The sequence below is a fragment of the Marmota flaviventris genome, chromosome 7 (genome assembly GCF_047511675.1).
Source record: "Marmota flaviventris isolate mMarFla1 chromosome 7, mMarFla1.hap1, whole genome shotgun sequence".
Classification (NCBI taxonomy): domain Eukaryota; kingdom Metazoa; phylum Chordata; class Mammalia; order Rodentia; family Sciuridae; genus Marmota; species Marmota flaviventris.
The window spans coordinates 72,628,453-72,772,631 of record NC_092504.1 but is presented as its reverse complement, the minus strand read 5'-3'; the positions used below and the strand labels follow the sequence as shown (position 1 = coordinate 72,772,631).

The 144,179-nt window shown below is 37.3% G+C and overlaps 1 protein-coding gene, 1 long non-coding RNA gene and 1 other non-coding gene across 3 annotated transcripts; 1 reads left to right on the top strand and 2 right to left on the bottom strand.

Annotated features, from left to right (window-relative positions):
- Positions 1 to 32,436: 32,436 nt before the first annotated feature.
- LOC114079142 (broad substrate specificity ATP-binding cassette transporter ABCG2-like) lies at positions 32,437 to 86,830 on the bottom strand. Its single transcript, XM_071614833.1, has 16 exons — positions 86,729 to 86,830; positions 83,792 to 84,000; positions 77,509 to 77,568; positions 76,556 to 76,670; positions 75,709 to 75,861; positions 67,310 to 67,446; positions 63,189 to 63,340; positions 59,017 to 59,106; positions 58,444 to 58,691; positions 42,993 to 43,075; positions 39,565 to 39,654; positions 38,244 to 38,368; positions 36,982 to 37,136; positions 34,638 to 34,727; positions 33,382 to 33,467; positions 32,437 to 33,025 (listed from the first exon to the last, which is right to left on the bottom strand). The coding sequence occupies exons 1-16, from the start codon at positions 86,801 to 86,803 to the stop codon at positions 32,878 to 32,880; spliced, it is 2,016 nt and encodes a 671-aa protein (XP_071470934.1). The 5' UTR covers positions 86,804 to 86,830; the 3' UTR covers positions 32,437 to 32,877.
- Positions 86,831 to 91,336: 4,506 nt separating this feature from the next.
- Positions 91,337 to 91,443, top strand: LOC114083808 (U6 spliceosomal RNA). The gene has a single exon (XR_003581213.1). It is a non-coding gene; the product is annotated as a U6 spliceosomal RNA (small nuclear RNA).
- Positions 91,444 to 116,565: 25,122 nt separating this feature from the next.
- LOC139706516 (uncharacterized) lies at positions 116,566 to 138,632 on the bottom strand. Its single transcript, XR_011708139.1, has 3 exons — positions 138,586 to 138,632; positions 124,090 to 124,172; positions 116,566 to 116,619 (listed from the first exon to the last, which is right to left on the bottom strand). It is a non-coding gene; the product is annotated as an uncharacterized lncRNA (long non-coding RNA).
- Between the last annotated feature and the right edge of the window lie 5,547 nt (positions 138,633 to 144,179).

Below are 144,179 nucleotides of genomic sequence, written 5' to 3'. Positions count from 1 at the left end.
CTGAAAATCCACTCCGCAGGAGCCGCCATTTGCTTTCTACTGGCGGTCTTGATGGCTCTGTCTACATTGTCTGGCAGCCGTATGTAGAGGTTGGAGCTGGGCTGCATGCCGAGCCCTGTCCTCCGAAGGCTGGAATGCAGCCTCGAGTGCCTTGGTGGCCTGTTCGCCGCTGCACCTTCGGTCAGAGCCTGCTCTGGGGTCGTTCTGCATCCCCCTGTGAAGGGACCCGTGCTCTGGAGGAGGGGGCTGGAGAGCCGTGGCGGCAGCCGCTTGGACTGGAAACAGAAGCAGCAGTTTGTATAATCCCAAGAACTTGCTTATTCCAGGAAGCTGTAAGGGTAACATGAATATCATTGAGGAGATATAACATGGTGGCAGGCGCAGAGAGATCAAGTCTCTGACATCTTCAACTGTGCGGGCATAGGGAGCCGTAAACTGTCTAAATGCTGTTTGCTCAGGATCACTAGGCAATGCTGAGCTGACGTGGATCTGGGGCATACAGTCTGGGCCCCTTAGAACACACACACCAAGCCTGGATCGGCTGCATTCAAGCTCCGGTTTGCCTGCTTCTCGTGACTCAGCACTAATGATCCCGCTGAAATAACTGGTCGGCCCGTCTGAACATACAGAGGTAAAAGCCAACCGAGCCTTCATAGGCAGTGGCCACAGGACTGAAACGGGGCTTGGGAAAGTCAGTCAGGACTCACCCGTTGCATTGGTCACCCGGCAAAGGGAACAAATGGTCACCATTTGCACGGGATACCACCATGGCAGAGAACTGATGTCACGGGCGAAGGAGATAACTTCATTGAAACCAGCGCGACAGGTGTGTAATCCCCTAGCCATCTCTCTCCACACAGCGGGGAAACCTTAAGAGCCCCTCCCAGCTCTCCCGTAAGGGCCCCTCCTAGCTCTCCTGTGAGCTCCATAGCCAGACCGAGGGAATCAGGAGTGGCGCGGGACTCACGGCACAGAACTCCCGGCTACCGCTCCCACCAGTGCTGACAACTGAGGACTCTTGCACCAGCTACCGGGGGCGTGGCTACTGGAGGGCAAGCAAATTCGCTGGGGGTTCTCAGCCCCAGGCTCTACAAACTTAGGGTCTGAGGGAGTCAAACAGGGAGAGTGTGCACAGGTGTTCATGAAAACAGGGCTCCCAGGAGCAGCAGACCTGGCATGTAACCAGTATTGTGGTGAGCATCACAGGTGAGTGGGGCCTGGCTTGAAGAAACACAAGAGAAGGCCCTAGGCACTCAGGACCCACCCAGTCTGGGACAAAGAGCTGCTGCACAGTGAATGGTTCCCACCTATTGAGAGGAGAAGCTTGGCCCAGTGGGCACAGCTCCACCTACTGGAAGAGAAGTTAATCGAACTCTATGACTGCATTTATTATTATTTTTTTTTTCTTTTTCTTTCATTTTCATTTTTTTGTTGGTCATGTTGTTCTTTAACTTTTTTAATGTTTTTAATTTTTTTTTAATTTTTTAATTTTATTATTTTTAGTATTATTTCTTTAAATTTAAATTTTCATTTTTTTATTATCATTATTATTTTTATTTTTTTTTCTTTCTTTATTTTCTATATTTTTTCACTTTTTCTTTTGTCTTTTCATTTCTATTCAATGTTCTTATTCCCCCTTCCTTGAATCCTACCTGCCTACTCTCATTCTCTTTAGTGACTTCTTCCCTTCCCTTCTAATATCTTTCCTCCCAAGCATCAAATAAATTTGTAAGAGTAAACAGTAACTCAGCAGTCAAACAGAACAAGAAGTAACATGAGCAGCATAAAAAAGCAAGGAAGAAAAGGAGTACAAACAATGAAGGACAGCCTAAATATTCAGGAGGATCTAGAGTCATTAGAAAAATGGTCATATAAAGAACTCAAGGAATACCTTAGACAGATGGAATGGAACCTTAAAGAGGATGCGAGACAGCAAATTCAAACAGTGAAAGAACACATTGAAAGTTAATTACATAAACAGATAAAAGAAGAAGTTAAGCATCTTTATCAGGAGATACAGATTATAGAAAAAAAATCAAACAATAATTCTAGAAATGAAGGAAACGATAAACCAAATTAAAAACTCAGTTGAGAGTATCACTAACAGAATGGAGCAAGTAGAAGCCAGAACATCAGATAATGAAGACAAAATATATCATCTTGAAAAGAGCCTAGTCAACTCAGAAAGGCTGGTAAAAAATCACGAGAAAAACATCCAAGAGATATGGGATAATATAAAAAACCCAAACTTACGAGTCATCGGGATAGAGGAAGGTACAGAGATTCAAACCAAGGGAATGAGTAACCTGCTGAATGAAATAATTACAGAAAACTTTCCAGAAATAAAAAAGGAAACGGATATACAAATTGTAGATGCATACAGGACACTGAGCACACAAAATCACAGTAGACCAACGCCAAGACACATTGTTATGAAGATATTCAATATACAGAACAAAGAGAAAATATTAAAAGCTACAAGAGAAAGGAGGCAGATTACATTCAGGGGTAAACCAATAAGGTTAACAAAGGATTTTTCATCACAGACACTGAAAGTGAGAAGATCCTGGAACAACGTATTTCAAACACTGAAAGACAATGGATGCCAACCAAGAATTCTGTATCCAGCAAAATTAAGCTTTAGGTATGACAACGAAATAAAAATCTTTCATGATAAACAAAAGCTAAAAGAATTTGCAGCCAGAAAACCAGCATTGCAAAGCATCTTGAGCAAAACACTACACGAGGAAGAAATGAAAAACAATAACCAAAACCATCAGTGGGAAGTGCCTCTGTAAAGACAGAGGGTGGGGGGAAAGCTAATCATGGAGAAACAAACTAATTAAAAAAAAAAGAAGATAAATAATCACACATGGCTGGAAGTACAAACCATATATCAATAGTAACTCTAAACGTTAATGGCTTAAACTCTCCAATAAAGCGACATAGGCTGGTAACATGGGTTAAAAAAACAAATCCAACAATATGCTGGCTCCCGGAGACACATCTGATTGGAAAAGACATACACAGGCTGAAGGTGAAAGGTTGGGAAAACATATACCACGCACACGGTCCTCGTAAGCAATCAGGGTGGCCATCCTCATATCGAATAAAATTGACTTCAAGACTAAGTTAATCAAAAGGGATAAGGAAGGACATTATATACTGTTAAAAGGAACCATTCACCAACAAGACATAACAATTATCAATATTTATGCACCAAATAATGGTGCTGCGACGTTCATAAAACAAATTCTCCTCAAGTTCAAGAATCAAATAGACCACAACACAATAATTATGGGTGACTTCAACACACCTCCTCACCATTGGACAGATCCTCCAAACAAAAGTTGAATAAAGAAACTATAGAACACAATATCACAATCAACAACCTAGACTTAACTGATATATATAGAATATATCAACCATCATCAAGTGGATATACTTTTTTCTCAGCAGCACATGGATACTTCTCAAAAATAAACCATATATTATGCCATAGGGCAACCCTCAGTAAATATACAGGGGTGGAGATAATACCATGCATTTTATCTGATCATAATGGAATGAAACTGGAAATCAATGATAAAAGAAGGAAGGAAAAATCCTACATCACATGGAAAATGAACAATATGTTACTGAATGATCAATGGGTTACAGAAGACATAAAGGAGGAAATCAAAAAATTCTTAGAGATAAATGAAAATACAGACACAACATATCAGAATCTATGGGACACAATGAAAGCAGTTTTAAGAGGGAAATTCATTGCCTGGAGGTCATTCCTCAAAAAAAGGAAAATCCAACAAATAAATGAGCTCACACTTCATCTCAAAGCCCTAGAAAAGGAAGAGCAAAAGAACAGCAAATGTAGCAGAAGGCAAGAAATAATTAAAATCAGAGCGGAAATCAACGAAATTGAAACAAAAGAAACTATTGAAAAAAATAACAAAACAAAAAGTTAGTTCCTCGAAAAAATAAATAAGATCAACAGACCCTTAGCCATGCTAATGAAGAGAAGAAGAGAGAGAACTCAAATTACTAACATACGGGATGAAAAAGGCAATATGACAACAGACGCTACAGAAATACAGAAGACAATTAGAAATTATTTTGAAAACCTATATTCTAATAAAATAGAAGATAGTGAAGACATCGATAAATTCCTTAAGTCATATGATTTGCCCAGACTGAGTCAGGAGGATACTCACAACTTAAACAGACCAATATCAATAGATGAAATAGAAAAAGCAATCAAAAGACTTCCAACCAAGAAAAGCCCAGGACCGATGGGTATACAGCGGAGTTTTACAAAACCTTTAAGGAAGAATTAATACCAATACTTTTCAAGTTAATTCAGGAAATAGAAAAAGAGGGAGCTCTGCCAAATTCATTCTATGAGGCCAACATCACGCTGATTCTGAAACCAGACAAAGACACCTCAAAGAAAGAAAACTACAGACCAATATCTCTGATGAACCTAGATGCAAAAATCCTCAATAATATTCTGGCGAATCGGATACAAAGGCACATCAAAAAAATTGTGAACCATGATCAAGTAGGATTCATCCCTGGGATGCAAGGATAGTTCAATATACGGAAATCAAAAAATGTTATTCACCACATCAATAGACTTAAAGATAAGAACCTATGATCATCACAATAGATGCAGAAAAAGCATTCGACAAAGTACAGCATCCCTTTATGTTCAAAACATTAAAAACTAGGGATAACAGGAACTTACCTCGACATTGTAAAAGCTATCTATGCTAAGCCTCAGGCTAGCATCATTCTCAATGGAGAAAAATTGAAGGCATTCCCCCTAAAATCTGGAACAAGACAGGGATGCCCTCTATCACCACTTCTATTCAATATAGTTCTCGAAACACTGGCCAGAGCAATTAGACAGACGGAAGAAATTAAAGGCATAAAAATAGGAAAGGAAGAACTTAAATTATCACTATTTGCGGAGGACATGATTCTATACCTAGAAGACCCAAAAGGGTCTACAAAAAAACTACTAGAACTAATAAATGAATTCAGCAAAGTGGCAGGATATAAAATCAACACGCATAAATCAAAGGCATTTCTGTATATCAGCGACAAAACTTCTGAAACGGAAATGAGGAAAAACACTCCATTCACAATATCCTCAAAAAAAAATAAAATACTTGGGAATCAACCTAACAAAAGAGGTGAAAGATTTATACAATGAAAACTACAAAACCCTAAAAAGAGAAGTAGAAGAAGATCTTAGAAGATGGAAAAATATACCCTGTTCATGGATAGGCAGAACTAACATCCTCAAAATGGCGATATTACCAAAAGTTCTCTATAGTTTTAATGCAATGCCAATCAAAATACCAACAGCATTTCTTATAGAAATAGATAAAGCAATCATGAAATTCATATGGAAAAATAAAAGACCCAGAATAGCAAAAGCAATTCTAAGCAGGAAGTCTGAATCAGGCGGTATAGCGATACTTGATTTAAAACTATATTACAGAGCAATAGTAACAAAAACAGCATGGTACTGGTACCAAAACAGGTGGGTGGACCAATGGTACAGAATAGAGGACACAGAGACTAATCCACAAAGTTACAACTATCTTATATTTGATAAAGGGGCTAAAAGCATGCAATGGAGGAAGGATAGCATCTTCAACAAATGGTGTTGGGAAAACTGGAAATCCATATGCAACAAAATGAAACTGAATCCCCTCCTTTCTCCATGCACAAAAGTTAACTCAAAGTGGATCAAGGAGCTAGATATCAAATCAGAGACTCCGTGTCTGATAGAAGAAAAAGTTGGCTCCTGTCTACATATTGTGGGGTCGGGCTTCAAATTCCTTAATAGGACACCCATAGCACAAAAGTTAGTAACAAGAATCAACAAATGGGACTTACTTAAACTGAAAAGTTTTCTCTCAGCAAGAGAAACAATAAAAGAGGTACATAGGGAGCCTACATCCTGGGAACAAATTTTTACTCCTCACACTTCAGATAGAGCCCTAATATCCAGAGTATACAAAGAACTCAAAAAATTAAACAATAAGAAAACAAATAACCCAATCAACAAATGGGCCAAAGACCTGAACAGACACTTCTCAGAGGAGGACATACAATCAATCAACAAATACATGAAAAAATGCTCACCATCTCTAGCAGTCAGAGAAATGCAAATCAAAACCACCCTAAGATACCATCTCACTCCAGTAAGATTGGCAGCCATTATGAAGTCAAACAACAAGTGCTGGAGAGGATGTGGGGAAAAGGGTACTCTTGTACATTGCTGGTGGGACTGCAAACTGGTGCGGCCAATTTGGAAAGCAGTATGGAGATTCCTGGGAAATCTGGGAATGGAACCACCATTTGACCCAGCTATTGCCCTTCTCAGACTATTCCCTGAAGACCTTAAAAGAGCATACTACAGGGATACTGCTACATCGATGTTCATAGCAGCACAATTCACAATTGCTAGACTGTGGAACCAACCCAGATGCCCTTCAATAGATTAATAGATAAAAAAAAATGTGGCATTTATACACAATGGAGTATTACGCAGCACTAAAAAATGACAAAATCATAGAATTTGCAGGGAAATGGATGGCACTAGAGCAGATTATGCTTAGTGAAGCTAGCCAATCCCTAAAAAACAAATACCAAATGTCTTCTTTGATATAATGAGAGCAACTAAGAACAGAGCAGGGAGGAAGAGCAGGAAGAAAAGATTAACATTAAACAGATACATGAGGTGGGAGGGAAAGGGAGAGAAAAGGGAAATTGCATGGTAATGGAGGGAGACCCTCATTGTTATACAAAATTACATATAAGAGGTTGTGAGGGGAATGGGAAAATAAACAATGAGAGAAATGAATTACAGTAGATGGGGTAGAGAGATGAGATGGGAGGGGAGGGGAGGGGGGATAGTAGAGGATAGGAAAGGTAGCAGAATACAACAGTTACTAATAGGGCATTATGTAAAAATGTGGATGTGTAACCAATGTGATTCTGCAATCTGTATTTGGGGTAAAATTGGGAGTTCATAACCAACTTGAATCTAATGTATGAAATATGATATGTCAAGAGCTTTGTAATGTTTTGAACAACCAATAAAAATTAAAGGCAAAAAAAAACATTAAAAAAATATTTTATATGGTTCATATAAAACAAGGTACAGTGATGAGGCTAAGAATTAATGTCAAAACATTGCTGTTAATTCAACTGCACACTCTGTCCATTTCACCACTTTGCTACCATCATTGTTTCACTGTTATAGGCTGCAATTCAGGAGGTCACAGTCCATCCAGCTACCCTTCCTAAAAGCAAAATTCTTACAGGAATCAAGCAATTTGGGGGCTAGTGAACAGAGATCCCCAGTTACTGGTGATCTTGGTATATCATTTTAGCCCTTCAGTGCTGCCGCCATGTTATTACAACATGTGTCTGAGGACAAACGTTTTGTATTTTTATCTTTGAACTTTAAGGAATTTTTTTCCTTCTTATGAATTGACTAAGGCACCATCTCAAAACTTATACAATTTTCCTGGCTATTATGTGAATATCAAGGTGAATAAATTTTTCCTGTGTTTTGTAGAGTTCTGGCCATTCCTACCTCACTATGTATGTGCTTCCATGTTACATACATCTATAACATAAACTAGACCAACCATAACAAGACAAGTGATCAAAATTTAATACCAACTTTTATAAATATGAATTTAATAAGAATATGTTAGAGTCTGTAAACAAGTCAAAAATAACACCTGGCATTTTGCCAGGGGAATGTTAAAGTTCATAAACAAGTCTAGATGGTGCCTGGCAAAATGCCTGAGGGTGTGGTTTGAGAAGTAACAAAAGCTAGCCATTAAGTGTGGAGATTCCTTATTGGTTGACTGATGTATCTAGTTTATGTTAATTAGATAAGCTGTGTGAAATGTATAAATACTGCTCCTGTCCTGCAATAAACGGCTTCCACTCCTGCTGTATCAACGTACACAAGTTATTCGTCACCCCCTGGTTATTTTGCTGCAGCCGGACTGCGGCAGATGGTGGCCCGTACCGGGAGCCCCGGGACACTCGGGGGTAAGTGACGAAAAAAAATGCTGCCCGTCCATAGATAGGACGGGAGCAATCTGCTCGTCCCTAGGCAGATAGGGTGAGAGGAAAAATGACCATTTCGAGAAAATGGAGAAGATTGATACAGTATGTTTGTGTCTTGTTTTGTCTCAGTGTATTGTATTGTCTTTATGATGAAAATATGGAAGGGGTGAGAAGTAAATTACTAAGGGAAGAAGGCACCCCAGTGGAACCAAGAATAGTTAGGGCGTGTGTTGATAGAAGCCCAGGAACTCTAGTCAGAAAGAAAAAGAAAGTTCAGAAGAAGAAGGATTATCAGGAAAAAAGTTGCAGCAAAAGGCTATTACTAAATACTTTTCGTTACCGGAGGGTGCGTGAAGCGGAGAGGCGGCTGCCGAGTGTGCAAGCCGGTCACAGCGCAGCAAGGATTTTCCAAGAGGCGGCGGCGACTGGCCCTTCCCTGCCTCCTGGCCAGGGAGCTGGCTCTTCCACTGCCGTGAGCCCAAATCTAGACCTGACCTGGAGGCACAGTCTCGCAGGCTCTTGCTCCCTGTGCCCAGTAGCAGTTTGAGTCCCGGACACTCCCCAGGGCCATCTGGGGCTGCCCAGGACGCTACAGCCGACAAAAGACGCTACTGGCGTCCCTGATGTTTGGTCATTTTCAATGCCAATAACTAAGCTACAATGGTTCTCCCACACCTGGAAGCTGATGAGTAATGAACACTATTAATGCTTATTTCAAATGCAAAAAAACCCTTGAGATAATGTACTAAATTGTTCAGAAGGTTGTTTTCTTAGTAGAATACTACAGGATTTTCTTTAGCCATCCAGAGTTCATGCCTTCGTCCCAGTGCCAGTGAAGACGAAGGTGGAAGAATTTCCAGTGTTGCTGAGAAACGGAAGAGACTTCGGATCAAGCTACCTGCCTGCAGAACTTACCTGGACTATGATTTAAGCTAGCTGCCTGCAGAACTTACCTGGACTGTGATTTACCTGGACTGTGAGTTAATCTATTGAGACACTGCTTTATCTGAACTGAGATCTATTGAGACACTGCTTTACCTGGACTGAGACAACAAACTGTAATCTACAACAAATTGTAACTCGGTATCTTTGCTAACAGTGTCATTGCTGGTATAATTTTTCCAAGGGCTTCTTGCATGGAGCCATCAATTGGCTTGGTATTATGGCATTTTGTATCCTCCCTTTCTGTTTGTAGCAGGTTATTTATGGTGTTTCTGTAAAAACCACTATGGTCCTTATTTAAATTAAACAAAAGGGGGAAATGTTAGAGTCTGTAAACAAGTCAAAAATAACACCTGGCATTTTGCCAGGGGAATGTTAAAGTTCATAAACAAGTCTAGATGGTGCCTGGCAAAATGCCAGAGGGTGTGGTTTGAGAAGTAACAAAAGCTAGCCATTAAGTGTGGAGATTCCTTATTGGTTGACTGATGTATCTAGTTTATGTTAATTAGATAAGCTGTGTGGAATGTATAAATACTGCTCCTGTCCTGCAATAAACGGCTTCCACTCCTGCTGTATCAACGTACACAAGTTATTCGTCACCCCCTGGTTATTTTGCTGCAGCCGGACTGCGGCAAGAATATATACTAGTATGTTTATCCCACTTTTGTTGGGTTGATTTTGAAATGATCCATGTCTAATCCTCTTTGTTGCTGTTATCAGAAAATCACTGCAGCTCATGTTTGTGATTTTTTGTGAACATATGCATACTTAATTCCCTCTTCCACTATTAAAAAGCTTTTTAATATTTAAATAAGTTTATATTTACAGAAAAGCTGCAGAGTGAGTGTGGAAAACTCCCATGTGTCCTTTTCCAGATTACCTTATGTAAAAATTTTATATTCCAAGCTCTACTAAAGTTCAGAAATTAACATTGGGACATCTCTGTTAATTATACAGCACAATTATTTCAGATTCCACCATTTTTTTGACTAATAATCTTTTATTGTTCTGGGATACAATTTCATGCTATGTCTAGCTCCTCTTTGTAGAAGGAAATGAAGGAATGAAAAGATCCAGGGAATCACCAGATATAGACCCCTGGGACTGTAATTCTCTTGGAACATCATTTAGCTGCCACTGGGTGCTTTTCCAAGTTATTGCAATGTCAGTCTAGGGACATGGCCTTATATGTTATCTTTAAACTTTAAATAATATTATTTGTTTTATGACAATTGATTAATGCATCCTATAATATCAGTTTTACCATATTATCATGTCAACATCAAGATCAATTCATTTTTCCTGTTTTTGTAAAATTTTTTTCTATATAGTGCATTACAGTTCCCTGCATGTATATTTCATTACACAGGGAGAAATATATATCCATATACATATACAACATATACATGCCAGGTTAAAAAGCAGCCTAAATTATGAATACATTCTTTTAAATGTATTAAACACATAATTGTACCATATTTTATTTATTCTTTGCATTATAATTGCCTTTTTATATATTTGTTATTGCAGCAACAAACAATAAAATGACCATCTTATTGACTTCTAAATTAAGGAAAAATTTTAAAAGCATATTATTTTCCATAAGTTAAAAAAGAAAATGTTTCTTTATGGAAATTTCCTTAATAATGTGGATGCATATTATATAATTTTTTTTTATTTCTTTGGATGTCAGAATTGTTGTGTAATAGAGGGGAACTAATCTATTATGCATTAACAAATCAAATGTCAGTTGATATTTAGTCTCCAGTTACTCTTCTTGGGATGTGAATAGAGACTGCAAGAAGATTGCTGCTATGGAAGTTTCCTCAATATTTTGGGGAGGGAGGGAGAAATAGGAAAAATGTATCTATTGTGGGAAGGTGTTAAAGAGGAAATGCATATATCACTTCCTCTGTTTTTGAAGTAATCTTCATGAATCTATGATTTGAAATTTATTAAAAGCTGTTGCATTTAAGTAGATTTGAAAAGTAGTAATGCTGATTTTTGAGATGTCTTTTGCTAATTCCAGTGGGCTTTAGAAGAGAACTTTCAATGGGGCAGGGATGGAGGCTGTCAATAGATCCTACAAGAGCCTGGGCTGACACCAAGTTTGATCGGCTGAGGGCCACCTTTGTTGCTGATGTTAATGTTTCAGTATGGTACTGCCCTTCTACCAGCCAGGAGCTCAGTGGCAAAATGATGACATGCAGTAACTGAATGGTTATCCCTGATGTCTTTGGGGACAACTGCACTGGGATATAGGTCCTCATGGAACTATGTTTTTGTGATGGCTATGGATGTTTTTGTTCTTCGAGAGCAAAGTCATTGAAACAAAGACAATGATCACCTGTGAAACCTGAAGTATTTACTCCCTCACCCTTTATGTAAGTGTACAGAATCCTACATTAAATCTATATGCTCTGTTTCAAAAAGTGGGAATACTCAGGTCCATGAACCAAGCAGTACCAGCCTCTTTCAACATCATTTCCATGAACTCATTTGCAGAATCTATTCTTTAGATCTCTGCACTTTTTGAGCCAGATGTAATAGAAGTCCTGAAAACTGAAGAATAGGTGGACAGTGGCACATGGAAATACGGGAAATGTTCCACAAAATCTGACAGTGTTTAACACTTAATCACTTTGGGATTTTCACAGTGGTGTAACAGCAGCAAGAAAGGATTTATAATATCGGTTATCCCTGTAACCCTGAAGACTAGGGTTACTGCCACATAATGGGCAGAGAATTCACAGAAGTAGCTCAGTGTTTCTCTACAGTAAGGTCTCAGAAGCCTCAGTAGTGAAGGTCAATACCAGGCAAGTAGCTTAGAGTACAGCTGAAGTTTTGGCTAAGAATGAAGAACTTCTAGAAAGGAAAGTGGAAGAGGGAAGCAAAAACTTGTGATCATGAGCAATAGCAGCAATGGGGTCCAGCAAGTTCCACTGAAACTTTGAACCTCCTTTATTGTGTTTTCTAGAAATTACAATAGGCCTCTCCCTCAATCTGTCTGGAGTGGACTTAAAGTACCATAACTGGATCTGTGTACTGTGAAGAGTGGGCTGAATTGGGTGGTTTTGGTTACAGCCATTGTGTGCAGTTCCATGTTGGTTAACCCAACCAGTGAATTAATCTCCCATTAGGGATTAACTGAGTAACTGAAGGGAGGAAGGGAGTAGCTGGAGGAGATGGATCATTGGGGGCTTGTCTTTGGAGTCTATATTTTTTATCTGGAAAGTGGAGTTTCTCTGCTTTCTGATCATCTTGTGAGCCATCTCTCTCTGCCACATTCTTCCACCATGCTCTTCTGCCTCACCTGGACCCCTCAGGAATGGAGACAGCTGCCTATGAACTAAAGGCCCTAAACCATAAGCCCCCAAATAAACTTCTAGTTGCAGCAGCAGAAAAACTGACTAAAACAGATATAATTTAGTTATTTTTTTAAGATGACTCTTAAGGAAAGCATAAAACGTTAGTATTAGATGAAAAACACCTGGTACCTAAATTAAGGTAACATAATTTAATATTTTTCAGTGGACTAAGAGAATGCACAGATGTTAAGACAGAGTGCAGAGAAAAAAACCTTTAAAACTATATTAATTAACTTATATAAAAGTGTTAAAAGTGTCCATTTGTACCAAATCAAAAGACTTAAAATTTTTTATAAATAATTGTTAAAACAGTTTACATTCATTATTGGATAGAGTATCACAGGTAATATATGCATATTCTTTGTAGGTAGGCTTTAGATATTTACGAAGTGTAAAATATGAATGAGTGAAAAGAGAATGTCTTTATCTTGGCATGCAATAATTCACTCAAACACTTCCTGTGACATCCTGGATCTAGCTTGCTTTTCAGTTTCTATTTTTTTTCAAGAAAGAGTGAAATGAAAAGTCATGCTACCAAGTAACTATGAAGTGTTAACATTTGTGTTAAAAATCATGTGAGTGAGCATGCTCTTCTTTTGAGGCAAAGCACTGTCTTAGATAACTTTATTAATCTGCACTTGTTCTTATTTTTTTCATTGAGTAGAAACATGCATATGGATAAATGTAAGGCAATGAATATAAATATTTTTTAATGCTTAAAACTCTAAATGAAAGAAAAGTAAAATAAATTTTCCAAACTCAACATTTTTTCTACTTCTTAATTTATTTGAAACAAACAGGAATAAAGTATGAATAAAGGAGGAAGATTTATGAAAATAAAATTTAAATTGTTTCATTATAAACAAAACTGTACATACCAAAAGATGAAGAACAAAAAGAGCACAAAGTAGTATAATACAGGGATCCCAAAACTTGATTAGCTTCTTTGCAAAGTTGATATCATTCAAAGTGATACAGAATTAGGTGATGGTATAAAAACAAAACACAACATAATACCATAATACAGAAACAAAGAATGCCCAGCAACTGATGCAACATTTCTTAAGGATGATTTCACATCTTGGGATCATTACAGCAAAATGGATGGCTGCCAAATAATAGAAAATCATCAATTCCTTTGGAGAAGTCTTCTCCTTAGATCAGCAATGGAAATGTTCTGTAATAAGAATATGTTTTCATACTATATGTTATTTCCATCTGTTTAATATTAAATATAATTACTATTAAATAACTTACATAGGATTTGGGTCTAACAATCCAAAACATAATCTGGGTGAAGTCTAGAAGATCTATATCTCTACCATGGTCACTCTGGGCCTGAAGATAATATCTTTTAAAAGAAAAGATTTCTTAAAGGATAGCCAGAATTGTATGTGTTCAACAATCCTATATTCTCACATTCATTCAAAGTGAAAGAAAAGTGGCTGGATGTTGTGAGTGCTGGGTCTTAATAAAATCATTTCCATTATTGACTTTTATCAACACCAAAGTAAATTAGGGATCCCTATGCACAAAACCCTGTCAACTTCATCATCATGTTATTCCTCTCCTTTCCTAACTACTAATTCCTTTGTAGATGGCACAGAGATCTGATACTGGCTCTTTTTTTTTTTTTTTTTGGTTTTGCTTTGTCATATTTTAAAAATTTGGGGAAGAAGAGTGAAAATTTCTATGCACTGCTACATTTCTTCTAGAATGTCTGAAATACTTATTTCCTATAACTCAAAGTTCAAAATGTAGTGCAACATATTAAACCAGAATAAAAATATACACAAATGGCCTTTTAGAGCCTCTCATGTGCAAGGAGCACTAAGAGGACCTTGGCCTTGGAATAGTGTTGGTTTTCTGTGGCTGTTCCACTGTATCTCTTTACTTAATGGCTACAATCTTTAGCATCAACATTTCAGAATGGATTAACAACTTTACATTGTTGATAGATGTTTTTGGAAAGGTGACTATTATCTTGAATATTTTTAACACTGTCATAGTGATCAAATAGCAAATGTGAATATTTCTTTATCCTTGAGATGACAGTTGTTATATTTACTGATTATATTTTTCTTCTTAATTTTATTTGTGCTTTCACAAATTCTTGGAACGTACTGATATCATCAACCAGATCACCAAAGACAAGGTGCACTAACTGAGCCTAAGCTAAGTAAATAATGAAGTACATAATGAAAAACCCCAAAGAGGCCTTTGACACACTGACATATATGGTGTGGACTTTTGGCTTATAGTCCTGTTAAAATTCTTGATCTTGAATAGCTGTAAAAGAGGGAAGACATCAACTGATAAATGGATAAACACAATGTGGCACATGCAAACAATGGAATACATGTTCTGCCACAAAAAGGAATGGATTTTTGGTATACAGTACAGCACAGACCTTGAAAACATATTCCAAGGGTAATTGTGTGTCATAAAAGATCAAAACTGTACCCCTGCACTTACATGAAACACTCAGAGTGATCAAATTCATAAATAAAGCAGAAAGTACATTACCAGGGGCTGAGGTGAAGGGGAGATGGGAAGTCAGTGCTGATGGGCAGAGTTCCACTGTAGGAGGATGATAAAGCTCTGGTAGTGCACAGTGGTGATGGTGGCCCCACACTGTGCATGCACTCCATGCCACTGCACTCCACACGTTCAGATGTGAGAATGGCGAGTTTTCAGTTACGTATGTTAACCACAATAAGATTAAAAGAGAGAAGAGAGAAATAGACTTGGTTTTGTTTCTGTTTGTACTTCTATTCTCTTTTTCCTAAAGGGTTTGTTGAATCCCTACTCATGACAGGCACTGTTCTTATTGCTTGGACGAAGCAGGCTACAGAACGCAGCTGCAGCCCCACATGGTAACAATTTTCCAGGATGATTAGAATACCTTGAAAATGGGCTTGCTTACTGTTACAAGGATTCATGATAGTTTTTCTCAAAAGACAAAAGAGAAAAAAACTAACAAATAAACACCACAAAATTGTTTTCAGGAAATTCTATTTGTGTATTAGTATCTGTCGTATATTTGTTTATTAATTATGTGGATGAAACAATGGTTTAGGTCACTGCTTTGAATCTGCACCATGACTGAAATTCTGGCCTTCTCTACCCATATTTAGGTGGGACTAGGAGCCAGGAGGGACTTGCTGTGTCTGAAAATGGCAAAGCCACCTGGAGCACTGCTCTAGCCAAGGCCCAAGAATGTCTGCCCAGGTTGTGCAGTTCACAGCCCTGGATATAGGACACCTGCACAGCTCTGGGGGATGTCAGAAGTGCAGTCAGGATGCCTGCATCAAAGATCTTAATGGTCAAGTTTTGGGAATTGAAACACAGCAACCCAAACTAAGCACAACCACCTAAGGCCTATGATGGGAAAAAAATTATTTTTCTTACTGGTCTCTTATAAAAGGTATTTGTTCACAGTAAAAGAAAAATGTAAGTGTGATGAGAAAAATATCATTAGCAAAACCCCCAAATAAATAATTTTCCCCAAATCTCATGTATCACGCCAAAGACAAATATGAAGCAGCAATTTTTTCTGTGTGATGATTGTGCTTGAGAGCTCACTGTGAATGCCTATTGAGCTTCAGAAAGGTTTCACCTCACAAATTGGAAAATAAGTGGTACTCCACAAGTGTATACAATCAAATAAAATTTCAGTTTGGGAATATTGAGATACAAAATGCTGAGGAAATCAAGGATAATATTTTAGAATAGGTTAGAAAATTTGATGTTCTCCAAACTACCACAATGATCACTTGTGTCCAGACAATTCCAGAAACCCTGAAAAATTATACTTTCTGATTGTAGATATTCACCGTCTCTTCCACCATGTAGTAAATGATAAAGAGGCAAAAAAAAAAAATACCCTCACTTTTTTCCAGGAAGGAACCAAAATTGGTGATGTATCAGTGAACTTTATCAATATAATTGCTAAGAGTGAACCACACCAAATGTTGCTGGTAATTCAATCAATAACCTGCACTGCAATAAGAGAAACTAAAGCAACAACAATACATAGATCTGTCCAAAAAGAGTATCTATCTCTTCTTTCCCTGCCTTTATAAGGCAAAAACTACATCCAAAACTACATCCACTTATTCCAAGTTAGCAGCAAGTCATTTTATGAGCTAATACCTTCATACTTGTAGAGTCTTGCACTAAAAGAAGAACCAGACTTCTTAAGGCCTCTTCCCCAAAGGAGTCCTTCCTTTTCAGGTCCCCATTAAGTCTTCTGGTACATATACTGCTCAAAATATTGTACATTTTTTAAATGAAAACTTCCCAAAATACTCTAAGGTTTCTTTTGGATATAAAGATATTTTACAAAGTAGAAAGAAGAAAAAGGAGACATAAACCATGCACTGCAAACAAATGTCATCTACTGGAGAAGACAGACATATATTTTGCAATATATAAAAATAGGAACCAAGTGTCTCATTCATTCAATCAGTAGACAACTCATGATCAGCACTGAAGTTTGCCTCTAGGGTGCTTTTCCTCTCCTGGGCAGAGCCTGATGGTTCATAAGTTCTCAATGAATGCATCTTGGCTGAAATAATAGCATGCATATTTTACATTCACAGGGATGCCACTGATCTTTAGTGCTTTCCTGAAACTGAGGTGAGGATTTTTCTTGCCAAATTCTCATTTCATAGGTGTCATGCTGAGAAAGTTAGGTGATTCACTTAATGGTAGCACCTTCCTGTCAATCTAGAAATATAATGTCTAACTCCATAATTTCAGACATTTAAAATCCCTGGTCAGCTATTAGGCATCACTATCTCCTCTGGTACTGGAGGGGAGGCCACACCTGAAACCTGAGCTTTCAGCACCCACACAAGCTCCAGCGGTGATCAGGGAAGGAGGAACTGTGGCAAGTGAGGATTCCTATTCTTGTCAAATTTCCTGTTTTTTTCTATCATACTTGACATGATGGGAGTAGCAATAGGGAGCATGCTGCCTGCCCAGCTCTGACAAAGGCATTGACAGTATGAAACACTCTGTAGAGACTTTTCATGGATCCAGAGGGGAAAAATCTGACATGAAAGAATAATAAGTGAAGGCTCAAAATACCAACTAAGTGATTAAGTTGATTACCTTCAATTAACATAAGATGAGAAAGTAATTTGAATGGATAAATACAGAGCTCTCAAAGTATTTTGCCATTGACTTTTTTATTTGTAAAAAGATGTGTTGAAAATTTATTCTAATATTTTCATTACTGAATATGGTGTAGTTAAAATAATAATTAAATATAAACATTCCAGCCATTAATTAAAGATATATCTCCTTTCTTTTGCCTATTGTGCTTAATATCCAGTATGGAATTTTGATACTGAAGGTTTCAGAATCTGTTTAGCTTTCATTGCTTCAGTAAAGGAGATGAAATGAATGGCCTTGGTTGTGCACTGCCACCTTCTGGACATTCAGGGAAACAATGCCTTGTAGCTTTGAAGAATCAATTTTTTTTTTTTTTTTTTTTTAAGGATGATCATTTTAACAGACTTCATTAAACATGAACCCAGTCTTTTTTCTGCGGAAGGTGCTGGGATGTCCCACATCCCACATGTCATTGAGTGACAGTTCTTCACTTGGCCATGAGTCAGCAACACAATGAATTAGCAAAACAATGAGTATATGTAAGGGGCAGTTAAATGACCCCTGGGTTTGGGGTCAGATGATGGAAACCAGATTTCAAACTTTGCTCCATCCTGAATATATACCACTGAGATTCACGATTGTGGATGTTGGTTATTGGCTAGCTAGTAACTAGCTAAATGGTACCATACTCAATAATTTAACCATCATTAATCATATGGATTCAATAGTAGAGTTTCAGCACAGAAAATAACACCTACTAGTAGTATGAGAAGAATTAGCAAAATCACATTGCTACTGGGAAGTTCACCCTACATCTCTCAATCTTTGATGAAGAAATTAGAGAAAAATTACCTAGGCATAAGAGTTTGAATTGAATATGGTACTTACTATATGCACATAAAACTGCATGCTTGTTGAATATTCCTAACAACAATTCTGAAATCTGAAACTGAAAATGTTTGTTTGGTCAATATGATACCACAACTGGAAAATGAAAAAAAGTAAAATTAAAATTACATTCAGGTTATGTGTACAATGCGCAAATATCTTAGGTCCAGCCCAAAGAAATTTCACCATACCCCAAATCCAAACACTCCTAGTTCCAAATATTTTGAGTAATTTGCATAAAGGATGTTCAATCTTCACTACCAAATTATTACCCACCAGAAGTATTGCCCTACATGAGTCAGAATCTAGAATCTGATCATAATACTCTACAATTATTCAGAGTCAAATGGGCAGGAAAATAGATTTACTCAAAGCCAGCTTTGAAGAAAGATAAAAGAAAACTTTTGTTTTGAATTTACATCTTCAGAAAATTCAAGGGCCAAGAAAGCTTTCATAAGAGGAGAAGGTGTTAAAGTGGGACAAGAGGGAGGAAAATACATATATGAAGGTTTAGCTAGTCTATGTTAGTGAACATGTCAGTGGGGCCTGGCCAGGGCAGGGGTAATTTCTGTTCTCAACATGAGGAAGTTCAGAAGGTGTGACGGTTTGGAGCTTTAATTCCTCTTAATTTTAGATGCATTCCCGTAATTTTGGAGGGAGTCAGTTTCAGATTCTTCTGTTTAGTACAGCCTTTAGTGTTGAGAGAATTGGGGCTCCATCTTATCTGGCTGGCTGTCCATCATTGGATCAGTGTGCAGAACCTGAACATAAGGAGTTAGATTCTTTTTCCTAAAGGAGGCAAGTTCTGAATTATTTAATAGCTCCAGCTAGGGGAAGGGCCTTACTGTTAGTTTGTGTAATTGCTCCTTCCATGCCTTCACAGATGTTTATTTTCTTGGGGTTGGACAGGTTGCTTCACGTCTCTGTAGTAACTCATTCATATCAGTGAAGAACAAATCATGTTTATCAATGTAGGAGGTTAGGAAGATTTTCAGGTCTATGAGATCAATATTAGATTAACTCAGGATAAACTCAAAACTCTAGTGTTTTGTGATCATTATTATTAGGCACCCCCACACTACAACCCTTCCTTTATAACCTTCATCTTTACTTAATTTTGGTGGGGCTGACATGAGTGTACCTCTTAAGTTACATTTGAAAAAACAACAACATTGCTTTCCTTTTAAATGTCCGTGTAAAACTGTGCTTGGACTGTACTCTCCTGCCAGGTGTTTAAAACCAAGTTGATCCAAACTGACCTGTTCCTATGTACCATTAAGAGTCAGCTGAGATTCTGCAGAGATCACTTTTGGGAATGCATGTGAAGCCTCTTGGCCCCTTTGGTTTTCCTCTAACAGTGGTGCCATCTGCCAGGATTGGTCAAAATCTTGCTGACCATACGTGGCTTCTGTTGGAAGCATCAGTGACATTTTCCTCTCAAATGATCCTTTCCTTTGCAGAATGTACAATGGTTGGCTTTCTATTCTCTAGGGTCCTTTTGAACTCCTTGACCAGCAAATCAGGTGAGTCATCAGTGTTACAGAGCCCAGAGAGGGGGTCCTATCATTCTCTTATTTTTCCAGATGAATTTCATGACTGCATTTTCTATTTCTTTGAGGAATGTCATTGGAATTTTGGTCAGAATTACATTAAATCTGTATAGTGCTTTTGGAAATATGGTCATTCTAATAATATTAATTCTGCCAATCCAAGAGCAAGGTAGGTCCTTCCATCTTCTAAGGTCTTCTTTGACTTATTTCTTTAGGGCTCTGTAATTTTCATTATATTGATTCCCAAGTATTTTATTTTTTTAGGCTATTGTAAATGGGGTAGTTTTCCTCATTTCCCTTTCAGAGGATTTGTCACCGATATACAGAAATGCCTTTGATTTATAGGTGTTGATTTTATATCCTGCTACTTTGCTGAATTCATTTACTAGTTCTAGAAGTTTTCTGGTGGAACTTTTAGGGTCTTCTAGGTATAGAATAATATCATCAGCAAATAGTACCAATTTGAGTTCTTCTTTTCGTATGTGTATCCCTTTAATTTCTTTAGTCTGTCTAATTTCTCCCGCCAGTGTTTCAAGAACTATGTTAAATAGAAGTTGTGAAAGAGGGCATCCTGTCTTGTTCCAGTTTTTTAGAGGGAATGCCTTCATTTTTTTTCCATTTAGAATGATGCTGGCCTGGGCTTAGCATAAATAGCCTTTATGTTGTTGAGATATGTTCCTGTTATCCCTAATTTATATAGTGTTTTGAACATGAAGGGGAGCTTTGTTTTGCCAAATGCTTTTTCTGTGTCTATTGAGATGATTATATGATTCTTATCTTTAAGTCTATTTATGTGAAGAATTACATTTATTGATTTCCATACATTGAACCAATCTTGCATCCCTGGGACGAATCCCACTTGATGTGGTGCACAATCTTTTGATATGTTTTGTATTCAATTTGCCAGAATTTTATTGACAATTTTTGCATCTAAGTTCATTAGAGATATTGATCTGAAGTTTTCTTTTTTTGATGTGTCTTTGCCTGGTTTGGGAATCAGAGTGATATTGGCCTCATAGAGTGAATTTGGAAGTGCTCCCTCTCTCTCTCTCTCTTTTTTTTTTTTTGTATTCTGAAATAAGTTGAAGAGTATTGGAATTTGTTCTTCTTTAAAGGTTTTGCAGAACTTGGCTGTTTATCCATCCAGTCCTGGACTTTCCTTGGTTAGTAGACTTCTGATGGCATTCTCTTTTCATCACTTGAAATTTATCTGTTTAAATTGTGTATATCATCCTGGTTCAATTTGGGCAAATTATATGACTCTAGAAATTTGTCGATGCCTTCTATATTTTCTATTTTATTGGAGTACAAGTTTTCAAAATAATTTCTAATTATCTTCTGTATTTTTGTAGTGTCTGTTGTGATATTTTCTTTTTCATCACTTATGTTAGTAGTTTGAGTTTTCTCTCTCCTTCTCTTTATTAGCATGGCTAAAGGTTTGTCAATTTTATTTATTTATTCAAAGAACCAACTTTTTTCTATCAATTTCTTTTAATTGTTTCAATTTCTTTTATTTTAGCTCTGATTTAAATTATTTCCTATCTTCTAACACTTTTGGTATTGATTTGTTCTTCCTTTTCTAGGACTTTGAGATGTAGTGTTAAGTCACTTATTTGTTGACTTTTTCTTCTTTTAAGGAATGAACTCCATGCATTCAACTTTCCTCTTAAAACTGTTTTCATAGTGTCTGAGAGATTCCAATATGTTGTATCTGTGTTCTCATTCACCTATAAAACTTTTTAATCTCCTCCTTGATGTCTTCTGCAACCCTTTGTTCATTTAGTAGCATATTATTTAGCCCCCAGGTGTTGGAGTGCATTTTATTACTTATTTTATTATTAATATTTAATTTCATTCCATTATGATATGAAAGAATGCAGGGTAGTTTCTCTACATTTTTATATTTGCTAAGAGTTGCTTTGTGGTATAGTGTACAGTTTATTTTAGAGAAGGATCCATGTGCTGCTGAGAAGAAAGTGTATTCTCTCAGTGAAGGATGAAATATTCTATATATGTCAGTTGAGTCTATGTTATTGATTGTAATATTGAGTTCTATAGTTTCTTTGTTAAACTTTTGTTTGGAAGATCTACTTAGTGATGAAATAGGTGTGTTAAAGTCTCTCCAAATTATTGTATTGTGGTTTATTTGACTCTTGAACTTGAGAAGTGTTTGTTTGATGAACAGTCACTCCATTGTTTTGGGCATATATATTTATATTTTTAAGTCTTGTAGGTGTATGATTCCCTTGAGTAGTATGTAGTGTCCTTCTTTATTCTTTTTGATTGACTTTAGCTTGATATCTACTTTATTTGATATGAGGATGGAAACCCTTGCTTGATTCCACAGTCCATGTGAGTGGTATGATTTTTCCCAACCCTTCACCTTCAGTCTGTGAATGTCTTTTTCTGTGAGATGAGTCTCTTGAAGGCAGAATATTGTTGGGTATTTTTTTGATCCAATCTATTATTCTATGTATTTTGAATGGTGAGTTTATTCCATTAGCATTTAGGATTATTATTGAGACATGGTTTGTATTCCCAGCCATTTTTGTTTATTTTTGGTATTTAATGTGACTTGGTTTCTCCTCTGATTAGATTTTCCTTTAGTGTAATCCCTCCCTCTGCTGATTTTCATCATTGTTTTCATTTCCTCATCTTGGAACATTTTGCTGAGGATGTTATGTAGTGCAGGCTTTCTACTTGTAAATTTGTTTACCTTTTGTTTATCATGGAAGGTTTTTATTTCATCATCAAATCTAAAGCTTAGTTTTGCTGGATATAAGGTTCTTGGTTGGCTTCCATTTTCTTTCAGAGATTGGTATACGTTGTTCCATGATCTCCTGGCTTTGAGGGTCTGGGATGAAAAATCTGCTGAGATACAAATTGGTCTTCCCTGATATGTGATCTGATTTCTCTCTCTTGTGACTTTTAAGATTCTATCCCTATTCTGTATGCTCGGCATTTGCATTTTAATGTGGCTTGGTGTAGATCTGTTGTAATTTTTTACATTTGGTGTCCTGTAAGTCTCTTGTATTTGGTTTTCCAATTTGTTCTTCATGCTTGGGAAATTTTCTGATATTATCTCATTGAAGAGATTGTGCATTTCTTTGGTTTGAAACTCTGTGCCTTCTTCTATCCTAATAACTCTTAGATTTGGTCTTTTGATGTTGTCTCATTATTCTTGGATGTTCTGTTCATGGTTTCTTACTATCTTCACCATGTGATAAACTTTGTTTTCCAAATTGTATACTTTGTCTTCATTATCTGACATTCTTTCTTCCAAGTGATCTAGTCTGTTGATTATGCTTTCCATTGAGTTTTTTATTTGATTTTTTGTATCCTTTATTCCAAGGATTTCTAACTGGTTTGTTTTTCAGAGTCTCTCTCTCTTGAAGTAATCTTGAAGTAATCTACTTGTATTTGCTCTCTTACCTCTTGTTGCAGTGATAATTTTTTTTGTCTATAATTGCTCATTTAGTTCGTTCTTTAATTCACAGATCATTTTAATTTTAAACTTTCTGAACTCCTTCTCTGACATTTAAGCACCTTTGCTGTCCATGGATTCTGTTATTATAGTATTCTGATTTGTTTGGGGCACGTTCCTCTCTTGTTTTTTCATGTTGTCTATGTGTCTTCCTTTCTTGCAGTGTTGATCTGAGATATTACAGTTTCTTCCCTATATTCTTGTAGTACCCATGCAGATTGCCTGTACCTAACCTTGATTTTGGGCTTCCATAACCTGCTGGTGTCCCTCAATGTATGCTACTGCAGCTAAAGGTGGTGGTGGCAATAGCTGAGGTAAGTTGAGATAATAGTTAAGGTGCCCCAAGATGGAAGGAATGTCTTACACAGATGGGGCTGAAGGTGAGAACCCCACACTCCCTTTGAGATGCCTGCTCGGAGATGCAGCTGCTTCTAGGCCCTGTCCATTGTCAAAAAGGTAGGGGCTACTATGTGGGGAAGGCTATTTTCCAGTTGTGGTGTCATAGTTACCAAACAAACATTCTCAGATTTTTAAGCATTTTCAGATTTCAGATTTGGGGGCTAAATATGCTCAAACTGCATAAAGTTTGATGTACGTATAGTAAGTCACATATTCAATTAAATCCCCTTTTGTCTACTTTCTCCATCAAAGTTTGAGAGAGGTAGGGTTAACTTTCCAGTTGCAATGTAATTTTGCTAATTCTTCTCATAACTAGTAGGTATTATTTTATATGTTGGGGCTCTATTATTCAATCCATGTGATTCATGGTAGACAAATTATTAAGTATGATATCATTTATCAATATCAAATAATCTTTCAACAGGCCCCAGGTTCATCTTATACTCTCATTTAGCAGATGGGTATAATATCAAATAATGACTTTTTAAAGCATTTTGTCCCTCCTACAACTTGCAAAGATTTATTTTAAACATTATTTTGAGCATGTTTTCAAATTTGTGCAGATTTCTTTTTCATTTTGTAGCATTAATTGGAACTTGTCATTAACAAGAGCTTAATCCTTTTACATTTCTTGCATTTGTCAGAAGTCAACCATCTTATCTTTTCCTTTTCCAGCACTCTCCTATTATTTTCTTTAATTTTCTCTTCTTAAATATTCTTTATTTGCTCTTATTCTAATGATTATAATTTATACAATAGATAGGATTCTAAATATCTTGTATTTGTATTTAATATTTGTATGTATAACTTCTCAAGAATATTAAGACTAAAAGTACACCATTATGTTGGAATAACTTTCAGTTTACAGCTAGCAGCTAGCAGCTATGAGCAGCTCAGAGTGCTTAAAGAATCTAAACTCATTCAGGCCTGATAGGAATGCCTGCAGGATGGGATGCTCTGCTCTAGCAAGACGTTAGTGAAACCACATCCTTAGCACTTGTGGTTAGCTTTGCCAAGCTGCCAGACCAGGAAACCAATAGCTGGGAGCTTCAGGCATGAAACTCTTAACTTAGAAACCCACTCCCATAGGGACAAAGATCCTTCCTGATGATAGCAATATTTAGAGCATCCTTATAGTGTGGTTACATTAGGCATAAGATGATTGGCTTATGGATAATATCTTGCTTATGTATGATTGATAGGCACACCCCACTCAAACCCTATAACAATTGCATGCATTCTAAAAATAAACTGAGCTACTGGACAATGACTTGAGGTGGGTATCCAGTCAGTTCTCTCACCAGTTCCTGGAGACTGTGTGTTGATTCCATGTCTCTACCCCCCATGACTGAGGTAGCCTAGCAACTAATTGACCACATCAGTGACAAGAACCACAGCACCATTAACTATTTTAAATTGATAAACCATGTCTTACAGGCAGCTTTTGATAGTTTACATACTGTTTGTTTTAGTGTAGTTCATGGAAAATTGGAAATTTATCATTAGGACATTAGCCAAACGTCAGAATGATTACGTGCTCATAGATATATACATGTTCTTGACCAAATGTATGTTAATTTTCTCTTCTTTCCAGCACTCATTACAGGTTGTCTGTTATTTATTTATTTATTTATTTATTTATTTATTTATTTATTTATTTATTTTTGGATAGCCGTGTTGTTCACAATTCCTTTCATTTAGGGAGGGTAGGTGCCACATTCGAAGTGGCACCTTCTTTTTTTTATTATTATTATTTTTTATTGGTTGTTCAAAACATTACAAAGATTTTGACATATCATATTTCATACATTAGATTCAAGTGGGTTATGAACTCCCATTTTTACGCCAAATACAGATTGCAGAATCACATCAGTTACACATCCACATTTTTACATAATGCCATATTAGTGACTGTTGTATTCTGCTACCTTTCCTATCCTCTAATATCCCCCTCCCCTCCCCTCCCATCTTCTCTCTCTACCCCATCTACTGTAATTCATTTCTCTCCTTGTTTTTTTTTCCCCATTCCCCTCACAACCTCTTATATGTAATTTTGTATGACAATGAGGGTCTCCTTCCATTTCCATGCAATATCCCTTTTCTCTCCCTTTCCCTCCCACCTCATGTCTCTGTTTAATGTTAATCTTTTCCTCCTGCTCTTCCTCCCTGTTCTGTTCTTAGTTGCTCTCATTATATCAAAGAAGACATTTGGCATTTGTTTTTTAGGGATTGGCTAGCTTCACTTAGCATAATGTGCTCTAGTGCCATCCATTTCCCTGCAAATTCCATGATTTTGTCATTTTTCAGTGCTGCGTAATACTCCATGGTGTATAAATGCCACATTTTTTTAATCCATTCATCTATTGAAGGGCATCTGGGTTGGTAGCACAGTCTAGCTATTGTGAATTGTGCTGCTATGAACATCGATGTGGCAGTATCCCTGTAGTACGCCCTTTTAAGGTCTTCAGGAAATAGTCCGAGAAGGGCAATAGCTGGGTCAAATGGTGGTTCCATTCCCAGCTTTCACAGGAATCTCCATACTGCTTTCCAAATTGGCTGCACCAATTTGCAGTCCCACCAGCAATGTACAAGAGTACCCTTTTCCCCACATCCTCGCAAGCACTTGTTGTTGTTTGACTTCATAATGGCTGCCAATCTTACTAGAGTGAGATGGTATCTTAGGGTGGTTTTGATTTGCATTTCTATGACCGCTAGAGATGGTGAGCATTTTTTCATGTACTTGTTGATTGACTGAATGTTCTCCTCTGACAAGTGTCTGTTCAGGTCCTTGGCCCATTTGTTGATTTGGTTATTTGTTATCTTATTGTTTAATTTTTTTTTTAGTTCTTTGTATACTCTGGATATTAGGGCTCTATCTGAAGTGTGAGGGGTAAAAATTTGTTCCCAGGATGTAGGCTCCCTATTTACCTCTCTTATTGTTTGTCTTGCAGAGAAAAACCTTTTTAGTTTAAGTAAGTCCCATTTGTTGATTCTTGTTATTAATTCTTGTGCTATGGGTGTCCTATTAAGGAATTTGGAGCCCGACCCCACAATATGTAGATCGGAGCCAACTTTTTCTTCTATCAGACGCCATGTCTCTGATTTGATATCTAGCTCCTTGATCCATTTTGAGTTAACTTTTGTGCATGGCAAGAGAAAGGGATTCAGTTTCATTTTGTTGCATATGGATTTCCAGTTTTCCCAGCACCATTTGTTGAAGATGCTATCCTTCCTCCATTGCATGCTTTTAGCCCCTTTATCAAATATAAGATAGTTGTAACTTTGTGGATTAGTCTCTGTGTCCTCTATTCTGTACCATTGGTCCACCCGCCTGTTTTGGTACCAGTACCATGGTGTTTTTGTTACTATTGCTCTGTAGTATAGTTTGAAATCTGGTATCGCTATACCACCTGATTCACACTTCCTGCTTAGAATTGCTTTTGCTATTCTGGGTCTTTTATTTTTCCAAATGAATTTCATGATTGCTTTCTCTATTTCTACAAGAAATGCCATTGGGATTTTGATTGGCATTGCATTAAACCTATAGAGAACTTTTGGTAATATCGCCATTTTGATGATGTTAGTTCTGCCTATCCATGAACAGGGTATATTTTTCCATTTTCTAAGATCTTCTTCTACTTCTCTCTTTAGGGTTCTCTAGTTTTCAATGTATAAATCTTTCACCTCTTTTGTTAGGTTGATTCCCAAGTATTTTATTTTTTTTTTGAGGATATTATGAACAGGGTGTTTTTCTTCATTTCCATTTCAGAAGTTTTGTTGCTGATATACAGAAATGCCTTTGATTTATGCGTGTTGATTTTATATCCTTCCACTTTGCTGAATTCATTTATTAGTTCTAGCAGTTTTTTTGTAGACCCTTTTGGGTCTTCTAGGTATAGAATCATGTCTTCCGCAAATAGTGATAATTTAAGTTCTTCTTTTCATATTTTTATGCCTTTAATTTCTTTCGTCTGTCTAATTGCTCTGGCCAGTGTTTCGAGAACTATGTTGAATCCAAGTGGCACCTTCTATTGAAGAGTGAAAGCAGAAGTGATGGAACTTTCACATTTTCATCACATTTTACAGTGTGCAAATGTTTTCACATTTCTTTAGCCAGGCTTCACAAAAGTTGTAGATATTATCGGAGGCCACCCTGAACAGGAGCTATGCACACACATTTTGAGTCTTGAGTAAAGAGGTACTAAACTGGCATTGCACCCACTGTGATGCATGGGGACTTACCTCAGTGGGCCAGGTAAGGTGAAGCTCTGAGATTGGGTGTCACCCTATGTGGCTGAGTTACACCCACCTGTTTTTGTAATATTACCCTTTCCTTTTTTGGATGGAACATTCCATAAAATATATCAGCCCCCCCCCCCCATGGATAAATTGGGCTTCAAAAAGTGCTCTCACCCTCTATACCACCTCCCTCCCCTGATTTTGTCTTGCCTGCCTTGTGGGAGCTTACATCTGAGGTGGAAAAGCCTTTTTGTACCGCCCATGAAAAAGGTACTTTTTGTGTTTGTCTGCATGATTATTTCATGCTAACCCAAATTCACCTGAGTGACCCTGGTTTAGTAGCCCATGCTGGATGAGGGCTACACAGTTGGCTCCTGGACAGGGACACCTTGGCGTGAATTTGGAGGGTTTGGCTTTGTTTAAGTGCACTTAAAATTTCAGAGTTGTGGGTTGGTTTGTATAAGAAAAGAGACTGCAGCTAGAAAGTAAGGGGATGGTAATCAGTAACATGGGGAATCCTTCCTGTTTGGAAGAGGCACTCTATTTCACAATCCTATAAACTGTAATGAGAGGTAGAGGGAAAGAAATTAGAAGAGCCCAGCTCACAACATGTTTGGGTTTGCATTTATGTGAAGAAAAAAAAAAAGAGGCCAAGACAAGGACTTGTTCCAGGTAATTTACTTGGCAGTTGATGTTAGAAACCTGTATTAGAAAATGAGATAGAAAAGGAGAAAAGGCCAATACCCAGGGGCTGCAGAAGTTGCCTCTGCAGCCAACCATCTAGATTCCTACTCTGACCACATGAAGGAAAGAATTCCATAATTTCCTGTCTGAAAAACATTGTGCTGGGACATTTCTGCTTGGCCCTATTTCTGCTGGTTACGAGTTCTCAAGGGGTGTTACCCTTGAAATTCCTCAACACCTTTGCCTGCAAACTGGGTCCTTACCACATAGAAACAGGACTAAGAGCAGAAACATGGAGAGGGGTGTGGTGCAGCTTGGAAAAGGGATGCTGTTGGAATGAGCTCAGCTCACATGGAACTGCCCACCACAGCTTTAACCAAAAGTGGATGTGCACAGAGATGTGACAGCACAACAGCACCTACTTCAGCCCACCCCTCATACGATGCAGATCCACTTATGCTCACTTTAAGTCCACACTGGACAGCTTGAGGGAGAGGCCACTTGTGGTTTCTAGAAAACACAACATGGAGAAGTGTAGAGGTTCAGTGGAACTAGCTGTTTCCCATTGTTGATCATGATCACATTTTTCTACATGTGTCTTCTGCCATCCTTTTTAGAACTCCCTCATTCTTGGCCATTGCTTCAGCTGTACTCTAAGCTGCTTTCTGGTATACTTATCCACACCTTTACTCTGTAGGCCTCAGAGACTTTACTGCAGAGAGACACTGAGTTACTTCTGTGAATTCTCTGCCTATTATATGGCAGTAACCCCAGCCTTCAGGATTACAGGGATGACCAATATTATAACTCCTTTCTCTGCTGCTGTGACACCACTGTGGAAATCCCAAAGTGACTAAGTGGCAGACACTGTTAAATTTCATGGAAAATTTCCTGTATGCCCCTGACTACCTACTCTTCAGGATTCAGGACCTCTAATACATCAGGTCCTAAAGGTGCAGAGACCTAAAGCATAAAGTTTGCAAATGAGTTTATGGAAATGATGCTGAGAGAGGCTGGTATTGCTTGGTTCATGGACCTGAGTATTCCAACTTTGGGGAACTCTTCCTGTAGGTTTAATGGAGGTTTCTGCAAACTTATATAAAGTGTCAGTAAATACTTTGTGTTTTGTAGGTGACAATGGTCTTTGTTTCAATGACTTTGCTCTCAAAGGGCAAAAACAGTCACAGCCAATATAAAAGCATCACTCCATGAGGACCTATATCCCAGTGCAGTGGTCCTCAAAGACATCAGGGATAATCATTCAGTTTTTGCATGTCATCATTTTACCACCAAGTTTCTAGCAGACCCAGTCTCCTGGAAGGGTATTACCATACTGAAAGATCAATATTAGCACCTGCTGCTGCCAGCTCAAGCAACAGAAGTGGCCCTCAGTAGATCTACCTTGGCACCAGTCCCAGGCATTGTAGTTGAAGCTGTGGTGGGCAGATCCATTGACAACCTCCAGCCTCCATTCCTGTCCCCTTGAAAATTCTCTTCTAAAGCCCACTGAACATACACTGGATTCAGCAAAAGACATTTCAAAAATCAGTATTATACTTTTCAAATGTATGTAAATGCAATAGATTCTAATAATTTTGAGATCTAAGGTGCATGAACATGACTTCAAAAACAGAGAATTAGTACATGTACTTCCTCTTTTACATCTCTCCAAATTACCCACTTTTTCCCTTTTCTCCCTCCCTCCCCAACATATTGAGGAACCTTCCATAGCAGCAGTCTTCTTGAATTATTAAATGGTATCCCAAGGGGAATAACTGGAAAATAAATATCAACTGACACTTCATTTATTTCTGCATAATAGATTGGTTCCCTTCCTTTATACATTAGTTCTGACATCCAAGGAAATAAAAGTAAATTACATATGTATACATACGTGTTCTTAAGTAAATTTCTATAAAATAATATTTTGTTTTTCAGCTTATGAAAAATTAACTCACATTTTGTTAACATTCCTTCAATTAAAAGGTAACAAGATGATAATTCTATTGTGTGTTTGTTGCCACAATAAAAAGTACATTAAAAGGCAATTATAGTGCAAAGAATGAATAAGATATGGTCCACTTTAATGATTAATAACTTTCAAAGAAGATATTGATAATTTTGGGCTGTTTTTTAAAATGGCAGGTGTACGTTGTATATAAATATGGATATGTATTCCTTTCTGTGTAATAAAATGTGTATATAGAGAACTGTATCATACAGATAGAGGAAAAATTCTACCAAAAATAGAAAAAAAATAATTAACCTTGATATCTACATAATAACTTGGTAAAACAATGTATAAGATGCATTAGTCAAATGTTATAAAAAGAAATAATATTATTTAAAGAAAAGTTAAACATCAACAGCCATGTCCCTATATTGACATTGCAGCACTATGGCAAGGTATTCAGTGGTGACTAAATGATGTTCCAAAACACCACAGTAGCAGGGGTCTACATCTGGCAATTTCTTAGGTACCATCATTCCTATATTTCCTTCTGAAAAGGAGAGCCAGACACATTGTGATGTCCTGGATTGGATCCCAGAACAATAAAGGAATATTTGTAAAAAAAATGTGGTGGAATCTGAAACAACTCTGCAGTTTGATCAACAAGGATGTTTCAAGGTTCATTTCTGATCTTTGACTGGTGAAGCCTGGAATATAAAAAGTTACCATTAGGGGAATCTGGGCAAAGGTCACATGTGAATATTTTCACACTATTTTTGCACCTTTTCTGTAAATATAAAATTATTTAAATATTAAAAGCTTATTAAAAATGTAAGAGAGACCTAAGAGACTTTTGTGCCTGTGCACAAAAAACAATCAAACAAACTGATAACCCACAAACCTGAGCAGCAGTGATGTTCTGATAACAAGAGAGGGGAACATACATGGATCATTTCAAAAGCCTCCCATGAAAGAAGAGGATGCAGTGACTGGGAACGTGCATGAAAGGTCTTCTCTGCTGGTCACATTCTAATTCTTGACCTGGACTGGCACATGGCTACACATGTGCTTTATTTTGATACTAACTCAATGAACTGTAATTTTTGTTACATTTTCCTTCAATAAAAGAGAAGTTTTAAATACACATTCATAGTACTGGTAAATAGTTCTCTACTACAAGTAAAGAATTAAGGGAGAATACAGAAATTAATTCAGTGTACAAATGTTGGGGAGATCTTGTGTAGATATCCAAGTTATTAAACCATAAGCATAACATTTTCAGAGCTGAAGGAACATTGGAAAAGGTCACAATCGGCCCTGACAAGTTCTTCATGGAGGCACCTCTGCAGGTGCTCCTGTAGTGGGAGGGGCAGGACCTGACATCTGTGTCTTAGCAAAGCTCTCAGGAGATTCTGATGCAGCCAGATTATATACCACTGAGACATGCAAGGTGGTAAAGTGAATGTTCAGAGTCAGAATGTTCCAGAAATGGCACAAGAGCCTCATCCCCAGACCCTGGCCCTCAATTCCACCTGGAGCCCAAGGGTTCCAGTTAAGATCCCTAAGCCTTTACAATTCCACTATAGAATATCTGTAAGTTCCATCACCCTCAGTTACCTTATCCAAGACATGACTTTTATCATCATGGATTTTTTTTTTTTACTCCAGAAGAAGCACTGATTTTCCAGAATAATTCAAGTTTCACACTTCTAATACAACATTTACACATTTTATTTATTTAATGGCAGATCATATTTAATGGTAGATTCATAGACTATTAAAACTGTAGGGCTACTAACCTGCCTACTCATTTTGTGCATGGGGAACCTGATGCCAGAGATAATGGAAAGTTGTTATGAGTTTCTAGAGACAAGTTCTCCTTTTTCAGGTCAATAAATTAGCCTGAATTCTTCCTAATACTTACATTCTGGAGAGATAAATTAATACAATATGAAATAGCATTAGATTTTGGTTTTTGTTCTTTGATGCATAATTCATTTTGTTGTTTTTTGATTTTCTGTTGAAAATAATTGTTCCTGATCAACAGTGCGATGGAACTGAACAAAAGACAAAAAATTATTAGATACTTAAAGTAAATTAGGGTGCTTTTTAAATGTGAAAATAATTTGCAGTAAATGAAAGTGAAATTTAAGAAATTCTTTTAAGGTATAACATTCTTAGGTAGGCAATTATGAGAAAGATAAATATCAGAATATTCAAAGCCACATGATTCCTCCATAAGCCCCAAGGTGAGAGATCCATATCCTGCATTAACAAGAATTCTTCACCAGAACATCTGAAATTAAGCAGAAAATATAACTTTACTCCTGGCATCTGTGAAATTTTGGTCAGTTTATTTGCTTTTCCTTAAGGAACCTATGGACTAACAATATCTTCAAAATTATTCCTTCACGTACAATAGCTATCAGTCATTGAATGCAGACATGTTACTTGATACTATGCTAAGCAACTTGCATATAATATCTTACTTAATCCATAAAATGATCCAAAGAGGTATAGATATCATATTCATTTAAGAGGAGGGGAAGTAGGCTTAATGAGCTCAGCCAAGTTTACAGTCACAGCCCAAGGGACTTGCTGTATCTCATTGCAGAAAAAGGAAAATCCTTATGACACTGGACACAAACTTACATTACATAGCCAGGACAGTGATTGCCGTTTGTTATATTGAGTGTTGGACAGAAGTTTCTTCCCAAAAACTCATTATGCTGCAAAGCCTATATAACACAAAAAGCAAGGCATGATGGTTTTAAATTTCAAAAACTTTTCGAAAAATTGTCACAATTGAATCCTCAAGTTTAGTCTTTATAGTAACTTTTGATTTGTTCTTTTTAGATATACATGAGACTAGAGTGCATTTTGGCATATTATACATACACAGAGTACAGCATATTCTAATTAGGAGCCTATTCTTATGGTTGTACATGTTCAGAGTTACCCTGGTCATATATTCAAATACAAAGCTAGGAAAGTTATGTCCAATTAATTCTACTGTCCTTTCTATTACCATCTTCTGTCTCTTCTCTTCATTTCCATTTGTCTATTCCAATAGACTTCTATTCTTCACCCCTATTGTCCCTAATAGTGGCTTAGTATCTGCATATTGAACAGAACGTTTGGCCTTTGCTTTTCTGGGGTTAGTTTATTAAACTTACTATGATATTTAAAGACAAACCGAGTTTCATATTTGCAGTCTGTCACAACAAAGTGACTGAAGTTGTTAATCAAGAGGTCCAGAGTTGGGATGTTGTTTCCAATTAGCCAAGAAGGAAGAACTCTTGCTAGATAACCTCATAGCCCCTCCCTCCTGCTCTCTCGGTGTCATCCTACAACCTTATAATTCTAATGATACATTGTTGTTCATTAAATACTGAAGACTTATTGTAATGACATTTCCTGTTTTTTTTTTTTTTTTTCATTAAAACCACTTATAATGATAGGTAATAAAACTTTTCTTACACTGTATTAAGGCACCATTTTTTTTAGTTGAGTAGCTTGCTAAACAGGGTTGAGTGTTAGATAGGCTTTGTTTCTCTTATAATTTCCCTTTCAACATGATCTATGTATTCTTGTCTCCCATCTTCTCATTTCCTTATTGAATAGAAACAATGTTTTGCATCAGTCAATCTTTCTGCTTTACTATGAGATTTATTCTCCCCACCCTTTATCACCCTCAAACAACAGGATGACAGAAGGAAAACCCCAGATGACTTCCTGACCTTGTGATAATGAAGGCTATTAGAGATTCCTCATCCATTTATCCTGAAAGGAAATACTTGGGTGGGAGATGGTCCTAAGTCATACCAGGGAAAGTAAAATGTGTAGGTTTTATTTTCTCTCTTCCCATCTTGGAGACACACTCACAAGGACAGAAAAGGACAGCTTACCATAAAGCCATAATAAGGAATGCTGAAGAAGTGAACCCATGAGAATTGAGTTGTCCTGGTTCCAAAATACAATGACAGACCCAAAAGAATCTACACAGAGAAAAAGTATGAATTAGAACAGTCCAAGGATTTCAAGAACAATTGTAAGAAGATGCTTTCCAAGAACTCTACAATCTTCTAAACATTTCTGCTAGGAACAACGCTTGAATTTTTTGCACTTATTCTACACATTAACCTTCCTTTGCATGTTCAAACCTCTGCATGGCTAAGGCTGTTTACTATTTTAAGTTAAGGAAAATATACTATAAACTATGTTGTATATTTCACTTATTTGGAAGACCCTTAATGGTCAATTCATTGTCCTCAACGTTCTCTGCAACTGTATATAATGGAAGATTAAGAAGTATATTTGTCTCTTGGTATCTAGAGAGCCCAGGTTCAGAATCCATGCATACAGATACCCAAACATATAGATGCTGAAGTCCCTTTATTTTTAAATAGCATAATGCTTGCATGTAATCCCAAGTAAATTGTTTATACTTAAAATATATGTATCCTTTATATTTTAAATCACCTCCACATTTATCATATTGTGTAATAGCACAGAAATGCTACGTGTAGTTTTTACCATGTATGTATAACCATATATACTAAGTAGTTTAGGGAATAATGAAGAAAAATAGAAAAATTGTACATATTTAGTACTCACACAATTCTTGTTTTGTGAGTTTTCTGTTTGTGATTGATTGCATCTTAGAATGCAGAATGCAAGTATTTATGGGCCTTACTGTGCTCACTATTCTAATTATATCCCTACCATGTGTTGCCCCTAATAATCCTGAAAATCTAGGAACATATGCAAGAATATTCCTGAGCATTACATACCCCTCTCTACTCCCATACATTAATAAGTATTGTTATTTACAGTTTTTGCATTTTATATTCATGATGTTAATATTAAATTGGGCTTCAGAATTGCAGGCTTCAGGTTTTTCAAAGGCTAGAATTGATAAACTAAATAATGCAGTTTAGTGCACCAGAAAATATGGTAAAGCCCTCTATTTAATGCTAGAAAAAGCAGTATAACAATGCTGACTCAGGAAGGAATGTTGGAGATGAATGAGAGGAAAGGCTGAGTTCCACCTCACTCTTGTCCTAACTGGGTCATGTGTGCGGGGATATGCACACCAATGAGAGTGCTGGTGTGCCTGCAAACATCAGACTTAACCTAACAAGTGCCTGATGGATAATATGGCCTCTCTGAATAAAATGTGATTTTATGACTGGCTTTTAAAATTCTACATGGAGACTTTTAAATAAAAAATCAAAGTATCAATAAATCAAACAAAATATCTGTTTTAATTGAAGTACATTTCATTTACAGTAAATAAAATATAAATAAGTCTTATCACTTCTCAATGATATTCATTGGTAGTTGCCAAATTCAGAAACAAAGAATGAAACTTTGGCAAGAATATGTGCTAAGCCATGCTCGAATGGTTATGCCAAAATGAACCCTAATATTATGAATAATTATAACTTAATAATAAGCAGTTTTTAATAGAGAGTATGTGCTTCATAAGTGTCATTGGAAGACATCTCCTCCTACTGTAGTTTGAGCATGTTTCTATAGCTGATGTTGTAATAGATGGAATGTGGACATTTAATCTGTTTATCTGCTGATTCATTTATGTTTGTGCTAATTTTGAGAGCATAAATGATTAAGACTTAGTAATCTATATTTTTTTTAAAAAGATGAAAGAAAAATATATTGATATAAGAGATTCTCAGGAACCAGAACAATGGATCCTGAGAATCTCTTACATGGACTTTAGAATTTCCAATAATTTTAAAACATTTTTAACACGCAAGAGCATGGGAACTAGACCATTGTTACACTTCTCATGGAGCTTCACTTTCACCTTGGGGAGTAGTGAATCCAACCAAACCACCTTTGGTGCTTACACAGCCGGCAGTTCTCTAACACCAGGCTGAAAGGCAGGCAGAGAGCTATGTGTTTGTGAGGGAATCAGCTAATTTTTCTGTTTTTTGAAGTTATAATTTATCAAGGTTTCATAATATGTCACCAAAAAGTCTCTATTAAAAGATAATTAGTAAGAACATGGTGCCTGAGTTAAGTAAGTACATTAGAAACAAGCAAAATAGACTAGATAAGAGTAAGGAGGAAAGTGTTTTCTTCTCTAATGTAAAGGATATTTCAGTCTGTGGCCTCCTGAAAGTATGATTCCTACCCACCAAATCCTCAAATCTGGGTTTCCTTGGCAGGAAGTGCAGAAGAAACAAGGGCAAAAATACATCCCAGAGAAGCACAGTATACACTCACCATCATAAATGTAAAATAGAAGTCCATGATACGGATTACTGTACTTCCGTCAGTGTGTCCTGCTACTATGGTCAGGGTCATGGAAATCGATGAAAAAGCCACTGCCAGGAGGGTTAAGAACATGATGAAGAAAGTCTCTATTCCTGGCTTGGATCCTTAAAAAAAGAAGGGATTAGTCCAGTGTAGCTCCCTGTGTATTAGGGAATATTTATTGTGCCAATATCAGTATAACATTGAGAAAACAGTACTAGCAGGACAAAAAAGTCACCCACTATTCCAACACCATAGGTCATCAATTTCATTACTTCCATCACATAATTGAGAGGGTGTATTTTCAGATTTATGTCCTTATAGACAAATTGCTGTAGGGTTCTATGGTTCAGAATAGGGCTGTTAAGTTTCTTAAACTACTTTATAATTATCATGAGTTAATATTCTGTGTTACATGATCTGAGGATTTGGGAACAGCTACAAGAACACTGATGAGGAATCTAGGGCTCTAGATCCCGTGCCTAATTCTTATGCCATACATATTATTTGTAAAACAGAAGGTTGTAAATGCTATCATTTGCTCAAATTCTACACTTTGTTGTCAAATAAATTTCTGGTGTGTGTGAATGTGTGTGTGTGTGGAGGGGGTGGGTATTTATCTGTAAAACATATATAAATGATAATTCAATAAGTCTGGGGTGAAGCCAGAGCATAATGCACAAATGATATTGTCTACTTCATCAAACAAGTAATTTCATTAGATCCATAAACCCCCAAGTTACCATCTTCCTCTCATTTGAAAAGTGAACAGGGAGAGAATATATGTGTATGAAGGCTTTTTTCCCTCTCTATGTGTATCTACACATACTATAGATGTTACTGCATATCTATATTTCATATCGATATTGAGATACATGTAGAGAGAGAAAAACAGTAGAAAAAGACAATAAATATTCCAGCTCCTCTAACACAGTTTCAAATACTTTAAAAAAGTCAGTCTATGTTTGTGTAAGACACACAGCATCTGTATTATTTCAATAGTGGCAACAGGTAAATTATAGTTTTATAAGTAGTTTTTAAAGTTCATTTAGAACAAGTCTAGAAAAGCATGTGAATATAACTAGCTGTTTTAGAGAATATACAGTAGAGATGTGCTTTCTCCCTTATAGCTTGTTTTACAGTTTGGGGAACCCAAAACATGTTTGCAGAGCAAAGTTAACTTCTCCACATATCCAAGAGTAAAGACACACCCTCTTTGTCTTGTTACTTACCGACCATGAAGTATAGTATACAAATAAATACAAAACTTGTCAAGAACATCGCGAGTAGTAAATCAGGCAAAAGACTTCCAAAGAAATAAGATGACACTCTGTAATACCCACTGATGGACTCATGTCTATAGAATATAAATATATACCAACACACCAGGTTAGTTTACAAAGGCAGAGCCCAGAGGAGAGGCTGCTGAGCAGACTCCTGGTACTACCAGGTCTAAACCTGCAGCTGCCCACAAGCCCTGGGCTGATTTCCCAGTCCCTTCCCCCATCAGGTGCAGCCCCCCTGGGGCATCAGAACCTCTCCTGCTGCTGCCCACTCTGGCCCCATATAACCCTTCCAGCAATGCAGAGTCTGCATCTCCTCACTCTCCTCAGAGACTCTGTTTTCCCTCTGAGGCTGGCTCTGCTGGAAGAAAGGATTAATCTCGGTGGTACAAGGGACTATCTTCTCCTCACTTCAGAATGTGAAGGTAATATTGTTACCCTCCAAGCCTCCAATGTAGCTGAAAATCCCCCAAACTCTTTTCAATTCCATTCTCATGTTAAAACATGAAAATTATTTCCTTCTTTAGTGATCATGCTTTCCAACAATACATCCTTATTAAATACCAAATCTTAATCTTTGCTATTCCAAACACCTCTCTTTCCAAATTCCAAACGGTTTCATCCATGTCTTCATTCCTTTCCTTTCTGGTGATTCCTGTCCTGGGAATGTGGGCATGGGCAAGTCTTTAAACAGTACAAGGAATAAAACCATCCTGCTCTTTCCTGTAAGGCTGCCCTCTGGCTCTCTCCACTCTGTGAACCACTCAGGGCTGCACTTGGCAACATACTTTGTTAACTTTATATCTCATCTCCAATTTGCTGCTTAATGCAACACTTAAATGTCTACCAAATCTCCTGAATTTTTCTTGAGAGGGTCCTTATGACATATTACTTTCTAAAAACAAAAGACACGTCTTACTCTCTTTACTCCTCACTTTCTCTGTAGAATTGGGATTTGTCGACCACACCTCAACCTTGACATTTCTTTTTCATGGATAGCAGCCCTCACATGTTCTTGATTTTCCACTCCATTTAAGACTGCTTTTCTCAGTTAATATTGGTAATCCTTGTATATACTTCAAAAGCTTGTGTTGTTCATGATAAGTAAATACAATTTAAATTTCAATTTTAATAATAAGGAATGGAATAGTAATGAAAAGGAAAAAAAATTTCCAGTAATCCCCATTTTCAAATCCCTGGCCCAGTACAGGATGGAAACAGTTTGCCTACCAGCCAGCAGTGCCCTTTCTCTGAATAGAGGCCAACTCACACAAAACGCTTCTTCTGGAGCACAAAGTGCTGCACCGTCCATTTGCTGAAGCCACACTGGCAGGCTATTTGGTAGAAGAGCATCAGTGCTCTGTCAGGACAGAATGGGAATAAAAGCAGCTCAGTCAAGTCACACTGTTAGGTTGGTTTCTTCCCACAGAAATCCTTCCAGAATAGAACTCTTCTGGTTTAAACAGACAGGAAAGCATCACCTCATCAGGTCTCTCCCTGTGTGTCCTCAGTGGTGCCCTAGTTACTCCACACGATAGCAAATATTGAAATTTCTGTGTGGATTGCTGTGCACTGACTTGTATTCACTAATTTTTGTTTTTATTTATGTTAAAGAAATAACCCCCAGTACCATAGTACTGAGAAATATGTCCTGATGGGAGTATAAGGTTTAGATGAGGTCATGAGATTGGAGTACCTGTGGTGTGATTGGTGCCCTTGTAAGAGGAAGGAGCCCCAGACACTCTGTACTATGAGAGATATGGAGGGAAGCAGCCCTCTACAGGCAGGGAGGGACCCTCATAGCAGTCTGACCTGCTGGAAGGGGGCTCTGACCCCAGACTTCCAGACTGTACAATTGAAACAAAATGAAGGTTTCTCATGTAAGTCACTGAGACATCATTTTCTAGTCAAAACAATCAATCACTAATCTTCTAATCATTAAAGGAGAGGTAGATGAAGCACACATAAAGGCCATTTTCACACAGTCCAAAATAGAAGAGAATAAAATCATGGCATTTGCAGGTAAAGACATGGAGTTGGAGAATGTAATGCTAAGTGAAGTTACCAATACCCCAAAATAAAATGCTCAATGTTTTTTGTTTTTTTTTTTTCCTGATATAAGGAGGCTGATTCATAGTGGCGTAAGGAGGGGGAGAAAGGGAGAAATAGATGAAGACTAGATAGGCAAAGGGTTAGAAGGGTAAAAGAGGGGGCATGAGGTTAGAAATGATGGTAGAATGAGATGCATATAATTATTCAAAGTACATGTATGAACACACCAATGGAGTGAGTATACTTTTTATACAAGAAGAAATATGAATAATTGTGCCCTATATATGTAATATGAATTGTAATGCATTCTGCTGTCATATAACAAATTAGAATAAAAATTAAAAAAAAAAAAAAAAAAAAAAAAAAAACAATGGGCCTATATCTGGGCTTCACTTTAGGCATTCAGTAAGGATCTGGCTATTCAAAACCAGGGGGCTTATTTAAAAATTATTATTTTTTTCTTTTCCTTACTCTTTTCCTTCTTGCCTTCCCTATCTATCTGAAATCAAGAATAACATTCTTCTTGTCTCAGACATGGTTATCATGCTCTTCAGCTTATTGATAATAAGAAAATCTGTGTCATTAAGATGTTCAGTCCTGGGAACTGGTACTAACAGTTCTGACCAAAAGCTACCTCAAACACCATATGTACATTATGCATACTTTTTAAGGGGCACATAATGAGTCTGACCCAGAACTTTTCTTTAAAAGCCCTTTGATTGACCTGTACAGAAGACAATAGCTCTGGAAATATTAGTCTAGTATTTTTCCCAGATGATAGCAAAACAGTAAATTAATATCTTTCTTTTTCTCAAATTCTTCTCACCAGGTGAAATGGCCCATGCCAAAATCCCAGTGACTCTAGAGACTGAGGAAGGAGGATCACAAGTTTGAAACCAGACTCAGCAATTTAATGAGGCCCTAAGCAACTGAGACTCTGTTTCATAATAAAAATAATAATAATTATTAAAACATGGGCAGGGGCTAGGAATGTGACTCAGGGGTTAGGAGTCCCTGGGTTATGTCCCCAGTATAAAAACAAACAACCAAACAAAAACCAACAACAAAACACCATCTCCTCATTATTTGAATTAGCTCCTCAGATAAAGACCAAGCTCACCTGTTCTCAACAGTAAAATGGAGATGAGACCATCCACTCCTCTGGTCCTTGGACCTTAGGAGGTAATATAGCCATAATTTTGAAGCAGGGAGCCCAGTGTCTAGTGAGGGATGGTTCTCCATACATGAATTATGAGAATCCTGATGTCTGGATATTGAGAATCTATTTAGAAATTGAGGCAGCTGTTGAAAATGTCTTCATGGGATAAGTTAAGGGCACAATATGACTGAAACTAGAAAGGATCATAACACTGACTAGAGTGCTTTGCATAGGAGAATCAGGAACAACTCATTCCCATCCACACATCCTACACTCGCAAGTCACACAAAAAATACCAAAATTAAGGAAACTGCCTCATTACCACCAAAGAAAATGTATCAACTGGACTATTTTAAAATTAAAAACATCCTTGCACAAAGGCCTTATAAATTGAGTGAAAAGAAACCCACAGAATGGGATAAAATATATCTAAACAATATATCTGAAAGGGATGAATAACCCCTAAATATATATATATATATATATATATATATATATATATATATATATATATATATATATATATATATATAAAACTTCAATCATTATCAACAACAAAACACCCAAAACCAAACAAAACAATTTTAAATTTAGCAAAGGACTTAAACAAAACATTTCTCCAAAAACTCTGTGAATCTCTGTCTTTTAAAAAGGAAAAAAATAGTAATGTTTTGGTGAGAATGTGAAAAAATTGGAACTCTGTGTGCTGTTAGTAAGAATGAAAAATGCAGTAGAAAAGATTTTGGCAGGTCTTCAAAAAATTTTTAAAAGTACCAAATGATCCAACAATTCTACTGCTGGGTATCTGCCCCAAGACACTGTTGAAAGAAGGATTCACTCAGGTGTGTGTATACCTATAGCAACATCATTCCAATAGCCAAAAGGTGTAAGCAAGCCAGATTTTCAGCAATGGATGAATGGATAAATAAAATGTAGTTTATACATATATACAATTTTGCCTTAAAAGGGAATGAAATTAGAACATGTGCAACAATTTAGAAGAAACTTGAGGACTTTATGCTCAGGAAAATAAGGCAGTAATGAAAAGACAAGTATTGCATGACTTCACATTGGTGAGAATTCTAGAATGGGCACATTCAGAACAAGAAAGTTGCAGATGTGGCAATGATGGGTGTGGGTAGTTACTCTAAGGTGGGTTGAAGATTCCACCTGAGAAGATTAAGAAATGGTTGGGAGTTGGATGGTGTTGACCAGTGACAACATGTATGTATTTGATGCCACTAACTGTGCACTCTAAAGTGGTTAGAATGTGCATGTAATGTGTGTAATTTACCACCACACACATATATAAATTTTGAAACTGAAAATTAACTCTTCCATTCAGTTTCAATGCACTAACTAATCTTACTCCATAATAAAACAGCAATGTTTACCCTGTATTGTCATAAATTTGAAATCTTAATGGATGTTAATGGGCTTAAACAAAGTGATGGAATTTTCACAAAATGAGATCCAAATTTACTTACCTATTTTGGATTTCAGAACAAGCATCCCTCAGCAAAATGAACATGACACCTATAACCAGTCCCTCAACAAATGAGGAAAATATCTATTCAAAAAGAAAAGTGAAAAATGAGAGGAAAGAGTTTCAATTACAAGTAAGGATTTATTACCTAATCAAATCTCTCCACTGAAATATACATGTTAAAGAGATAGACCATAGTCACTGAGGAATTATCAAACAGTGATTGTTATTAGACACTTTCTAAGTTAAATTGAAAATGCAAGGATTCTGTTTTTTGAGTACTGACAGGACAAGGGAGCAGATGACCAGACAAGCTAAGATTCTTCCCAGTGTCCACCAGGCACTGTCCTCACATGTCACATAGGTTAACAGCATGAGAAAGTCATTTGAGGAAGATGTTTTGGGAACAATATAAGAATTTTGACTTGAATTGAATTCTCATCTTTCATGCCAGTGAATGTGAACAGTTTACTATTTCAAGGAGCCCAAATTAAAACTGGATGACTTCACCATAATTGTTAGAAATAAATGAAATTAACAACAGCAAATGTAGCAGAAGGCAAGAAATAATTAAAATCAGAGCGGAAATCAATGAAATTGAAACAAAAGAAACTATTGAAAAAATTAACAAAACTAAAAGTTGGTTCCTCAAAAAAATAAATAAGATCAACAGACCCTTAGCCATGCTAATGAAGAGAAGAAGAGAGAGAACTCAAATTACTAACATACGGGATGAAAAAGGCAATATCACAACAGATACTACAGAAATACAGAAGACAATTAGAAATTATTTTGAAAACCTATATTCTAATAAAATAGAAGATAGTGAAGACATCGATAAATTTCTTAAGTCATATGATTTGCCCAGACTGAGTCAGGAGGATACTCACAACTTAAACAGACCAATATCAATAGATGAAATAGAAGAAGCAATCAAAAGACTACCAACCAAGAAAAGCCCAGGACCGGATGAGTATACAGCGGAGTTTTACAAAACCTTTAAAGAAGAATTAATACCAATACTTTTCAAGTTATTTCAGGAAATGGAAAAAGAGGGAGCTCTTCCAAATTCATTCTATGAGGCCAACATCACCCTGATTCCAAAACCAGACAAAGACACCTCAAAGAAAGAAAACTATAGACCAATATCTCTAATGAACCTAGATGCAAAAATCCTCAATAAAATTCTGGTGAATCGGATACAAAAACACACCAAAAAAATTGTGCACCATGATCAAGTAGGATTCATCCCTGGGGTACAAGGATGGTTCAATATAAGGAAATCAATAAATGTTATTCACCACACCAATAGACTTAAAGATAAGAACCATATGTTCATCTCGATAGACACAGGAAAATCATTCAACAAAGTACAGCATCCCTTTATGTTCACAACATTAGAAAAACTAGGGATAACAGGAACTTACCTCTACATTGTAAAAGATATCAATGCTAAGCCTCAGGCTAGCATCATTCTGGATGGAGAAAAATTGAAGGCATTCCCTCTAAAATATGGAACAAGACAGGGATGCCCTCTATCACCACTTCTATTCAATATAGTTCTCGAAACACTGGCCAGAGCAATTAGACAGACAAAAGAAATTAAAGGAATAAAAATAGGAAAAGAAGAACTTAAATTATCACTATTTGTGGACAACATGATTCTATACCTAGAAGACCCAAAAGGGTCTACAAAAAAACTGCTAGAACTAATAAATGAATTCAGCAAAGTGGCAGGATATAAAATCAACACGAATAAATCAAAGGCATTTCTGTATATCAGCGACAAAACTTCTGAAATGGAAATGAGGAAAAACACTCCATTCACAATATTCTCAAAAAAAAAAAAAAAGAAATACTTGGGAATCAACCTAACAAAAGAGGTGAAAGATTTATACAATGAAAACTAGAGAACCCTAAAGAGAGAAGTAGAAGAAGATCAGATCTTACAAGATGGAAAAATATACCCTGTTCATGGATAGGCAGAACTAACATCATCAAAATGGCGATATTACCAAAAGTTCTCTATAGGTTTAATGCAATGCCAATCAAAATCCCAATGGCATTTCTTGTAGAAATAGAGAAAGCAATCATGAAATTCATTTGGAAAAATAAAAGACCCAGAATAGCAAAAGCAATTCTAAGCAGGAAGTGTGAATCAGGTGGTATAGCGATACCAGATTTCAAACTATACTACAGAGCAATAGTAACAAAAACACCATGGTACTGGTACCAAAACAGGCGGGTGGACCAATGGTACAGAATAGAGGACACAGAGACTAATCCACAAAGTTACAACTATCTTATATTTGATAAAGGGGCTAAAAGCATGCAATGGAGGAATGATAGCATCTTCAACAAATGGTGCTGGGAAAACTGGAAATCCATATGCAACAAAATGAAACTGAATCCCTTTCTCTTGCCATGCACAAAAGTTAACTCAAAATGGATCAAGGAGCTAGATATCAAATCAGAGACATGGCGTCTGATAGAAGAAAAAGTTGGCTCCGATCTACATATTGTGGGGTCGGGCTCCAAATTCCTTAATAGGACACCCATAGCACAAGAATTAATAACAAGAATCAACAAATGGGACTTACTTAAACTAAAAAGGTTTTTCTCTGCAAGACAAACAATAAGAGAGGTAAATAGGGAGCCTACATCCTGGGAACAAATTTTTACCCCTCACACTTCAGATAGAGCCCTAATATCCAGAGTATACAAAGAACTAAAAAAAAAATTAAACAATAAGATAACAAATAACCAAATCAACAAATGGGCCAAGGACCTGAACAGACACTTGTCAGAGGAGAACATTCAGTCAATCAACAAGTACATGAAAAAATGCTCACCATCTCTAGCGGTCATAGAAATGCAAATCAAAACCACCCTAAGATACCATCTCACTCTAGTAAGATTGGCAGCCATTATGAAGTCAAACAACAACAAGTGCTTGCGAGGATGTGGGGAAAAGGGTACTCTTGTACATTGCTGGTGGGACTGCAAATTGGTGCAGCCAATTTGGAAAGCAGTATGGAGATTCCTGTGAAAGCTGGGAATGGAACCACCATTTGACCCAGCTATTGCCCTTCTCGGACTATTTCCTGAAGACCTTAAAAGGGCGTACTACAGGGATACTGCCACATCGATGTTCATAGCAGCACAATTCACAATAGCTAGACTGTGCTACCAACCCAGATGCCCTTCAATAGATGAATGGATTAAAAAAATGTGGCATTTATACACCATGGAGTATTATGCAGCACTAAAAAATGACAAAATCATGGAATTTGCAGGGAAATGGATGGCACTAGAGCACATTATGCTAAGTGAAGCTAGCCAATCCCTAAAAAACAAATGCCAAATGTCTTCTTTGATATAATGAGAGCAACTAAGAACAGAACAGGGAGGAAGAGCAGGAGGAAAAGATTAACATTAAACAGAGACATGAGGTGGGAGGGAAAGGGAGAGAAAAGGGATATTGCATGGAAATGGAAGGAGACCCTCATTGTCATACAAAATTACATATAAGAGGTTGTGAGGGGAATGGGAAAAAAAAAAAAAAAAACCAAGGAGAGAAATGAATTACAGTAGATGGGGTAGAGAGAGAAGATGGGAGGGGAGGGGAGGGGGGATAGTTGAGGATAGGAAAGGTAGCAGAATACAACAGTCACTAATATGGCATTATGTAAAAATGTGGATGTGTAACCCATGTGATTCTGCAATCTGTATTTGGGGTAAAATGGGAGTTCATAACCCACTTGAATCTAATGTATGAAATATGATATGTCAAGAACTTTGCAATGTTTTGAACAACCAATAAAAACAAAAAATGAAAAAAAATGAAATTTCAGGGATGGGTATGTAGCTAAGCTACAGAATGTTTGCCTAGCATTTGCCAGACTCAAGATTTGATCCCAATCACTGCAAAATGAAGAGATAAGTAAAATTTTAATGCCACTCAAAAATTTCATCAATGAAATTTTGAATGATAAGTAAGTAGTGATATGCACCTATTCAAACTGTTCTGAATTCCCACCTGAACAGGAAAAGTACATTGTCACAGTCACCAAAGCACATTGCCACCAGGGGGCGTCCAAGTGCTTCAGTGATGATTTCCTCTGGCATGGCTCATTTTTCAATACCAACCATTGAGACCTACAGTTAACATGGCACACCTGACCTGCCAATTCTTTGCCTTTATTTCCCATCTTCATCTATTCAGTCTGTGTGAATGTCTCCCAGAGAAAATGGACCAATATTACATTTGCTCTCAGAATAAAAATATCTTAAGAATGCTTCAGTGGGCATAAGGCCAAGGGCTATATTAGAATATATGTGAGGAATTATTCTTATACATGGGTTAACTATAATAGTACAGAAGATGGGAAAGTAAAGAAAACAAAACACCCTTCCAGTTATCTTGGAAATGTTAAATTTTAAAAAAAAATCTCAATATTACAACACTGTCAAGCCATGAACTAATTTGTAATGGACAGTTGGCAAAATGGCAGCCAAGGTGCAAAGAAAAGAACCATGATCTGTAAAGAATAATTTGTAAGAATGAGATTCTGGAGAGAAGATCATTGAAATGTTTCATATATGATATATCCCTAAAATTCTTTGCTAATAAGACAAATATTGGGGGTAGGTTCGGGAATCCATTCCACTGTCATATTTCCAAAACCCTCAGAATCTGCTCTTTCTTTAAACTAATCAAGATTCTAAAATCAATGCTGATGGCTCTACAAGGTTCACATGTGTTTATTCTTGCATGAAGTAAAAGAAAGCCAGCCATTGAGCAAACTGAACATTTCAAAACAGAGTAAATGACACTATCTATGAGATTTGTGCATCTGTCTTCTGGTCTCTGTTCAAAACAGGTAAAAGAAAGAAATTATCCAACTACATTATTCTTCTCTTGTTCAGATGTATTCAAATAACATTTCTCATGGTGTGTTCTAAGGGATGTTTGTAGCTTGTACTCTAACAAATTAATAATTAAATGCATAGTCAAATATTTAATATGCAAGTAGAAACAATGAAGCTTAGAGAGATTAGTGATAATGTTGTCCAAGTAGATACGAATGAACAAAACTCCTCACTTTTCAAGTAATCCATTCATTGCTATATCTTCCAACATATCATCTGGTTGAATGTCAAGTCGAAATCATGGCAATAAATAAATAAATAAAATGAAATAAGGCAATAATTAAAGGATTATCAGCAGGAAGTCATTAAAACTTTTAATAACTCCATTTACAAAAACTTAGAAAAATAAAAAATTATACAAGATTAGAACCCTATGTCAGAGCCAGACACAGTGGCACATGCCTGTAATCCCAGCAACTTGGAAGGCTAAGGCAGGAGGATTGCAAGTTCAAAGCCAGCCTCAGCAATTTAGCAAGGCCCTTCCAACTTAGCAAGACCCGGGCTCAAAATAAAATATAAAATGTCTAGGGATGTGTCTCAGTGGTAAACCTCCTGGGTTAAATTCACAGTACCTTAAAAAAAAAAAAAAAAAACAATTTACACCAAGATCAGAAAACTATGGCTCACAGACCAAAACCAGCCACTAATTTGTTTAAGCCCACAAGCTTAGAATGCTTTACCAATTTTTTCAATACCTGGAGGGTAAAAGGTCAAGAATAATATTTCTTCCAATATGAAATTCAAAACTCAGTGTCCGTGAATAAAGTTTTAGTGGAATGCTGACATGTTCATTTGCTCACATATTAGCTGTGGCTGCTTTTATAATGAAGTGCAGAGTTGACCTTGTGAGAAAAACACCATGTGTGGCTCTGAAAGCCTAAAATATTTATCATCTGAGCCTTTACCTAAAAGGGGTTGCCTGCTCCTGAGCTAACATTTCAACATTTAAAATCCTGAACAAGAGTTGTCCCACTGAGCTCAGGGATCTACAAGGTTCTTCTCTTACTGTAGAGACTACTGCTTCCCTGAACATTGTTAGAATTGCTTTTGGAGGACCGAGTTGAATGATGAGACAAGTAGGCTGAATGTGCTACTTGGAGGCTCTGGGCCTGCTGTTTGACTCTTAAGGAAGCCTAGGGCCCACACATGCACACCTGGTGTAAAAATACCCGTGTTCTAATAACATCTTGCCCAGAACTACCATATGTTTCTTGGATAAGACACTTAAAAATCAATTTTAGAGACAAGAAAAGCCTAATGAACAAATCACTCAGAAGAATCAAATTATTACAGTGTCTTCCTGTTGAACAGTGGGCTACCAAAGTTAATGCATATAATTGACCTGACATAGTTCCAAATTACCTCCAGTCTATTATCTAAGAATAAAATATTGCTCTTGAACAACAGGAAACAAAAGTGTTTGAAAGAAATGCCAAAACACGAGAACTAAAGAAGTTCTAAGCAATGAACATCATCCCTGAAATGGGGATGCAGACTCTCATGTACATGTGGAGAGCAACATTTAAATACGAAAACTGGGGGGGATCCAACATGGCGGCCGGCAAGGAAGCAGCACTTTCAGTATCTCCACATTAACCGGATCAGAAACACCCATTAAAACAGCTACATTCTACCTACTGAGGAACTTCTAGCAAAATTCCGCTGAAAGGAGACCTGCCAGGAAGTAGTAAGTTATATTAGAGGTGACAGTTGGCCCCAGACAAGTGAATCTTGGCCGGCCGCGGGCGCAGAGGTCCAATTCTGCAGCCACCGCCCAACCGGCTCTGCAAGCGGCCACCGGCGGACCGGGGCAGTGAGAAGGGTCCACGCCTGGCCCAGGAGACGGCTCCCGCCATCCTGGCTCTCCTGGCGGCCCCGCTCGCTCGGTGATCGGCCACCCCGCCCGCCCGGCTCTTAGCCACGAGGCCACTGCCTACCGGGTTCTACAAGCGGCCCCCGTCGGCCGGCGCGCCGAGAAGGGTCCCCGCCTGGCCGGGCAAACGGCCCCGCCCACCCGGCAAACGCCCCCCCCCCACCCGCCCTCCCGGCTCCGTTGGCGGCCCCGCCCCCGGCCAGCGCAGGCTCGGCTCTGCAGGCGGCCCCGGCGGCCCGCGCAGCGAGAAGGATCCCTGCTTGGCCTGGCAAACGGCCTGTGCCCTCCCGGCGCTGCTAACGCCCCGCCCACCCGGCAAACGGGGCCCCCGCCCTCCGGGCTCTGCTGGCACCCCGCCCGCGGCCACCACCCCAGGCTCTGCAGTCGGCCCCCAGCGGCCCTGCGCTTCGAGAAGGGTCCCTGCCCGGCAGACGGCCTGTGCCCTCCAAGCTCTGCTAACGGCCCCGCCCCCACTGCGAACGGCCCCACCCACCCGGCAAACGGCTCCCCCCCTGAGACAGCGTGAAGGAAATCTAACCAAGCCTTTATGAAATAGCGAACTGGGAACTAAAACCAGAGATTGGGTCAGACCAGAGACAAGCCAGTTCCACCCCTCCCTTCGGACACTCCAGCAAGGAGGCAGGGGCCCGCCATTGCAGAGAGGGGAAGTCACCAAAGTTCGGCCAAAGAGATTCCTTCCCAGCGGAATCTACTTTGGCAGGTGTGTGACTCCCACCCGCATCAGATACAAACAACCGGGAAACTTCAAAATCTCTCCGTGGGCGTGACTGTAAGGGCCAAGGGACTCCCGACCCCCAACTCCCAATACTGCCAGTGACGTGGGCGTGACTGTAGGGGCGGAGGGAAGCAGAGAAGACTCCCCACCCCCAACTCCCCCAACCGCCAACTGAGAGGGCGTGACAGTAGGGGCGGAGGGAAACAGAGGACACTCCAGACCCCCAACTCCTCCTACTGCTAGCGGAGTGGTCGTGATTGTAGGGGCTGAGGGAAGCAGATGGGATCCTCGACCCCCAACTCCCATTACCACCAGTGGCGACACCAATGGTCTTAGCCGCCAGACTCCGAAGGTGTGCCCACCAAAGGGGTCAGGAAAAATTAAACTATTGACTCCCAGAACACAGCTCCACAGCACTGGGGCTTAGATGAATGACAGAGAGAGTGCTCAGTCATTAGGGAAATAGAGCACCCAGAGGTGCTGAAAGTGTAACCAAATCCTTGGAGAACCTCCTCCGGTGCACAGGACCTGGCTGGCTGGCAGGAGGAAGGGGAGGAGGGGCCGTAGAAGTGAAACGGCTCTGGACCAACAGGATTGAGAGACTCCCAGGAGCCGCCTTACAGGGATTGCTGTTGACACATTGAGGGCAAATCTCAGCCTGGAGGGCACAGCTTTGCCTACGGGAAGAGAAGAAAATGGATCTCTAAGACCTAATTTTATTTCTTATTTTATTTTATCTTTTCTCTCCCTTTTTCCCTCTTTCTCTCCCCTTCCAAGTTTTATTGTTCTTTCCATTCTCCTCTATGCTATCTAACTCCCCCTCCTTCTTACTTTTCAAGAGCACCTTCCTTTCCCTTCCCCCCAACTTTCATCCCAAGCATTACGTCCTCCATTTCGTGTAACTGTCTAAATGCAAACAGGTGAATGTTTCGAGGCCGTCTATAGTGCTCCTAAATACCTAGCTACTACCAACACCCTGATCCAATTGACGGTTAGCATCCCCCTTCAGTAGAGCAATCTTCTAAAGTAGCCAAGACATACTAACCCGTATACCTTCATAGCACCCAACATAAAGTCCTAAGAACAAAAAACAAATCACTATATGCATACAAAATCCGGAAGCCCTTTATAAATTGAATGAATCAGCTCTAAAGTACAATAAAGCCCAACATCTATAGGCATAATCTCCCACCACAAAGGAGAAACAACAGATATAAACAAAGCCAAAAAAAATGTATAGGAGAAGGCAGTTACAAAGCAGTCAAATAGAGCTGGAAAGTAACGTGAACAACATGAAAAAAACAGGGAAAAAAGGAGTACAGATAATGCAGGACAACTTAAATCTACAGGAGGACCTAGAAGCATCAGAAACATGGACAGGGAAAGAAATCAAGGCATACCTAACTCAGATGGAACGGAATTTTAGAGAAGACATGAGACAGCAAATCCAAGAATTGAAAGTATATTTTGAAAACCAACTAAACAAACAAATACAAACTGCAAAGAACGAGCTTTACCAGGAGATAGAGATCTTAAAAAAAAAACCAAACAGTGATTTTAGAAATGCAAGAAACCATAAACCAGATTAAAAATGCTAACGAGAATATTACAAATAGACTAGATCAAGTAGAAGTCAGAACATCAGATAATGAAGACAAAGTTTATCAACTTGAAAAGAATATAGTCAATACTGAAAAGATGCTTAAATCTCACGAGCAATCTATCCAAGAGATATGGGATTTCATCAAAAAACCAAATTTGAGAGTCATTGGGATAGAAGAAGGCACAGAGATTCAAGCCAAAGGAATGGACAACCTATTGAATGAAATAATCCTAGAAAACTTCCCAGAGATGAAAGATGGAATGGATTGCCAAATCCTGGAAGCCTACAGGACCCCAAACATCCAAAACTGTAATAGGCCAACTCCAAGACATATAATTATGAAGATAGCCAACATACAGAACAAGGAGAGAATATTAAAAGCTACGAGGGAAAGGAGGCAGATTACATTCAGGGGTAAACCAATTAGGTTAACGGCTGATTTTTCATCACAGACTTTGAAAGCGAGAAGATCCTGGAACAATGTATTTCAAACGCTGAAAAATAATGGATTCCAACCAAGAATACTGTATCCAGCAAAATTAAGCTTCAGATTTGACAATGAAATTAAAATCTTTCACGATAAACAAAAGCTAAAAGATTTCGCAGCCAGAAAACCAGCACTGCAAAGCATTTTGGGCAAAATTCTACAAGAAGAGGAATGGAAAAACAGTGCCCAAAACCAACAGCGGGAGGTATCTCAGTAAAGGCGGAGGAAAACAACCAAAAAGTAAAAACTAGCCAAACTAAAATAAATAAATAAATAAACATGACTGGAAGTACAAATCATATTTCAATTGTAACCTTAAATGTTAATGGACTAAACTCACCAATCAAGAGACACAGGCTGGTAACCTGGATCAAAAAAACAAATCCAACAATATGCTGCCTTCAGGAGACTCATATGATAGGAAAAGACATACACAGGCTGAAGGTGAAAGGTTGGGAAAAATCATACCACTCACATGGCCCTCGGAAGCAAGCAGGAGTGGCCATACTCATATCGAATAAACTCAACTTCAAACCTAAGTTAATCAAAAGGGATAAAGAAGGACACTATATCCTGTTAAAAGGAACTATTCACCAACAAGACATAATAATTATCAATTTATATGCACCAAATAATGGTGCAGCAACATTCATAAAACAAACTCTCCTCAAGTTCAAGAGTCAAATTGACCACAACACAATAATTATGGGTGACTTCAACACACCGCTCTCGCCATTAGACAGATCCTCCAGACAAAAGCTGAATAAAGAAACTATAGAACTCAATGACACAATCAATAACCTAGACTTAACCGACATATATAGAATATATCAACCATCATCAAGTGGATACACGTTCTTCTCAGCAGCACATGGATCGTACTCAAAGATAGATCATATATTATGCCATAGGGCAACTCTTAGTAAATATAAAGGAGTGGAGATAATACCATGCACCATATCTGATCATAATGGAATGAAACTGGAAATCAATGAAAAAAGAAGGAAGGAAAAATCCTGCATCACATGGAAAATAAACAATATGTTACTGAATGATCAATGGGTTACAGAAGACATAAAGGAGGAAATCAAAAAATTCTTAGAGATAAACGACAATTCAGACACAACATACCGGAATCTATGGGACACAATGAAAGCAGTTTTAAGAGGGAAATTCATTTCCTGGAGTTCATTCCTCAAAAAAAGAAAAAACCAACAAATAAACGAACTCACACTACATCTCAAAACCCTAGAAAAGGAAGAGCAAAACAACAGCAAATATAGCAGAAGACAAGAAATAATTAAAATCAGAGCGGAAATCAACGAAATTGAAACAAAAAAAACCATTGAAAAAATTGATAAAACTAAAAGTTGGTTCTTTGAAAAAATAAATAAGATCGACAGACCCTTAGCCATGCTAACGAAGAGAAGAAGAGAGAAAACTCAAATCACTAACATACGGGATGAAAAAGGCAATATCACAACAGACACTACAGAAATACAGAAGATAATTAGAAAGTATTTTGAAACCCTATATTCTAATAAAATAGAAGACAGTGAAGACATCGATAAATTTCTTAAGTCATATGAGCTGCCCAGATTGAGTCAGGAAGACACACACAATTTAAACAGACCAATAACAAAGGAAGAAATAGAAGAAGCCATCAAAAGACTACCAACCAAAAAAAGCCCTGGACCAGATGGGTATACAGCGGAGTTTTACAAAACCTTCAAAGAAGAATTAATACCAATACTTTTCAAGCTATTTCAAGAAATAGAAAAAGAAGGAGCTCTTCCAAATTCATTCTATGAGGCCAACATCACCCTGATCCCGAAACCAGACAAAGACACTTCAAAGAAAGAAAACTATAGACCAATATCTCTAATGAACATAGATGCAAAAATTCTCAATAAAATCCTGGCGAATCGAATACAAAAGCATATCAAAAAAATTGTGCACCATGATCAAGTAGGATTCATCCCTGGGATGCAAGGTTGGTTCAATATACGGAAATCAATAAATATTATTCACCACATCAATAGACTTAAAGATAAGAACCATATGATTGTCTCGATAGATGCAGAAAAAGCATTCGACAAAGTACAGCATCCTTTTATGTTCAAAACACTAGAAAAACTGGGGATAACAGGAACTTACCTCAACATTGTAAAAGCTATATATGCTAAGCCTCAGGCTAGCATCATTCTAAATGGAGAAAAACTGAAGGCATTCCCGCTAAAATCTGGAACAAGACAGGGATGCCCTCTCTCACCTCTTCTATTTAATTTAGTCCTTGAAATACTAGCCAGAGCAATTAGACAGACAAGAGAAATTAAAGGCATAAAAATAGGAAAAGAAGAACTTAAAATATCACTATTTGCGGACGCTATGATCCTATACTTACAAGACCCAAAAGGGTCTACAAAGAAACTACTAGAACTGATAAATGAATTCAGCAAAGTGGCAGGATATAAAATCAACACGCATAAATCAAAGGCATTCCTGTATATCAGTAACAAAACTTCTGAAATGGAAATGAGGAAAACCACCCCATTCACAATATCCTCAAAAAAAATAAAATACTTGGGAATCAACCTAACAAAAGAGGTGAAAGATTTATACAATGAAAACTACAGAACCCTAAAGAGAGAGATAGAAGAAGATCTTAGAAGATGGAAAAATGTACCCTGTTCATGGATAGGCAGAACCAACATCATCAAAATGGCGATATTACCCAAAGTTCTCTACAGGTTCAATGCAATGCCAATCAAAATCCCAACGGCATTTCTGGTAGAAATAGATAAAGCTATCATGAAATTCATATGGAAAAACAAAAGACCCAGAATAGCAAAAGCAATTCTAAGCAGGAAGTGTGAATTGGGAGGTATAGCGATACCAGATTTCAAACTGTACTACAGAGCAATAGTAACAAAAACAGCATGGTACTGGTACCAAAACAGGAAGGTGGATCAATGGTACAGAATAGAGGACACAGAGACCAATCCACAAAATTACAACTTTCTTATATTTGATAAAGGCGCTAAAAGCATGCAATGGAGAAAGGATAGCATCTTCAACAAATGGTGCTGGGAAAACTGGAAATCCATATGCAACAAAATGAAGCTGAACCCCTTTCTCTCGCCATGCACAAAAGTAAATTCAAAATGGATCAAGGACCTAGATATCAAATCAGAGACTCTGCACCCGATAGAAGAAAAAGTTGGCTTCAATCTACACATTGTGGGGTCGGGCTCCAAATTCCTTAATAGGACGCCCATAGCACAAAAGTTAATAACTAGAATCAACAAATGGGACTTACTCAAACTAAAAAGTTTTCTCTCAGCAAGAGAAACAATAAGAGAGGTAAATAGGGAACCTACATCCTGGGAACAAATCTTTACTCCTCACACTTCAGATAGAGCCCTAATATCCAGAATATACAAAGAACTCAAAAAATTAAACAATAAGATAACAAACAACCCTATCAACAAATGGGCGAAGGACCTGAACAGACACTTCTCAGAGGAGGACATACAATCTATCAATAAGTACATGAAAAAATGCTCACCATCTCTAGCAGTCAGAGAAATGCAAATCAAAACCACCCTAAGATACCATCTCACTCCAGTAAGATTGGCAGCCATTATGAAGTCAAGCAACAATAAGTGCTGGCGAGGATGTGGGGAAAAGGGTACGCTTGTACATTGCTGGTGGAACTGCAAACTGGTGCGGCCAATATGGAAAGCAGTATGGAGATTCCTAGGAAAGCTGGGAATGGAACCACCATTTGACCCAGCTATCGCCCTCCTCGGTCTATTCCCTGAGGACCTTAAAAGAGCATACTATAGGGATACTGCCACATCAATGATCATGGCAGCACAATTCACAATAACTAGACTTTGGAATCAACCCAGATGCCCTTCAATAGATGAATGGATTAAAAAACTGTGGCATTTATACACAATGGAGTATTACGCAGCACTAAAAAATGACAAAATCATGGATTTTGCAGGGAAATGGATGGCATTAGAGCAGATTATGCTAAGTGAAGCTAGCCAATCCTTAAAAAACAAATGCCAAATGTCTTCCTTGATATAAAGAGAGCAACTAAGATCAGAACAGGGAAGAAGAGCATGAGGAAAAGATTAACATTAAACAGAGACGAGTGGGGGGAGAGAAAGGGAGAGAGAAGGGAAACTATGGAAATGGAAGGAGACCCTCATTGTTACACAAAATTACATATAAGAGTTTGTGAGGGGAAAGGGGAAAAAAAAACAAGGGAGAGAATTAAACAACAGCAGATGGGGTAGAGAGGGAAGATGAGAGGGAAGGGGAGGGGGGATAGTAGGGGATAGGAAAGGTAGCAGAATACAACAGTCACTAATATGGTATTATGTAAAAATGTGGATGTGTAACCGATGTGATTCTGCAACTTGTATTTGGGGTAAAAAATGGGAGTTCATAACCCACTTGAATCAAATGTATGGAAGATGATATGTCATGAGCTGTGTAATGTTTTGAACAACCAATAAAAAAAAAAAAAAATACGAAAACTGTGCTAGTCATGCTGAGAAGTCAGTTAACTAAAGCCTGCAATATGTCATATCTTAGTTGGTTGAAAAATGTTTGTCAGAACATATTTTTAGAAATAAAATTTTGACTAACATTATCCATTAGAGTTTGTATATATCACCCACATTTTTTAGTTATGCAGTCTAGGAAGCCACTTAAAAGCTTTATATGAGTAGGAACTTCATTGTTTTTATCACTGTGACAAAATAACTAAGAGAACTAAGAAAGATGATGTTATGATTGGGATATGAGGTAGCCACAAAAGCTCCTATGATAATGCAAAAACATTCAGAGGTGAAATGATTGAATTATGAGAACTGTAACCTAATTAGTCAATCCTAGCTGGAATGGACTGAATGGGTTTTAGCTGTAGGCAGGTGGGATGTGGCTGGAGGAGATGAGTCACTGGGGGCAAAGCAGGGGATGCCCTGAAAGCACTGTTCTTCCTGTGGTCCCTTCTCCCTCTTTCTGCTTCTGGACCCCACCATGAGCTGAGCAGCATATTGTGCTGGACCCATCCTCCATGATACACTGCCTCACTGTGGGCCCAGGACAATGCAGTCACTTCTCTATGAAAGGAAATTTCTGAAGCCATGAATCCCAAATAAATAAACATTTCTTCCTCTAAGTTGTTCTTGTCAGATAAACTGGTCTCAACAACATGAAAACCAACTAAAACAAGAGATAAGTTTTATTTCGGCTCACAGTTTTAGAGATGTCAGTTTGTAGTCTGCTGGCTAAATTAATTTTGGGAATAAGATGAGGCAGAACATCATGACATATGGAAAAGGAGGAGGAAAGCTGCTCACCTCCTGGCAGCCAGGAAACAGAGAGAGCAAGGAAGGGGTCAGGGACAAGATACATCCTTGCAAGGCATGCAACAGTGACCTACTTCCTCCCACTAGGCCCTGAGTGGTGCAGTTACATCACCTCCCAATAATGTCATCAAATTGTAAATTCATCAATGGATTAATCTTTTGATGATGCCAAATGATACAGCCACTTCCAAAGAGCCCCACCTCTCAACATTGCTCCTTTAGAGACCAGCCTTCAACCATGAGCCTTTGGGGGACAATTCATATTCAAGGCAATACACTAGATTGATTGGCTGTTTTCAAATTCTGAGTGGGAATGACAAATAAATGAAAGTATGGGCAGAAGACAAAAGAATCCCGCATAAGACTATATTAGAAACAAATTTCTCCCACATGGGTATTTCACACCATAATTTGGAAAACATGTCACTTACCAAAGTTGCCCAGTACTGGGGATTACCCGTAAAATTTTGGAATGAACGTCTGATGAGGCCAATGAGCTGATGGCTGAAGGATGTGACATAAGGAATCTCCTTCCTGACTAAGCATATTTTCTTCTCATCCTTTGAGCGTTCTTCCAATTCAGTTTTTGTGTCATGGTAGAAAGTGGACTTGGAAAAATGAATCGCTAATTCTTTTATCTCTGAATCATCTGTCCTTGAACACATTTCAGTCTTGTAAGCTTCAGAATAAAAGTGGATAACAGGCCACAAATTACTATACAGATTACTAACTCACTATTAACAGATTACTAGTGATTTAACAAGTTTTTCTTTGATCTCTTATGTGTATAACTCCCACATTCTAAAGCTTGAGTAGAAAAAGTAATTCACATGCTCATTCATAAGTTAAATAAAAATACACACAGCACTCACTTTCAACAATATCTATTTGTTCATTGCAATGACATGCAAATTCACCAAGCCATGTTTTAGTAAATTGCCACATTGCTAAACCTCAGCCAAATTAATTAGGCAGAATTATGTAAACGTGAAAATTTTACATACCTTCATAGTCTTCTGAATCTCTCTTTATTACACGATCAGTGATATCCAGGAACAATTCTGCAGGATTATTGTAGAATTTACAGGGAAAACCTACAAAATAAGACACCCAAATAACTCAATCTGATAGTCTTGGAAAGTATAGAAGACACACTCAGAGGATGCAGGATGTGAGGATGCTGGATGTGAGGGTAGGGAGGACAGACTGAACAACTTTTTCCTCATCTTTTTGCTCTTTTCTGCCCTCACTAACTTATCCTTTCCTCTTTTTTTATTCAATCACACAACATTTCAACAACTATCTGTCTCCCAGGCAAAACCCCAACTTATTCAAGACCATTTTTGGACTCTTCAGAACATTTTACATTATTCCTTTTCTCTCATAAATCTTCAAACCCCAGGAAGCTATCAGTATGCTCTGGTGCTTATCAGTACTTCTTCAAAAATCTAAATGTAGCTCCAAAAATTATATTAAGTTTCTGGGAGTACTGTGCTCTCTGAATTCACCTAGAGAATGCTGGAATGTCAGTAGGCAGGTCAGCAGATTGCTTTGCAACCTACTAAATTCAGAGATCCCAATGGTCATCTCTCAAGCTGCCATAATTCCAAATAGACAACAAATTTTCAGAGCAGCGTTATGAAGAGAATGTGACCAGCACAGCACATGTGACATCTTACCTCAACTTCCTGTGGCACAATCATCTAAACTTACTCTGACCTCTGACTTAATTTAATTCCTTCTAGTTAGTTTTACATGACAATTTAATGCATATTGGTACATCATACATAAATGGAGTATATCTTCTCCTTCTTCTGGTTGTACACGATGTAGAGTTGCACCAGGCATGTAATCAGGTATGTAAATAGGGCTAATGTCCAATTCATTCTAATCCTTAATCCAAAGTACCTCTATTCTTCCCAAGTGCCCACTCCCTTATTATGAATTAGTATCTTCATATCAGAGACAATATTTGGCCTTTGGTTCTTTGAGTTTGGCTTATTTTGTTTAGCATGATATTCTCCAATTCCATCCATTTAGTGGCAAATGCCATAATTTCATTCTTCTCTAAGGATAAGTAATACCCCACTGGTTTATATACCACATTTTCTTTATCCATCAAGCTGTTGAAGGGCATCTAGGTTGGTTCCATAGTTTAGCTATTGTGAATAGAGCTGCTACAGACATTGATGTGGCTGTGTCATTGTAACATGCTGATTTTAAGTCCTTTGGGTATAAAATAAGGAGTAGGATAACTGGGTCAAACGGTAGTTTCATTTCAAGTTTTCTAAGAAATATCCATACTGCTTTCCAGCATAAATCACCAATTTGCAGTCCTACCAACAATATATGAGTGTGCCTTTTACAGTACATTCTCACCAACATTTATTGTTGCTGGTGTTCTTGAAATTGTCATTTTGATGAATGTGAGATAAAATCTTAGAGTAGCTTTGATTTGCATTTCTCTAATTGCTATAGATGTTGAACATTTTTTCATATATTTGTTGATTGATTGTATTTCTTCTTCTGTAAAGTGTCTGTTCATTTTCTATGCCAATTTATTGATTAGGTTATTTGTGCTTTGGGTGTTTACAATTTTTGAGTTCTTCATATATCCTGGAGCTTAATGCTCTATCTGAATTGCAGCTGGTAAAGATTTTCTCCCATTCTTTAGGATCTCTCTTTGCATTATTGATTGTTTCCTTTGTGTGAAGTAGCTTTTTAGTTTAATTTCATTCCATTTATTGGCTCTTGAATTTACTTACTGTGCTTTAGAAGTCTTATTAATGAAGTCATTTCCTATGCTGACATGGTGGAGATTTGGGCCTGCTTTTTCTTTTATTTTGTACAGAGTCTCTGTTTAGTGCCTAAGTCCTTGATCCACTTTGAGTTGAGTTTTGTGCAGGGTGAGAGATAGGGGTTTAATTTCTTTTTGCAACCTATGGGTTTCCAGGTTTTCCAGCACCATTTGTATAGGAGGCTATCTTTTCTCCAGTGTATATTTTTGGTGCCTTTGTCTAGTATGAAATAATGTGGGTTTGTCTCTGTGTCTTCTGGGCTATACCATTGGTCTACATGTCTGTTTGGTGCCAATATCATGCTATTTTTGTTACTATGGCTCTGAAGTATAACTTAAAGTCTAGTATTGTGATGCCTCCTCTTCTCTTGCTAAGAATTGCTTTGGCTATTCTGGTTTTCTTATTTTCCCAAATAAATTTTGTGATTGTTTTTTCTACTTCTATGAAGAATATTTTGTGTATTTTAATGGAATTTGAGCTGTGACTCTTTTTTTTTTTTAGCTTTTTTATTGAATGGAATGCATTACAATTCTTTCTACATGTATACAACACAAGTTTTCATATATCTGGTTCTATATAAAGAATGTTGATACCAATTCATGACTTCATACATGTACTTTGGATAATGATATCTTTCAGTTCATTGTCCCTGGACTTCCCAGAATCTCATGTGTTTGATGTTTTTTTTTTTTTTTTTTGACAGAGATTTAATAAAAAGAAATTTTAAAAAATGATTATTTACAACTATATTTGTGATCATGGAGAAACATCTATAATCATATGCAAAAAGCTCTAAAATTAAGCAGATAGATAAGCTGTTAAAAAATCATAGTATTCAATATGGAATAAAAAGAACAAGGCATCTCAGAAATTTTGGCCCATTAAGTTTGATTCATGACCATCTATTCTATTGAGTAATAGTCACTTACACCACTCAAGACATAAATCTTCAATCTAATGTTACTAGAAAATGCAGTAGTGTCTCCATGAACCCTCACAAAGGCAGACCCAGACCATGTGTCAGGAGAAGTACTGGAAAACCACAGTGTGTTACATGGTCAGAAAGGCAATATTTTGGCAAATAACCCAATCAATACATGGTCTAAGGAACAGAATAGACACTTCACAGAAGAAATACAGTCAACAAATGTATGAAAAAAATGTTCAACATCTCTAGCAATTAGAGAAATGCATATCAAAGTTACTCTAAGTTTTTATCTGATTCCAGTCAGAATGGCAATTATCAAGAATACAAGCAATAAGTGTTGGCAAGGATATGGGGGCAAAGGTACACTCATATATTGCTGTTTGGATTTCAAATTGATGCAACATGCTGGAAAGCAGTATGGAGATTCCTTAGAAAACTTGGAATGGAACCACATTTGACCCAGCTAGCACACTCTTTGGTTTACACTCAAAGGACTTAAAATCAGCCCACTACAGTGACACAGCCACATCAATGTTTGTAGCAGCTCAATTCACAATAGCTAAGATATGGAACCAATATAGTTACCCTTCAGCAGATTAATGGATATATAAAATGTGATACATATACACAATGGAGTATTATTCAGCCTTAAAGAATGAAATTATTGTATTTGCCAGTAAATGGATGGAGTTGGAGAATATCATGCTAAGTGAAATAAGTCATTCCTAAAAAAACAAACTCCAAATATTTTTTTTTTTTCTGATATCTAGGTGCGGATCCATAAAGGGGTGGGGGCTAAGGAAGAATGGAAGAACTTTGATTTGGGCAGGGGGAATAAGGGGATGGGGTGTATGGGAGGGTAGGAAGGATGGTGGAATGAGTCAGCTATTATTACCCTAGGTACATGTATGATAGAATTAACAGTGTGAATCTGCATCATGTAAAGCCCAAGAAATGAAAAGTTTTGCTCCATTCAAGTACAATGAGTTGAAATGCATTCTGCTGTCAAATACAACTAATTAGAACAAACTGAAGAAAGGCAATGTTTTGGGACTTTTCAAAATCTTTAACTGTCAGAATAACTAGCTGTGAGTCCAACATGCTAATTATTGACCTTTCGGGGAAAGGTCACCATAACTGGGAAGGAGAATAGATAAAAGCCCATGAGATACACACACACATACACACACACACACACACACACACACACACACACACACCATGCATAGTCAAATAGGAGAGGACAAGGAGAGAGATGTGAACAATAAGCAAGTGCTGCATAATGAAGAAAAAATCGGGCACTAAACTGACCAAAGATGTTTCAGAGCGGAGGAACCCCAGTTAATTCTATGCAAGGTCAAGGAGCATTCCTGTAGCACTCCATTGGACTCCTCTGCTCTTCCAGAATTCTGTGAATGAAGGATCTAGTGCGTGAAAAGATTAATCGCACCTGCTGATTGAAAGTACTCCAAAGCCTTCTGGGCACGACCGTGATACATTAGTTCTCCTGAGGCCAGTATGGTAAGATGGTCAAAGAGCTTGAAGATGGAATAGCAAGGCTGATGGATGGTGAAGATAATTGTTCTCCCCTGCTGAGAAATCCTAAGTGAAAAAGGGAAATAATGAATCATTAAACATCCAGACTTTGCACTTCTTGATAGAATACTTACTCCTGCCAGTAGAGCTTTTTCTCTCAGTTCAACTTGATTTTCTCTTACAAACTTGTCATCTCAACTCATTACATACTTGGTAATTGAGGAAAATAAAATTCAATGCTTTTATTAAAAGATTAAATATTCTTAAAGTTTGGTGCATCAGCAGTCTAGAATTGTCTATAGAGATTGAGAGAAAATGCATTTTCCTAGAGTCTACCCAGACAGTGAATTCAGGGAAGTTGGTACACAATCTCTGATGGTTGGAGTAGGGAATCCATATTATTACCAAGTATCTCAGATAATCTCTTGAGTATACCCACTTTCAAGATCTAATTAATGACCTGTGAGACTACAAATAGTACAGTATGGAAAAGTCTACAAATAAAGAGAAAAAAAATTGTATATTGTTATATTCCATCTTCATTATGTGTAGATTGTTCAAATTTTAATTCTTACAAGTCATTATCCTGTCTTATGGTGGCCAATGTCTTGGTAATTTAATCCTTTTAATAAAATTTTTAGTGAATACATGAAAAAATAACTAGTTAATGAGTAAGTATTAAAAAGATGGTCATATAACCAATTTTCATTGATCATTTAATTATGCTGAATCTTTAGTAATTGATTTTCATCCTACCTTGGTAATACATTAATATTATTTAGCACTTAGAATGCCATTTAGCACTTAGTTAAATGTTTTAGAGATAAATCTTTATTTTTATAGTAAGGCTGTTATGATATTATTATTTCCTTCTTTTTACAGATAAGGTCTAAATGTTAAGTAACTGGCTAAGCCCTCACAGTTACTAAGGGGCCCTGTTTGGATCTGAGCTCTGGTCAGATTTTATGGTAGAAAGAGTTCTAAACTGCCCTTTATAAGAGTTATTACTTAAGGTTAGAAGAAACAAAGGCCAACATTACTTTCCCAATTTTTGAAGTATTTTGAGAAAAGAAAAACTTCAATTTAATAATTTGATTAGCACCTCATAAATCTACTGTATCCAAGGGGGTTCTGCCTCATGGAGAAATAGGAATTAAGATCTATAATTTCAATCTGATGTGGATTTGAAGTAGTTAATGGCTCCTTGTTAAAAAAAAAAAGGAGAGTGATAACCCATCTGAAGGTGATATATGTAGAATATCCAAATTCCCAGTGATGGTGAGCTAAGAAAAGAGATGCAGTGAAAGAGCAAGGTGAACAAAGTGAACAAGTCTATTCTCAAAACTGTAAGAAGCAGTTCCATGTAACATGACAGGCAGTGTTTATGTGTTTGCTTGGGTTGGTGTTGTTTTGGGTGAAGAAGATAACTAAGAGAGATGGCAAAACAGGCCTATGGTGAGCACTTCAGAAAAAGATGGAAATTCAGTCAATATTCAATAGGATCTGGGAAAGGACTGGAAGATGGACATGGGGTTACTGAGAGCTCTGACACTCAAAGTGTGCTCTGAGGACTAACAGCTTTAGTATCAGTAATTCTTCAAATCTCCTGTGAAGAATTTTAAACCCTTCCTGAGACCTATAGAAACAGGATCTGCATTTCAACCAGACCCCAGGTGATGAACTTGCACAGCAGTGTTTGGGAAGGACTGATCAGAGCTCTCTGCATGAGGAAAGATGCCTGTGTGCTAAGCAGAGCAAACCACAAAGAAAATGTCTATGAATCTAAATATTATACATGGGTTCTGAAATGGGGCCTGAACTCCAGACCCATGACTGGGCATCATCACTTATATGTGCAAATGGCATTTTAAACTTGTGATGTCTAACTCATAAATATCTTCCTTTCTTGCTGTTTCCTCTCTTCTAGCATAGAGACTTGCTCATAGGGTTATGAGCATCAGAGGAAGCAAGGTTGTGACAGAGAGGGAAAGCCTTGAAGATAGTGTGATTGACACCTTAAAACAATGAGGCAGAGGAGATTCTAGAGGTGGTAGATAAAGGGAGAGACTAGAACTACTTGGAGATTGGTTCCAATAAACAAATAAATTACATCAGTAAGCAAGTAAGTAAATATTTTGAGATAATGGGAGTCCAAACTCTCCCTATCTGAAGTCACTTACAAACATGAAAATAGCAAAGACTAAAAGTAAGACAGAGGTGTTAGTTTGGAGTCAGAAATATTATTATGAATTCATGGGCTTTTCAATGTATACACAATAACAAAACAGCAATAGTTATAGATCTCTGTTCATGCATATATTTTTTAGTAAATATCTAGGTATAAATATATGTTACCACAATTAGATGATAAAGGCTGACATTACCTGTGCAGGTTGCATTCTCAAGTGTGTTGCACTGAGAACTCAGCATGCATTCATTCTTGAGCATCATGCAACACTCACTGGGATGGACCCTGCAGGGGTTCACACCATGAATTGCTCCAGATTGTAAGAAGACAGGAAAAGTGTATTTCTGGAGAGATACTGACAGACAGGAAACAGACACACTAGCTCTGATTGCATACTAGCAAAGGATTTGAATAGCCATAATTGGATCCTGGCAAAGAAAGGCTTATTGACTGGGAATTGAAGATGATAGTGTGTTCTCCTTGATTGGAGTTTTTGGTAGGAAGTATTTGGGGTGAAAGGGCATGATGGCAGAAGAAACTACATGGGAAGTAGCAGAGAGGAAAGGAGGGGCTACAGATACAGTGAAATGTAACAGAGGGAAATCCAGGTGAGAAAAGTAGAATTTCATTTGTATTATTCTTGGATATTTCCTTTCAGTTTGAAATATGTTTCTATATTTTTAAAGATGATGTTTACATCTCAACTATTGAAAAATTTCCTATAAACATCCCTTCACATTTTTCTTCTTTTATAAAATAAATGCATTTGTCTAATTTCATTCTTCCATTTCTTGAAGCCTCAAATGTCAGCAGTCATTGTCTCAATCCTCCCATGACGAGTGGAAATCCTGAGCTGATCCTGTTGGTTCCCTTGAAAACATATCTAGAATCCACCCTCGGCTCACCAGGACCATTCTTGTCGACGCTTCATCATCCTTCATCAGCTCCTTCACTGGATCTTCCCTCATCCTTACCTAAATGCAGTCTTCCGCACAGCCATTGCTGTGCTCCAAAACTCTCAAAAACCTCCCCATTTCCTCTAGTGACAAGAAAAGCCATACTTCTTACATGACCTCTGCCAGCAGCCCAACTCCACTTAACATCCTAATCCACCTGTGAAGGGCTAAACTGTGTCCTCCTCAAACTCAGATGTTGAAGCCCTATCCCTCAGAATGTGGCCACATTGAACATAGTGCTTTCAAAGAGGTCTTTAAATTTAAATGAGGTCATTGAGGGTTCTCATCTGACTATGTCCAGTTAGGAGTTGATTAAGACACAGACATACAAAGGGAGAAGGTGACCATCTGCAGCCAATGAGAGACTAATGAAGAAACAACCCACAGCATACAATTTTCAACTTTCTGCCTTCAGAGTCATGAGAAAATTAATTTTTGTGTTTAAGCCTCCAGTCTGTGGTATTATTGTGACAGTTCACCAAACGTCACTCCTCATAGTTTCTGGGTCTGTCCCTCTGGCCTTGCTGATCTTCCCCACACATCAGACATGCTGTGCTTCAGAGCCACTTGGCTGCCTTTTATAACCCAAACTCTCTTCTGATTTATAGCACATCTCACTCATTCTCTCCCAGCATATGTGTCACATGATTGTGGCCTTTTCTGATCCTTCTAATTAAAAAGCTCCTTGCCTTCACCATAGCCTTCCTTTCCTATATTCTTGCTTCATCTTTCTTGAACCACTTCTTGTTTATTGACTGTATCCTCCTAACAAAGAAGAAACATTAAAAAAAAAAAACACAAAACTTCTGAATCTCCTGCACCAGAAATACAAGTAAAATAGAAGTGATAAAAGAGTAAATGAATGAAATAAACTGTCGCCATAGTTTTTACCTTTTTAGAAGTGTAAAGACATCATTAGCTGTTCTCCCATCTAAGCCAGCTGTGGGTTCATCCAGGAACAAGATGAGAGGATCAAGGATCAGCTCCATTCCTATACTAGTCTTTTTTCTTTCTCCTTTAGATTCCACCTAAAACACGAATTATTATCATGTTCAAGAATTTCCATGGTCACTGCTATTTGGTGAATTAACCAGTACCATTCCTGTTAGAGACACTTTACTTCATTTTCCTCATTATTCTGGACAGGAAATAAATGACATCTTGGGGGAAAAAGTTTTTCTCTAACCCCATGTGTAAGCTAAGCCTCAGTGCAGAGTAGTCACCTGATTTGAATCTCATTCTTTTAATAGTCCTGAGCATGCCTTGACAGTCAAATATTTTAAGAGAGTAAGTTAAAACACTAAAAAACCAAACCAAACCCAAAAGAAAACTATGATGTAGGGAAATATATTTAATAAAGGAGAGCCTGGCACAGTGTAGTATGCCTGTAATCCCAGTGGCTAGGGAGGCTTAGGAATGATGTTCTCAAGTACAAAGCCAGCCTTAGCAACTTAATGAGGCCCTAAGCTACTTAGCGAGAACCAATCTCTAAATAAAATATAAAAAAAGGGCTGAAGATGTGGCTCAGTGTTTAAGCATCCTTGGTACCAAACAACAACAACAACAACAACAACAAAAACAATAAAACAAAAAAAAAAGGAAAAGAAAAAGAAACTACTTACAATGATCTTTTAGTATGTTCTGAACATCCCGTACAGACACACCACATCTACAAAATATCCCAACTGGACTGAAAAGAAGATAGTCACCTTGGAGCCAGGAGCATATAATTCCCAACATACCATATTAGCATCTTTTAAATTTCATATTTTTCCCCAAAATAATTTTTTCTATATGTAACTTACCTAAGAATTGCTCACTCATCTTTTCAGAAAAATCCAGAACAGGGGATATTTCACAAGGCGAGTGGCACAATATTTGCACCCAGTAAATTTGTGGGGAGGGGATAAAGAAGATTTAGGGGAGGTAGGAAGTAGAAAACACATAACCCTTGAATGGTTTCTATAAAGAACTGATCTTTAAAAGACATTTGGGTACCTGATCAAAGTATTATATAAATGTATAAGTATGGCACAATGAAATATATTATTTTCTATAATTATTATAAGCAGAGAAAAAGGCTTTTGGGAATAATTAGGGACATATTAATAAATATAAACATTAGCTGTTCATAATATAGAGACCTTGTTCCATTTGTTCAATAATGGTATCAGTAAGGTAAGATATGTGCTCATTTCCTTAGGTTACTGTGGGAGAAAAGGGATATAAATGACCATTGAAGGGACTAGTACTACCCTATAGAGGCAGTAATTCATTGTTAGGTTATCCAACATATCATTTGAGTAATCAGACTATTTGTCTACATTTTTGTTATGTAAAAATATCATAAAGAGCTAAAAACTAAATTACTTAAATCAATGAGATTATATGATTCTAAGAAGCCAACAATTACCTTTGTACATTTCCCCTGGAAATCCAAGCAAGCAACTCACTAAAGTGCCTGCTTGGAAATAAGTAAGAGTAAAAGAAAGTGTCTTCCTAGAAAGATAAAATCAGTTTAAAAAGCAGCCCCAATCACTCCACAACAACAACAACAAAAGGGGGTGAAAGATGGCTCCTGTGCCATAGTAACTCAAGAGAGATCCACAGCAAAAAAAAAAAAAAAAAAAAATGATGTTTATCTGCTACTTGTCCAAGCCCCATTGATATCCGAACCAAAATTTAACAAGATTTTCCTTCACCTTGGCATGGTTTACTATGAATAATTCTAACATCAACTATGATCATTTACATAACTCTTTAGCATGAATGAGTGTTTTAACCCCAATAACTAACATTGTACCTTCAATCCATTTGAATGTATTTCATCTAATGATTTAAAGTATTATAAGAATAAATCTTCTTATCTTTGTTTTCATATCTCTAGTTTATACTTGTTCCTCTTACCCCTGATTCATTCTCTTGCATTATCTGCTACTACCTCACATACCAACTATCCATCAATTTTACCTTTGTACTTTACTGCAAATTATCTTTTCTCTCTCTTAATTTTTCTCTTTTCCAATCCTTTAGGGCCTATATTCCCCAACTCCCCACCAATCCCTCATTTATGGTTACAGTAATTGTACTAAATTTAATAACTATTATTGGAGCTATTCCAGAACACTTTTAAAGATTTACATATGTATTTGGGAAACTGTGAAGAAAAATAGCAACAAGCTTTTCTTTCTTATAAGGTTGAATAATACAAGCCTTGGCTCTGGAGTGGTTATAGTAAATAGGGTTCAGTGGCATCCTTGAAACTGGTGTTGATATTAGGATCAGCAGAGGTCACACATTGACAAAAAAATTAGCATCTGAATAGGAAATCATCCCAGGGTTCTTAAGAAAAAAAAAAAACTCACAAGTAGTCATTCTCTTAAAAAAGAAGTAAGAACTATACCAAGAGATGTGCAGGCATAGAAATGCTATGAAAAAAATCATCCCAAAGTCCCTAATATTTCAACAACTGACTCCATAGACACTACCATAAAGAATATGTCAGAAAAAAAAATCAGAAAGTTAAAGGATAAAATATTATATAACCTAAAAAGGTAAAAAAGTGAAATCAGAGAAAAAATACAGAAAGTGAAAGATTACTTCAATAAAAATAAAGAAATTCTAAAAGGGAACCAAATAGGTATCTTAGAAGTGAAAGACTCAGAAACCAAACTAAGAGCTCAATGGAAAGCAACATGAATGGATTATATCACTTTGAAGATAAATCTTTAGGTCTTGAAAACAAAACATATAATCTTGAATAAAGATTGCATAAAGAAAAGATATTAAGAATGAATAGAAAATTCAATGTTAAGATGTTAAGAATGAATAGAAAATTCAAAAAATATGAGATATCACTAAAACACCAAATTTAGTATTTATTGGGATAGATGAAGGCTCTGAAATATAAGCTAAAGGCATGCACAATTTTTTCAATGAAATGATATTAGAAAATTTTCCAACCCTTAGGAATGAGAGAAATTCAAATCAAAGAGACATATAGGAACCCATGTATACAAAATCACAATACATTCACACCAAGAAACATTATAATGAAAATGCCTAGCTTATAGAGTAAGGATAGAATTGTAAAAGCTACAATAAAAAAGGACTGGTCACATTTAGAACTAAACCAAAACAGATTTCAACTGATTTCTCAAGTCAGAATCTAAAATCCAGGAGATTTTGGAGTACTATAAACAAGGTTCTGAAAGAAAATGGTGTCAACCAAGAATTTCTATACCCAGCATAATTAAGCTTCAGAATTAAAGATGAAATAAAAATATTTCATGAAAAACAGAAACAAAAGAATTCATAACTAGTAAGCCTGCATTATAAGACATATTCAATGAAATTTTCCATAAAGAAGAAATGAAGAGTGAAAATGAAAAGAAACATAGAAATGAAGTCCCTGAAATAAAAGTCAATTAAAGGAAAACAAGTCTGCTTTAAACATTAGAAATAGATGAAATGTTTGGAATTATAAACCATCTCTCAATAACAACATTGAATGTAAATAGTCTAAAATCTTCAATCAAATGACAGATTGGCAGACTAGATTAAAGAACAATACCCAACAATAGTTGTCTGCAAGAGACTCACCTCAGAGGCAAATATATCCATAGACATAAGGTAAAAGAATGGGAAAAGCTATATCATTAAAGTATAACCATGAACAATCAACCATAACTATTTCAATATCAGATAAAGTAGATGTTAAGACAAAATTAATCAGAAAAGACAAAGAAAATTACTTCATACTACTAAAGGGAATCATATATCAACAAGATAATGATTGAAAACATCAATGCCTCAAACAACAGAGCATCTACATACATGAAACAAACCCTTAGCAATATTAAGAATCAAATTGACCACAATACAATGATACTGAGTGACTTTAAATTTCCTCTTTCAACACTGGATAGATCAACCAAACATAAGCTAAGTAAAGATTCTAGTTCTGTAGAGAACTAAAAAATACCATTAATACATGAACCTACAAGACATCAACAGAATATTTTATCCATCAATGACTGAATTCACCTTCCTCACTAGAGCACATGGGAAATTTTCTGAAACAGACCACCTTTTCAGTCACAAACCAAATCTTTTCAAATGCAATAAAATAGAGTTAATATTTTGAATTTTACTATAACACAACAGAATGAATTGGAAATCAATAATAAGGTAAAAAGCAGAAACCACTCTAACACCAGCAGATAAAATAATACACCTTTGAAGATGAATGGATAGAAGAATAACTTGGGGGAAAATTAAAAATTTGAGAAGTAAATGAGAAGAGTGATAAAATATATCAAATTCTCTGTGACGGTATGAAGACAGCTCTAAAAGGAATGTTCATAGCATTGAGCTAATACATTAACAGAATAGAAAGGTAACAAATAAATAATCTAAAATTACATCACAAGCCCCTAGGAAAACAAGAACCAACAAACCAATGCCCAAATCATTAGATGATAGGACATAATTAAAGTGAGAGCAGAAACCAATAAAATTGCGAATTCAAAAATTTTCAAAAGATCAATGAAACAGAGTTGGTTTTGGAAAGGATAAATATTTAGCCAAACTAAATTAAAAGGGGAAAAACGCAAATAATATTTGAGATGAAAAAGGAAATATCAACCTATATGCTACTGAATCCATAGAATCATCAGAAACTATTTTGAAAATTTCTACTACAATGAACTATAAAATCTTAAAGATATTGACATATAGCTTTTATAATGTTGAGATAAATTTTTCTATCTGTAGTTATATGTGAGCAACCTAAGGCCAACATTATATTAAATGAAGACAATCTGAAAGCATTTCCTCTATAAACAGGAACAAAACATGCCCTCTTTCCCCACTCCTATTCAACATAGACCTTGAAATTCAAACCAGAGCAATCAGGCAAGAGAAGGAAATTGAAGACATGCAAATATGAAAGAAGAGCTCAAATTATCTCTGTTTAAGGATGTCATAATACTATATTTAGAAGATCCAAATAACTCTAGCAGAAGACTTCAAGAGTTCATATATGAATTCAGCAAAATAGCAGGATACAAATCAGCATCCATGAATTAACCATATTCCTATAATCCAATGATAAATTGGCTAAAAAAGCAATTAGGAAAACAACACATTCACAATAGCTTCAAAAATCAATCTGAAAAAAGAGACAAAAGAACCTCTACGGGGCTGGGGATGTGGCTCAAGCGGTAGAGCGCTCACCTGGCATGCGTGTGGCCCAGGTTCGATCCTCAGCACCACATACAGACAAAGATGTTGTGTCCGCCAAATACTAAAAAATTAAATATTAAAATTCTCTCTCTCTCTCTCTCTCTCTCTCTCTCTCTCTCTCTCCCTCTCTCTCATTCTCTCTCACTCTTTCTTTAAAAAAAAGAACCTCTACAATGAAAATTACAGAACACTAAAGAAAGAAATTGAAGAAGATCTCAGAAAAATGACAAATTATACCCCATTTGATTCAAAGGTATGATATGTCAAAGAAAAAAGAAAATGGAAAGACCTTCCATGTTCTTGGATAAGCAAAACTAATATTGTCAAAATGGCCATTCTACCAAAAGCACTGTTCAGATTCACTGAAATTCTCATCAAAATTTCACTGACACTCTTCAAAGAATTATAAAAGGCAGTTATAAAATTCATTTGGAAAAATAAGAGACCCAAAATAGCCCAAGAAATCCTGAGCGAGAAAAGCAAAGCAGGAGGTATCACAATATTGGACCTTAAAAAATACTTCAGAGCTATAGAAACAAAAACAGCATGTTACGTGCACCAAAACATCTCACTCACAACCTGCATGGGGAGGGAGTGGGTAACTATGAGAGGTGTGGACCAGCTGGAAATAAAAGCTAGGAAAGTAATATTAAAGAAATAAAAACAAGAGGTAAGAATTATATATATTTTCAAAGTGTGGCTGTGATGGGTGGAACACACCTGATGGGGTCTTACCCTAATAAAGAGAAAAACCTGTGCTTACTTTATGTATAGTGGTAAAGACCAAAGGGCATAGTAAATAATTTCATCAGGAAAAACAGGATAAGTGTGTGCGGAAAACAGGTAGTTTGGTACTTAGGTGGTTACGCCCACCTCCTGAGGGCTGTGTTTGATCCTATGGCTGTGAGCTAAGGCAGGGCACCAGCATGATCTGGGCTTTCTCCAACCAAGGAATTTCACCCAGGAGTTCCAAGAAAAGCAGCTTCCCTGCCTTATGCTGGCTCAAACAAACACAAAATTTATCATAATTTATACATGGCTTGTAACAAAAACAGATATGAAGACCCATGGAATAGGAGAGACACAGACAAAGCCACAGAAATACAGGTATCCCATACTAGAAAAAGATGCCATAAACATATATTGGAAAAAAAGACAATCTCTTCAACAAATGGCACCAAGAAGACTGGAAATCCATAAGGAGTAGAATTAAATTTAGATCCTACCTCTTGCCCTGCACAGATCTCAATTCAAAGTGGATCAAACACCTAGGTGTTAGATTAGAAACCCTGCGCTTGCTAGAACAAAATGATGGCCCAACACTCCAACATATTGGCACAGAAAACCTCTTTCTTATTAAGACTCCTAGAGCACAGGAAATAAACTCAACATCAGTAAGTGGGATGGCATCATATTTAAAAGTTTCTGCACAACCAAGAACTAAGAATTTGAAGAGAGAGCCTCAGAAAGGAAGAAAATATTTCTTACCTATTTCTCAGATAGGGCATTAATTTCCAGAAAATACAAATAACCCAAAAAAAACTTAACACCAAATAAACAAATGAACCAATCATTAAATGGGCAAAAGAATTAAATAGACACTTCTCAAAAGAAATAATACATGAAAAGAATGTTCAATATCTGTAGCAGTTGGGGAAATGCATATTAATACTACACAGAGATTTCATCTCATTCTAGTCAGAAAGGTGATTATCAAGAATAAACATAACAATAAATGTTGGCAATGATATGGGGAAAAAGGTGTGCTCATACATTGTTGGTGGAACTCCAAATTAGTTCAACCACTCTGGAGTATGGAGATTTCTCAAACAAACTAAGAATAGAACCACCATATATCAGCTATCTCACTCTGTTACATATAAAAAAATAAAATCCTCATATTACTGTGATGCACAGCAATGTTTATAGCAGATGATTCACAATAGCCAAGTTATAGAATGAAACCATAAGCCCAGGCTCTTGCCCATACAGAAACAGGGGAAACCTAAAAGGCAAAATTGCTAATACCTGGAAATCACTAATACCCTTTAACAATTAATGGGTAAAGAAAAAATAGTATATATATATATATATATATATATATATATATATATATATATATATATATATATATATATATAATGGAGTATTTCTCAGCTATAAAGAGAACAACTTTGTGTCATTTGCCAGTAAATGGATGGAGCTGGAGAATATCGTGTGCTAAGTGAAACAAGCCAACCCCCCAAAAAGACAAGGGTTGATTATTTTCTCTGATATGTGGAAGCTAATTCAGAATAAAGGATGAGGGGATAAAAATATAGAAAAATTCAGTGGAGTCGACAAAGTGGAATGAAGTGAAGGGAGGGAAAATTAGATAAGGAAAGGCAATGGAATGAATATTACCAAACATTTTTATGTACATATATGAATATATATACACACAAACACCCACAAGAAATAATGTTAAAAATGCTGTAAGTAAATAGACATATCAGTAGAGTAGAGGATTAGGAACAGAGGAAGGAGTGAGGGGATGAAAAGGGAAGTACCTGGGAATGAACCAGAACAAATTATATTCTCTGCTTTTATAATTATGTCAAAATGAATCCAGTGTTACATATAACTAAAAAAAAAACAATTAAAAAAAGAATACTTGGATTCTTTTCATTTATGAAATCCAGAAGTATACCTCAAAAAACCTGTAACAATATTTCTTGGAGGAAGAGTTGGAGAAGAGCAGCTAAAAGAGGAAAAAGAAGAACAAGTAAAGTCAGTGAAAAGACATCAAACAACCTGTGTCTTGAACAATGGGGGTGGGAGGACCATGGAAACGGCCATGTGAGCGGCTCTCTCCACATAGACCTATTCCTTCTCCAGGACTAAACCACAGTTAAGATTGTTCCCCACATATTTCCCTCTTCATACTATGTAACTAGTTACCTTTCTCATCACTACAGAAAGCAGCCAGTTTTGACACCATGCACATTAGGAAACTTCTGAGCTCCTCTTTCCTGGTTATGACTCTATAAGATTTTACACATTACCTTGGAATCTGCCACTTCCTCCAGACCTAACTCTTTAATGATGTTGTTGATCCTCTCCTTCTTTTCCTGTTTTGTCATAGTTGTTGGAAGCCGAAGAGCTGCTGAGAACCATAAGTTTTCTCTCACGGACAGTGTGTCCATCACAACATCATCCTGAAGGCAAATGTGATTTCATTGAGAAACACTGAGTTTTTCTAAGACCATCACTTCTGTGTATGTAACTTAAAATATGAAAATAATAAAACCAGGGCTGTGGTTGTGGCTCAGTGTAGAGTGCTCGCCTAGCATGTGTGAGACATGGGGTTCGACTCTCAGTACCACGTATAAATAAATAAAATAAAGATTCATCAACAACTAAAAAAAATAAATAAATAAGTAAAATAAACCCAAAGGAAAGTTCTAGTTATTGTAAAGTTTCAACACTAACGATTTCAGAAATTCTATACAGATAGCTTTAGAGCCCAAGGGAAGCTATTTGCATACTCAGGTGGAGCACACATAATTATGATAACTTCTAGACATTTACAAAATGCTTTCTATGAGGCGTTGCTAAAGTCATCCTTTAGGAGAAGAAGAGAGGTGAATGAAGGGCCAAAAAGACAACAGTAGATGGTTTTGGAAATGATATAAAAACTAGAATTGATACCACTGCCTAAAAGTCTATATTCCAGGTTCTTTCTGCCTCTCCTTTTGACTCCTACCTCAGTCTTAAAGGAGATTATGTAAAGGTGGTATAAATAAAGTTGGTACTGAGTATCTTCAATTGGAAGCATGCAAAACTATAAGCCCAGTCTCTTGCACATACAGAAACAGGGGAAACCTAAAAGGCAAAATCACTAATACTTACCTGTACCACATACCCTGTATTATGTGGTATATTGGAATCCTCAGGTACTTCATGTACCCAAACATCTCCAGATATACCACTTGGATCCTTCCTTGCAGCCAATATATCTAACAACCTATAAAAGGACACACATGTTCAGAGATTTTTCCTTCCTACAAAGGCCACATCTCTCACCTCCTCAGAATCCAGATTCTGTTCAAGTTAAAAATTGAACTAGTCAAAAAATTCTATGGTTTAACATATGTGTGTGTTTGTGTATGTGCATGCACACATAGAAATTCTTAGCATTCTTTTCTTCATGTGCTATAAGACATTCCAAAATCATTAAAGCAAGATATTATTGGCTTATCCAATATAGACTCCCAGTGACCCTCCCCTTCATGGTCCCAACCCAGGCAACAGTCTCCTTTATCTCTGATGCATGATCTCCCTGAGAACTTCAGTTCCTTCTGTTCACTTTTAACATTATTCCCTTATCTTCTTTCCACATTAGTTCATAATATGATGGACTGCTATATTGTGATCACTTCATCATGCCATGTTGTTAAAGCTGAATTTAATAAGACTTCCTGGTCCTTGGATTAAAACTATATGCTAGTCTTAATTGATTTTATCCATAGTACCTAGCATCAGACAGGAAATGCACAACAAATTCACGTGATTTTTTTGTGGGATGGGGGCCGGGTACCAGGGATTGAATTCAGTAGTACTTGACCACTGGGTCACATTTGCAGTCATCTTTTGTATTTAATTTAGAGACAGCAACTCACTGAGTTGGTTAGCACCTCGCTTTTGCTGAGGATGGTTTGAACACATGATCCTCCTGCCTCATCCTTCCAACCTGCTGGGATTACAGGAGAGCACCACCATGCACAACCAAAGCATGTGAATTTTTAAAAAAAGCATGCTAAACGCAGCCAAAAAGGCTTACTTACACCTTCTTTTGTACTCACAAAGTATTGCCTGAAACTGAGGGTCCCACGATGGCATTAAGGCCAGGGTTCATGATCCCACTGTAAACACAAAAATATACTGATTTATTATTTTACTTTATAAAGAGTTCCATAGGTATAGGGTCTACACTGAGTGCATTTAGGAAAGGTTGATGAAATTGAAGATAGATAACAAGCACCAAATCTTAATGTAAAATATCATTGATTAATAGAAGTCTAGTCAGGACCTATTAAAAAAAATGTCCGAGATCCCTCAAATATCTTGAAACCCCTAATCTCTTTGGGGGAAATGACATATTTCATGTTCAGACCACAAAACAAGTAGCATTTTTTTATGAATATTCTACATTACTCTTACTCCTTTTAAAACAGTTTCTGAATCATGTTTAATGATCAGCCTCTTCAAATCCCCTCACCTGCTTCCCAGTCAAGTTAGACTCCATTAATGAACACTGATTTGGAGATTGATCAGCAGTAGTGTTCTCACTTTTAAAATCTAGTCAGAATGAAAACTAATATATCTTCAGTAGAAATCAAAGAGTGGAGCAAAGTACTCCAGAGTATAAAAAAAAAAATCACTTGTTCTTCACATTTAAGAAAAATATCTTACCAATTAAAAAAACCAGGGTAGATGATTCATTGCTTTGTTAAGTATCTGATTAATTGACTGGAAAATGTTCTGTGTGTATTGGTGACATTCCTGTAATATGGACATCCTTGGGAGATGCACAGTCAGAAAATGGATATAAGTATGCTTCAATCCAATTAAGTGTATTACTGAAGGTAGTAAACAATCAGAGTAGAAGAGGGTGATTATGGCGGTGTTGACTGTGCTAAGACCCAGGAAGTCAATTTTAGGCTGATTATTATCCTAAACATAAGAGGTGAATCTATTAGGAAGAATTAGGTGGAGGAAGAGAACTAAGGGCAGGGGTACTGCAGGGGCACAGAAATGCACACAACAGTCTGGCTTCAGGCATTCAGAACTCTGGTGTGTATGCCAGTCCCTCTTTTGAATTGCTAGGCACATCAAGATGTGTTCTACAGTGGAATCAGTATCTATTCCAAGCACAGGATCAAAGCCAACAGCTATGTGCCCTCACATACTGATACCCAGGGAGGTTGATCCTATGATTGCATAGGTGACATGAAATACGAAAGTCCCAGCGCAACTGCCCCACAGCACTCACATCTAGAATGATCTCATCTTTCTTGGCCTGTAGCGCCTGATCTTTAACAAATGAAACCAGGGCTGCCAGAGGCTGAGGTGATATGTACCATTCACTTTGTTTATTAACTGTGGAAACTCTGAATCACTGGACTATTGAGAGTGTGGTAAACTGGGGTTCAGAAAATTCTTAATTCATTTGTTATTCTTCCTCCCCCAGTGTAAAGACACACAAATGACTGGGTATGTCTGGGGATGTAGGTCAGTGCAAGTGGGGGTATTTAGCATGCGTGAAGTCTTGGGTTCAATCACTAGCAATAACCCAAATTCACAATGCTTGGGCAAACTGTCAATGTGCATTTGTCTACAGTTCTTAATGCGCTTCCCTTATTAATATCTATGTAGAAACTGCTTCAGAAATGATCAGTAAAAGCCTTTTTATTTCCTAAGTTTTCATTGCCTAGAAAATTTCCCATGTTTTTAAGATATGTAGTCAAAAAAAGAGCAAGCCATCCTGAACGAATCAACCAGAAAAACAAATGTGAATATAGTAAGGCAAAGCATTTCAAAAATCCCTTTGTTTGGCTTTCTTTGACAGTAAATCCAAGTGTTACAGAAAACATCAGAAGCGTAGAAACCCAAATGCCACAGTTACTATGTAGGGCACTGACTAGTTCCACATCCATTCAGGCAACACACTTACCTTGTGTCTACTATGTATGTACAAGATACTATTTTAGGACATGGGATAGAGCTGAGAACAAATCCAGTAGATAAACAAATGGAAAAACAAAGTCCTAGCCCCCTGGAGTTCACACTGTAGTCAAGGGAATGAGCACCTACAGGTGGTCAATTATTTTCTATTTCCCAAACACCATGAGTAGACAGAACCATGCTAATTTGTTTCAATAGAGTCTGGAGCTACACTCATGTCAAAAATTCAGTTAAGTCCTTCACCTATCCTGTTCTCCCCATCTTCACTTCCACCTTTCTCTCACCCCTCAAAAGCCATTCCCCTCTTATTTTCTGCTTTACAGCATATGTCTCCCTCTTAAAACTATAAAACCTTGCCAAGAAGACTGTGTCTTTCTGTAACCACTTCTCTCTTCTGCCTTCTGCTATACCCTGCACTAGAATTAATTCAAGTTTCCATACTGGGTGGTGAGGATATGGATAAAAGACAAACAGATACACAAATAGAGAAAAAACTGGGGCCTGGTAGATCACTGTACATTGATAGATAAATAGTGACCATGAGCAGGCTCAGCAAATTCATTATATAGGTTTAAACAGCAAAAGGAACATTGTGAGAAAGTTTCTTCAAGAAAAACAAAACTGAAATTTTGAATATAAACAGCCCAATTAGAACTATCAGCTTATACCCCTAATTCTCTTCCCCTAGGCAGCTGGTATTTGAACCTAGGTCATGAACTGATAAATCCATGGTTAGTATGGAATTTCCCTTTGAACAGGTTATCACTAAAGAAGCTCTGTAGTCTCAAATTGGCATCTTAGGCCCCTAGAGTTTCCAGGAGGGGCATCGTCCCTGAATCCACACAGTTCAAAGACCATAATTCATTTACTGCTCTTGACACCTTCTGAACCCCAAGTACTGACTGTACAACATGAGAAGACCCAAAGGATTCCTGTTGGATCTACTACACATTATGAGATCATGGTACACCCTTTGGTCTTATTTTGTATATAGTCAAAGGAGTTAAATGCCATTCTTGGGACATTGTCAACCTCTCTCTCTGTCTCTTTCTCTTTCTCTCTCTCTCTCTCTCTCTCTCTCTCTCTCTCTCTCCACACACACACACACACACACACACACAAATAGTTTTCACTTTCTGTATCTCCATGTGCCCTCCAATGGAGGATGAGGAGGTTCTGTATTGTCTTTGAATAATTCAATCAATCACAGCAAAAAAAAATGCAGGGAAATTGATATAATTTTATAATTATTCCATCAGACTAAAAGGTTTCTATGAATAGAGGGCATTTCTGTAACTAGCATCTTCAACAACACCAGACACCTACTAGGATCCCTATTTGGTTGAATAAGAGAATATCCACCTTAGTTTATTGAGTGCATAATTAACTAGCTGAAAGGGATAAGTGAGGTAAATGAACACTCATACAGTGTGCACTTTATAATTGTTTAACTTGCACATATTCAAAGCATGGTAGCTTCTACCTCATTCATCTGAAAAGTTGTAGGGAAAATTATTTCATAATTACTGTGTTTCACAAAATGCTTGTCAGCTTTTCAGTAGTCAATCTATCTAATCATATAGCAAAAGATCAAAACCTTACGTCCACTATTCCTCTCCCTATTCTAATCAGGATTACTTAACCAACACAAGAGAAAGACAAAAAGTAGGCAAGAGAGCAGGTATTCCTGCATGGGCAGGGTTCCAGTCCTGCACAGCAGCCCTTGCCTCAGCCCAGTCAGCCCTTAAATCCTTGCTATTTCTTTACCTTCGATGACTTAAAAATTTCTATGCTATTTTGTCAATTCTTTGATTTCTAAAGGGAGTTGGCTGGCATTAACTGACAAGTGTAAAATCATATAAAAATATCAAGAAAATGGAACAAACATCTACTTCCATATAGATCTGCAGCCACACTGAGTCAAAAAAATATTTTATAGCCACTCTTCAGCCTTGAAAAGCCAGTTGAAGGTGCTTACTTTGACTAGGGATGATTATTTCCCTTTTTACAGAAACAGAATTCATAGGCAATGGTATCTGAGCAAAGTCAAATTACATCATGACTCCATAGAAGGGAAGTAGAGGCTCACAAATATCAGAAAAACACTGACACTTCTAAGGCCAGCATCTGTGAACTTATAGAGGTACCTCATAGTAATAGGTTCTATAATAACACTCATCTCCTTTCTACTCTAGATCTCACTTCAACACCACACTTTGAATTCTGATAATGTTTCTGGATAAAAAGAATAAAAATAAAATTACAATTATTAGGTACTCTATAAACTACATAACATCAGTGAGATTGTAGGGATCTTATATTTGTATATGTTCCATCTGTCTTCATTATAGTAATAAGTAATTTGTTATAGAATGTGAAAAATCATAGACCATTCATTTAAAACAGGTCTATTTAAAAAGAAAAGTACTTTCACAATATGCTCTCATTTCAACCTCCTTGTTGTAGAATATAAAGGACATAAAGTGCACAAGTACCTAAAACCAATCTGTTTCAGAAAGCTCATTTGAGTAGTGAAATAGAAATGTTGGCCTATTTCAACTAAAACATGTTTTTGACACATGAAAAACTAAATGGCACATTAATTTGTCAGTTTCTCAAAGATTGACACATGGTACAATCACTTTTACAAATGGATTGTTAGTTCAGTTCCTTTCAAAGTTAAACATACACTTAAGAGATCATCTCACTCCTACTTTCGACAAAAGAAATGAAAGCATTTGTTAATATGTCTAAAGATTTGAACACAAATATCCATAGAGTTTATTGCTAATACATAAAACCTGGAAGTTCATTGTAGGTCAATAAAGTGGTCCTTTAAAAGGTCATTCACAAGACGAGTGAGGCTGGAGGCATTTCTGTTCCAGACCTTAAACTATACTATAGAGCAATAGAAACAAAAACAGCATGGTATTGGCACCAAAATCGACCTGTAGGCCAATGTTACAGAAGAGAGGACACAGAATCTAACCCACATAACTACAGTTATCTTATATTAGACAAAGGTGCCAAAAACATACACTGGAGAAAAGACTGCCTCTTCAAAAAATACTGCTGGGAAACTGGAAATCCACATGTAACAAAATGAAATTAAACTTCTATCTCTTACCATGCACAAAACTCAACTAACTCAAAGTGGATCAAGGACTTAGTAATTAAACCAGAGACCCTGCACCTAATGGAATAAAAAGTAGGCCCAAATCTCCATCATGTCGGATTAGACCCCAACGTCCTTAGCAAGACTCATATAGTGCAAGAAACAAAATAAAAAAAATCAATAAATGGGATGTATTCAAACTAAAAAGGTTCTTCTATGCAAAAGAAACAATCAGTGAGGTGCATAGAGAGCCTACATCTTGGGAGCAAATCTTTACCACAAGCACATTGGATAGAGCACTAATCTCTAGGATATATAAAGCACTCAAAATCTTAACAGAAAAAAAAAAAAAAAACAAATAACCCAATCAATAAATGGACCAAGGACCTGAACAGACACTTCTCAGAAAAGTATATACAATCAATCAACACACATATGAAAAAATGTTCAACATCTCTAGCAATTAGAGAAATGCAAATCAAAACAAGTCTTAAGATTTCATCTCACTGTAGTCAGAATGGCAGCTATCAAGAATACAAACAACAATAAGTGTTGACTAGGATGTTTGGAAAAAGGCACACTCATACATTGCTGGTGGGACTGCAAATTGGTGCAACCACTCTGAAAAGCAGTATGGCGATTCCTTGGAAAACTTGGAATGGAACCAATATTTGACCCTGCTATCCCACTCCTCAGTTTATACCCAAAGGACTTAAAAACAGCATCCTACAGGGACACAGCCATACCAATGTTTATAGCAGCACAATTCACAATAGCTACATTGTGGAACCAACCAAAATGCCCTTCAGTAGATGAGTGGATAGGAAAACTTTGTAAATATACACAATGTAATATTACTCAGCATTAAAAGAGAATAAAATCATGACATTTGCAGGTAAGTGGATGGAGTTCGAGAATATATTGCTAAACGAGGCAAGCCAAATCCTAAAAATTAAAGGCCAAATGTTTTCTTTGATATGAGGATGCTGACTTATAATGGCATTGGCGGAGAGCATGGGAGGAATGGAGGAAATTTAAATAGGGTAAAGGGGAGGAAGGTTAAGGGAGGGGGGAAGGGGATAGGAAAGATGGTGAAATGAGTTAGACATCATTACCCTAAGTACATATATGAAGACACGAATGGTGTGAAAATAGATTGTGTACAATCAGTGACTTGAAAAAATGTGCTCTATATGTGTAATATGAAATGAATTACATTCTGCCATCATGTATAACAAATTAGAATAAATAAATAATTTAATTTTTAAAAAAGGTCATGCACATACTTGATATCTGATAGTATCCTTTTCTCAGTTATTTTCTGTTTAAACAGGAAGCCTCTCTTCTCTTTCACATGATAACAGATGTTGTAGAAACATAACACAGGCCCGTTCTGGTTACTGGAGTTGGTTCCAAGGAAGCCATCAGAGTTTACTGGGAGTAAGTCGATTGAAAATGAGTCCTTATTGGCAGACATTTGCAGAGTTATGTTTTTCTGTAGAGGGAAAACCAATAGTAAGTTGATAGTTCAGGTAATCAAGATTTTAAACACCAGATAAGAACACATTTAAACCAAGCATCTTCTAAACTGTGCTGCAGAGAGTAGGTTCTTTCCCAAAGAACAGCCCACATGATTGTGGTAAGAACAATATTAGAACTGATAATCAGAGGCAGATACAAATTAGAATCCTGGCATTCCAGTTAGATATCACATTCCCAAATTCAGGGGTCCTAAAAAGTAAAAATTATGCAAAACCCAGAAAGGAAGTAAAAGGCAGATGATAGTTATATTTTGTCTGACTTGAAATTCACACTATGATACAACTTCAGTTCAGGGATAGCCTACATGATCATCATGCAGCTCCTATATTTTTTTAATATTGGAGTTTATAATATTTGGGCTACAAAAGGAGCTTAGTATACCAGTCAGGAACTGGAAATATTTTTCTGAATTTATAGTTTCAACTTGTACATCTCTGGTTGTTGGGTACCTTCAATTATCTAAAAGGGTAAACTCCAACATTGTTTTGTACTGACATTATTATTTATTTAATGGGCAAACATGAAAATGATTAAGTAAATCAAACCAATAGTTAAACAGCTCAAGGCCTTAAAGAAAAAATGAATATTAAGTTAATGTGAAGTAAAAAACATTTCATTAGAGAGTTACAAAATGCTCCTTAAATCAATTCAGAATAAGACTTGGTGCTGAACTGAGATTGTTAAATAGGTTTGAAATACTAACTGCAATAATTGGAGTTTTCATTTGTGAAATCCAAAATCATCCATGGAGAACTTTCTCTTTGCCTATGGAGGACAGCTGCTCCATCCTCCTGAGAACAACCATTGAAGCAGACAGAACATGATAAGGAGCATGTGAAAAGTCTCTGATGAGAGCAACAAAGCCACAGGAGTGGAGAAACCAAAATCCCAGAAAGTAGGAAGAGCACTGAGCAATCCCAGCACCTCATGCCTTTTCTTCTCCGGGTATTTGGAAATGCAAACTTTATACACAAATGGCAACATTGGGATCAGGCAGGAAAAGGCTGCTAGAGGCATCTTCCAGAAACCCTTAATACATCTTAGCAAATATCTCAGCAGTCTTTAAGCCAGGGAGACAAAAATTGGACAGCTGGGCCTGCAAAGATGATGAGAGAACCCAACTTTAGAGATCCCAGAGCATTATTGCCTGGAAATAAGGGAAAACTCAAAATAGACCATTCTCTGCTTAATCAGGGTCATCTGCTCAGACATTGCTAGTAGAAAGTTAAATCCACTTTCAAAGAAGATATCAGCCAAGTGTGGTGGCACACACTTGTAATTATGGGATTCAGGTGGCTGAGGCAGAATATCACAAGTTTAAGACATCCTCAGCAAATTAGTGAGGCCCTACACAATATAGTGAGATGCTGTCTCAAAATAAATGAATAAATAGGGTGTGGATGTGGCTCAATAGGTAAGAATCCTGGATTTAATCCCTGGTAACAAACAACAAAAAAGATCATTGCCCAAACTTTTAATCTAAAATTCTCAGGCATGCCAGAATATAGGAGCTAAAGTTCCAAATCAGAATATAAAGAAAGACCCACAGGTGAAACACAGTGGAGTTATCAAACACTGACATTAAAACCATTTATTAATATGTTCAGGAAAACAAAGGTTATCACCAAATAACCAGACCTTAAAAAGTAAATTAAAAACTCCAGTTAGATGTGATGATCAAATCACTATAACCAGCTACAAAGGGGACTCAGGTAGAACAAGTGGTCAGGAAAGTGCACTCCAATGAGACTGTTGAGCTGTCACTGAGGGAGGCCATCTGGAGGAGCAGTGCTGAGCTGAGCATGAATGTACAAAACCAGCAAAGAGGCCAGAGGGCCTGGTGTGTGATAGAGGGCAAGAAGAGAGGAGCTAAGGTCAGAGGAAGGATAGCTGAAGCAGAGCCTATAAGTAATTTGACTTGGACTAGAAATGAGAATGAGAGGTACCAGGAAGTTCTGGGTAAAGAAATGGCATGATTTTAACTATTTTTACCACTCTGACTTTTATCAGAGGTAGGGATGGAGCTAGGAGATCATATGAGAGGCTACTGTTACAATCTAAGAGCCAGGGAACACTGTTATGAACCCTCCTCTGTCATAAGCTCTTAGAAGACTTCTTTATCTCTGTATGTGCTGCCACAGTACAATACCACTCAAGAACTCCAAGAACAGAAAGAGCACCAGGTTTATCAGATACAACATACCAAGAACACACCACCTGAAGAACTCTCTCCTGGCCCAGTAGAAAATGCAGGTGCGGATGGGAAAAGCACAGAACTTCAAGAGGAGGAGAACCTCATTTACCAGCAAGGACACAACCGAACAGAGGATTTGTAAGGGTTCTTTATGAACTTAACTTGTTCCAAACTATCCCAGCCCATGATCAATTTGGGGACTTAAAAAAAGGGGTAGGAATGTGGCTCAGTGGTAGAGTGCTTGCCACTCATGCATGAGGCCCTGGGTTCAATCCCCATCACCAACACAAAAAAGAAATTTAAAAAAAGAATACAATACATAATAAAGATTGATGTTATGGCCCTTGGAAACTAGAGAAAATCTCATGTAAATTTAAAAGGAAACCCCTTTGAATTCAAATAAGAGGAGTAGGTAACAAGACTTAGGGGAGGGGTATCTGAGGCAGTTAGGAAGACATCACTGGCAGATGCCCTGGGAAGTCCTCACCTTTTGTCTTCTTTCTGCATCAAGCTGATCCCATCCTACTGGCACAATCTTTAGACCTTCTTTGGCTCCTCTCATTCAGTGCTTCCTCTTTCTTTGAAAAATTTCCATCTCCCCTCACCATTGGGAGATAACAAGACTTGTTACCTTCTAGAAACATCTATTTTACCTTCTACATGGACTGAATGGGATTACCTAATGCTACCTGAGCCTAAGAACAAAATTCAAGCCAGACCCTGCTCTAAATAGCAGCAAGGTCTTCTTCAGTCCAAATCCAAGAAATTGAGGTAGTTATCCATAAAGTATAGGAAAACTGGTTCAACAGGTTCCCTGATGAAGTAAAAATTTCATTCCCTTCTTGTTACAACAAACTTAACCATAGATGGGAGCAGAAGGTAGAATAGCGATTTTTCTCTTTACTTATCACACCCATTCCTGGCTTAAAGGACTGCTACACTACTAACTTTAAATATAATCCCCTGAATATTTTCTCTCTATAAATAAATTTACTGGGTAACTCAAACTCAGGGATCTACTCTTCTCAGCCTCCTAGTGAGTGGAGACAAGGAGTTCTCATCTGTATGGGTTTTGTAGGATTATGATGCATGACTGAATTTGAATATATTAATATTAATAGCAATATATATTAGTAACCACAGAAGTGTACATTAAGTAGGAGAGATATACATATAAGAATAAAATTATACCAGACATTATTGAAAAAGTAAAAATTATGGGAACAAAATCATCTAGCTATCAATTTTTGGTTCACATTCTGAAGTAAACTCAGCATTGATTATTTAAAGAACAGATGAGGATTTCATAGGTCTAGAAAGCCTATAGACACAGGTAGGGAGACCATTTGGGCTCTTTAATTTTCATTGAAACCTTTCAATCCTAGCTTCCTACCCCAGAGTATATGGCTCATTTTTAACATAATATAAATATTCCTCCCTCCTTTATCCTGTCTTCAACTGCCACCAAACTCATATCAAAAACTGTCAGCATACTGTTTGAAGACAGAGATAAACCAATTACCCTCATCTTATAGTTGCACATTGTAGATGTGTAAGAAAATGTCACACCAAACACTTACCTATGTTAAATTAGTGTGGGTCAATTGAAAAATGTATACATATATTTTTAAACTAATGACAAACCCATTTATAGACTATTAAAAGAATATGATGCCCACCTATCCCTCTAAAAAATCCAGATTTATTCCCAAATAAGATCCAGCCATCAACAGTAGCATGTGGGACCACAGGGTCTTATCATTCAAGTGAGTCCTATAACACTTAAGAGTAAGGACAGTTACAACTACAAAAATCCTCCTTAGGAAGTGCCCTTAGAACATACACTACTGCATACATGTGGATCGCACTGAGGGTGCTCTCCATTGCCATTCCACTGTCTCTTCTGCATGCCTAGGTGACTCTCTCTCTCTCTCTCTCTCTCACACACACACACACACACACACACACACACACAACATATTGCTCAAAAATAATTGCCATGAAAACAGACCACAGATCAATGGTACAGAATAGAAGACTCATAAAAAAAAAAAAAACATTCAGAAATACTCAAATAATCCTTTTAGACAAAGATGCAAAAAACATGCATGGAAGCATGGACAGTCTTTTTAAAAAATGGTGCTTGGAAAGCAGGTTATCCATATATAGAAGAATGAATATACAGTAGAATGGATATAGAAGCATGAAAATGAAACGACATCCTGTTATTATGTACACATAAAATGCAACAAAAATGGAGAAAAAAGTTTTAAAATAATAAAAAGTAAATACCAGGAAAAACTTCTCTCATGAACCAGCTTCAGAGGGAATGACTGATCATTCTCTCTCTCTAATGGCCTTTAGGATACACATTTTTATGTAAAGACGGCCTTTCAGTTCACCTGTGTCTATTGCAATGTCCTCCCTCAGGCAATGTTCTACTCTAGGTGGTAGTTTACTTTATCTTTCACATGCTCACTTCAAATGCTTCATGGGTGCCTAATGATATTAAGTTCAGAAATAGGTTTGCACACATGTGTTTGTATTTTAATAAATGTTATGTAAAGTAATGTGTTCCCCCAAGTGAACTCCTGAATAATGTCCAGGGCCCTGGAAAAAATAAGCCCAGTAAACACACTTGTTGCTATGAATCTGTATATTTTTCTGAAAAAGCAATGAGTAAACAATTCATATATATATACACACAAACATTTTAAATATACACAAACATTTTAAAACTTATCTACAATTTAGTTTTGGGGCTGAATTTTTTTGCATCATTTGAATGTTTTCAGTATTGTTTTTAGTATGTGTTGTAAATAGTTGGTTATTTTTTACATTTAATCATCAAAACGGAAATATTTCCATAAAAATTCTGAAAGAGAACTCAAGAACTCTGTAGCAAACTACCCAAATTGATGAGCAAACTAACCTGGGAATAAGAAAAATAATTGCTTCGCCAATCCTCTTAAAGTATTAATGCTAATAAATATTTCCTCCACCAGCAGTAATTCCCATGCTCAGGAAAGTTTTCCTTTTTCACTATTAACTCTCTTTATCTTCACACATTTGAGGACAGGGAAGATTTTTATCTTAACTGACCTGTGCAGCTGGATGGACTGTTTTTATTTCCTACTCTCAAATCACACTGCCAAGGTACAAACTCAGTCATGTCATTTAAGCAGTGTGCTCTTTTCTTAATAATAATAATAATAATAATAATAATAATAATAATAATAATAATAATAATGTGCACCCAATACCTACCCACCTTTCCTGGCACACAAACTTGTTCACTTAATAGTAGTTCAAATGACCAAGGGCACAAATTTCTGCTCATAGGCATAGCATAAAACTCAGGATATAAAACACAGATATGGAGGTCAAAAGGAGTCAGCTTGAACTTCCATATAGGCCATGAAACATCAGCTTCCAGTCCACAAGGCCACCAAGCATCTGTACTGCTGTAGAAATCCTCAAGCATTTTCCCCCAGTCCCCTGGCTCCTTTCCTCTGCCTTCCTTTCCCTCCCTCCCCAGTGGAGGACTGAGTGCTTCCCCTCCCTCCTGCACTCTGATGAAGCTGTCTGTGGGGTTGAGGACAGTGCCCACAGCCTCCACTGATCCCTTCCCGGATGGAGATGACCCCACCACTCCCTCTATCCAGAGGAGAAACACTCACCTAGTGGGAAGTTGCTAGTAGCCCCTCTCAGGGCTGTGGGCAGCAAACTGGACCTCTAGGAGACAGCTTGGACTGGACTTTGGTACAGGAGACTCAGGCTGTGGGTCTAGCATGCCCAAGACTGCCTCTCCCTGAAGTTGCATTCCCTGGGCCAGGGCGGGGGCAGAAGGCAAAAGGTGTGGCACCAACTGATAGATGGTGATAAGCCTCTGTTTTCAAGGCACCAAACCTCAGGGACCATTGTCCTGCTGCGGAGTCCAGTTCATGGAGAAGACTGTCCCTGGCCACACAGGGACAAACCAAAATCCCCACCTCTGGTGCTTTTTCAAAGGAACAGAAGCAATTCGCTCTGGTGGGTACTTCCGAGGCTGATGGACACCTCATGTGACTGGACGGGTTTGGCACTGCTGCTCTCACTGTCCCTGAGAACTAGGAATTCTGACACCTAGGCTTTTCCTCTCACACTTCACCCATCCCAAGGGCAATAGGTGATTTCTGGTCAATGAGTTTGGGACAAATTAGATGGTTGTGTCCTAGGGCCAAATACATCAGGACCTGAATCTAAAGGGATGGAGGGTTTGAATGAAAGTATTCCTGTGGATGGTTTCAATGTTTTCATACTGCTGAAATAACTATTTCTCTGCATTAGTTTGAGACAGGAAACCCTAGAAAGTGATAGCATGGGTTCAGGAGAAGCTCTGGTTACCAGGTTCTGTGAGCAAGTACTGCCATCCCAGCATTCACCCCCTGCCTCTGGCCTCAGAAAGTAGCACCTGCATGTGGACAAAATCTTCTATCTGCAGTTTACAAAGAAAAACCATGGTGTCAGGTTGTTGAACTCAGGAGTTATTGTTAATATTGTGTCTTATTCAGGAAATTCAGGCATGAAGGGAAGGTAAGAAAATTGACAGTACATATTTTTAGAATATCAAAGGTACTATATTGGAGACTTAAAGAACTTCAAGTATATGCCCATGATGAACACAAACATTTTCATGATTTTTTTTTTTTTTAGGATTCATTCTGTCACTGGGAAGACTCATATAGAAATACATTTATTCCGGTTTCATTTTAAACCAAAATTAGGATACTATTCATAGCTGGATCTTTATGAATATTGCGGTATCAGCATTCTCTGAAAGCAACTCAAAGAAAGTATAAACATACAAAAAAGGAGAAAGAAAATGTGATTTTGAGACAAAAAATAAATAACAGAAACAGGATATTAGATTGTATAAGATATTTTGGAATTTATATAAATAAAAGAATTCAGAGCGCTGGGGATGAAGTTCAGTGATAAAGAGATCACAGCCTAGATTTGCTCCCCGCACACACATAAAGTAGTAAATAAATAAATTCAAAATATATACCAAAAACTGTTATGTAGAAAATACTTCAATGAAAATAATGAAATAGTGCTCGCTTTGGCAGCACATATACTAAAATTGGAACTATACAGAGAAGATTAGCATGGCCCCTGCACAAGGATGACACGCAAATTCGCGAAGCGTTCCATATTTTTCACGGAAGGCAGGCCACGCGACTCGGAGAAGGGACCCAGCCGCCCGCCCGCGTGGTAGGCAGACCACCCCAACTGGAGGAGGGGCCCAGCCATCCGCCCGCGTGGTCACCGGACTGAGCTCTGGACAAACATAATGTTTCCCCAACACCCCCCACCTCATCAAACACCTTACGAGAAAAACTGATGGAACTCATCTTGGAAAATCCCATGAACCCTTAAAACCCACCAACCAGTGGGTGTGGCTACCAGCTTGGTTCTGTGGAGGATCAGGCACCTGGTTTACATCTCAGAGAATAAGTATAGAGAGGCCACAGGTGGAAGCTCAAGTCCTCTCACACTGGCTACCTCCACCACCCTGAATGCAGAGACTCAAGTCAGGAATAGATAACGCCACCTACTGGAAGAAAAGAAAACAGAGTTCTGAGAGACATTTTTTTTTTCTTTTCTTTCTTTCTCTTCTCTCTCTCTTTTAATCCATCCATCCAGTCTCCTCTACCCTTCCCCCTCTGGTCCTCACAACCTCAACATATGTGAAACCAAGAATTGTGCATGAAAAAGGTCTTTAACAACTGAATCACCAGAATAATATAATATAGAGGAATTGCATATGCTCCACCTCCATCCCCCTTTTATTTCTTTTCTTTTTTCTCTTATTTTCTTTTTCCCACTCTCTTTTTTCTCTTTTCTTTCCTTTTTTTCTCCTTATTACTCTCTATATCCCACTTGCAACCCCCTAAATTTTACTATTTATAAGTAGGGTAATCTTATAAATACAGATAGGACTTTGAATCTATGCATACTTTCATAAATTACCCATCTGTTGGTTAGAGCTCTCCAAAATTACTAAGTTAGATTAACCCCATAACCTCACTCCTTTCCCCCTAAACATAACATCCTACACCTTAAATTCAGTTTTCTTCATGCTACCAGAAACAGGATGCCTTTCATGAAACTAATTACTATATTTTTAAATGATAATTGAAACCAACATTTGTAGACATAGAGTGTAGCTATAAATGTAGTAATAAGGAAAACGTGTGCTTAGATGATGTACTAGTGATATTGGGAACTGTTGACATTGTCTTTCTCCATTTTTAAAACAATTTTGTGGGGTTTTGTGGTGGTGGTGGTGTGTTTTTGTTGTTGCTGTTGTTGTTGTTGTTTGTTTGTTTGTTTTACGTGCTAGTTACTCCTTCTAAATGGAGGGGCCTTTCTGAGAGCCACAAGCCCTGCCTTGTGTGTGGAAAAACTAGGTGGGAGGACTTCTGCTTTCAATGTTTTTTTTTTTTTTTTTTTTCTGGGTTAATGCCCTATAATCAGCTCTGTGCTGTCCTTGTTTTAAGGTTTGACTCTTTAGTGTCTCTGGAAAAGCTCATGTGTTAATGCAGGAATGTTCAAAGGTGTAATCATTAGGTTATGAGAGAAATAACTTAGTAGACTAATTCTTTTGAAGAAATAATAATTTGAATAGATTACTTACTAGGTGATAAGAGTAGGTTGGTGAGACATGGCTGGAAAACTTAGTTCATTGTGTATGTGTCCTTGGGGTTTGTATATTGTCCCTGGCCTCACTTCTCCTCTCCTTCCTTTCTCTCTTTCTCTTCCTCTCTCTCTCTCCTTCCTGGCTTCCAAGAGCTGACCAACTTCCTCCACCATGCCCTTCTATGAACTAAACATCTGAAACTTTCAACAATAACAACACATTTTTACAATATAAACTTTTACTCCTCTAAGTGTACTTATCAGGTATTTTGGTTATGGTTATAGAAAGCTAACACACCTTGGTTCAAAAAATTGTGTATCTATGTGGACATCTCAAGTTTTGGATTCTCCAATGGCAGCTCCATTAGGACAAGATGGTAGGAATAATCTTGCTCAATAATCTGGATACAGTTATGAATGGGAACTTTAGCATCAGTGGGAAACACAGAGGCTGGGTTTAAGTCTATCTTGAATTCATGGTGATATTAGAATTGATCAGTAATATAGTTTGAATGTTGCCTTGACTCCCCAGATAAGTCAACACCCTTCTTTTGTTCCTGCAAGTGGACTTTATATAGTGATAACCTGGTTGGAGTTTAACTTCTCTGCTTCTTGCAGCAAATCACAGTGGGTGCTACCATACTCAGGCATATGGGCATACTTAGTGATTATATCCAGCTGTTTTGAAAAATAGGCTACAGTCTTCTTCTATCCACTAAATTTATTATTTAGAAATGATTCAGATGTTGTATCAAATTTCAGCATAATAGAATTTAAGACTTTAAGCAACATGAGAAGTACATTTATAAATATTTAATCTCATTTCTATTCACCTAGTCTATCTTTGACAGTTATACCTGCATTGCTGAGACATCAGACAACCATTTCAAATTATTTCTTAGTCAAAGACAACCCATGTACTTAATGTACATGATACACAAGTGTGATAAAGCAATGTGAATTGAATAGTTTGTTAAAGGGCATTTCAATCCAAATTATATTTATGACAAAATGGTAGAAGCTAAGGTAACCACTTTATATGACTACAATTTAAGATATTCTTTTGTAGTCTTAGGAAGTTTGTGGACCAATTTTTTTTTAGGTAAAGCAAATCTCATAGCAGCCTGATTTCTTAAAAAGACTGTGACCTTTGCTCCTCCTCTTCCCTTGTCTTCTCTTGACTATTTATTTCATCTTTCTCCTTTATTTTCCTTCTTCTCATTTTCAGATGAATTTATGAGTTAACTCTTAGATTTTGCATTCCACATAATAAGAGTTATCCTTAATATAAGAAGAAAGTCATTAGAAGAAAAAATGGAAAGCTTAAAACTTTTATAGGTTCACCCTATAATTGAAGTTTAAGATTAATTAAAATGCACTCCCAAGAAGTTTGTAAATTAGGCATGCTGATAAAACATTAAATTAGGCTTGCAGACCCAAAAGGAATTTACCAGAAAAGGCAAGAAGATGTTACTGGGAGTTAATAGTGTTTAAAAAATTCATGGGAATCTCCTGCAAAAGAGCAGAGTGGCCCCAGGAACCCCTGCTAAAGCTACTCTTCAGAATTAAGGCGACAGTATACCTTGACAGGTTTAAGTTAAGTTCTTCCCAGTGCTGTACCCATGACCCATTTTCAGGCTAATACTTTCCTTACTTCAAGGAATATGAAGATCAGACAGGATTGCAAAAAAAATCATTTTTTTCTTCTCATGGATTTATAGCTGCAAGTGACCCAGTTTTTGGAGAATGTCAACTAATGGGCTGCATGTGGAGATGTAACTAATATTTCCCATTGTTTCCAAATAGTGACAAAACAGGTCAAAATTATATTCTTTTATTACTTATATTGTAGTTAGAATCAGGTCTCAGGACACTTGCAATGAAGGCCAAACCAGGTCTGATCAGGTTTCTGCAATCAGATATGGGCCGTCTCCAACCACAACCAGACCAACCCAGAGAGAAACCAAAGAGAACTTCTGTAGATAGAGGATCCTTAATCCCTCTCTGGTCTGGAATCACATTGCCCCCAAGGAAGTTCAAACCAGAACTTCCATTCAGATGTTAAATCTTGTCTATCCAAATCCAGCTCCCCCACTAGAAAAGCCAAATGAGAGGGGAAAAGAAATAGGAATCTGATTGCTTATAGGAAAGTGACCTATCTGGTAGGAAGTCTTCAATCCAGAGTGCAAAATTGAAACTATGCACTGAAGGTCCACAGTGCTGAGTCAGGAAAAGTCCCGGGGATGGTCTATGGGACAAGGTGCTTTGATACTTGTTTTGACTTGTCCAAAATTTTTTAGAATGGCAAGGGGGCTGAAAAGCCATGGCAAATGTTCTTCTGGATATTATTTTTGGCCATTTCATCAAATTGTTTCCAAACAAGTTCCATTTTGCACATCTCACTGTATGCCAGTCATTACAATGACAAGTTTTGTAAAAAAGAGTGTATTTGTAAATAGACTCAGCACAAAGAAAGAAGAGACCCTCCTGAGACTAAGGTTTATGGTGTTTTCTGGGATAAAGGTGCAGGTGATTTAAGGCATGAGAAAGGTGACTAAAGGTGATGTAACCAGTAGTTTACACATGTTCTACTCAATGCCATGGCTCTTCTCAGGATGCTTGTTCAGAAATTATTGGTGTTAGCAGATATGAGCATGGAATTTCTGGCCTGGGAATGTCAAAATGTTACCCGTGCAATACTGGTGCAGGCCCAAGTGAAGTCATTGGCTCCAACAAACATGGGCTTTGAATCCCTGGGAAACAACCCCAGCAAATGATTTCACCATGCCCCACATGTCCTTGATTTTAACTACTGCAAAGCTAGTAGGAGGCTAATGATAATATTGCTCAGATCCATGACTTCCAAAATTATTGATTTTTAAGTCAATTAACTAATAAAGAAAAGCAAGTGAAGCCGGAATATTTATTTAGACTTTCAACTCTGTTTCACAGGAATAGGGACTAAATGCCAAAATTGGAGGAGAGACTATGTGACAGCATTCACTCCCTTGGTTCTGCTCACTATTACTGGGGGCCTCTGAAGAACTGGGCAAAGTCCTCTATGATGGTCAAGAAGTGATGAGGAAGTAATGGAATGGAAACAGCTGAAAAAACTCATGCTCCTACTTTCACTGTTAGCAGGAAGAGAGATCTCCTCTGAATTGAGCCCACTGAAATCAAAGAATGGGACAAGGCTCCCACACCATGGGATAAGTAAGCTTGGTAAATAATTCACAGTGTCTTCAAAGGACATAGTTCAGAGACAGGGTTGAGATTGCATGGAGAAACCCATCCAACCCACCAAATCAAACAACTGAGAAGGCATTGAAGGAGCAATTACACAAACTAACACTGGAGCTCTTTCCCTAGGTGGAAATATTTAATAATTCAGAATTTACCCCTTTAAGAATAAGCATCTGACTCCTTATGTTCTAATTCTGCACACTGATACAATGTTGGACAGCTAGTCAGATGACATTGGAACAATAATTTCCTCAACTCTGAAGGCTGACTAAACAGGAGAATTTGAAATGACTCCCTCTAAAATTAGGGAAATGCATCTGAAATTAAGAGGGATCAAAGCCCCAAATTGTTAGAACTTCTGAACTTCCTCATGTCGTCAAGAGAAACTAACCCCACCTTGGCCAGGCACCACTGACATGATCTCTAACACAGATTAGCTAAACCTTCATATATATTTTCCCTACCATTTGTCCTCTTTATCACTCCTTCTCTTATAAAAGCTTTCTTGGCCCTGGAGCTTTCTGAAGATGGAAATTCAAAACAAAGAGCATCCTTTTATCTTTCTTCAAAGCTGGCTTTGAATGAAAACTATTTCCCTGCTCATTTGACTCTGAGTAATTGTGGAGCATTATAAGCAATAAAATCTAGATTCTGACGCAGGTGGGGTAATACTACTGCTGGGTAAAAATTGGGTAGAGAGCGTTAAATACCCTTATGGAAAATATTAGGAACCAGGAGTGTTTGGGTTTGGGAATTTTTTCATGTGTTGAGATTATATATATAACATATAATATATTTTATATCACAATATATAATATATATTATATTTATGTATAATAAATATAATATATATTATAATATATTTATAATGTATAACATTATAAATATATTATATATTATACATAATATATAATAATATCTGATATATAATATATAAAATATAATATCTCATATATGATAACACCAATAATTTCTAAACAAGCATCCTGAGAAGAGCCATGGCATTGAGTTGAACACGTGTAAACTACTTGTTACTTCTCCTCCAGTCACATTTCTCATGCCTCAAATCATCCTGCATATATATATATATATATATATATATATATATATATATATATATAATATCATATCATATTATACATTATATAATCTCAACACCTCAAAGTATATATATATATATATATATATATATATATATATATATATATATATATATATATATATATACATTTCTTTGGGATGGATCCATGATATCTGCAAATTGTACAAATCACCTGAATATAAGTTTATACAATATTTTTAGCAATTTGGGGCATGAAACAATGTTTCATGGTGTTAAATTTTCCACTTGTGGTGTCAAATTGACCTATTACTTTCAGATTTTCAAACAATTTCAGATTTCAAATCTGGAGTTAGGGATGCTCAACCTGCATGAAGTTTGATGTACATATAGCAAGTTACATATTCAATTCAAACCCTTTTTTTTCTAGGCAATTTTTGTCTACTTTCTCCATCAAAGATTGAGAGAGGTAGGTTTGAATTTCCAGTGCAATATGATTTTGCTAATTTTCCTCATATTACTAGTAGGCATTATTTTCTGTGTTGAAGCTCTACTATTGAATCCATGATTCATGATACTTAAATCGTTGACTATCGTACCATATATCAACATTAAGTAGTGTTCATCAGGCCCCATTTTCATTTTATACTCTCATTTATCAAATGAGTATAGTATCACCTAACATATTTTAAAAATATTTTTGTCCCTCATACATCTTTGCAAAGATTTGTTTTTTTTTAACATTATTTTGACGGTTTTAAAAATGTTGTACAGATGTCATTTTCATTTTCTACTATTTATTGGAATTTGTTCATCAATAAGAGTTTTTCCATTTACATATTATGCTTTTGTTAAATTTCTCTTATTTTTCCTCTCTTTTGCACACTCTCCTGTTATTTTCAATAATTTTTCTCTTTTTAGATTAGATATTATTTTGTTCAATCTTTCTAGTGATAAATTTATGTAATAGATATGATTTTAAATATCTTTATTTGTATTTAATATTTGGATTGTATTTTCTCAAGAATATTAAGAACAGAAGAATAACCATCAACTACTTTGAAATGATTAACCATGTTTAAAGGCAGCTTTTGGTAGCTTACCTAATATTTGTTTACTTGTGTTTTAATGTTTTGCTCTGGTTTCATTTATGGAAAATTGGAAATGAAGGGTTAGGACTTTAGCCAAATAGCAGAATGACTATGCTCACATGGATATATATGTGTTTCCAGCACTCATTTCAGGTTGTCTGTTTCTTCTGAGCTGAGGCCTTCACAGTTACTTTCATTTAGGAGAGTGGGTGCCATCCAAGTGGCATATTCCATCAAAACTGACCAGAGAAGTGATGGAATTATGAAGTTTCCATTGCATATTAAGAGTGTACAAATGTCTTTGCATTTCTTTATTTGAGTTGGGAATTCCAAGTTCTAGATTTTACTGTATTCGTTTTCTACAAAAAAGAATTTAAGCACAGGAGAGTTATTAGCTAGCCAATATATCAGCATCCCCAATCATGAATCCTAGAGGCAGATATTCAGGCTGGAGAAAAGTTGAACACATTGTTGCTATCATCTGACTTCAAATCCAAGGGTCATTTAACTGCTACCAACATAGACTCATTGTGTTGCTGATTCATGACCAAATGTAGAACTGTCACACAAGGACATTTGGACCTGCCCCAGGAAAAGGACCAGGTTCATGTTTGATGAACTGTGTTAAAATAATCATTCTTCAGGGCTAGAAGACATTGTTTCCCAGTATGTCCAGCAGATGGTGTGTCATAATCAAAGCAATCCATTCCTACTCCTTTACTGAAGTAATAAAAGCTAAACAGATCCTAAGACCTCAGGATCAAAATTCAGTACTGGATCTTAAGCACAATAGAAAAAATAAATAAAATATATATTTAATTGATGACTGTAATACTTAAATTTAATTGTTAAATTAACAATGTCATATTTAGGAATTAAAATTTTAAAATAAATCATCAATACTTGGGGGTGGTGTTGGTAATCAGGGATCGATCCAAGGGACACTCAACCACTGAGCCACATCCCTAGCTCTGTTTTGTATTATATTTAGAGTCAGGGTCTCACTAAGTATTTTCCTCCTTGCTTTTGCTGAGAGGGGCTTTGTACTCATGATCCTCCTGCCTCAGCCTCCTGAGCTTCTGGGATTATAGGTATGGGCCATGGTGCCTGGCCAATATTTCTTTCTGAGAATAACAAAGTCAATGGTAAAATACTTCCAGAGTGTTCTCAAGTAATCCATTCGGATTACAGTTTTATTTTATGTTAGTTGAAAGTAATCAACTTAATCACTTAGTTAGTTGGTATTTTGAGCCTTCACTTCTTTCTTATTCTTGCATGTCAGCTTTTTCCCCTCCATAGGCTCTGGATCCATGAAAAGTCCCTACAGAGTGTTTCACACTGTCAGTGCCTCTGTCAGAGCTGGGCAGGAAGCATGCTCCCTATTGCTACTCCCATCATGTCAAGTATGATAGAAAGAACAGGAAACTTGACAAGAATAGGAATCCTCACTTGTCACAGTTCCTCCTTCCCTGATCATCTCTGGAGCTTGTGTGGGTGCTTATGGCCCACAGCCCATGCAGGAGATGGAATCAGAATCATTCTGCATGGTTTGGGCTGGCGATGAAAAGACTGCAAGGACACAGAAATACTTTTTTTTCACAAAGTCTGGGGTTCCCGGGGGGCTCTACTGACTTCAAGGGTCCTCTTCCACACCAGAAGGCAAGAGAATGAGAGCACCTGGAAGCCCTCTATTTATCAGGGAAAAGACCTTGGATAGAATATTTCACCCATATATGGTAGGGAATAATGTTTCAAAAGGGAGGGGGGTGCTCAATCCCATTGGGCATCCCAGAGCTGAAGCATTTCCTTGCAGAGTGAAGGTAAGGCCATTTGCTTTGCACAATGCGTGGCCTTGTGATGCCAGCCCAATACCCCCTTTACTCAAGGCTGGGGTTGGTGGCAACTTAACTCCTGCATGGGACAGCCACCCACAGGTGCTACAACTTAGACTTCAGGTGTGGCCTCCCCTCCAGTACTAGAGGAGATAGTGTTGCCTAATAGCTGACCAGGGGCTTGTAAATATCTGAAATTATGGAGCTAGACATTCTATTTCTAGATTGATAGGAAGATGCTACCATTAAGTAATTCACCTAACTTGACACCTATGAAATTGGAATTTGGCAAGAAAAATCCTCACCTCAGTTTCAGGAAAGCACTAAAGATTAGTGGCATCAGCATGAGTGTGAAATATACATGTTACTGTTTCAGCCAATACACATTTACTGAGAAGCTATGAACCATCAGGCTCTGTGCTGGAGCACCCCAGTGGCAAACTTCTTGATCAGGAGTTGTCTACTGATTGAATGAAAGAGACACTTGGTTTATGGATATATAAATATATCCATCCCTCTTTCCACTAGATGATATTTTCAGTGTATGGTTAGTGTCTCCTTTATCTTCTTTCTACCTCGTAAAATGTCTTTACATCCAAAAGAAACCTTAGAGTTTTTTTGTGAATTCTTCATTTAAGAAAATTGTACAATATTTTGGGCAGTATAAGTACCAGAAAGCTGAATGGAGGCCTGAAAAGGATGAAATCCTTTAGGAAAGAGGCCTTGAGAAGTCTGGTTTCTTGCTTAGTGCAAGATTCCAAAAGTCTGAAGGTATTGGCTCTCATAAAATGACTTGCAGCTAACTTGGAATAAGCTGCAGGTGTAGATTTTTACCTTATAAAATCAGGGGAAAGAGATAGAGACTCTTTTGGACATATCTATGTATTTTTGTTGTTTTAGTTCCTCCTATCACAGTTCAGGTTATTGGTTGAATTACCAGCAACATTGGTGTGGTTCACTCTTGGCAATTATATTGGTCAAGTTCATCTGATACATCACCAATTTTGGCTCCTTCCTGGAAAATGGTGATTTTTTTTTGCCTCTTTCTCTTTTACTGTAGTTGGAAGAGATATTGGACATCTACACTCCCAGAATATAACTTTTCAGGGTTTCTGAAATTGTCTGGATATGGTAATATTTGTGGTAGTTTGAAGAACACCAAATTTCCTACCTTATTCTAAAATATGTTAATTATAATCTTTTATTTCCTTAGCATTTTGTTTCCCAATATCCCCAGAAGAGAATCTGACATTTTCTTTAAATTATATTCGTGGGATACCACATATTTGCCAATTCCTGAGGTGAAACCTCTCATAATCAACAGGCATTTACAGTGATCTCTCAATTAACCTCAATCATCACAGAAAAACTTACTGATTCATATTTGGCTTTGGCCTGCCATATAAGATATGAGAGAAATTATTTATTTGGGGATTTTGCTAGTGACATTTTTTTCCACCTTCTGAAAAAAAATTTTGTATCTCTGCACACTTGTCAGATTTGAAAAGAAAAAAAAATTCTGAAAATCTTTCGAGTGTCAGGATAAACTTCCTGCAGTTTAAAATTTCTTTCAAATAGTCCACAAAAACAAAATTTCAGATATCTACAATCAACATTCTCTGTATAAGGTACAAGAAATCTAAGGCAGAGACTGCAATGAAGATCAGGCCCTCTTTCATGCTGTGCCTGCCATTGACTGCATTGTAGCTCTAAAACTTGTCCAGTTGGTTTTCTATTCCTCTGTACTACTTATTAAGTATGTTCCATCTCAATTACTTCCTTCCAGATGTCTTAGTGTAAAACTGAAATTTAGCAGCAGCTCTGAAAATAATTTTCCCAAATAATTGTAATGGCAGAGTGCAGTGCACATAGATTATCAATTATCCCAGAGCACAGTTATTTTTGTGACTCTTAAGGATATATACCCTGCTTTTTGATCTATGTGGATTTAGTTTTATTTAAGTTATTGAGAATCTGATAAAAGTGCAAGTATTATATTTTCCAAGGGAATAGCATAATTATTTTCTTTTTATCAAATGATTTCAATATTGACCAAAGACTAGGCAGTAAAATTCTACATTTTAAACTTGCATGTGTATTAGTGAAAAGTTTGATTGCATATTCCAAAGTGTGTATAAATTCGCATATGTATTGGAATAGTGGGCATATCTGTAAAAACATACACATTTAGAAGAGAAGAGTATAGATAATTATAAATAGAATTCTAACACTTTCTCACCACCTCTCTACATGTTTTCATGTTCTCTTCCCTTACTCCAGTGAGTTGCCTTGAACCCACTATGCACACACATGGGAAGATAGCTAATCTCTTAGGAGTCATGAACAGATTCTTTAGCTTAGTAGTCACAGCAGTATAATTTTTTTTTTGAAAAGTTGCTGCATTTTGTTTTCTTTTTATTAACCCTTTACACTGCAAAGTTAAGAAATGAGAGTGCTTTTGTGAAGAACAGGGAAGGGTGACTGCCAATCCACTTCTCCTTTAGAAGGTTTTCAGAGCAAGTAGAGTAAGACTTGTATTTTGCTCCCCCAAATGCATCCCACACTTCATCACACCATCAAACCTGTGAATATGGACAAGGCATTGAGTTTATTTGGCTCAAATATTTTAAGTTCACCTGAAACCTAAGCAAAGTAATTACATTCTATACATTGCACCTTGACATCACTTTGAGATTCTGTCCTCTATTTTCCTGTTTTATTTCTCCAGTGTGTGCTCTGAAGTCTACAGGATTGTGTCAATCAGATATTTGTCTTAAGCAGTAGTCTCTAAAATCTAGAAGAATTTCTTGGTTTAGTAAAATAAACTAGTCATTTTAAGACTCTTTATTTATTTATATAGAACAGGAGTAAAATATAAAACTTTTTTTTCCCAATTCTTAGAGAGATTTTCAAACTAGTGGTTCTCATGTGACCATTCTTCTGGGCATGGGTAATTCTGTTTCTGGTGCCAGAACTCTTGTACTATCTGACAATATAGGTTTCATTTACCACATGCAAATAAGGCCTTTTCATTATGTAGCTAGGCTGGGAAACCACACACTCTAACTCAGGGGCAGATTTCAGTATTCCATGATAGTGGGTACTCAGGGAAGAAGAGGAAGCCAGAGTCAGAGAAGTTCTTGTGCAGGTGAAGGAGAGATGCTGCACTTGGAAATGTTAGAGGATCCTCTCTTCCAGAAGGAGGACAGAAAAAAAAAATTAGTCAGAAACTATGCTGGCACAGAAACTTCTTCTCAAGTGTTCCTCACTCACATGTTTCTCTCTGTTCCTAAGGTATAATGTGCATTTCCAGGTGGGTGATAGATTAGGGCAATTAATGTACAGTGATCATCATTTCTGGAGATGCTGGTAATTTTAATACTTGTGAGGAAGCTCCTAATCTGTTACCAGCTCAGGTTCTTATTGTGCTGTGTAGACAGTGGCCACTGGCTACAGGTGGCTATTTGCATTTCATTTTCAGTGAATTAAGTTTATATGCAATTAAATATTCAGTTCCTCAGTCCCATTAGGCACATTTTAAGTGCTCAATGTCTAATGTTGCTAGTGGCTACTATAATGGGAAATTGAAATATTAGAACAATTCCTTCATCACTGAAGTTTCTCTTGAACAGCTGTTTCAGAAGGTTCTTACCAAGCTCTATGTGTTTTCCTGAATTGATGTTTATACTTAGAAAGCCTGAGGTTCATCATAAGGCATAGACCTCACCTTTTGTTTTTCCATTCTGCTTACTCAGCAATATTTCTGTTCAGGAGAAACCATAACTAACATTTCAAACCTTTATCATGAAATAGTAAAAAATAACCAGGATATTGAATGAATAGCATGTAAGGGACATCAAGAGTAATGTTGAATTGCATCAGCATTTACATTTTTCTTTTACTGTGAAAAAAAAAAAAAAAAAACTTTTATAAGAGACCTTAAGAATAATACTTGAGTTGTTTTTTTTTTTTTTTTTTTTTTCCATCATAGGCCTTAGGTGGTTGTGCTTAATTTGGGTTGTTGTGTTAATTCTTTCAATTCCCAAAACTTGACCCTCAAGTTCTTTGAGGCAGGGATCCTGACTGCACTTCTGATATCCCCCAAGTGCTCTTCCATAAGGCCTCTCCCCAGAGCTGTGCAGATGTCCTGCCCCCAGGGCTGTGAACTGTACAATCTGGGCAGAGGTTCTTGAGCCTTGTCTAGAGCAGTGCTCCAGGTGGCTTTGCCATAATGCACAGAAAGTCCCTCTTGGCTCTCAGCCCAGCCTAAATCTGGGGATAGAAGGCCAGCATTTGAGTCATGGTACAGATTCAAAACAGTGACATAACCATTGTTACATCCACACCATTGATGCAAACATGAATGACAGTTACTAATACACAAATAGCATTTCCTGAAAATTTGTTGTGGTTTTTGGCATAGCTTTTTTCTCTCTCATTTTGTCTTTTGAGACTATCACTAGTGGATGTAACTAAAAGGAAGGCCATTTTCATGATATTTTAATCATTTTGGAAAATTGTTGCCACTTGAGCTTGCAGCTGTGTTCTGCCTCCTGCTTCCTCCCAGCAACAAGAACAGTGCCTGTCATGGGGTAGGGACTCAGCAAACCCTTCAGGAAAAAGAGAACAGAAGTTCTGGGTTCAGAAAACAACAACAAAATCAGTCCTTTCTCTCCTCTCTCCTAGCTTTCCTGTGGTTAACTTATAAAACACAAAATTGCCATTGTCACATTTTAACGTGTGGAATGAAGTGGCATAAAGTATATGCACAGTGTTGGACCACCATCACCAGTGTGCATTACCAGAGCTTTGTCATCATCCTAAGGTGGAACTCTGCCCATTAGCACTGACTTCCCATCTCCCCCTCATCTCAGGCCCTGGTAACATACTTTCTGCTTTCTATATATGAATTTTACCACTCTGAGTGCTTCATATGAGTGCAGTGGTACAGTTTTGACCTTTTATGACCCACAATTTCCCATTGCATAATATTTTCAAGATCTGCATGTTACGAGGTACCCAAATCCCATTTCTTTTTGTGGCAGAATCATATTCTATTGTATTTATGCACCACATTGTGTTTATTCATTTATATGTGGGTATCTTCCCTCTTTTACAGCTCTTCAAGTTTATTAATCCTAATGGGACCATGAGCCTACTGCCCACACTGTTTCTTGGTTTGCCAAAGACCTCTTTGGCTTTGCCATTATGTTCTTTATCATTTTCTTAGCATAGACTCAGTTGGCGTACCTCTTCTTTGGTGATCTGGTTGATGATCTCAGTACTTTCCAAGAATGTATGAAAGTACACATAAAATTAAGAAGAAAATTATAATCAGATAAAATAAAGCAGTCATCCCAAGGACCAAGAAATCTTCACTGTTGCTCTGTGCACCATGACAGTGTTGAGAATATTCAAGATAAGAGTCACCTTTCCCAACATCTACTCAGTAATACAAAGTTGTTGATCCATTCTGAAATGTTGATGCCCTCAAGTAATGGGATATAGGGTAACAATCACAGAAAACCAACATGAATCCAAGGCCAAGCACGAGGTAGTGCCCATTGCATAGGAAAGGCTCTAAAAGGCCATTTGTGTATATTTTTGTTCTTGTTGAATATGTTGCCTTACATTTTGAACTTCAAGATATAAATAAAGTAATAAGTATTTATAATATTCTAGAAGAAATTTAGAAATGCACAGAAATTTTCAGTTTTCTCCCCAAAGTTTCCAAATATGTGACAAAACAAAACTACAAAAAGAACCAGTATCAGATTTCTGTTCCATTTACAAAAGGCTTAGTATTGGGAATATGAGAGAAATAACATGATGATTAAGTTGATATGACTTGGTGCATGGGGAGACCTAAATCATTGCTGTTTGGTAAAAGTCAATTTGGAAATAATTCTTATTAAAACCCAGCACTTATAACATCTAGCTCTATTTCCTTCACTTTGAGTGAGTGTGAGAATATTGGACTTTAGAAAACAGATACAATTCTGGCCATCCTTTAAAAAATATTTTCCTTTTTTTTTTTTCTTTTAAGAGATATTGTCTTCAGGCCCAGGGATCTAGATATAATGTGATACCCAAAATTTGATCCCAGAACAATAAATGAACATTAGTAAAAAAATAAAATAAAAAATAAAAGCAGGATTAATTTGTAACAATTGTGCAATTTGAACACAAAAATGTCCCAGTATTAATTTGTGACCTTTGACTGGTGGAGCTTGAAATATAAAAAGTTAAAATTAAATGAATCTTGGCCAAGAGCACATGGGAGATTTCCACACTCTCTTTGCAGCTTTTCTGTAAATATAAACTATTTAAATATTTAAAAGCTTTTTAAAAATGGAAGAGGGAATTAAGCATGTAGCTTTCCACAAAAAAATACAAACCCGAGTTGCAGTGATGTTCTGATAATAGCAACGGAGAAGAATATACTTAAATCATTTCAAAAGCAACCCATAGAGAGAGGAAGAGGAATCAGTGATTAGGAAGGTGCATGCAGGACTCTCCTGTCAGGTCACATTCTACTCCTTGGCCTGGACTGGTGGCTGCATACGTGTCATCATTTTATGGTAACTCACTGAATTGTATTTTGTTGTTGTTGTTGTTGTTACATTGCCCTTCAATAAAAAAGAAATTCTTAAACACAGTCATAGTACTGGTAAATAGTTCAGTTAAAGAATGAAATGAGTATACAGAAATAAATTAAATGTACAAGCATTGAATGGGATCTTGTGTAGGCAAAGATATCCAAGTTATTAGACCACAAGCATAACATTTTCAGAGCTGAGAGAGTATTAGAAATGGCCAAATTCAGCCCTGACAAGTTCTTCATGGAGGCGGCTCTCCAGGTGCTCCTTCAGTGGGAAAGGCAGGACCTGACATCTGTGTCTTAGCAAAGCCCTCAGAGATTCTGATGTAGCCAGATTATATACCACTGAGACATTCAAGGAGGCAAAGTGAAATTTCAGAGGCAGAATGTCCCAGAAATGGCACAAGAGCCATAACCCCCGACCCTGGCCCTCAACTCCACCTTCAGCCCAAGACCCCAGCTAAGACTCCTGAACTCTTACAAATCCATTAGAGAATATCTGTAAGTTCCACTAATCTAAATTATCTTATTTAAGACATGATTTTTTTTATCATCATGGATCTGTTTCACCCTAGGAATAGCATTATGTTTTCAAAGTAATTTAGTTTTATACTTCTAATACAACATTTACACAAGTTATTTATTTAATGGGATCATATTTAATGGTAGAGTCATAGAATATCAAAACTGGAGGGATACTAGCCTGCCTACTCATTTTGTACATGAGGAACCTAATGCCAGAGATAAGAGAAACTTGTCATGGGTTTCTAGAGATAAATTCTCCTTTTTCAGGTCAATAAATTAGCCTGGATTTCTTCCCAACACTTAATGTCTGAGGGAGATAAAGTAATATACACAAAGAAATACCATCAGATTTTGGCTTTGGTTTTTGGATATATAATTCAATTTGTTTTTGTTTTGTGATCTTTTCTATTGAAGATGATGGTTGCTGATCAGCAGTGTGATGGAACTGAATAGAAGACAATAAATAAATCATTAACTACTGACAGCCAATCCAGGTACTTTTTAAATGTGAAATTAATTCATAGTAAATGGAAGTAAAATTTAAGAATTTCTTTTAAGGTATAAAATTCTTAGGTAGGAAATTATGAGAAAGATAATCATCAGAATGGACAGAGCTACATGATTCATCCACAAGCCCCAAGGTGAGATATCCATGTCCTGCATTAACAAGAATTCTTCACCAGAACATCTGAAATGAAACAGAAAATATAACTTTATTCCTGACATCTGTGAAATTTTGGTCAATTTATTTGCTTTTCCTTAAAGAAACCTATGGATTAACAATATCTTCAAAATTATCCCTTCACATACAATAGCTATCAGTCATTGTTACTTGATGCTATGCTAAATAACTTGCATATAATTTCTTATCCCTAAAATGTTCCAAAGGGATATAGATATCATATTCATTTAAGAGGAGGGGAAGAAGGCTTAATTCACTTAGCCAAGTTTACAATCATATTATAAACCAAATTTCTAGTGTAAGTAAAAATCAGATTCATTTGTTTCCAAGTATATAATGCTACCCTCTTCAAAAACCAGAAATAGGCCAGGTGCAATGGCACAAATCTGTAATCCCAGCAGATCCGAAGCTGAGTAAGGAGGATTGGGAGTTCAAAGCCAGCCTCGGCAACTTAGTAAGGCCCTAAGCAACTAAGTGATTCCCTGTCTCTAAATAAAGTGTAAAATGGGCTGGGCCTGTGGCTCAGTGGTTAGTTGCCTCTGGGTTCAATCCATGGTGCCAAAAAAAAAGCACAAATAATTATCAACTGATCTTTCACTGACTGCTGATGGGGACAACGTGCTCACTCATGAGATAGCCATCCTGAAAAAAATTGTCTAAAAATTCTAAAACCAAAATGGAGCAAGGGCTTGTAGGCAGAGTCAAGTCTGTCAGTTGTCAGTCTAACACTGTGATGAGCATCACAGATACTCAGCTACAGGATGTTACCTGCAGACACAGAAAAAAAGACTCAGACCTTAAGAACCAGCTGAAGCAGGGCAGGATGGAGCATTTCTGCCACATAGAAAAGTACCTGATTCTAAAACACAAGACAAAGCCACAGTTGTTGCCTGCTGCCATTTTTGTGCATGTTGGCATTTAGCAGTTCTTGAAATAGCCATGCCCTCTTTCTGCCTAGAGGAGAGATTCCTCCTTCCTCTTGTGAGGATAGCTCTTTGCGAACAGTTAGGCTGTGGTGGCTCCTGCTTATCTGTTCCCCCATTTCCAACCACTGCATCCTGCCCAGCAGCCTGATGGTGACTCTGTGTTACAAAGACACCACACCCAGATCAAACCAAGGTGAAGGGGGCCCATTAGAGAAAACTCTATTCATAGAGGTTTTACCTGTCAATAATTCAAAATAGGAACTTGTCAGATTATTACAAATTATTCTATGTCATTTAAACATTCAAAAGGGATTGAGGACATCAGCATTCTCTTTTCTCTCATTAATAGGCACCTGGCCTATTAGCAGCAATAATAGAAAAGTAAAATATTAAAATATAAAACAAAGTCTTTAAATTTTTAAACCCCTGCATTTCTGTTTTAAGGACATGATGCAGAAATAATATTTACTTCTCAATTGGCTGAAATATGTGTTTCTTTCATTGAAAAACATAGCCACTCTGAGAGAATATTCCATTTCAGAACACATACACACACACAAATACACACACACACACACACACACACTCACACATGCACTACATGACTTTGGATTTTATGTGTCTTCCAATGGCCTGAGCAAAAGGAAGGGCCAAAATCTTGGGGGACAATTTTCACTTCATGTATACTATGGCTTCCCTGAAACTTCTTACTAACAGGAGCTCAGCTGACATGTAGCACAGAACCCATACACTGAGATATTAAAACCTTTGCTAAACTGTCAGAACAACCCATTTTCGACTTAAATGGTCTCAAAATTGAGAACTAAAAATTACTCAAAACTCAACTGTAAATTAAAGTCAATATGATCTTTTGAAAGGGCCCAAACATTTCTCCACAATAAGTACAATTTTCACTGTAGCAGAATATAGCATGTTCATATTGATTAGTGCACAATGACTCAATTTATGAGGGAGAAAATATAGGCTCAGAATGTTTGTTGACCTTGAAAGTTTTCATACCAGCTACAAGCCCAGGGAACTTGCTGTATCTCATTACAGTATTATGTAAACCCCTGATGACACTGGACACAAACTCACATTACATAGTCAGGACACTTATTGCTGGTTGTTGTATTGAGTTCTGGACAGAAGTTTCCTCCCACAAACTCATTATGCTGCAAAGCCTATGTGACACAAAGAATAAGACATGATGATTTTAAATTTCAAAAAACTTTCCAAAGAATTATTACAATGAAATCCTCAAGCTTAATCTTTACTAGTCTTTTTTTATTTCTTCTTTTTAGTTATATATGACAGTAGAATGTATTTTGATATATTATAAATACATGGAGTATAACTTATTCTAATTAGCATCCTATTCTTGTAGTTTTACATGATGCAGAGTTACACTGGTCATGTACTCAAATACAAGGCTAGGGAAGTTATGTCCAATTAATTCTATTGTCCTTCCTATCCCATCTCCCTCTCTTCTCTTAGCTTCCCTTTGTCTAATCCAATGGACTACTATTCTTCCCCTCCCCACTCTCTGTTGTGGGTTAGCATCCACACATCAGACAGAACATTCAGCTTTTGGTTTTTGGGGATTGGCTTATTGAGCTAAACATGATATTTAAAAGACAAACCAAGCTTCATATTCACAGTCTGTCATGGCAAAGTGATTAAAGTTATGAATCAAGAGGTCCAGAGTTGGGATGATGTTTTCAATTAACCAAGAAGAAAGACCTCTTGTTTAGATGACCCCATAGCCCCTTCCATCTTTTCTCTCTGTGACCTCTACAGCTTTATAAGTAAAATGATACATTGTTGGTCATTGAAAACTGAAGACTTATTTTAATGACACTTTTTCATTTTAATAAAAACACTTACAATGAATGATAGGTGGTAGAATCTTGGTTACACTCTATTAAGACACTGTTTTCTTTGGAGTTGGTTAGCTTGCTAGAGCCAATAGGGCTGAGTGTTATATAACCTTTGTTCCTCTTATAATTTCCATTTCAACATGATCTACAATTCTAGTCTCTCCCATCTTCTTATTTCCTTATTGAATGCAAACAATGTTTCACATCATTATTTCTGCTTTACTATGAGATTTATTCTCCCCACCCTTCCTCACCCTCAAACAACAGGATGATAGAAGGAAACCACAGATGATACCCTGAACTTGTGCTAATGAAGGCTATTAGGAAATCCTCATTCACTGCTCCTAAAAGGACATTCATGGGTGGGAGGTGTCCACAGGTCATAGCAGGGAAGGGTGGGTATTATTTTCACTGTTCCCAACTTGGAGAAACACTCACAGGTGTAGATAAGGACAGCTTACCATAAAGCCATAATATGGAATGCTGAAGTACTGAAGCCAGGGGAACTGAGATCTTCTGGTTCTAAAATACAAAGACACACCTGAAAGAATCTACACAGAAAAAAGTATGAATTAGAAGAGTCCAGAGATTTCAGGAAAATTGTTCAGAAGATGCCTTTTGAGATCTCTAGAAACTTCTCCACATTACTGCTGGGAAGAACTCTTGAAATCCTTTGCACTTATTCTAAACATTAACCTTCCTTTACATGTGTAAACCTCTGCCTGGCAAAGGATGTTCATGGTTTTAAGTTAATAAAAATAGACTATCATCTGTATTATATATCCCATTTATTTGAAAGATCCTATTGTCAATACTTTGTCCTTAACTTCCTCTGTACCAGTACACAATGGAAGATTAAGAATATACTTTTCTCTTGGTATGCAAGGGAGATCAACTCCAGGACATATGCATACAGATACCCAAATCTGCAGATACTCAAGGCCCTTTATTTCACAATAGCATAGTATTTGTGTGTAATCCCAAGTAACTCCTTCATATTTAAATGTGTATATATATCTCCTTTGATTTTAAATTAGCTCCATATTTCTTATAATACCTAGTAGCATAGAAATGCTATGTATGTATTTGATACCATAGTTATATAACTTTTACCTACTAAATAGTTTAGAGAATAATGAATTAAAAAGAAAAATTATGCAGATACAGTACTTGTTTTATAAGTTTTGTTTGTAGTCAATTGCATCTTATAATCCATAAAGTATGTATTTGAAGGGCTGACTGTACTCACTATTCTAACTATATCTCTACCATGTGTTACCTCTAAAAATCTTAGAAATCTAGAAACATATACAGAACATTCCTGAGCAGCACATATCCCTCTCTACTTCCATACATCAATAAGTGTTGTTATTTACAAAGTTTGCATGTTGTATCCATGATGCTAATAATAATTTGGGCTTCAGAATTGCAGGTTTCAGGTTACCCAAAGCCTAGAACTGATAAACAGCAGAATGCAGTGTAGTACAGCAGAATACATAGTGAATCTCTTCATTTAAAGCTATAAAAAAGCAGCATTGTAATGCTGACTCAGGAAGGAATGCTGGAGATGAACTAGAAGGACTGCTAAGGAATCCACATAATATTTGTCCTAATTTGTACAGGGTATGTTGGGATATGCATAGCAATGATAATGTTGGTGTACCTGCGTATTTCAGAATTGACTTAACAAGTGCCTGATACATAACATGGCACTCCTACGTGAAATGCAGTTTCATGACTAGCTTTTAAAATTCTACATGGAAACCTTTAAATAAAAAAATCAATTAGTATCAAATAAAACAAAACATCTTATTTTATTGAAGTACATTTTTGTTACAGTACATGATATAAAAACAAGAGATCACTTTTTTAATGATATTCATGTTCATATTCATCTCCAAATTCAGAAACAGAAGAACTCAACTTTGGCAATAGTATGTGCTAAGCTATGCTGGAATGGTTAAACCCAAATGAACCCCAATATTATGGATAACTATAACTCAATAATAAACAATTCTTAATAAGAATATGTGCTCCATAAATGTCATTGAAAGACATCTTTTCCTTCTGTAGGTTGAGCATGTCTGCATCACTCACATAGTAGTGGAGGGAATGTGATAACTTGTTCAGTTTTTCTGTTGATTCATCTAAGTGAGGGCAAGATTTAGGAGCATGATAGATTAAGCAACTTTTTTTAAAAGCATAAAACAGAAATATATTAATGTAAGAGATTCTCAGTAACCCACACAACAGGTGACCTAATACTATGGACTTTAGAATTTTCTAATAAATTTTAAAATGTTTTCAAAATGCAAGAGGCATCTGGCTAGACCCCCCTAATACACTTCCCAGGGAGCTTGACTTTCACCTTGGGGAGTAGTGAATCCAACCAAACCACCTCTGCTGCTTACACAGCTGGCAGTTCTCTAAAACCAGCATGAAAGGCAGGCAGAGAGCTATGTTTTTTGTGAGGGAATCAGCCAATTTTTCTGGGTTTTGAAGTCCCAACCTATGAAGGTTTATATGTCACCATGAAGTCCCTTTTAAAAGCTCATTAGTAAGGATATGGGGCCAAAGTTAAGTAACTACATTAGAAACTGGCAAAAAAGACTGGATAAGAGGAAGAAGAAAAGTTGCACATTCTCTAATGTAAACTGTATTTCAATATATAACCTCCTGAAGCATCAGAGACCCATTCCACAATCCTCAAAGCTGGTTTTACAAGACAGAAGGTGAAGGGATAAACAAGGGGAAAAATTCTGTCCCAGAGAAGCACAGTTCACACTCACCAGCATAAATGTAAAATAGGTGTCCACAACATTTCCTTGTATAGAGACTTTGCTATAACCTGCTGCTAGAGCCAGGGTCATGGAAATGGATGAAAAACCAAAGATAAGGAGGGTAAAGGTCATGACAAAGAAAGTCTCCGTCCGTGGCTTTGATCCTTAAAGAAAAGAAGGGATGAGTCCAGCTGGTGTAGCTCCCTGTGTACTTGTAAATATTTATTGTGCAAATATCAGGATAATATTAAGCAAACAGTAAGAGAACAACAAAAAAAAATCATCCTCTGTCCTAACACCCTAGGTCACCAATTTCATTATTTCCCTCCATATAACTGAGAGGGGGTATCACTAAGTCCTCATAGACAAATTGCCACATGACTCTGTGATGGCGAATAGGGCTGTTAAGTTCTTAAAGCAGTTTATAATTATCATGAGCTAATGCTTTGTGTCATATGATCTGAAGATTTGGGAACAGCTGCAAAAACACTGATAGGAGTTCAGGGCTCCAGATTCCATGAATAATTCTTATCACATACATGTATTTCAAAAATGGAAAGTTTAAGCTCCATCAATGATTCAAACTCTATAGTGGGTTGTTAAAGAAAGTTTTGTTGTGTATGAATGTATGTGTTTGTGTGTGTGCTTGTATATGTGTATCAGTGAAAATTATGGAAACAATAACTCAATGAGTCTAGGGTAAACCCAGAGTATAATTCACAAATGATATTGTCCACTTCATCAAACAAGTAATTTCATTAAATCAATAAACCCCAAAGTCATCATCTTTATCTAATTAGAAAAGTAAACATGAAGAGAATATAAGTATATAATGATTTCTTATCTCTCTATATATGTCTCTACAGATATTAGAGGTAACACTTCCTATTTATATTTTATCTCTATATTGAAATATATACAGAGAGAGAAAAAAAAAAAACGTAGAAAAAGGCAATAAATATCCTGGCTCCTCTAACACAGTTTCAAATAATTTTATAAATTTGGACCATATTTGTGTAAAACACACAGCATCTGTATAGTTTTATAAATGGTGATAGGTTAATTACCATTTTATAAGTAGTTTTAATAGTTCAGTTGGGAAAAGTCTAGAAAAGAGTGTCCTCATTAACCAGCTATTTATAGAGTACTCAATAGACACATGCTTTCTCCCTTATAGATTTCTTTGCCATTTGGGGAACAAAATACATGTTTGCAAACAGAAGTTAACTTCTCCACATATCCAAAAGTAAAGACACATTCTCTTTGTCGGGTTACTTACTGGCCATAAAGTATAGTGTATAAATAAATATAAAACTTGTCAATATCATCTCGAGTAGTAAATCAAGCAAAAGACTTCCAAAGAAATAAGATGACACTCTATAATACCCACTGATGGACTCATGTCTATAGAATAAAAACATATACAACACAGGCCAGGTTAGTTTAAAAAGGCCCAGCCCAGATAAGATGCTGTTCAGACTCCTGCTGCCACCAAGTCTAATCCTGCAGCTGCCAGCAAGCTCTGTGCTCATCCCTCCATGTCCTTCCCCATCGCAGGTGCATCCTCTCTGGGACATCAGCCCCATGCTGTGGACCTCTCTCATGATAGCACTTCCTGCTTCCATCCCCTCTGGCCCCACATCACCCCTCCAGGAACACAGTCTGCATTTCCTCACTCACCTCAGAGCCTCTGCTTTTCTTCTGAGGCTAGCTCACTGGAAAGGGCTAATATCAGTGATAATAGAGGCTTGGTAAAAGAGGCTTTTCTGGCTTGGCTTGGCACTCTGGTGCATGCCTGTAATCCCAGAGGCCCTTGAGGCTGAGACAGGAGGATTGCAAGTTTAAAGCCACCCTCAGCAAAAGAGAGGTGCTAAGCAACTCAGTGAGACTCTGTCTCTAAATAAAACACAAAATGGTCATGGGGAGGTGGCTCAGTGGTCAAAAGCCTTTGAATTCAATCCCCAGTGTCCCTCCCCTCCAAAAAAGAAGCTTTTCTTCTTCCCACCAGTGAACTTTTTATACTCATGACAAAGAGAGTCTCCATCCATAGCTTTGATCCTTAAAGAAAAGAAGGGATGAGTACAGCTAGTGTAGCTCCCTGTGTACTTGTGAAAATTAATTGTGCCAATATCAGTATAATATTAAGCAAACAGTAAAAGAACAAAAGAATCATCTCTATCCAACATAGAGGAAGATCCCAAAACTTCTTTTCAAATCAATTCTTATGTTGAAGCAAGAAAATGATCATGCCTTTCAACAAGATACCCTTGTCAGATACCAAACCTTAATCTTTGTTATTCCTAATGCCTCTCTTTCCAAATTCCAAACTCTTTCATCACTACCTTCATTCCTTCCCTCTGTGGTGATCCCACTCCTGGGCATGTAGGCATGGGCAAATTCCTCCATCTTTGCAAACTACAATGAACAAAACCATCCTGATTTTTCCTGTAAGGCTGCCCTCTGGCTCTCTCCATTCTTTGATCCACTCAGGGCTGTGCTTGGCCACATATTTTGTAAACTTCATATCCCATCTCCAATTTGATACTTAACACTTAAGTATCTATCAAACTCCTGAATTTTCCTAGAGAGGGACTTTATGACCTATTACTTTCTCAAAACCAAAGACAATTCTCAACCCTTTTATCCCTCACTTTCTCTGCAAAATGGGGACTTGCTGACCATACCCAAACCTTGATATTTTTTTCCCTTAGTAGCAGACCTCATGTGCTCTTGGTTTTCCACTCCATTGAAGACTGCTTTTTCTCAAATAATATTGGTAAACTATATATATACTTCAAAAGCTTGTGTTGTACAAGATAGAAAGAATTTAAATATGACAATTTTAAACATAAGATATGGGAAAGAAATGAGAAGAAAATAAATTTTCCAGTTATCCCCATTATGAAATCCTTGGCCCAATTCTGGATGTGACCAGTTTGCCCACCAGGCTGCAATGCCCCTTCCCTGAACAGAGTCCAACTCACACAAACCGCTTCTTCTGGATCATGAAGAGATCCACTGCCAATGTTCTTCTGCGACACAGGTAGACCATCAGGAAGAAGAGCATCAGTGCTCTGTCAAGAGAAAATGGGAATAAAAGCAGATCAGTCAAATCAGAGCTCTTAGGTTGGTTTCTTCCCTCAGAACTCCTTCCAGAAGTAATGTAAAATCAAAGACATTAAAAAAAAAGTGGAACTTTTCCATTTAAACAGACAGGAATGTGTCACCCCATCAGGGCTCTCCCTGAGTGTCCTCAGTGGTGCCCTGGTTACTCCACACTATAGTACATATTGAAATTTATGTGTGGACTGCTGTGCACTGACTTGTATTCACTAAAATTCATATGATAAAGAAACAACCTCCAATGCAATAGGACTGGGAGGTACATTTTTAAAATTTATTTATTTATTTATTCATTTATTTTGTAAAGAAATGACAGTGGAATGCATTACAATTCATATTATACATATAGACCACAATTTTCATGCCTCTGGTTGTATATAAAGTATGTTCACACCAACCCGTATCTTCATACTTGTACTTTGGATAATGATGTCCATCACATTCACCATCATTTCTAACCCTATGTCCCCTCCCTTCTCCTCCCACCCCTCTGCCCTATCTAGAGTTCATCTATTTCTCCCATTCTCCCATCCCTACCCCACTATGAGTCAGTTACCTTATGTCAGAGAAAACATTTGGCACTTGTTTTTTTGAGATTGGTAACTTAAGTAATGAGGTTTAGGCAAGGTCATGAGAGTGGAGCCCCCATGATGGGACCAGTGTCCTGGTAAGGGCAAGAAACCCCAGAAACTCTATGCCATGAGAGATGCAGTGTGAAGGCGCCATCTATAGGCAGAGCGGGACCCTCACAGGAGCCTACTGCTGGAAGGGAGCTCTGAACCCAAACTCCCAGACTCTACAACTGAAACAAAACCAAGCTTTGTCCAGTAAGTCCCCTAGTCTGGTGCATTGCTATGACATCCTGTGATAACACTTAGGTTATAAAATACTTTCACCTTGAATTCAACTCACAAAAATCCCGAGTATCATTCCTAATATATGAAGAGAAACTTTAAGTTAAATAGAGCTCCAAAGGGTTAAGGTATTCAATTCAATTTGGTTTTGAAGTGAAGTAACAAAAGAGTAAAGGCATGTGGAAAGAAAATGCCAGAACTACACAAGACCACCAGAAAGCCTGGACACCATCCTTGATTTGGAACAACCACCTTCCTATGGGGTTTCCAAAGTGTTAAAAAAATCAAACTGATGTTTATTCATAATAAAAATCAATTTGATCACCTGTGTAAAGACTGTTAATATGTATATCAGTAAAATAATTGAGGGTTAGCAAGAAAAGTGTTGGCTAGTTTATATTTCAAGTGAAATAAGGATTTCATGGGAGTTTGCCAACATCCTTAAAACATGGGCTTCCCTGCCTAATCAGACACCTAAACTGATATTACTATAAACATGTAAAGAGAGGATATATGTACATCATTTAAATTACTTAAAAACAAGAGAAAGTTTTTCAAATGTAAACACAAGTGAACAATTCCAACTGCCTTAAAGAATTTATAGAAAACTTTTTATTCATGCACATGAGAAGTTTTATTTGAAACCTATACATCGTCATGCTTTCCCAACATATATCCATGTTATAAAAACAGCTATCCTCCCTACAAGCAGTAAGTACACTTTACTTCATTCAGATGTGGGTGTGAATGTGTACTTTCAATTTAAATAAACACTCTACATCACCTCAAATCACCCACTTAAGTCCATTCTTTTCCACAACAGCCTCTCATCAACAGAAAATTATGGTGCAACCTGGCTTCTCTAGACAGATATTTATCACACCTAAGAAATAAAGAACTAAGAGGGCAGGCTGCTTTAAATATGAAAGTTCATCAATAATTAAAAAGAATGGAAAATAGTCAGGTCCAAGAGACAAACAGCCAAGTAAGTATTAGTACATAGTAAACCTAATATCAAGCTGAAGGTCCATGGGGAAACAATGGGATAGAAGAAAAATTCAATTAAATTTTTTCTCACATTTAACAATACAGTAATATTCATAATTCTGAAAAAGGAAACAGTAAAATCACCTCTAAGACAGAAGATGATTTACTTCATAATAAACATGTTTTTATTATGAAAAATGTTTAATGCACTCAATGCTTTTTAAGGTGGCAATTCATGTGCCATGTATAAATACAGATCAGATTTATTTTTATTTATAAATTGACAAACTATACTCAAACATTTGTGGGGCACAAAGTGAAGTTATCCTTCAAGATCCAATGCTAGTTGGGTATGGTGGCTTACACCTGTATTCTCAGGCACTCAGGAGGCTGCATCAGGAGGATCACAAGTTCAAGGCCAACCTCAGCTATTTAGGGAGGCCCAAATCAACTTAATGAGACTCTGTCTCAAAAAATGAAAAGGACTGAGAAAAAAAAAACATCCCTAGAGAGTAAAATGTCAAAGAATAATAAAATGAGTCTATTATGGAGATCCATTACTTTTAAAGTTCATATACTTTAATTTTCATCATTTTTATGGTGAGAACATTTGGAGTTTATGCTCAGCAATTTTGAATTCTACACTATTATTTACTGCATTCACCACCCTGTTCAATGTATCTCAATAGAAAGAAGATCCTATTCTTCCTGCCTTCCTGAGATTTGTACCTTTGACCTTCACATACACCATTCTGTGCCGCAGTCCTGCTGCAGCAGAATAACCAGGGGGGGTGACGAATAACTTGTGTACTTGATACAGCAGGAGTAGGAGCCGTTTATTGCAGGACAGGAGCGGTATTTATACATTCCACACAGCTTATCTAATTAGCATAAACTAGATACATCAGTCAACCAATAAGGAATCTCCACACTTAATGGCTTGTTTTTGTTACTTCTCAAACCACTCCCTCTGGCATTTTGCCAGGCACCATCCAGACTTGTTTACGAACTCTAACATTCCCCTGGCAAAATGCCAGGTGTTATTTTTGACTTGTTTACAGACTCTAACATTTCCCCCTTTTGTTTAATTTAAATAATGACCATAGTGGTTTTTACAGAAACACCATAAATAACCTGCTACAAACAGAAAGGGAGGATACAAAATGCCACAATACCAAGCCAATTGATGGCTCCATGCAAGAAGCCCTTGGAAAAATTATACCAGCAATGACACTGTTAGCAAAGATACCGAGTTACAATTATAGATTACAGTTTGTTGTCTCAGTCCAGGTAAAGCAGTGTCTCAATAGATTAACTCACAGTCCAGGTAAATCACAGTCCAGGTAAGTTCTGCAGGCAGCTAGCTTAAATCACAGTCCAGGTAAGTTCTGCAGGCAACTAGCTTGATCTGAAGTCTTGTCCATTTCTCAGCTGAAGTCTCGTCCGGTTTTCAGCAACACTGGAACTTCTTCCACCTTGGTCTTTACTGGCACTGGGACGAAGGCAGGAACTCTGGATGGCTAAAGAAAATCCTGTAGCATTCTACTAAGAAAACAACCTTCTGAACAATTTAGTGCATTATCTCAAGGTTTTTTTTTTGCATTTGAAATAAGCATTAATAGTGCTCATTACTCATTAGCTTCCAGGTGTGGGAGAACCATTGTAGTTACTGGTCTTGGAAATGACCAAACATCAGGGACGCCAGTAGCGTCTTTTGCTGGCTGTAGCGTCCTGGGCAGCCCCAGATGGCCCTGGGGAGAGTCCTGGTCTCAAACTGCTTCCGGGCACAGGTTTGGATTTGGGCTCTCGCAGTGGCATCCCGCTCCCCAGGCGGGGGGCAGGGAAGAGCCGATTGCCGCTTGGAAAGCCCTTGTTGCGCCATGACCAGCTCGCGCACGTGGCAGCCACCACCGCGCCGATTGATGCACCCTCCGGTAACGAAAAGTATTCAGTAATAGCCTTTCGCTGTAACTTTTTTCCTGATAATCTTTCTTCTTCTGAACTTTCTTTTTCTTTCTGACTAGAGTTCCTGGGCTTCCATCAACACATGCCCTAACTATTCTTGGTTCCACTGGGGTGCCTCTTTCCATTATCAATTTACTTCTCACACCTTCCATATTTTCATCACAAAGACAATACAATATACTTAGAAAAAACAAGACACAAACATACTGTATCAATCTTCTCCATTTTCTTAAAATGGCCATTTTTCCTCTCGCCCTATCTGCCTAGGGACGAGCAGATTGCTCCCGTCCTATCTATGGACAGGCAGCTTTTTTTCGTCACTTACCCCCGAGTGTCCCGGGGCTCCCCGTACGGGCCACCATCTGCCGCAGTCCTGCTGCAGCAGAATAACCAGGGGGGGGTGACGAATAACTTGTGTACTTGATACAGCAGGAGTAGGAGCTGTTTATTGCAGGACAGGAGCAGTATTTATACATTCCACACAGCTTATCTAATTAGCATAAACTAGATACATCAGTCAACCAATAAGGAATCTCCACACTTAATGGCTTGTTTTTGTTACTTCTCAAACCACTCCCTCTGGCATTTTGCCAGGCACCATCCAGACTTGTTTACGAACTCTAACATTCCCCTGGCAAAATGCCAGGTGTTATTTTTGACTTGTTTACAGACTCTAACAATTCTGGAATACACCATTTTACTCTGTCTTTAAAAGACTAAAAGTGTCAGAATTTACATATAAGCAAGAACGTGGCTTTTGTCTTTCTCAGTCTGGATCACTTTACTTAGCATAACGTTCTCAATTTAGTCTATGGTCTCACAAATTTTAAAATTCCTTTTCCTGTGGCTGAACAGCATTCCCTGGGGCATTCACCCATTTTCCTTATCTGTTTGTTAGCTGACAGACACTTAGATTGATGTCCAAATTGACTGTTGTGCACAGGGCTACAATGAACATGGGAGAGCAGATCCCTCTTCAACTAATTGACTTCAAATATTTTGTGTGAACACCCTGAAGTGGGATTAATAGATCCATTTTTTTTAAAACATCACTTTCCTAATTTTTTTAGCTGTCACAACAACACATTAAGGCTATAAAGTCAAAGTGGCTCAGACTCTACACAGGATTCAAACCCAGTTCCTCAGTTACATAGGTAAGAGGATTTGTAAGACACCACTTGATTCCAAGAACAGTCCTAAACCACTGGCCTTCACAGCAATGTCAAATGAAGGATGGATATTCCTGCCCAAAGAAAGCTCTAACACCCTGGCTCCAGAGAAGAAGCTGACACATCATTTTCTTACCCAAACAGTCATCACTAATCACCTGATCATCCAAAGCAGAGGTAGATGAACCACACACACAGAGGCTACTGTCATATAGACCAAATATTCTAAAAAAGTAGCTAATTATAGTCAAAATGCAAATTAAAATTAGATTAGTGTCCAATTTCTCCAGAAAACATCTGAAGAAATGACTACACTCATGTATTTCTCTGAAATTTTTGACCAAAAGCTGTGGTGGTCAGCTTTTCACTTCTTTCAAACTGCAGTTGATGACAGATTCCGCAACACAGTCTTCTTGCTGCACAGTATACATGTTTCATGGCCTCAAAACCCTGTGATTCTGCTGAGCTTTGTTAAGAAATAGCATGTACACAGGGCACAGACACTAACAGTTGTAAAAAAACAAATCCAGAGATCTCTTCCTGAAGAAGGTGAAAAAGTGACTTAACTCTGGAAAACAGCTGTAATAGTCATCTTTTTGTAAGAAAACACCATCTACTTCAACAAAAAGGAAAATCCACTTTAATAAATAAATTTAAATAAAGAATTTTTATGGTTATTTTTCATTCAAAATCAATTTGGCTGTATCCAGAGTTCACTTCAGGCTTTTGGTATGCATCTTGATACTCAAACACAGGAGGCTTATTTAAAAACTGACATGTCTTCCTTTTCTTTTCCTTAGTCTTTTCCTTTCCTCCTTCCCTCCCTGTGGGGATCAAGACTAACACTGTTTCTCCCCCAGGCACGGTTGTCATGTCCTTCAATTCTTGGGTTCAATTCCCAGTACAAAAACAAAAACAAAAACAAAACAAAACAACAAACAAAACACCATCTCATTATTTGGATCAGGATTAGCATCTGGGACAAAGACCAAGCTCCACCATTCTCAACAGTAAAATGGGGATGAGACCACCCATTCCTCTGGCCCTTGGGAGTTAACATTAGCCATAGCTGTCAAGCATGAAGCTCAATGCCTAGTGAGAAGTGCTTCTGTATACATGAATTGTGTTGAGAACCATGAATTCTGGAATGTTGAGAATCTATGTTTAGAACATGAGCCAGCTGTTTAAAATGACACCTAGGAATAAGAGTTTTAAGGTCACATTATGGCTGAAACTAGAAAGGAGCACGACACTAATGTAAGTGCTTTCCATACAGAGTTAGGAACAACTGACTCCCATCCATACATCTTACACTCCCAAGTCATACAAACACCAAAACTGAGGAAACTGTCTCACAAACCACCAAAGAAAACAGAGCAAAAGTATATTTGAAAATCAAAAACATCTCAGCATAAAAGGCATTATGAACTGAGTGCAAAAAACCCCACAAAATGGAATAAAATATTTATAAATCATATATCTGAAAATGAATGAATAACTAATAACTATAAAGAATTCCAATCATCATCAACAACAAAACACCCCAAAACCCAAGAATGCAACTTAAAAATTGGCAAAGGACTAAAAACAAACATCTATCCAAAGATCATGTGGATCTCTGTTATTTGAAAACAAAGTAAGTTTCTGTGAGAATGAGAAGGTATTGTAACTTTATGTGTTGCTGTTAAGAATGTAAAATGCAGTAGGAGAGGCTTTGGCAGGTATTCATAAAATTACCACATGACCACATGCTGGGTATCTGCCCCAAATGACTGTTGAAAGAAAGATTCAGACAAGTGTGTGCCCACCCATAGCAACATGACTACAATAGTTCAAAGGTGTAAGCAACCCTGATTTTCAGCAATGGATGAGTGGATAAATAAAATGTAGTTTCTACACATATATTATTTGGCTTTAAAAAAAAAAAAGAATATAACACATGCTACAACTGGAAGAAACTTAACGAGTTTATGCTGAGGAAAATAAGGCAGTCATGAAAAGACAAGTATTGTATGACTTCACATTGATAAGTTTCCTAGAATGGCCACATTCAGAGACAGAAAGTTGCAGATGGTTGCAGAGGTGGCAATGATGAGTATGGGCAGTTATTCTAAGGCGGGCTGAAGATTCCACCTGAGAAGATAAAGAAATGGTCGGCAGTTGGATGGTGTTGACAGGTGACAACATAAATGGACATTTTGGCACTAAACTATGCACTTCAAAATGGTTAGGATATGTCCGTGATGTGTAATTTACACACATACATACATATGTGAAACCGAAAATTAACTCTTCCATTCACATTTCAATACACTATCTGATCCTACCCCATAATAAAACAGCAATGTTTACCCTGTATTGTCATAAATTCAAATTCTGAATGGATTTTCATTAGTTTCATCAAAGTAAGAGCATTTTCACAAAATTGAGATTCAAATTTACTTACCTATTTCGGATTTCCGTACAATCATCTCTCAGCAAAAGGATAATGGTGCCTGTAACCAGTCCCAAAACCAATGTGACAATTATCTTTTCAAAGAGAAAAATGAAAATTAGAAAGAAAAAATTTCAATTACAGGTAAAACTTTTTATTACCTAGTCAAATCTCTCCACTGAAATACACACTTTAAATGGATTGGCCACAGTAACTGGGGAATTATCAGACAGTGGTTATTTAATTTTCTAAATTAAATTGAGAATGTCAGGATTCTGTGTTTTGGGTACTGAGAGGACAAGAGAGCAGATGACTAGACGAGATAAGAATCTTCCCAGTGTCTACCAATCTCTGTCCACAAATACCATACAGCGTTGCTGTGTGAGGAAGGCATATGAAGGAGATGTTTTGGGAACAAAATAAGAATGCTGACTTAAACTGAATTTTCAACTTTCATGCCAGTGAATGTGCTCAGCTTTAAACTTCAAGAGATTCAAATTAAAACAAGATGACTTCACTCTAATTGTGAGAAATAAAGGAAATTTCAGGGCTTTGGTTGTAGCTAAGCAATAGACTGCTTGCCTATCATGTGCCAGAACTGGGGTTTGATCCCCATCACTGCAAAGTACAGAAATACATAAAATTTTAATGCTACATCCAAATTCTAAGAATGGAATTTTGAATTATAAGGAAGAAGTGGACTGCACCTAGCTAACATGTGGGGAATCCCCACCTGCACAGGAAAAGTGCATTGTCACTGTCACCAAAGTACTTGGCCAGATGGGGTTACCCAAATCCTCCCATTACCATCTCCGCTCATATTTCTTGTCTTTCATTCCCAGCCAATGAGGCTTACAGATAACTTGACAAACCTGAACTGCCAATTTTTTGCCTTTCCCACCCATCTTCACCTACTCAGTCTATATACCTCCCAGAGAAAATGGAACAATGTTACATTTCCTCTTAGAATTAAAACTCTCTTAAAGGTGCTTCATTTAGCAAAAGATCAGGGTTACATTAGACATATTTTATGTAAGGAATTCTTATAATTTTATGTGAGCTAAATATAATAATATAGGAGATAGGAATGTAAAGAAAACTAAATACCTACCAGTAATCTTGCAATAATCAAAGTTTAAAAAAATATCTCAATATTACAACAGTATCAAGCCATGAACTAATTGGTAATGGATACTTGGCAAATATGCAGGCAACATGCAAAGAAAAGAACAGTGAATTGTAAAGAATAATTTGTGAAGACCAGACTCTGGAAAGAAGATTAGTGAAATGTTTCACCTATGAAATGTCCTTTGCTAATAATACAGAAATTTGGGGTGGGGGTAGGAATCCATTCCCCTGCTATATCCCCCAAGACCCTCAGAATCTGTTCATTATTACAATTAATCAAGTTTCCAAAATCTATGCTAATAGCTCTACCAACATGCAGCATGCACATCTATGCAAGAGTCTATGCTTTCCCATTGTATAACTGTCAAGATATTCAGACTTCAAATTAGACACTCTGCATCCTTCATTTCTCTTGCATCCATACTTCATTTCTTTCACTGACTGAATATTTTCATTTGGATATTCCTTAGTGATTTTTAGCCAATTTTCAAATATTGACAAAATGATGAATCCATGATCATTCCATGCTTTTAAGAAGTTCACATGTATTGTATCTTCTTGCATGAAGAAAAACAAAGCCATTGAGTAAACTGAACATTTAACAACAGAGTAGATAAACCTAACTATGAGCTTTTTATATATGTACAAATGGTCTCTGTTCAAAACAGATCAAGATGAGAAATTCTTCAACTATGTCATTCTCCCTTTTTCCAGAAGTATTTAAACAACACATCTCAAGGTATGGATTGATGGATATTTGTAGCTTTCTCTAAAAAAATTAAAAATTGAATGCATAATATTTAGCAAGAAGAGTGAAGCCAGTGGTATTACTATTCCAGACCTTAAACTATACTACAGAACAATAGTAACAAAAACAGCATGGTATTGGCACCAAAACAGACAGGTAAACCAATGGTACAGAATAGAGGACACAGAGACAAACCCACATAATTATAGCTATCTCATATTAGACAAAGGTGCCAAAAACATATATTGGAGAAAAGATAGCCTCTTCAACAAATGGTGCTGGGAAAACTGGAACTCCACATGTAACACAATGAAATTAAACCCCTATATCTCACCATGCACAAAACTCAACTCAAAGTGGATCAAGGACCTAGGAATTAAACTAGAGACCTTGTGTCTATTGGAAGAAAAACCAGGCAACATCTTCATTATGTTGTATTAGGCCCCAACTTTCTTAATAAGACTCCTATAGCACAAGAATTAAAACCATGAATCAATAAATGGGATGGATTCAAGCTAAAAAGCTTCTTCTCAGCAAAAGAAACAATCATTGAGGTGAATAGAGAGCCTACAGAATTGGAGCAAATTTTTACTACAAGCACATCAGATAGAACATTAACTCTAGGATATATAAAGCACTCAAAAACCTTAACACCAAAAAAATAAATAAATAAATAATACAATCAATAAATGAGCCAAGTACTTGAACAGACACTTCTCAAAAGAGGATATACAATCAATCAACAAATATATGAAAAAATACTCATCATCACTAGCAATTAGAAAAATGCAAATCAAAACTACTCTAAGATTTCCACTCACTCCAGTCGGAATGGCAGCTATTAAGAATACAAACAACAGTAAGTCTTGGTGAGGATGTGGGGCAAAAGGCACACTCATACATTGGGACCGCAAATTTATGCAGCCAATATGGAAAGCAGTATAGAGACTCCTTGGAAAACTTCGAATGGAACCACCATTTGACCCAGCTGTTCCACTCTTCCGTTTATACCCAAAGGACCTAGAAACAGCATACTACAGGGACATAGCCACATCAATGTCTATAGCACCACAATTCATAATAGCTAAATTGTGGAGCCAACACAGATGCCCTTCAGTAGATGAATGGATAGGGAAACTTTGGTATATATACACAGTGGAACATTATTCGGCACTAAAAGAGAATAAAATCATGGCATTTGCAGGTAAATGGATGGAGTCAGAGAATATAATGCTAAGTGAAGTAAGCCAATCCCCAAAACCCAAAAGTTGAATGTATCCTTTGATATGAGGATGCTGTCTCATAATGGCAATGGCGCTCAGAGCATGGGAGGAATGGAGGAACTTTAGATAGGGGAAAGGGGAAGGGGAGGAAGGGAGGGGGTTTAGGGGTAGGGAAGATGGTGGAATGAGTTAGACATCATTACCCTAAGTACATGTATGAAGACACAAACGGTGTGAAAATATTTGGGTACAACCAGAGACTTTAAAAATTGTGTTCTATATGTGTAATATGAAATGAATTGCATTCTGGTATCATATATAACAAATTGGAATACATAAATAATTTAATTAAAAAATTGAATGCATAGTCAAATATTTAGTATGCAAGTATGGACAATGAATTTCAGAGAGATTAAGGAGAATGTTGTCAAAGTAGACTTAAATGAACAATAAACCTTTTTTTTTTAAATAATCCATTCATTCCTATACCTTCCCAACATATCTGATTAAATGTCAAGTCTGAATCATGTCAACAAATAACTAGTTTACAACAAAATACAAAAAATCAGGCAATAAATTAAGGAATGTCACCAGGAAAGCATTAGTTTTGATTTGAATTTTTCTAGTTGCTAGCGATAATGAATATTTTTTTCATATATTTGTTGATTGATTATATATCTTCTACATTTAAATAACTCCATTTCACAAAACTTACAAAAATAAAAATCATACAAGCTTAAGGACTCGATGTCAGAGACAGGCATGGTGGCACATGCCTGTACTCCTGATGAATTGAGAAGCTAAGACAGGAGGATGGCAAATTTAAAGCCAGCCTCAGAAATTTACCAAGGCCCTAATACACATAGCATTACCCTGTTTTTAAAAAATGTGAAAAGGTGTGGGAATATGTCTCAGTGGTATAGCCTCCCAGTGTTAAATCCTCAGTACCAAAAAAACAAAACAAAACAAAACCCCACTTATATCAAGGATCAGTAAACTATGGGTCAAAACCCAATAGTTTGTTTTTTCCATTTTTTTTTTACTTGGGAGGTAAAAGTTCAAGAATAATATTTCTTTCAATATGAATTTCAAAACCAGTGTCCTTAAATAAAGTTTATTGGAATGCTGCAATGTTCATTTGCTCATATGTTAGCTGTGGCTGCTTTAATCATGAAACGGCAGAGTAGACTTTGTGAAACAAATGACATATGTGGCCATGAGTCTAAAATGATTAACTTCTAAGGTTTTACCTAAATGGGTTTGCCTGTTCCTGAGCTAACGTTTCAACATTTAAAATCCTGAACAAGAGTTGTTCCACTGAGCTCAGGGTTATACAAGGTTCTTCCCTTACTGTACAGACTACTGCTTCCCTGAACATTGCTGGAATTGCTTTTGGAGAACCGAGTTCAATGATGAGACAAGTAGGCTGAATGTGCTACCTGGAGGCTCTGGGCCTGCTGTTTGACTCTTAAGGAAGCCAAGGCTCAAAACACTCATAATCCTGATGTAAAAACACCTGTGTTCTAATAACATCTTGCCCAGAATACCATATGTTTCTTGGATAAGACACTTAAAAATCAGTTTTAGAGACATGTAAGAAAAGCCTAATGAATAAATCACTCTGAAGAATCAGCTTATTATACTGCATCTTCCTGTTGAACAATGGGCTACCAAAGTTAATGCATCTAATTGGCCTGACATTTTTTCAAATGATGTCAAATCGATGATCTAAGAATAAAATATTGACATTGTCCGGCAGCAGCATCTAGAGGTTGGAGCTGGGCTGCGTGCCGAGCCCTGTCCTCCGAAGGCTGGACTGCAGCCTCGAGCGCCTCAGTGGCCTGTTTGCCGCTGCACCTTAGGGCAGAGCCTGCTCTGCGGTCGTTCTGCATCCCCCTGCCAGGGGACCCGTGCTCTGGAGGAGGGGGACGGAGAGCCGCGGCGGCAGCCGCTTGGGCCCCAGGGGCCGGGCACCGGGCTGAGGAGCTGCGGAGGCCAGGGTGGCTCTGCTACGGTCGCAGACAAGCGCGGCGCCCGTGAGCGCAGCCCAGAGGCGGAGGCGACGGCAGCAGGGTTTCATTTCTAGAAATCTGGACTGGAAACAGAAGCAGCAGTTTGTATAATCCCAAGAACTTGCTTATGCCAGGAAGCTGTAAGGGCAACATGAATATCATTGAGGAGATCTAACATGGTGGCAGGTGCAGAGAGATCAAGTCTCTGACATCTTCAACTGAGCAGGCATAGGGAGCTGTAAACTGTCTAAATGCTGTTTGCTCAGGATCACTAGGCAATGCTGAGCTGACGTGGATCTGGGGTGTAAAGGCTGGGCCCCTCAGAACACACACACAGAGCCTGAATTGGAGGCAATTAAGCTCCGATTCTCCTGCTTCGTGTGACTCAGCACTAACGATCCCGCAGAAATAATTGGTCGTCCCTTAGGAACTTACAGAGGTAAAAGCCAACCGAGCCTTCATAGGAAGTGGCCACAGGACTGAAACGGGGATTGGGAGAGACAGTCAGGACCCACCCGTTGCATTGGTCACCCAGCAAAGGGAACGAACGGTCACCAGTTGCATGGGATACGACCATGGCAGAGAACTGGGGTAACGGGCGGAGGAGATAACTGCATTGAAACCAGAGCGACAGGTGTGTAATCCCCTAGCCATCTCTCTCCACACAGCGGGGAAACCTTAAGGGCCCCTCCCAGCTCTCCTGTGAACGCAATAACCAGACCGAGGGAATCAGGAGTGGCGCGGGACTCGCGGCGCGGAACTCCCGGCTACCGCTCCCACCAGTGCTGACAACTGAGGTCTCTTGCACCAGCTACCGGGGGCATGGCTACAGGAGGGCAAGCAAATTCACTGGGGGATCTCAGCCCCAAGCTCTACAAACTTAGGGTCTGAGGGAGGCAAACAGGGAGAGTGAGCCCAGGTGTTCATGAAAATAGGGCTCCCAGGAGCAGCAGACCTGGCGTGTAGCCAGTATTGTGGTGAGCGCCACAGGTGAGCACGGCCTGGCTTGAGGAAACACAAGACAAGGCCCTAGACACTCAGGATTGGAGACCCGCCCAGTCTAGGAGAAAGAGCTGCTGCACAGTGAATGGTTCCCACCTATTGAGAGGAGAAGCTTGGCCCAGTGGGCACAGCTCCACCTACTGGAAGAGAAGTTAATAGAACTCTAGGACTGCATTTATTATTATTATTATTATTATTATTATTATTATTATTATCATTTTTTTCTTTTTCTTTCTTTTCTTCTTTTTCTTTCATTTTCAATTTTTATTTGTTGTTGTTCTTTAACTTTTTTTCAATGTTTCTAATTTTTTTTAAATTTTTTTTATTTTATTATTATTATTTTTTTTTAAATTTTAATTTTCATTTTTTTATTATCATTATTATTTTTGTTAAATTTTTTTTCTTCTTTTCTTTCTTTCTTTATTATCTAATCTTTGTTATTTTTGTTTCTTTTGTCTTTTCATTTCTTTTCAGTTTTCTTATTACCCTTCCTTGAATTCTACCTGCCTACTCTCATTCTCTTTAGGGACTTCTTCCCTTCCCTTCTAATATCTTTCCTCCCAAGCATCAAATAAATTTATAAGAGTAAACAGTAACTCAGCAGTCAAACAGAAAAAGAAGTAACATGAGCAGCATAAAAAAGCAAGGAAGAAAAGGAGTACAAACAATGAAGGACAGCCTAAATATTCAGGAGGACCTAGAGTCAGCAGAAAAATGGTCATATAAAGAACTCAAGGAATACCTTAGACAGATGGAGTGGAACCTTAAAGAAGATACAAGACAGCAAATCCAAACAGTGAAAGAACACTTTGAAAATGAATTACATAAACAGATAAAAGAAGAAGTTAAGCATCTTTATCAGGAGACAGAGATTATAAAAAAACAAACAACAATTCTAGAAATGAAGGAAACGATAAACCAAATTAAAAACTCAATTGAGAGTATCACCAACAGAGTGGAGCAAGTAGAAGCCAGAACATCAGATAATGAAGACAAAATATATCATCTTGAAAAGAGACCAGCCAACTCAGAAAGGCTTTTTAAAAACCACGAGAAAAATTTCCAAGAGATATGGGATAACATAAAAAAACCAAACCAAAGAGTCATAGGGACAGAAGAAGGTACAGAGATTCAAACCAAGGGAATGAGTAACCTGCTAAATGAAATAATTACAGAAAACTTTCCAGAAATAAAAAAGGAAACGGATATACAAATTGTAGATGCATACAGGACACTGAGCACACAAAGTCACAGTAGACCAACGCCAAGACACATGGTTATGAAGATATCCAATATACAGAACAAAGAGAAAATATTAAAAGCTACAAGAGAAAGGAGGCAGATTACATTCAGGGGTAAACCAATAAGGTTAACAACGGATTTTTCATCACAGACGCTGAAAGCGAGAAGATCCTGTTACAACGTATTTCAAACACTGAAAGACAATGGATGCCAACCAAGAATTCTGTATCCAGCAAAGTTAAGCTTCAGGTACGATAACGAAATAAAAATCTTTCATGATAAACAAAAGCTAAAAGAATTTGCAGCCAGAAAACCAGCATTGCAAAGCATCTTGAGCAAAACACTACACGAGGAAGAAATGAAAAACAATAACCAAAACCATCAGTGGGAAGTGCCTCTATAAAGACAGAGGGCAGGGGGAAAGCTAACCATGGAGAAACAATCTAAATTAAAAAAAAAAAAAAAAGAAGATAAAAAATCAAACATGCCTGGAGGTACAAACCATATATCAATAGTAACTTTAAACGTTAATGGCTTAAACTCTCCAATAAAGCGACATAGGCTGGTAACAGGGATTAAAAAAAAAAAAAAACAAAACAAAACAAAACAAAAAAAAAAAAACAAAAAAAACAAATCCAACAATATGCTGCCTCCAGGAGACACATCTCATTGGAAAAGACATAAACAGGCTGAAGGTGAAAGGTTGGGAAAAAATATACCACGCACACGGTCCTCGTAAGCAAGCAGGGGTGGCCATCCTCATATCGAATAAAATTGACTTCAAGACTAAATTAATCAAAAGGAATAAGGAAGGACATTATATACTGTTAAAAGGAACCATTCACCAACAAGACATAACAATTATCAATATTTATGCACCAAATAATGGTGCTGCAACGTTCATAAAACAAATTCTCCTCAAGTTCAAGAATCAAATAGACCACAACACAATAATTATGGTTGACTTCAACACACCTCTTTCACAATTGGACAGATCCTCCAAACAAAAGCTGAATAAAGAAACTATAGAACTCAATATCACAATCAACAACCTAGACTTAACTGACATATATAGAATATATCAACCATCATCAAGTGGATATACTTTTTTCTCAGCAGCACATGGATCCTCCTCAAAAATAGACCATATATTATGCCATAGGGCAACCCTCAGTAAATATACAGGGGTGGAGATAATACCATGCATTTTATCTGACCATAATGGAATGAAACTGGAAATCAATGATAAAAGAAGGAAGGAAAAATCCTACATCACATGGAAAATGAACAATATGTTACTGAATGATCAATGGGTTACAGAAGACATAAAGGAGGAAATCAAAAAATTCTTAGAGATAAATGAAAATACAGACACAACATATCAGAATCTATGGGACACAATGAAAGCAGTTTTAAGAGGGAAATTCATCGCTTGGAGGTCATTCCTCAAAAAAAAAGGAAAATCCAACAAATAAATGAGCTCACACTTCATCTCAAAGCCCTAGAAAAGGAAGAGCAAAAGAACAGCAAATGTAGCAGAAGGCAAGAAATAATTAAAATCAGAGCGGAAATCAACGAAATTGAAACAAAAGAAACAATTGAAAAAATTAACAAAACTAAAAGTTGGTTCTTTGAAAAAATAAATAAGATCGACAGACCCTTAGCCATGCTAACGAAGAGAAGAAGAGAGAGAACTCAAATTACTAACATACGGGATGAAAAAGCAATATCACAACAGACGCTACAGAAATACAGAGGACAATTAGAAATTATTTTGAAAACCTGTATTCCAATAAAATAGAAGATAGTGAAGACATCAATAAATTCCTTAAGTCATATGATTTGCCCAGACTGAGTCAGGAGGATACTCACAACTTAAACAGACCAATAACAATAGATGAAATAGAAGAAGCAATCAAAAGACTTCCAACCAAGAAAAGCCCAGGACCGGATGGGTATACAGCGGAGTTTTACAAAACCTTTAAGGAAGAATTAATACCAATACTTTTCAAGTTATTTCAGGAAATAGAAAAAGAAGGAGCTCTGCCAAATTCATTCTATGAGGCCAACATCACCCTGATTCCGAAACCAGACAAAGACACCTCAAAGAAAAAAAACTACAGACCAATATCTCTGATGAACCTAGATGCAAAAATCCTCAATAAAATTCTGGCGAATCGGATACAAAGGCACATCAAAAAAATTGTGCACCATGATCAAGTAGGATTCATCCCTGGGATGCAATGGATGGTTCAATATACGGAAATCAATAAATGTTATTCACCACATCAATAGACTTAAAAATAAGAACCATATGATCATCTCAATAGACTCAGAAAAGCATTCGACAAAGTACAGCATCCCTTTATGTTCAAAACATTAGAAAAACTAGGGATAACAGGAACTTACCTCGACATTGTAAAAGCTATCTATGCTAAGCCTCAGGCTACATCATTCTCAATGGAGAAAAATTGAAGGCATTCCCCCTAAAATCTGGAACAAGACAGGGATGCCCTCCAGCAGCACTTCTATTCAATATAGTTCTCGAAACACTGGCCAGAGCAATTAGACAGACAAAGAAATTAAAGGCATAAAAATAGGAAAGGAAGAACTTAAATTATCACTATTTGCAGATGACATGATTCTATACCTAGAAGACCCAAAAGGGTCTACAAAAAAACTACTAGAACTAATAAATGAATTCAGCAAAGTGGCAGGATATAAAATCAACACGCATAAATCAAAGGCATTTCTGTATATCAGCGACAAAACTTCTGAAACGGAAATGAGGAAAAACACTCCATTCACAATATCCTCAAAAAAAAAAAAAATAAAATACTTGGGAATCAACCTAACAAAAGAGGTGAAAGATTTATACAATGAAAACTACAAAACCCTAAAAAGAGAAGTAGAAGAAGATCTTAGAAGATGGAAAAATATACCCTGTTCATGGATAGGCAGAACTAACATCATCAAAATGGCAATATTACCAAAAGTTCTCTATAGGTTTAATGCAATGCCAATCAAAATCCCAACGGCATTTCTTGTGGAAATGGATAAAGCAATCATGAAATTCATATGGAAAAATAAAAGACCCAGAATAGCAAAAGCAATTCTAAGCAGGAAGTGCGAATCAGGCGGTATAGTGATACCAGACTTAAAACTATATTACAGAGCAATAGTAACAAAAACAGCATGGTACTGGTACCAAAACAGGTGGGTGGACCAATGGTACAGAATAGAGGACACAGAGACTAATCCACAAAGCTACAACTATCTTATATTTGATAAAGAAGCTAAAAGGATGCAATGGAGGGAGGATAGCATCTTCAACAAATGGTGCTGGGAAAACTGGAAATCCATATGCAACAAAATGAAACTGATTCACCTCCTCTCGCCATGCACAAAAGTTAACTCAAAGTGGATCAAGGAGCTAGATATCAAATCAGAGACTCTGCGTCTGATAGAAGAAAATGTTGGCTCCGATCTACATATTGTAGGGTCGGGCTCCAAATTCCTTAATAGGACACCCATAGCACAAAAGTTGATAACAAGAATTAACAAATGGGACTTACTTAAACTGAAAAGTTTTCTCTCAGCAAGAGAAGCAATAAAAGAGGTAAATAGGGAGCCTACATCATGGGAACAAATTTTTACTCCTCACACTTCAGATAGAGCCCTAATATCCAGAGTATGCAAAGAACTCAACAAATTAAACAATAAGAAAACAAATAACCCAATCAACAAATGGGCCAAAGACCTGAACAGACACTTTTCAGAGGAGGACATACAATCAATCAACATGTACATGAAAAAATGCTCACCATCTCTAGCAGTCAGAGAAATGCAAATCAAAACCACCCTAAGATACTATCTCACTCCAGTAAGATTGGCAGCCATTATGAAGTCAAACAACAACAAGTGCTGGAGAGGATGTGGGGAAAAGGGTACTCTTGTACATTGCTGGTGGGACTGCAAACTGGTGCGGTCAATCTGGAAAGCAGTATGGAGATTCCTGGGAAAGCCTGGAATGGAACCACCATTTGACCCAGCTATTGCCCTTCTTGGACTATTCCCTGAACACCTTAAAAGAGCGTACTACAGGGATACTGCTACATCAATGTTCATAGCAGCACAATTCACAATTGCTAGACTGTGGAACCAACCCAGATGCCCTTCAATTGATGAATGGATTAAAAAAAAATGTGGCATTTATACACCATGGAGTATTACGCAGCACTAAAAAATGACAAAATCATAGAATTTGCAGGGAAATGGATGGCACTAGAGCAGATTATGCTTAGTGAAGCTAGCCAATCCCTAAAAAACAAATACCAAATGTCTTCTTTGATATAATGAGAGCAACTAAGAACAGAGCAGGGAGGAAGAGCAGGAAGAAAAGATTAACATTAAACAGACACATGAGGTGGGAAGGAAAGGGAGAGAAAAGGGAAATTGCATGGTAATGGAGGGAGACCCTCATTGTTATACAAAATTACATATAAGAGGTTGTGAGAGGAATGGGAAAATAAACAAGGAGAGAAATGAATTACAGTGGATGGGGTGGAGAGAGAAGATGGGAGGGGAGGGAGGCGGGGATAGTATAGGATAGGAAAGGTAGCAGAATACAACAGTTACTAATAGGGCATTATGTAAAAATGTGGATGTGTAACCGATGTGATTCTGCAATCTGTATTTGGGTTAAAATTGGGAGTTCATAACCAACTTGAATCTAATGTATGAAATATGATATATCAAGAGCTTTATAATGTTTTGAACAACCAATAAAAAAATAAATTAAAAAAAAAGAATAAAATATTTTCCTTGAACAATGGGACACAAAACTGCTTGAGAGAAATGCCAAATCACATGGACTAAAGAAGTCTGAAACAATGAACATCATCACTGAAATGGGGATGCAGGCCTTCAGGTACAACTGGAGAGCAACAATATTTAAATATGAAAATGTGGTGCTTATCCTGAGAAGTCAGTTTATTAAGCCAAAAACATGCCATATCTTAATACACAGAAATGCAATGATTGACAATGAAAATATCAATAAAATAATAACCAGCTAAATTGATTTCCCTACAAATGTTGGACAATAATAACCAGCTAAATTGATTTCCCTCCAAATGTTGGACAAATTAACTGAAGGAACAGTGTTTTGTGTGACATAGGGATTAAGATTAACTAATAAATAGGCCAGACATATAGCCCAATAGCAGAGCACTGGCCTAGCATGTGTGAAGTTCTGAGTTCAATCCTCAGTATTGCAACAAACAAACAAACAAATAAAATAAATACCTGGAGGACTGAAAACACCTACCACAATGTAGATCAAAAGGAGAAAAGAACACCATCATATCTTATTTAAGGCAATTAACCCCACCATGAATATTCTTGTTGTATCTGGTTACTTCCTGTGCATAAACCACACATACTTTGAGTTATCTATTGCTTTGCCAATATTAAAATCTCTCAATGACGAGCATCAGTCCTTACATTCTGCCTACAGTCTCCTCCCTCAGACAGTGGACAGAACAAACTACCTTAAGGAATATAAATGACACTGGGTTCCTTCAACACCTGATTTTATTGGCAAATCAATCCTCTTCTCCCTATTTTGAGCCTTCTGTCTTCTTTATTTCTACGATTTCTCTCTTTCCTTCTGCATAGTTCATCCTACCATCTGACATAGTCTGTATTTTCTTTATTCATATATCATTTCCCTTCCCTCATATGGAAAAAAAAAAGATCTACACAAGCAGAGATTTTTATTTTTACTCATTTCATTCACTAGTATAGTAGAGTCTCCAAATGGAACACATGATATTTCAATGTATCTTTGGAATGAGTCAATAAATGACAATGGACAGCTCTCAGCAAATTCCATATGTGGTTGATATTATCTGTCTGAACATTTTTAACAAATAAAATTTTGACTAACATTATCCATTATAATATATATATATATATATATATATATATATATATATATATATATATTCAACATTTTTGAGTTATATAGTACAGAAGCCACTTAAAGAGCTTTACATGAGTAAAAACTCAATTGCTTTTTACCTGTTGTGTTTCTCAACTTTTATCACTGTGACAAAAATAAAAATTTAAAATACCAAGAAAGAACATGTTATGGTTGGATATTAGATGTCCCCCAAAAGCTCCTATGATAATACAGGAAAATTCACAGGTGAATGATTGAACTGTGTAATCTAATTTGTCTGTCCTATTTTGAGTGGACTGACTGGGCAGTAACTGCAGGCAAGTGAGCTGTGGCTGAAAGAGATGAGTCACTGGAAGTAAAGCAGCGGGTGCCCTGAAAGCATTGCTCTTCCTGCAGCCCTGCTCCCTCTCTCTGCTTCTTGAGCCCATCATGAGCTGGACAGCATTTTATGCTGAGCCCTTCCTCCATGATGTGCTGCCTCCTTGTGGGCCCAGAACAATGCAATCACTTCTCTATGAATTGAAACTTCTGAAGCCATGATCCCCAAATAAATGTTTGTTTTTTTTTTTTTTTTTTTCTCTCTAAGTTGTTTTTGTCAGGACACTGGTCACATCAACATGAAAACCAAGTAAGAGAGAAATTTTATTTTGACTCACAGTTTTAGACATGTCAGTTCAGATTATGTGGTTTAAGAGTAAGGTGAGGCAGAACTTCAAGGCATGTGGGTGTGGAGGCTGAAAGCTGCTCATCTCATGGCAGTCCAGAAACAGAACAAGGAAGGTGTCAGGGACAACATACCCCTTCCAAGGCAGGCAACTTGACCTACTTCCTCTCTCTAGATACTGATTGGTACAGTTTACATCACCTCCTAATAATGTCATCAAATTATAAATCCATCAAAGGATTAGTTCGTTGATGATGTCAAATGATACAGCCACTTCCAAAGAGCCCAACCTCTGAATATTGTTCCTTTGGAGACCAGCCTTCAACTATGAGTTTTGGGGGACCATTCATATCAAAGATAATACACTAGATTGATTGGCTGTTTCTAAATTCCAAATGGAGTGGGCATGACTAATAAATGAAAGGATGGATAGAAGAAAAAATAATCCTGCATAAGTCCATATTAGAAACAAATAGCTCTCAGATGGGTATTTCACAGCATAACTGGAAGAATTTGTCACTTACCTCATTTATCCAGTGCTGGGGATTACCCGCAAAGCTTTGGAATGAACCCTTGGTGAGACTAATAAGCTGATGACCAAAGGAGGTGACATAAGGAATCTCCTTCCTGACCCAGCACCTCTTATTCTCATCCCTTTTGAATTCATGCAGTTCAGTTTGTATGTCTTTGTAGAAAGTGGACTTGGCAAAATTTTTAGCTAATTCTTTTATCTGTGAATCATCTGTCTTTGAAGGTATTTCAGTCTTGTTAGCTTTGGAATGGAAGAAGATAAGAGGTCACAGATTACTGAATAGAGTACTAACTCATTATAAACAAATTACTCCTGATTTCACAAGTTTTCTCTTGACCTTTTATTTGTACAACTCCTATATTTTGTAGCTTGAGTACAAAAATGAATTAGCATGTATATTCTCAAATAAAAATGCCCACAGCACTCACTGACAATGTCTATTTGTACATCACATTAACATGTAAATTTACAAGGTCATGTTTTCATGAATCATCTCTTTGCTAAACCTCAGGCAAAAATGTGAAAATGTGAAAGGTTCACATACCTTCATGTTCTTCTGACTCTCTCTTTATTACTCCATGAAAGAAGTCCAGGAATATTTCTGCAGGATTAGTGTAGAATTCACAGGGAAAACTTACAAAATAAGACACCCCAGAACTCAAGCTGATAGTCTTGGAAGGTAAAGAAGACTCACATGCAGAGGATGCTGGAGGTGAAGGGTAGGTAAGGCAGATTGAACAACTTTTTCCTCATCTTCTTGCTCTCTTCTGCCCTCCCTAATTTATCCTTTCCTCTTCTTTATTTAATCACATAATATTTCAACAACTGTCTCTCTCTGGCAAAAAATAAATAAATAAAACAAAAAATGTATCCCAAACTATTCTTGGACTCTTCAGAACATCTTCCATTAGTGCTTACCTCTCATAAAAATTCAAAATCCAAGCAGCTATCAATATTCTCTACTGTTTACTAGTACTTCTTCAAAAATATAAATGTAGATGCTAGAAAGGATATTAAGTTTCTGGTGAACTGTGCACCTAGAGAATACTGGAACAGCAGTGGGTATGTTAGCAGATGTTGCTTTGCAACCTACTAAATTCAGAGTTCCAAATGATCATCTCTCAAGATGCCATAATTCCAAATAGACAACAAATTCCCAGAGAAGCATTATCGAGAGAACATGACCAGCACAGCACACCTGACCTCTCACCTCAACATCTAAATTTGGCCTGAGCTCTGACTCTTTAGTTCATCTTCCCTGGATTCCCAACTCTCATGTGTTTGATGTGTTTTTAAGTGATAGATATTTAATAAAAACAAATTAAGAAGGAATGATTATTTACAACTTTATTTGGGGTCATGGATAAACATCTATAATCATATCCATAAACACCTGAAGTGAAACAGATAGGTAAACCATTAAAGAAATCAGAGTACTCAGTCTGAAATAGAAAGAACCAGACAGACCAGAAATTTTGGCCCATTATATCAGATTCAGGGCCAGCCATTCAAGACTAAAATATTCAATTTAATGTTTCTAAGAAACATTTCCATGAGTCCTGAAGAAGGCAGAGCAAGATTATGTGTCAGGGGAAACACTGTAATATCACAATCTGTTATATGTTTTAAAAGGCAATGGCTTGGAACTTTTCAAAAAAGTTCAACTGACAGAATACTAAGTGTGAGTTCAACATGTTACTTACTGAAATTTCAGGAAAAGGTCAATATAACTGAAAAGGAGAAAAAAGTCCCATGAAACACACACACACACACACACACACACACACACACACACACACACACACAAACCATTCATATTCAAATAAGACAGGAAAAGGGGAGAGACCTGAAAAACAAGAAAATGCTGCAAAATGAAAAAGAATTCTGGCATTGAACTGACCAAAGATGTTTTAGAGTAGAGGCACCCCAGTTAAGTCTATGCAAGATCAAAGAGCATTCCTGTAGCACTCCTGGGGACTCCTCTCCTCTGCCAGGAGTCTATGAATAAAGGATCTAGGGCATAAAATGTTTAACTGCACCTGCAGACTCAAAATACTCTAAAGTCCTTTGGGCAGGACCATGATACATTAGTTCTCCTGAGGCCAGTATGGTGAGGCTGTCAAACAGCTGGAAGATGGAATAGTGAGGCAGATGGATGGAGAAGATGATCATGCGTCCCTGCTCAGAAATCCTAAGTGAAAAAGGAAAATGAGCTGTGTAATGTTTTGAACAACCAATAAAAAAAAAAAAAAGAAAAAGGAAAATAATAAATCATTAATTATCTGAACCTTGCTGGTATGGTGATGCACGACTATAATCCTAGTGGCTCAGGCGGCTGAGGCAGGAGGATCAAAGTTCAAAGCCAGCCACAGAAAAAGCAGGCACTATGCACTCAGTGAGACCCTGTCTCTAAATAAAATACAAAATAGGGCTGGGGTAGTGACTCAGTGGTCAAGTGTCCCTGAGTTCAATCCCCAGTATCCCCCATCCAAAATATCTGAACCTTGAAATATTTTGTAAAATACTTATTTCTGCCAGTAGAGCGTTTTCTCTCAGTTCAACTTGCTTTTCTCTTACAAATTTCTCATCTCAACTCATTACATACATGGTAGTTGGGAATATTTAAATTCAATGCTTTTATTAAAAGACTAAAGAATCTTAAAGTTTATTGCTTTAGCAGTCTAGAGTTGACTAGAAATTGGTGAAAATGCAGTTTTCTAGAGAGTTTTCCAAGACAGTGAATTCAGGGAAATTGGTATACAATCTCTGGTGGTTGGAATAGAGAGTCCATATTATTAACAAGTATCTTAGATTATTTTGAGTATACACACTTTTGAAACTAGTTATCAATGAAGTATTAGAAGGATGGTCATATACAAATTTTCATTGATCATTTAAGTATACTGGCTCTTTAGTAATTGGTTTTCATCCTACCTTAGTAATACATTAATACTGTTAAGCACTTTGAATGTTATTTAGCACTTAGCTATGTGTTTTAGTGATAAATTGAATTTCCACAATGTTTTCACAAGGATATTATAATATTAGTATTTTCTTCTTTTGACATATAAAGTTTAAAGGTCAAGTAACTAACCAATGGCTCACAGTTACTAAATGGCAAGGCTGGAATCTGAGTCTGGTTTGATTTTACGGTAGAAACATTTCTCACCTACTTGTCATAGGAATTATTACTTATGGGTATAAGAAACAAAGGCAAAAAAAAAAAAAAAAAAAACTTTTCCAAACTGTTTTGTAAATATTTTATGAGGAGAATCACTTCAATTTAAGAATTTGATAAGCACCTGGTATATCTAATATATCCAAAGATGATCAAGCACCTAGTATATCTAATATATCCAAAGATGATCTTCCTCAAAGAGAAAAAAAGAGATAAGGTCTATAATTTCAATATGATTGGATTCGAAGAAGTTAATGGCTCCTTATAAACAAAAAAGGGAAAGTGATAACCCATTCTGGAGGTTATAAAAGTAGAATATCCAAATTCCCAACAATAGTGAGCTAAGAAAAGAGATACAAGGTGAACAAAGTGTGAAGTGAACAGATCTAAAGTTCAAAACTATAAGAAGCATTTCTGTGTAACACAACAAGCAGTGTCTATGTGTGTGCTTGTGTTGCTGTTGTTTTGGGTGAAGAAGATAACTAATAGAGAGGACCAAAGAGGACCATGTTGAACCCTTCCAAAGGAAACTGGAAATTATTCAACTGACAATAAGAAGCTGAGAGAAGACTGCAAGATGGACATGGGATACCTGAGAGTTCTAACACTCAAAGTGCAGCCTGAGGACTAACTGAATCAGTGTCAGCAACTCCTTAAAACTATTGTAGAGAACTTTGATTTCTTCCAGGAACCTAGAGAAACAGGATCTGCATTTCAACAAGTCCCCAGGTGATGAGTATGCTCAGCAGTGCTTGGGAAGGACTGACCAAAGCTCTGGGCATGAGGAAAGAGGACTGTGTGCTAAGCAGAGCAACCCACAAAGAAAATGTCTGTGAATAAAAATATCCTACATATGTTCTGTAATGGGGCCTGAACTCCAGACCCGTGTCTTGGCATCTTCACTTATATGTGTAAATGACATCTTAAACTTAAGAAGTTTAAAACCATACATATCTTCAGTTCTTGTTGTTTCCTCTCTTGTAGCATAGAGACTTGCTCAAAGAGTCATGGGTATCAGAGGAAGCAAGGTTGTGACAGAAGGGAGGCCTTGAAAGTAGTGTGATTGGCAGCTTAAAACAATGGGGCAGAGGAATTTCTAGAGGTGGTGGACAAAGGGAGAGACCATAGCTACCGGGAGACTGGGTTCCTTAAATGAATAAATTACTGCATAAGAAAGTAAGTACATATTTTGAGATAATGGGAGTTGAATATCTCCATGTCTGAAGGCACTTACAAATGTGAAAATAGCAAAGACTAAAAGTAAGACAGAGGTGTCAGATTGGCATCAGAAATGTTGTTATGAGTTCCTGGGCTTTTCAATGTATTCAATAACAGAAATAGCAATAAATATAGATATATCTCTGCTCATGCATGTATTTTTAGGAAGCATCTATGTATACATATATGTGCACCACACTTAGATAATAAAGGCTGTGTAGGTTGCATGCCCAGGTGTGTTTCACTGAGAACTCAGCATCCTTTCATGCCTGAGTCAGCTCATACAACATGCACTGGCATAAACTCTGCAGTGTGCCACACCGTTAACTTTTCAAATTAAAAAAAGACAGGAAAAATATATTTCTGTAGAGGATCCCCAAAAGGCAGGAAACAGAGACACTAAAGAGAACTGGGGAAATCTGAGTAGCCCTGATTGGATATTGGCAAAGCAATATCTGTGCAGTGAACTGTGGAGTGCCGTTGATGGGATGTCCTCCCTGATTGGAGGTTGTAGTAGCACATTATGGCAGAAAAGTCTATGTGGGAAACAGCAGAGAAGAAAGGAGGGGCTGCATATGGAATGAAATGTAACAGAGGGGAATCCAGGTGAGAAGAGTAGGATTTCATCTGTGTTGTTCTTAGATACTTTCTGTCAGTTTGCAATATTTTTACATTTTTAAAGTTGATGTATAAATCTTAACTATTGAAAAATTTCCTATAAACGTCCCTTCCCACCTTCCTTCCTTCCTTCTTTCCTTTCTTTCTTTCTTTTTTTTTGGGGGGGAGGGGTCAGGGATTGAGTATAGGGGCACTCAACCACTGATCCACATCCCCAGCCCTATTTTGCATTTTATTTAGAGACAAGATCTCACTGAGTTCTTGGAGTCTTGCTTTTGCTGATGCTGGATTTTAATGTGTGATCCTCCTGCCTCAGCCTCCAGAGCTGCTGGGATTATAGGTGTGCGGCACCCCACCTGGCCATTTTTCTTTCTTGATAAAGAAAATCCCATTTATTTAATTTCATTCTTCCACTTCTTCAAGCCCCAAATCTCAGAAGTCGTTGTCTTGATCCTCCCATCCCAGGTGCAAATACTGACCTAATCCTATTGGTTCCCTTCAAAACAGTAACCACCATATGCTTACCATGACCATTCTGGTTGAAGCTCAGCAGCTCTTTCACTGGGTCTTCT

Bases quoted from the DNA above. Each gene is read 5' to 3' on its own strand.
- LOC114079142 (XM_071614833.1), bottom strand. From the start codon at position 86,803: ATGAGAGGAGCCAAAGAAGGTCTAAAGATTGTGCCAGTAGGATGGGAT. The intron at 76,671-77,508 runs GTGAGTACAAAA...GTCCTTTTATAG, and splicing joins TCAGTTTCAGGCAATACTTT to GTTGTTAGATATATTGGCTG. The intron at 34,728-36,981 runs GTGAGTGTATAC...TTCTCTGTGTAG, and splicing joins TCTATTTTACATTTATGATG to ATTCTTTTGGGTCTGTCATT.